Source organism: Mus musculus, chromosome 17 (genome assembly GCF_000001635.26).
Source record: "Mus musculus strain C57BL/6J chromosome 17, GRCm38.p6 C57BL/6J".
Taxonomy (NCBI): domain Eukaryota; kingdom Metazoa; phylum Chordata; class Mammalia; order Rodentia; family Muridae; genus Mus; species Mus musculus.
The window spans coordinates 80,110,815-80,253,495 of record NC_000083.6 but is presented as its reverse complement, the minus strand read 5'-3'; the positions used below and the strand labels follow the sequence as shown (position 1 = coordinate 80,253,495).

The following is a 142,681-nucleotide window of genomic DNA, read 5'->3' as shown; positions in this document are numbered from 1 at the left end:
TTGTATCATCCGTTCTGGGGAAGGAGAGACAGGAGAATCACTGATGTTCACTGGTCAGCCAGCCTACCCCACTGGGCGAGTCCCAGGCCTGTAAGAGGGACCTTGTCTCAGAGAGAAAGACTAATGGAGGGGGTGGAGAGAGATAGTGTCTGAAGAATTACTCATGCACACAGAATCACTCAAGCTTGCATTTCCTTTTCCTTTCCAGATACGACGCAGGCAAAGGAATGGAAAGTCTAGAGGACACGTTCGTGTCTCAGGCCAACGCTCTGCAGAGGAAAGGCCGAGCTGGCCGAGTCGCATCAGGGGTCTGCTTCCACTTGTTCACGAGCCACCACTACAACCACCAGCTTCTGAAGCAGCAGCTCCCAGAAATCCAGCGAGTGCCCCTGGAGCAGCTGTGCCTCAGGTTATGTCCCAGTGGGCCCCCCTCTGCTTGCCTGGGCCCCGCTCCTCCTCCTATTTAAGTTTCATGATCTTTTTCCTAGCAGGACATTGTGCTGAGAGTAGAGTGCATGAAGTCACCATTTGCAGAAAGCACATCAGTGTGGCCCCCTCCTCCCATGTAACTCTGCACACAGAGACTTTCACATCCTCAAGAAGACATTTCTAAATTAGGAAAGTAACTTGACTTGCCAGGGACTTCCTGCCAGAGGACACAAGTATCACAGTATGCCAGGGAAAAATCTACAGCCTCATTATCAGTTAGAGAAAAGTAAACAAAACTTACAACACCATTGTTAGCTAATGAACAAATGTCATAAAATGGGATTTAGTAAGTAGTTGAACAGATTCAATATTATATGAGCTAAAGAATTTTTAATTCAATGTTTATGAAAAATTGCTTGATGATATAAGAATTGCAAAATATCCATACTCTTTTATCCAGTTGTTAACTTAAAAAGGGAAATAAAATAACCAAGGCTACAGTAAGGCTTAGTTGTATAGAGCTCTTTTTAAGTGCTATGCACGGTGGTCAAGCCCTCTGCCCCGTGCTCTAATCCACTCTGGCTCCTGCCAGCGTAGTTCATCATTTATTCCTTCTTACAGTTTCACTACATTCGTCACTGTCAGGGCATGGCTACAGGGAAATGCCTCAAGAGAGAAAGCCAAGCACCAAATACATGTACTTTAATGACAGACAGCTGTCTTATTTGAGCTGATAACACCAAAAGAGACTCTAAAACCAGGTGGTGGAGGCGCACACCTTTGATCCCAGCACTCGGGAGGCAGAGGCAGGTGGATTGGGTTTCTTTATATAGCCCTGGCTGTCCTGGAACTCACTCTGTAGACCAGGCTGGCCTTGAACTCAGAAATCCTCCTGCCTCTGCCTCCCGAGTGCTGAGATTAAAGGCGTGTGCCACCAGGTCCGGCTTGGATTCCCACACCCTTACCTATACTTCGTTCACCATCAGAACTGCCTGTCATAATCCGAACCCACTGTTAAGAGAAAAAGGCCACTTTGAAAGTTTGTTAAAAGAATTTTTAATATGGGTAGGTAAACTTTAAGTGTCTCTGTAGTTTATTGCTAAGAAAACTAGAGGACAAGATTTTAAAGGCTTTTCTTAAAGCAACCCTGCAGCTGGGTATGGTGATCCTTGTCTGTAGTCTTGGAATTGAGGAAGCTCCTTCCACTTGTCTCAAAGCCATGCTGTGCTGTGTGGCTTAGAAAGGTACTCAGGAGGAGCTGGAGAGAGGCCTAAGAGCACTTGCTGCTCTTGCAGAGGACCTGAGTTCAGTTCCCAGTGCCCATTGTCAGACAGTTCCTCGTAACCATTTGGAATACAGTTCCAAGGGAGCCTACACCTCTGGCCTCGACGTGAGCACCTGCACTGTGTGTACACACCCACAGGCAGACACATCTCACATAATTAGCAAGGATTAAAATCATCTTTTTTTTTTAAGGCATTTCTTAAGAAACAAAAGATCCCTCTGCTTCATTCTACCAGCTATCAAATTTATAAATCATGATTTTATTCTTTTTCAGAATTAAAATTTTAGAAATGTTTAGTACTCATAATCTCCAGTCCGTGTTCTCTCGGCTCATTGAACCTCCACATATTGATTCTCTTCGTGCCTCAAAAGTACGGTTGCGAGACTTGGGAGCCTTGACTCCAGATGAAAAACTGACCCCGCTGGGTTATCACTTGGCCTCTCTGCCCGTGGACGTGAGGATAGGCAAGCTGATGCTCTTAGGTTCTATCTTCCGCTGTTTGGACCCTGCTCTCACCATTGCTGCCAGCTTGGCTTTCAAGTCCCCTTTTGTAAGTGACATTTGTCTAAATTGGAATTTTATGTCACAGTTCTCAAAGGGATCTTTAGACTTTTGAGGTATGTGAGTGCATGTGTGTGGGTGTGAAAGATCTCAGAGCACAATGGTATGTGATCCTTAGAAAAATCTTTATTTCCCCATCCCCCAAAAAACCTTGGGGATTAGAGGTATAGCTTATTAAAATAATAATATGCTTTTTGTTTACTATTGCTTATTTTAGAACAATCAAAAATAGTAAGCAGCAAGACACCACTATATAATTTCAAAAGGTAGTGAACACATGCATCAGCTGTGAAAAGTAACTCAATAGAAAGGTAGTCTGCACGCACAGTCCACTCGTGTAAAATCTAAGTCAGACCTTAGGAGTTCAAGTGCAATCCCTAGCACCAGAGGAGGGAGGAAAAGGTTTGGGTTCTGTATAAGCATCCCACCATGACCAGCTTCCAATGCCAGCCCGAGCTGCATGGTGAGTTCCAGGCCAGTCTGGGCTATAGAAAAAAATCCCTCTCCCAGACATCAACATAAAAAAAGATAAGTTAGGTGTGATGATCTTTTATTCTGGAAGCAGAGGCACCACAATTTTGAAGCCAGCTTAGTGTACATAGCAAGTTCTAGGCTAGCCAGAGTCTCACAGTGAGAGTGTCTTAAAAATCAAAAACGGGGGCTAGAGAGATGTCTCAACAGTTAAGAACACTGGCTGCTCTTCCAGAGGACCAGGGTTTGATTCCCAGCACCCACATGGCAGCTCACAGCTATTTGTATCTCCAGTTTCAGGGAATCTGTCACCCTTACTGACACCTGCAGGCAAAACACCAATGCACATAAAGGTAAATCATTAAAAGAAAGAAGTAGAAAGAGCCAAATGACAGAGCCTGAAAAAAAAGAGCGGTCCTTTGATGGCTTGTCTTTTGCCATTCGGCCCTAAAAGACCAAAGAACTTATCTTGGGTTCATTTCGAACTCACAGAACAAACAGGCCACTCATCAGCTTCACTGTCGGGCTTGACCCTGACCCTGCAAGAGGTTTCCCCAGGTAGTGGCTTCAGCATAGGAAGGGGCCATTTGAAACCTCAGATACACCGTGTCCTTCAAATCCATTCCTCATCTAGGTGTCTCCCTGGGATAAGAAAGAAGAAGCTAATCAGAAAAAGCTGGAGTTTGCATTTGCAAACAGCGATTACCTGGCCCTTCTATGTGCATATAAGGTAAGGGGCCCTCAGAACGTGGGTGTGTGGCCACAGCTGGCACCAATGTCAGTAAGTTCAGCTTGATTCTCTCCACGATTTAGGGTTGGCAGCTGAGTACAAAAGAAAGCGCACGAGCAAGCTATAATTACTGCAGACAGAATTTCCTGTCTGGGAGAACCCTGCAGGTGAGTTGGGTCTTCTGTGCCATCCTCATCATCTCGCTGGCGTAGCTGGCAGTTGCCCAGAGGGGTTGTCAGGACAGTGGGACTGCTCAGTCTTCTCAGCTATGCAAAATGGATTTCTGAAGATGAGGATATGTGTTTCTGTCTTCCCCTGTGACACTGTTGTAGGCCTCCTTCCATGGCGTCTGGGAAGCCAGCGTCTTGATGGAGAAGGTCTCTACAAAGCTTTTGTTTCACTAACAATCTGGAGACTGGAGAAAGGGAGGCCCAAGGAACACAAACAAGGTGGTCTTAGTTCTGCTGCTTCCTGACATCCAGAGACCTGACCAGACCTGACCTGACCTGACCTGGTTTGTTCTGACCAGTGAAATGAATTGGATTCAGGTTGCCAGCATGCTAAGCAAACCATCCCCCATCCATGAGTGCCTCCCACTTTTAAAGTAATTAAAAGGCACTTTTGTGTTGCCAGGACTGTCCTTAGCACCTGCACTCAGTCCTCTTGCCTCTCCTTGCCTTCCAAGTAAGGAGCCCTCAGACATGAGCCACTGCATTTGATTCTTGTTAGCCTATATTTGAACAAAAGCCCCAAGACAAAGACATTGGCAAGTGTTAGTGTCTAAATGTAAAACCCTTAATAATGTCCCGTGTCCCCAGCATCAGCTGTGATCCAGGGCCTCCATAAGGTAGGAAAGGAGGGAAAGGTCTGCAGGTGAGTTTCACTGAGAGAAATGCTAGCTACTCTCGGCTCAGGTAAGGGGCTCACAGGACATATGTGGATAGAAACACAAACAGAACGGTTAAACGTAAATCAACAAGCCTAATGGCGGGGTAGCCGCCCACCTAGCATTTGGGAAGCAGAGGCAGGCGGATCTCTGAGTTCAAGGCCAGCCTGGACAACAGAGTGAGTTCCAGGACAGCCAAGGCTACCCAGAGAAACCCTATCTTCAAAACAAACAAAAACCAAAGCAAAAGGCAACAAGCAAAAGTAAATTACATTTTCAAGGAAATCAGACCTATCACACTCCAGTTAAAATGTGTAAAATATAAAATGATCATAGGGGTTTTTGAAGGCTTTGGATTTCCATGTAACTGTCTCACTCTGCCAGTTTGTAATAAATGAAAGTCACCTTTAAAAAATGACAGAGTCCAAGTGCACTCATTACTACTCACTGTTGTTACACCTTTGTGACTGCCATTCACCTTGGATGTGTTGCTAGCTCCTTCTTTAAAAGGTCCCATCCCAAGCCAGGCGTGGTGGCGCACACCTTTAATCCCAGCACTAGGGAGGCAGAGGCAGGCGGATTTCTGAGTTCAAGGCCAGCCTGGTCTACAAAGTGAGTTCCAGGACAGCCAGGGCTACACAGAGAAAAACCCTGTCTCGAAAAAACAAAACAAAACAAAACAAAAAAAACAAAACAAAACAAAAAAAAAGGTCCATCCCTTCTTTCAGGAAATGGCCAGCCTCAAACGACAATTCACTGAACTGCTGTCCGACATAGGGTTTGTGAAAGAAGGACTCCGAGCAAAAGAAATTGAAAAACGAGCCCAGGGAGGAGATGGTGTCCTGGATGCCACAGGAGAGGAGGTGAGGAATGGCCACTTCAGTCTAGATTGACTTTTAATTCTAAGAGCTGACACTGAGATGTGGGGTGGGTGGGAGCCAGGGAGCAGTGGCACACTCCGTCTCCGGTCCACAGATGGGTCAGCTAACCTTCATGAGATCAGTTTCCCATTCATTGTCAGCATTGCTTGCTTTTAAATTCCACACTTGTTCTTGATAATTCTGTAGTTCACAGTAAGCTGTAGTAATGTTTCCTCAAAACAGGCCAGCCTTTCCCAACCCATGTCTTAGGTGTAATTTTAGAACTTACCGTCCTTTGTTTTAAAACAATTAGTATGGGGCTGGCGAGATGGTTCAGCAGGTAAAAGCACTGACTGCTCTTCCAAAGGTCCTGAGTTCAAATCCCAGAAACCACATGGTGGCTCACAACCACCCATAATGAGATCTGACACCCTCTTCTGGTGTGTCTGAAGTCAGCTACAGTGTGCTTATGTATAATAATAAATAAATCCTTTAAAAAAAAAGAGTTAAAACAATTAGTATTTGCTGGAGAGTCTGTCTGTCTCACAAACCAGGCTCTTCCTTTCCATGATGCATACCAACACCACCTCTGTGTGTTTATTTGTTTAAACCTGTGCAAAAAGAGTTCACTTTGATCATGCTGGGCATCAGGACTTGCACCAGTTCCACTTTGGCTCTAGTGAGGGACCCCTTAACCACATCCCAGTCGAGAGCACTGGCTTCATAACTATGAATGTATCTAGAAAAAAAAAATAATTGTGAGCTCTTTAAGACTGGCTGCTGCCATGCTCCCACCTCTGAACCTGTAAGCCAGCCTCAGTTAAACGTTGTCCTTAGAGTTGCCTTGGTCATGGTGTCTGTTCATAGCAGTAGAACCCTAACTAAGGCAGTAGTACATCTTTAATTCTAGCAGTGGGAGACAGAAGTAGCTGGATCTTTTTGAGTTCATTGCCAGCCAGGTCTAGACAGCGAGTCTCAGTTCAGGCAGGGCTAAAGTGGAACTGTCTCAAAAGAAAAAAGAAAGACAAATGCTGGCAAACACATGACCTACTAAAATACCACATATGGTAATGCTATGTTTCTCTCACAGGCTAACACAAATGCTGAGAACCCCAAGCTGATATCAGCAGTGCTGTGTGCCGCTCTGTATCCAAACGTAGTACAGGTAACAGGACACTTCCTGAGTCCTCCTGGTTTTTGTTCTGTTAGTAACTTTAAATTTATTCATGCTGAGCAGTGGTGGTGCACGCCTTTAATCCCAGCACTTTGGAGGCAGAGGCAGGCGGATCTCTGAGTTCAAGGCCAGCCTGGTCTACAGAGTGAGTTCCGGGACAGCCCGGGGACACAGAGAAACCCTGTCTTGGAAAAAGAAAAAAAATTTCTCATTAGTCATCTTCAGTAGCTGCACAGAGCGCGAAAGGATTCCCAGTTCATTCATTCTCCAGTCCCAGATACTGTACGAGACAAGGTTATAAATGAGCCTGCAGCGCACACACACAGACTGCCTAAGTTTAGCAGTACAAAGGAACATAGATTTACACAAGGAGATAGACTTGTTTACTCTTAAAATTGGCAAAACCACACACACACATGTAATACTTAATACTGATTCGGTGTGAGTCCTTAAATAAGCACTCTGGGTGAGAATAAAATGTTCTCTCTGTCCTATCTGTGCCCCATCTCTAGAGCTATTAGGGAAAACTTGCAAATGTGCACAAAGTTGCAGCCAGGAGGATTCTCTCTCCACAGATCGAATTTTCACCTGACAAGTCTAAATTTGCAGTAACGTGTGGCAGCTGTGGTGGTGCACACCTGTCATCACACACCTGTCATCACTGCACAGGAGAGATGGGGACAAAGGAATAAAAAGTTCAAAGGCTGCCTCAGCTACACAAGCCCAAGGCCACGTGCTCTATAAATAATAAAGTTTAATGGTGAAGTTATAGACACTTACAATGAGGTACTGTATAATTCTTGATAACAATGCTTTAGGAAAATCTTGAACAAATACAAAAATGTGTTCAATATACAAAGTTTAAGAAGCAAGTAACACAACAGCCCTGGGACAGGGAGAAGGCTCAGTGGATAAAAAGATGCTTGCCTGGAAGCCTCCTACCTGAGTTTGATCCCTGGGACCTACATGGTAGAAAAAGAGAACTGGTTCATGCAAGCTATTCCCTGACCTACACACACACACACACACACACACACACACACACACACACACACAGACTTATACACATTCACACACTGTAAATATATATCCCAGCACTAGGGAGATGAAACAGGAGACTCACAGGTTTGAGGCCAACCAGGGCTACATAGTAAGTTCCAGGATAACCTGGCTATACGATGAGACCCTGCCTTGAAAAAAATGAAACATAAAAAGAAACAAAAGCTATTCAAGTAATTCTTGTTTGTTTCAAAGGGCAAGTCCTGCAATGAAAATATACTTGTTATCTAGGTCAAGACCCCAGAGGGAAAGTTCCAGAAGACCAGTTCTGGAGTGGTCAGACTGCAGCCAAAGTCAGCTGAGCTGAAGTTCGTTACCAAGAATGACGGATATGTCCACATTCACCCTTCCTCAGTGAACTATCAGGTCAGCATGCGGTGTTTTTATGTTACCTATGGCACATCCTCAAATGAGAAGCACGGTCTGTCCCTAAAGCAGACAAGCCTTAGTCCGTGGCTGCAGTGTGTCCAGGAGTACCACAGATTTAGAGAAGGTTGACTCTGTATAAAGAGACTGACAGGCTGATTCTGGAAAGGCTTTCCACTTGGAGAAAATCGTTCTATATACAGAAGGTGCTCACTCTCACCCCTGCTCCAGTGGGCACCGCGCCTGTGCGTTGCTTTAGGAAGTCATGAGGTAATCCCTCCATCCGCATGTGGGATTTGCCAATCCTTTATTCTGGCCTTCCTTCAGCCTGCTGCTATAAGATTGCTGCCTCCTCCCCAGAGGTAAACTCATCTGTGGTCACAGTAGCTGTCAATTCTAAAGGGACATCACCTGGTCCTCATGTGGCTTTTGACATCATTAACTTCCTTCCTCTTGATTCAATGATCTCTGCTCCTGAAGCAGCCCTTTATGTCCCCAGTCACTGTGTACCTTTCCAGACTTTCTCTGCTCTGAGGCAGTGGTCTGCCTTCCTTCAGCTTTCTCACTGTAATGTATGTATACTTTTCCACCCTCTGAGGGCACACCGTCATGATCTCAGCTGCCCACTACATGCTGACCCCAAGGCTATCCAGAGCTCAGTGTCTTCTGAACTTTCCTGCTAGAGAATAGCAGCTAGTGTCCTCCAGTCACCTCAGCTCAACCTCATCACCTGCCTGTGCACCATTCTCTTCCTGTGTACTGCCCTGGTAAATGGTACCATCCGAATCAGCCTAATGTCATGAAGACTTCTGCTCTTCTCCATATTGATTCAGTTGGTCACCAAGTTCAGGCAGCGCCACCTTTGCCTCTGCTCATAGCCACTGCTACTTCTTCAGTTCAAATTCCATTGTTTTGTGCCCAAAGTACTACAATAATCTGGAATGTCTGTAGCCTTCTGCCTTACTGCTCTGTTACCTTGATCCTTTTCTTAAATCTTCACATATGGAGTCCTATTATAGACTCCTGCTTGATCCTTCTTCACATCTGCCCCGATCCCTCAAAACTCACTTCCTCTGTCTCTCTGTGTGCTGCAGCAATGCACACACTGCAGCAGGGTTTTCCATTACCATGACACCAGACATGCTACTTCTGTTCCCAGAATGACAGTCTCACTCCCCAGGAAGCCCGTGCTTACTCTGACATTTCCACTAAGAACCGTCTCCTGGACGGCGGTGTAGCTTAGTGGTAGAGTGCAGGCCTGGTCTGGCAAGGTCCTCAGTACTTCCAACTCAGAACAGAATTCCCTTGGTACCACTCCCCTCTAGAGTCCTCCGCCTCCTCTGTTCTGCTGCCACTGGGTATGCATTTGTCCACTATTCTGACTCTGGTACTCTGTCCTGGAATTATAACATCCATGAGGACAGGAGCTTTTACATTTCCAGTCTGTCATGATGCATGGCTGAAAGCAGATAGTTAATGAAGCTTTCAGGAAAGATGAAGAAGAAAACGAGGACAGAATACAAAGAGAGCCAGGTGGAGTGGTGCTTGCCTTTAATCCCAGCACTAGGGAGACGGAGGCAGGTCCACATGGTGAGTCCAGGACAGCCAGAGCTGAAGAGTGAGACCCTGTCTCAAGGAAAAACAAAACAAAAAGAGTAGAGGCCGCATGAGGTTGAAACGTCAGTGCTGGTCAGCCCCATGGTGCTACTGAGGAAAGTGGTGGCAACCCTTGGGAAGGGTCTCCTCGGGCTCAGAGGACTAGAAGGCCATCCACTCATCTGACTCATCTTGACTGCATCTGACTTAGAGAACACAGGCCTGAGTTAGCTCCACTCTTCAGTTAGCCACGTGGAAGACAACACTGATGTAACCATGCAGTGCCTGCTGGTCTGACTCTGATGTAGGCCATAAAGGACGGTAGGTGTAAATGAACAGGGTCCTTCCACTCAAGCAGTTTTAGCTGTGTAGACAGGCAGGAAATAAGTCAGTAACAAATGCCGCAGAGAAAAAGTTAAGCAGGCAGCAGGACTGAGAGAGGAGCCCTTTTCTCTAGAGCAAGTTGGGAAGAACTCTATGGGTTAAAAACAAGCCATACAGATCTCTAAGGAGAGAATATTCCAGCACAGGAAGTAAGTGCTGAGGCCAGGAGTGAGAGTATATCTGTCATGTTTCAGGATATGTAAGAAGGCAATAGGATGACGTTCACTGGGGTGACTTATCTAGGCAATCGTGACTGGAGCTGTGCAGCGACAAATGGGACAGGGTCAGGTCATGTAGGGAGTTGAGAACCGAAAGGTCACTGTGGATCTGTTCACTGCTGTGAGCGGACACTGTAAGACGTGGAAGCAGCAACAGCGTGAGCACAGAGCAAGCTCTGCAGTGGTCCCGGTGAAAGGCCAAGGTTTGTATAACGTAGTAGCTACGAAGGTCGAAGGTCGTGAGAATGGGACTGTCAGATCCTGTCTACTTTAAACACAGCAGTCAGGATTAATGATGTTCCAAATGGAGCTGGGCAGAAAACAGCAACTAAGCTCTCACACACAGGGGCTTGAACACGTGGGGCACTGTTTTCTGAAATGAGGAGGTGTAAAGAGAAAGAATCAAGAATTATTTTAGGTATTTGTTTGCAGAGGACCAGGTTCACGTCTCAACACCTACATGATGATTCGCACTGTCCAAGTCTCCAAATCCAAGGGATCCAGTGCCCTTTTCTGACCCCTATAGACACAAATATATGCAGGCAAAACACACATAAAATAAATAAATCTAGAAAAATTATTTTAAAACATACCATGTACATATGTATCATAACATCACAAGAGGCCCATAATACTGTAGTGTTCAGTTAAAAATGTGGATGCTAGCCAGGCGTGGTGGTGCACGCCTTTAATCCCAGCACTTGGGAGGCAGAGGCAGGCGGATTTCTGAGTTCGAGGCCAGCCTGGTCTACAAAGTGAGTTCCAGTACAGCCAGGGCTACACAGAGAAACCCTGTCTCGAAAAAAAAAATGTGGGTGCTGCTGAGATGGCTCAGCAGATATACGAGTTTGATGTCAAACTGTGCAGCCTGAGTTCTGTCCCTGGGATTCCACTAAAGAGGAGAACTGGATGCTGCCAGTCGTCCTCTGACCTCTTCATTCGTGCAGTGGCGCGTGGTCATGAGCATGTGTCCACATACACAAATAAAGAAAAATAGTTTCAAAACGCACCTCTGAAAACTAATTTTGAACACCACCAAAAGGGTTTTTTACTGTTGTTGATTCGTTTCCTGGGGTCCTAGGGATTGAACCCAGGGCCTGGTGTATGCTATGCAAATGTTCTGGTACTGAGCTACATTCCCAGCCCTAAGAAGGAGCGGTCTGCAAAGCGTTAGATGCTTATTTGATATCTAATAACAACAGCAAGCCCAGAGGAAAGGTATCTGCAAGTCCTTAATGGATGGGCAGCTCTGAAGTCCACGGACTGCCAGGAATCCCCTTATGTGGCCATTGACCTCATTGTCATCTGATGTTTTGTGTTACAGGTCAGACACTTCGACAGCCCCTACCTGTTGTACCATGAGAAAATCAAAACTAGCCGGGTGTTCATCCGAGACTGCAGCATGGTGTCTGTGTATCCCCTGGTCTTGTTTGGAGGGGGCCAAGTGAACGTGCAGCTTCAAAGAGGGGCGTTCGTCGTCTCCTTGGATGACGGCTGGATCCGGTTTGTGGCCGCCTCCCACCAGGTAAAGGGACAGCTGATCTGCTTAAAGGCTCGGGTCATGAGCTGCTCTGGAATATGAAATGAACAACATTCTTTCAGGACCAAGACAACAGAACTAATGGGCAGGAAGCGTGAAAGCAACATGAGGCAGAGAAGGGCCTAATAATAGTGTGAGGAAGCAGCGCAGTAGCGACCCCTGGCTGGGTTAGAACTGCTACAGAGGTTTGAGTCAAGTAGATTCGAAGCTGAGGCGAGATGATTACTGTGAGTTTGAGGACAACCAGAGTGATATAGCAAACCCTTGCTTCTGAAATAACAAAAACAAACAGTAGAATCTACAAAGAGAGGGTGTTGGCCCTCCTTAGTGATACACCCTGATCTTACCATTATCATAGAAGAAAAACAGTGATCAGACCGCACCTCATTGGTGCCTTGGGCTTAATCTCCAGAACCACAAAAGTAAAGCAGTAGATAAATAAATAAAAGATGTGCTATATATACCCGTAGTCCCAGCCACCCAGGAAACTAAGGCCGGAGGATCACTCAAGCCTCCAGCCAGGTACTCAAGACTACAGATACTTAAGACTAGTAGCTTGGGCAACATAGTAAGACCTTATCTTATAAAAAATAAAAAGAACCGGGCGTGGTGGCGCACGCCTTTAATCCCAGCACTTGGGAGGCAGAGGCAGGCAGATTTCTGAGTTTGAGGCCAGCCTGCTCTACAGAGTGAGTTCCAGGATAGCCAGGGCTACGCAGAGAAACCCTGTCTCGAAAAACCAAAAAAAAAAAAGAAAGAAAGAAAGAAAGAAAGAAAGAAAGAAGGAAAGAAGGAAAGAAAGAAAGAAAGAAAGAAGAAAGAAAACATACCTCAGAGGTAGAGCATGCAGCATAAAGCATTAGATACAACCCCTGGTATTAAAAAACAAAAAAACAAAACAAAAAAAAACCCTAATATATTTTATTTACCCTAATATACCCAGCATGTTTTACTTCTGTGTAATCAATATGAAAAGCTACTGAGTTATTTTTCTTCTCTTTGCACATTAAGTCTCTAAAGTCAGGTGTGCTTACACTCTTCCGCACATCTCAGTTTGAACCAGGTCCATGTCATGTGCTCAGTAAGTGTAACCACGTATGACCAGTGGCTGTCAGGCTGTCATAAGCCAAGGGGCCATGCAAGGCTGGTTTGCTGCGGCAGCTAGATGATAAAGGCCCACTCTCCCTGTGTGAGCAAGATGGCTGCAGGAGATCCTGGCTTCACAACTATACCGCATGCCATCAGGAAAGGAGAGGAAGCCGCATGGCTAGAAGTTTCATGAAAGCTTCCTTCTAACGTGTGGGAGTGCTTGCATGTTGAGGTGGGTGGCTCATTTTGAATTTGTGGCCATCCTAAGATACATAGTGAGACCCAACTTTAAAAAAAAAGCAAACAAAACAAGAAACCTTTATGTCATATAATCCCAAGATAAGGTGAATCAAAAGTCCTTGCCCAACTGCAGCTACATAGCATGGATGAGGGCAGGCTGAGCTCTGTAAGCTCCTGTCTTGAAAGCTAAAAACAAAAATCTGGCCGGGCGTGGTGGCTCACACCTTTAATCCCAGCACTGGGGAGGCAGAGGCAGGCGGATTTCTGAGTTCGAGGCCAGCCTGGTCTATAAAGTGAGTTCCAGGACAGCCAGGGCTATACAGAGAAACCCTGTCTCGAAAAAACAAAAACAACAACAACAAAAAAAAAAAAACCAAAAATCTGAGGTGGCTCAGCAGTTATGGGTGCTTGCTGCTACACCTGACAAACAGAGTTCAAGCTCGGAACCTACTTGATAGGAGGAGAAAATTAAGTTCCGGGCTGGAGAGACCGCTTAGCAGTTAAGAGCACTGACTGCTCTTCCAAAGGTTCTGAGTTCGATTCCCACAACCACATGGTGGCTCACAACCATCCGAAATGAGATCTGGCTCCCTCTTCTGGAGTGTCTGAAGACAGCTACAGTGTACTTACATATAATAAATAAATAAATATTAAAAAAAAAAATTAAGTTCCTCACGTTGTCCTGACCCTCATGTGCGTGCTGTGGCCCAAATGCACACACAGATAGATATATATAGCAAATAAAACAAAAAATGTAAACATAGGCTTTTTACAAAGCCACTGGAGCTGGACAATAGCTACTCATCCAGAGAACCAGAGTTCAGTTCCCAGCAGCCACACGGCAGCTCACAACTGTCTGTAACTCTGGTTCCAGGAATCCAACACCTTCACATAGACACACATGCAGGCACACACCACCTTCACATAGACACACATGCAGACAAACATCAGTGTGTACAACATCTTCACATAGACACACATGCAGACAAACACCAGTGTGTACACCACTTTCACATAGACACACATGCAGACAAACACCAGTGTGTACAATACCTTCACATAGACAAATTAACAAACATTAAAAAAATGAAACAAAATGAAGGCTCCCCGAGCTTACACCTGGAATCCTGGAATCCCAGCATTCAGGAGGGGCTGGGAAGCTTTCTGTGAGTTCGAGGCCAGTCTGGGCTACAGTGTGGGACTATATCAAAAGCCCACCAAGGCTGGAGAGGTGAGACATCAGTAAAGGCCTTTCTGTATGAACATGAGAGCCTGAATCCAGATTTTCAAGCACACACTCATGTGTGGGCACATGTATGCACACTCAGACACACAAAATTAACAAGCTGTATTGTGGAAAATGCTTAAAAGCCACAGTCCCTAAAATTCTGAGACCTGGAAACACATGCTGTAACCCCAACATTCACAGGCTGAGGCAAGAAGATAAAAGTTTCAGACCAGCCTGACTATATAGCAAGAGCTTATCTCTAAATAAATAATAAATAAATGTGCTAGAGATAAGTAAACACTAAATGGATAGATTTATAATGGGCCTCCTTAGGATGTTACAGAGTGAAAGCGTGTTCTAAAGTACTGTCAGAGGTCTTAAGCCATGATAACCAGTCAGATGCTTTGTATGAAAGCCTCCCACAGCTAATGCTGCAGTTGCCATCATAGGTGGCCGAGCTGGTGAAGGAACTCCGCTGCGAACTTGACCAGCTCCTCCAGGATAAGATTAAAAACCCCAGCATGGACCTGTGCAGCTGTCCGAGGGGCTCTCGGATTATCAGCATGATCGTGAAGCTCATCACCACACAGTGACGACTGGGCCTGGCCGCCTGCTCTGCACCTCTGCTCCCCGGCAAGGCACAGGAGCGCGCCTACCTCCCACGGAAGACTGGCTTGGGGCTGCCCCTGGGGTGCAGAGCCAGGGCCCCACAACCCAAGAGACAGTCTCCACACTGGTGTTTCTGAAAACGTGGGGACACTCCCAGCACAATTTGGAGCGTCCGTGGTAGGACAGCCTAAAACCCAGCTTGTCTTTCTGTGACTGTACCAAACTGAATGCAATTCACCTCATAACTTAAAACTGAATGTTTAATACAATTCTGTCTTAATCCATGTATCCTTTCCCTCCTATTTTTTATTATGCATTGTCTATACTTAATTGGTGATTCTTTTCTCTTGTTTTTTACTGGGCATGAGGAGAAATGTTTGGTTTGGCTTTCCCCATCATAATAAAGGAAATGAAAGGAAGAAAGAAATCATGTGAGTAAGAAAATAAAACTTTCATTTTAGACCTGGTGTGGAGTAGACGTGATTTGTTAGGGATTTTTATTCATAAAAGATCGATGTTCTAAAAAGAAGCAAAATCCTGCCTTCAAAGAGAAAAATGAGTAAGTTAATTGAATTAGTTGTGAGGGTACCACTGTGCAAGCTGGTCCCTCCACCACACCATACTAAGAGGAGAACAATCCTCGGGGTCTCACTCTCTGCTTGTACATTTTCGAGCCTGTGCTCTGGGCGGGGCGGCTCAGAGTGAGGAGCGCTTGCTGCTCTTCCAGGTGACCTGAGGTCAGTTCCCAGAGCCTCTGTCACATGGGTCACAGCCTCCCCACACACCAGACACCTCAGTCAAGAATGTATTATTTTGCCGGGTGTGGTGGCACACGCCTTTAATCCCAGCACTCGGGAGGCAGAGGCAGGTGGATTTCTGAGTTCGAGGCCAGCTTGGTCTACAAAGTGAGGTCCAGGACAGCCAGGGCTACACAGAGAAACCCTGTCTCGAAAAAAAAAAAAAAAAAAGTATTATTTTAGGTAAGCTTTTAGGAACTCTAGGCTGCCCAACATTACCAAGTAGGTTTTCGTTTCAATACATTTGAAGAACTTACACTAAGTATTTTTTTTTAATTCTCTTTGCATAAAAAATATGCAAAGTACCTACAGTATTCAAGTGCCGATTGGCTACTGAAACAAAGCCCTCATTACAGAATGGATAAACCTAAACCCCTTAAAAGAAACAGAGTACCAGAGGCTGGAGAGATGGCTCAGCGGGTAAGAGCAGTGACTGCTCTTCCAGTTCAATTCCCAGCAACCACATGGTGGCTCACAACCATCTGTAATGAGATCCGATGTCCTCTTCTGGTGTGTCTGAAGTCAGCTACAGTGTACTCATATAAGTAATAAATAAAAATAAATAAAAGAAATAGAGAACTAAACTATATTATTGCTCCAAATAAATTTTTCTAAAGATGTATTTATTTATTTTATGTGAATACACTGTAGCTGCCTTCAGACACACCAGAAGAGGGCATCAGATCCCATTACAGATGGCTTGGTGAGAACTATCTGTCAAAGTAGACCTGCAGTTTTTAACACAGGTTTGGTCCTGCCAGGAGGTAGCCTCAACAAATCCTTCTACCCAGAGCACTAGAATTTCTGCTCTAGAAGCGACTGATCACTTCCAGGCACACATAGCCATAAATTCTATCATTCTGTAGCTGGGTCTGAATGGGGAAAGAGAAGTGAAACCTTCACTTAAAGCATTAAATAAGAAAGAAACCCTGGGCCTGAGTCATGGCTCAGTGGTTAAAAGCAGTGGCAGCCCTTTCAGTAGGGTTCAGCTTCTAGCTGGTTCTACCCATAGCGGTTTCAGGGGGATCTGACACCTGGTCTGGCCTGTGAGGCACTGCTTGCACATGGTACACACACATGCATACAAAACACGTATACACACAAAATAAATAAAACCTTTTCAAAAAGAAAAGAAAAAAACCCCACCCCAGCCTGGCAAGATATCTCAGTGGGTAAAGACCCTAGTGGCCAAGCTTGACAATGAGTTCAATTCCCAAGGCCCGCAATTGAAGGGGTGGAAGACCAGAATTAACCCTACAGGTTGTCTTCTTACCTCTACAGACGGCACATGTGTACATACACATAATTAAGTAGAAAAATCTTAAAAACCACCTATAGAGCTCGTTCTTTAAAACTCATTAAATTATGAAGTAAAAAGTAAAACCCAGTTGGTGGCGCACGCCTTTAATCCCGGAACTCAGGAGGCAGAGGCAGGCGGATCTCTGAGTTCAAAGGCAGTGTGGTCTACAGAATGAGTTCCAGACAGCCAAGGCTACAGAGAAAAACCCTGTCTTAAAAAAAAAAAAAATCAGAATAAAAACTCACAATGGAATTATGAAATGATTACTTGTTTGCAGTTAAAAAATCAGAACATAGTATTAGTTTTTGAAATAAAACTGGATTTCTAAGCTAGATGACCAACACTTAATGTAAGTTTAGGGAGAGACTGATAAATGGCCCCTTTAAATATATGTTCCTGCAATCTAGCTAGGGAAAGTACTTACTCCGTAATTGGTTTGCAGGAACACATTGTATTTGGTCTGAGCTAGTCTTAGTAAACAAGACCAGCTCACCATTCTGGCAGGTGGAGCCATCACATGGCGATGCTTCTTCTCAAGTTCCATACATACATGCATACATGCTATATAGAATGCATATTAATTAGGATTTTTCAAAGATTTATTTATTTTATGTACATGAATACACTGTCACTGTCTTCAGACACACCAGAAGAGGGCATCAGATCCCATGACAGATGGCTGTGAGCCACCATGTGGTTGCTGGGAATTGAACTCAGGACCTCTGGAAGAGTAGCTGGTGCTCTCAACCACTGAGCCATGTCTCCGGCCCTGTTTAGGTGTTTTGTTTTGTTTTGTTTTTTATTGAGGAGAAGAATCCGAATGGAGGTAACAAGTCTCACACTAAAGAAACTGAATTCGTTTTACTCCTTGAAGTCCTTATCTGTTTATTATAATTTGCTCCCTGACAAGTAACAGATTTTAATCTCTATCCTTTCGTTCTATAACTGAGTGGTTTAATTTGAATAATGTGTCTAAGTACAGCACTAGATCTGAGTCATGTGGTAAATGTCAGCTCCTTTTAAACATGTTCCTAAAATGTCATAAAATAAGATTTTGGAAAGTACTTTGTAAAATTAAATCACAAAACCATACATTGTTGAGGGGCTGGGGAGGAGGCTGTCAGTAAAGTGCTTGCTGCATGAGTGCCTGAGCTCAGCTCCCTAGCATGCCAGCCTGTGTCCATCCCAGTGCTGGGTGTTGAGGGCTGCTGGTAGACCCCTGGAACTTGCTGGCAAGCCAGCTTAGCCAAACTGGTGAGCTAAAGGTTCAGTGAAAGGCTGTCTCAAAAATAAGGGGGGAGGCTAGCAAGATGGCTCAGTGGGTAAAGGCCCGAGTTTCATCTCCAGGCTCCAAGTGGAAGCACCTGACCTCCAACTTCCTCACACAAGCTGTGGTGCACACATGCCAAATAAATAAATGTAATGTAAAATTTGTTAAGGTGAAGAGCAGCCAAAGAAGGCACTGAAGGTCTATTTCTAGCAGGCACGTGCACACAACCACACACACACACACACACACACACACACACAAGCATGCACACCGGGGAGGAGGAGGGAAGGCACTGGAATCAAGGGTATGATTTTCAAATGTTCCTCAGACTGGATCTTTGGGGACTCTGCTGTGATATATTCTCTTAATTGCTAGATCTAAAGGGGACCCTCTGGAGGTATCTTGTATCACCCATAAATAATAGCTCTGTCACACTGTCATTATTTGAGCCCTCCCTGGTAGATGCTGCTTTTCCCTCTTAAATCATGCTGAAATTAATCATAAATCCCGGAGCGTGTTTCTCTCCACATTCAAGGCAGAAACTGCTTACAAAATTTCGCCAATTATTAAACTACAAAAGTAGCTATTGTTGTCAGAAGTTAGATCTCACACCTCCTCCACTCCACGTGTAGGATAAACCTCAGACTCGAGTGCTAGCATCTTGATCATGAGCCCGTGTCAATGTGTGCTCAGAGGGCAGAGTGCCCAGATGGAAACGGACGAGAGAATGTTCTAGTCACAATAACAGTTTCAGACTGTTCAAGGGTGGTAGACTTCTTCCCTATCTTTTGGTCTCCTCCCACCTCTGGGTTGGGGAAGTTGGGTTTTGTTTGTTTTGTAGGCCTGGGATCTGAATCCAGGTCCTTGTCCATGCTAGGCAAGGACTCGACCACTTCGATGTGTCCCTACCCCTTGCTTTGTTTTGTTTTTTTAGACATGCTCTTACTGTGTGGCCCAGGCAGGTATGGACCTTGGTGGGAGGCAGGTGTGGGGGGCAGAAGTCAACATCAGGACTTCGTATTGCTCTCTACCCTATTTCTGAAGACAGGTTCTCACGCTGAACCTGGAACTCACGTTTTCTACACTGGCTTGCCATTAAGCTCAGACCTACCTCCCCATCTCCTCCCGCCCAGCACTGAGTTGACATATTCACAAGCTTGGCTTTTTACTTGGGTGCTGGGGATTCAAACCCAGGCCCCCATGCTTGAATGGCAAGCACTTTACTTCCAGGCCATCTCTCCAAGCCCCTGTTAGTATTTCAAACATAACACCGAAGCGTGGATGATGAGTCGCTAGATGGTGGGACTTCTTGCCATTTCTAAACTGTCACCCCAGTAAGATATCCGATATTGTACTTGTAGTGCTTTGATAAGAATGACTCAGCTCGGCTACTGTTCTATTGCTGTGAAGAGACACCATGACCATGGCAACTATTACCCTTATAAAAGAAAGCATTTAATTGGGGTGTGCTTGGTTTCAAAGGTTTAGCTCATTATCATCATGGTGGGTGGGGTGGCAGCATACAGGCAGACACAGTGCTGCAGAAGTAGCTGAATGTACTACATCTGGATCTGAAGGCAGCAGGAAGAGAGAGACTGGGCCTGGCTTGGGCTTCTGAAACCTCAAAGCGCACCCTTAGTGACACCAACAAGCTCACACCTCCCTCCCAAGCTTTTCCAAGTAGTTTCATTCCCTGGAGCTGGAGACTATAAACATTCACATTTATGAGCTTATGGGGACCACTCTCATTCAAAGCACTATAGTCCTCACAGGCTCATATAATTGGATACTTTGTCATCAAAAGAGGGGGGTGGGGGTGGGGGGCGGGGCTGGAGAGATGGCTCAGTGGCTAAGCGCTGGCTGCTCTTCCAGAGGTCCTGAGTTCAATTCCCAGCAACCGCATGGTGGCTCACAAACATCCGTAATGGGATCTGATGCCCTCTTCTGGTGTCTGAAGAGATTGGCAGTGTACTTGAATACATAAACAATCATTTTTTAAAAAAGAAAGGAGAAGAGAGAACAGAGGGGAGGGGAGGGGAAGGGAGGGGAGGGAAGGAGAAGCCACCTGCTCAATTTTATAACTACAATGAAGGATGAAGAACAGGGCTTAAAGTGATGTTTAAATACTACAAAAATATTGATAAATATAGCCTAATAGTATAAAACAAACGTTTCACTAAGGAACACTGCAAACCATGCGGGTTTGTCTGTTTTGTTCATTAAGTCGGGCGTGTTAGCACAGTCCTATAAGCCCGGCCTTGGCAGATAACCTCGGAAGATCAGGAGTTCAGGGCCATCCTTAGCTCTGCCATGAGTGGATAGTTTTACAACCACAAAAAGGCAAGAAAAGTGACAGGAAACGCACCCACTGTTACCTCTTTCCTTGGCTTTACTGAAACGTTGGGAGTGGCTCATTCTTCTTCCAGGTTGAGTAGATGGGTGTCATAGATTATCCATGCATGTCTTCCTTCTGCTTTGAAGCAGCCCAAAAGACTCACTAGCACCTGAGATTCCACTTTGAATAAGCTTTTCCTCATTCTGTCCTTCAACTTCAGATGTATTAGACACCAGAGGCGGTGGCACATGCCTGAATATACCTTCCAGCAAAATCTAGGAGTCATCTTGTTTTCATTTGGTGTGTGTGAGCACGCTGGAGTGGGTGGGATCGTGCCTGTGATGGTTTGTATATCCTTGGACCAGGGAGTGGCACCATCTGGAGGTGTGGCCTTGTTGGAATAGGTGTGACCTGGTTGGAATGGGTGTGTCATTGTGGGTGTGGGTATAAGATCCTCACCCTAGTTGCCTGGAAGTCAGTCTTCCACTAGCAGCCTTTGGGTGAAGACATAGAACTCTCAGCTCCTCCTGCACCATGCCTGCCTGGATACTGCCATGCTCTCACCTTGATGATAATGGACTGAACCTCTGAACCTGTAAGCCAGCCCCAAGTAAATGTTGTTTTTTATAAGACTTGCCTTGGTCATGGTGTCTGTTCACAGCAGTAAAACCCTAACTAAGACAATGACTGACACATTTTACTGGGATATTCCATGCCTCGTAGGATACTGAGCAGTGAGTGACCTACTAGATGCTAATAGCTCTTTCTTTCAGCTATGACAACCATCCAGGGGACAAAATTACCACCAGTTGAGATCAAGTTTTCAACATACCATTTTGTAAATAAAACTACATTTTGCAGGCTAGCAAGATGACTCGGCTGGTGGGGCAAGCCTGCAGCCCTGAGTTTAATTCTCAGCACCTAGATTGTAAAGAGAGAACTGATTCCCAAAAGCTGTAGACCCAAAAAAAAAATCCAGTCCAAAATGTTAGCATTGCCAAGAGAAAAGAAACCTATTTAAACAAAATGAAATAAGGAACCGTTGTTTATAAAGTATAAATAGCTTATTATTCAAATAAAAATTGTGCCAGTAGACATATCTAAAGATGTAAACATTTTAGAATACTAACACGAAACCTCCGCCAGAGCAACTCTTAGAAACGTGTGCTGTGGTGCTGACAGACTGCTCACTGGGTAAGGGAAGTTGCCAAAGCTGCCGAACCTGACTTGAGCTGGATCCCTAGACCCAAACAACAGAGGGAGAAGACCAACTGAAACTTGTACATGCTGTCCTCTGACACACACACACACTCGCACACTCGCGCGCGCACACACACACACATACATACAGGTGCAGGCATGTGCACAAATAGATATACTAAGCATGTGCTATCGAGTAAGCTGCTAAGTACTGAAGTGTAAAGACCAAGAAGTGATATGTACAAATATGTGTGGATGGAGAACAATTTAAAAATATCATCTCTCATTTCTGATCTTTTTTAAAATCACTTATAACTTGACTCTTGCAGATAGTTATCATCCTTAGGGCCACATTTTGATGTATAAAACACACACACACACCCTTATCTTATCTCCATGCTAACTGAACAAAATCCAACCTAGTAGACTTTGGCTACTATGTAAAACCGAAACAAGAACTTTAATTTCTAGGCTCAGTAACTCTTCTCTCCACCAAGTTTCCCGGAAACCCACTGGTTTCAGGGGTTGTCTCTAAACCCACTGGTTTCAGGGGTTGTCTCTAAGACTGCCAGGAAGAATGGCAAAGTGTGGCATGCTCTTTGGAAAACAGGCACCAAAACACACCAGGAGGCCACCACATGATGAGCACTAAGGGACCATTTTAAGGGACCGTCCCACACAATAAGGACCCAGAACCAAGCACCTGGTAATCAGATGCTTCTCCGCCCTCCTGTATGAATTCACCTACTCAGCAATGTACCTAGACTGCAGATGCCCCCATTATTGCCACATAATCTTTACACTGCCTTTTGCTCCAGTGAGCATGGCTACGAAGAGACTAACTGAAGCAGGCCGAAGTCTACCTCAGCAGTATCCTGAATCCCACAGTGAGCTGCAGAAATGCCTCCCACGTGTGTTTTGAATTTCATTGAAACAACCTATTTAGTCAGGTGCTGAAGATCAGTTAACGTGCTAGACATTCAGAGCACAAAGATAAACAAGGGCACAGAGCAGATGTGAAGCTCTCGGACACAATGGACCCAGAACAGAACTCACCCACATACAGAGTGTCATGGTAGCTCGTGGATCTGGATACCGATTTATTGAAACTGGAAGGAAGGAAACTGGGGCCAACATTTGAGATGTAAGTAAATAACCAATAAAAAAAAAAGAAGAAGAAGAGGAGGAGGAGGAGGAGGAGGAGGAGGAGAAGGAGAAGGAGAAGGAGAAGAAGAAGAAGAAGAAGAAGAAGAAGAAGAAGAAGAAGAAGAAGAAGAAGAAGAAGAAGAAAAGGAAAGAAACTAAAGGCATCAATCAGGTTTCGTAATTCTGCTTCCCCACTCTCAGGCCTGTGGACAGAGCACAGTGCTTGTCTAGCATGCAAGAGGCTTTGGTTTGCTCCTCAAGCCTCTCCATCATAAATAAGGCGCACTAGTTTAATGGAGTGATAGTACTTGGGAGCTGAGGCAGGAGAACTGTTGCAAGTCTGAAGTCAGGCTGGACTACATTGCAAGTCCCAGGCCTGCCTGGGAAATGTAGAAAGGCCCTATCTCAATAATTAAAATAAAATTTAAAAAGCAGTATAAGACTTGTACGCAGGAAACTACCAAGCACTGTAGTTCTCTGACTTCCACACGTAGGCACACATTAATAACTGCTGATGGCCGGGCACACCTTTTAATCCCAGCACTTGGGAGACAGAGGCAAGCTGATCTCTGAGTTGGAGGCCAGCCTGCTAGAGCTACATAGTAAGGCCCGTCTATCAATAAAAATAAATAAACAAATAGGGTAAAAAGAATTTTTGTTGTTGTTGTTTTTTTTTTTTTTTCGAGACAGGGTTTCTCTGTATAGCCCTGGCTTACCTGGAACTCCCTCTGTAGACCAGGCTGGCCTCCAACTCAGAAATCTGCCTGCCTCTGCCTCCCCAGTTAAAAAGATGAATCAATACCCCCCAAACCTTAAAGATTTGTTTTTATTGTTTTAAATTATATATATGTGTGTGTGTGTATACATGTATATATATATAAAAATAGAAGTGTGCCTGTAGAGCAGGTGCCCACACAGGCCAGTGTCCAGGAATTAGTTATACTTGGCTGTGTGCCAAATGATGTGGATGTTGGAGATCAAACTCAGGTCCTCTGGAAGAGCAGTTATGTGCTCTTACCACTGAGCCATCCCTCCAGCCCATGTCTTTTATTATTTCAAAAGTATTCCTGATGCCATGTTCAAAGACAGCCTTGGCTGCCACCCAGAAGCGGCAGTCAACAGAGCCAGCTTTGGAAAAGGCTGCCTCTGCAGGACCTGGCACTCCAGCTGCCGGCCCTGAGGGAGGATCAGGAAGAGGTGACCTGTCTGGGTACATCTTAGGTGAGGTGGTGACAGGGAAACTCCCTAAGCAGCCAGTTTCCATGGCAGAGAGGATCATTTCCCCTCTCCAGCACTCAGGTTTTATTTGTGGGCAAATTGTTTAAACAGTCAAAGGGTTCAGTTGCCAAGAAACAGCATGTCTCCCAACAGACTACTTTGACAGCAAATCTATCTACCAACACTAATGGCCCAGGATCTGTCCCTGAGCCAAGGCCAAACCTGAGTGAGCTTGTGGCAAATTTCCTATATGGCTTATCGCATGTCAGCTATTTTGTATCCTGCTTCCTCTGTTAAATTTCTAAAGATTCTTGGACACTGAATTTTACTTTTAGAATCAGGGTGCTGGGGGCTGGAGAGATGGCTCAGCGGTTAAGAGCACTGACTGCTCTCCCGAGTTCAAATCCCAGCAACCACATGGCGGCTCACAACCACCATCTGAAGTCAGCTACAGTGTTTATGTAGAATAAAAAACAAATCTTTAGGCCAGTGCTCCTAACTGCTGAGCCATCTCTCCAGCCCTACATGTCATCTCTTAAAGTTAGAAGTTCCCACCACAAGGACTGAGGAGTGCATAAGCCATAGCCAAACCAGTTTACTCAAGTTGAAAAACTGTTGTTGAGTCAACCTCAAAGACCAACTTGTTTTGTTTTGTTTTGTTTTGTTTTGTTTTTTCAAGACAGGGTTTCTGTGTATAGCCCTGGCTGTCCTGGAACTCACGTTGTAGACCAGGCTGGCCTCGAAACCAGAAATCCGCCTGCCTCTGCCTCCCGAGTACTGAGATTAAAGGCGTACGCCACCACGCCCGGCTGTTTTTTTTGTTTGTTTGTTTTTTTTTCAAGACAGGGTTTCTCTGTGTTGTCTTGGTTGTTCTGGAACTTGCTCTATAGACAATGCTGGCTTTAACATCAGAGATTTGCCTGCCTCTACCTCTCAAATGTTGGGATTAAAGGAATGCACTGCCACCACCCAGGAAAAACCAATATTTTAAGAATAGAAATATGATTAGTCAAAAGAACCCGAAACGGATTTTTACTTTAATATCTTATATTGAAATTTATAAATTTATTTCATTGTTATACCTATTCAAAATGTATTCTTGTCTCACAAAAAAGGGCAATTTATCTTAAATCACACACAAGAAAAGCTCCTTTCAAATCTGACTTCCCTGTGTTATTTTCACAGAGGCACTGCTCTTGTACCTTCAATTCCTAAGGAACCCAGCACTCATGATCTACTCATCTGATCTGATCTGAACAAAACCTTAAAATACGCACACACACCTATAACCCTCATGTGCTTCTGATGTCTTGTAATATAATCAACTTACATTGGAAGAATTGAATACAAAACCAAACGGTGAAGCCAGCATGTTCACAGTGCTTGGCCTCTCACTGGGAAGCTGAAAGATGTCCTTGAATAAGATCCTGAATTCGGGACAGAATGATCTCATTGGAGCTGCTGCAGTTTTCTGGAGCGTATGGTGGGTCTATAGTCAGAACCCCAGCCACACAGAGAGTCCTTTGTGCATCCCCCTGCTCGGTGACAGGAATGTGGTTCTTCTCCAGCCATTTCTTGAGGCTGGTCCTCTTCTCTTCCAGATCCTCGGGGCTGTATCCTTTACAGTCTCCAGATGCAAACACATGCATCAGCTTCTCGCGTACTCTGTGGTCCCCTTCACTTATGGTTTCCACAGTCTGCACAGAGTGGCCCATGATTCCAGTCACAGACAATCTGCCATCTTCAAGGAAGTTTACGAGGACAATGCTTTAAAGACAAAGGAAGTTCAGAGCAGATTTGTAAAAGAAAAACCTTAAGAACTAGGAAGAGGCAATGGAATGAGAGCATCCATCATCAACAACTCAGGTCCCTTCAACAAGAGGGAACAACTGTCCCTCGGGAAGATTAGTCTTATCACCAAATGTCGCCCTGCCTGGCTTGAAACTCCATATGTAGACCAGGATAGTCTTAAAGGACTGAAATAGTCTTGCCTCTGCCTCTGCCTCCAGTGTGCTGGGATTAAAAGCTTGGCCCCTACTCCTTCCCTATCACTTATTTAAGAATTAGGCCATCTGTCTTAAATGTGGATATTTCTAATAGAAAAGTTATAGTCATTACAGAGTACCCACCCATCACTAAGCTTCCCCAAAGTTAACACTGCACATCCTGATGGTATTTTTGTCAAAACTAAGAGTTCCCATTAACTAACCACAGATGTGATTTAGCTTTATGAGGTTCCCACGGACAGCCTTTCGTCTGTTCTAGGATCCAACCAAGATCCTATGTACTACAATTTTGAATGTCACAATTTTGAGTGGTGTGGAGCTTTCTTAAATCACACACACACACACACACACACACACACACACACACACGAATTATTAGACTTTTGAAAAGAGTGGCACAGAAGTGAAATTCTTTTTTGGATTTTTAAAACAAAGTCTGGCCGGTCAGCCTGGTCTACAGAGTGAGTTCCAGAATAGCCAAGGCTATACAGTGAAACCCTGTCTCCAAAAACCAAAAAAGAAAAGAAAAGGAAAAAGAAAGAAAACAAAGTCTGTTTGTAGGAGTCTATGTCTATGTATTTTATTGAAGATTTGAGTGTTTGTAATCATAAATGGAATTAGTTTAATAGCTTTCTTTTTTAAATCCTGTCCTCAACTTTTGACATCAAAATCGTATTAGCTTCAATCATATTAGTTTCAGCTTGTCACCACAGTGCCCATGAGGTTAGAGTAGAAGGATCATTAAGTCTGAGGCATTTCATGCTAAATGCAGAGACTGAGAGAGGCTATTATATAATCTTCCACAGTGCTACAGAAATTTAGTAAGATTATAAATACGTAGTACTAGGCCTAGAGAGATGGCTCAGCAGTTAAGAGCACCAATTCTCTTCCAGAGGTCCTGAGTTCCATTCCCAGCAACCACATGGTGATTCACAGCCATATGTAATGGGATCCAATGCTCCCTTCTGGTGTGTCTGAAGAGAACAAAAGTGTACTCATATAAATACATAATTAAAACTTAAAAAAAAAATACTTAGTAGCCGGGTGTGGTGGCCCACGCCCTTAATCCCAGCACTTGGGAGGCAGAGGCAGGCGAATTTCTGAGTTCCAGGACAGCCAGGACTACACAGAAACCCTGTCTCAAAAAACAAACAAACAAACAAACAAACAAACTACTTAGTACTTCAATAAATATAAAATTTTCCAATAAACAGCATGGGCATTTTTCCCCTTGACATCTATGTACCTTCAGTCCTTTTTTTTTTTTTTTTTTTACCTTTTGAGACAAGTCCTGACAATTGGATATGGTGGAGATAAGAGGATCAGGGATTCGTGTTTATCCTCAGCTACATAATGAATTTGAGGCCAGTCTGAGTTATATGAGACTTATTTTAAAAAAATAAATAAAGTTGGGTGTGGTGTCCTAGCATTCAGAAGTAGAAGTAGATGAATCAGAAGTTTAATATCATCTTCAACTATATAGCCAAATAAGGCCAACCTTGGCTACAGGAGACCCTCTGGAAGGAGAATTAGAAGAGGGGAGAATTTCTCTTTTCTATTCCTATAACTATGTTTAGTTTGCTACAGCATCCCATAGTTAAAACAGCAGCAGTTAGGCTCAAAAGCAATTATTATGTGTGAATGACCAGTCTTTGATTGATCTGCCTTCTCAGCTTGGATATCCGGGGCCAGTACATAGGATTGTCATTTCACAAAATTAAGTTGCATACTCACTTGGCAGAGACTGGATCTGTGGTTAGAAGCCATCCTTTATACTCCTTCTCACAGGCTATCACTCTCACTTCTTTATAAACGTAATCTTCCCATTCTAAGGGGCTTTTCTTCATCCATTCGCTCATGGTTACCAGTTGCCCAGATCTAGAACCATTATCAATTTGGGTTAATCACTATGGATATTCCACACAAGCAAATGTCTTTTTTTAAAAATATTTTTAAAGATTCATTTATTTATTATATGTAAGTACACTGTAGCTGTCTTCAGACAATCCAGAAGAGGGAGTCAGATCTTTTTACGGATGGTTGTGAGCCACCATGTGGTTGCTGGGATTTGAACTCTGAACCTTTGGAATAGCAGTCAGTGCTCTTACCCACTGAGCCATCTCACCAGCCCAAGCAAATGTCTTAATGATCGCCATTCTGTAGGCAGTCTGTAATTTGCCTGAAAATAACGAGTTTCTTAATGCAAGTAAGCACTGATACATAGAGCCAGTCTTAACTCACACCTACAGTCCCTACCTACTAGTAGTGCTGAGACCAGCCTGGTAACATAGTGTGCCGTCTCAGATCTCAGAAGAACAAGCAAAACGCCCATCTGGGGTATAAGAAACTGATACTATCTTTGGAGAATTCTTGAGAATGTTTTGTTTAGTATATCTGGGAAGGGGTATTTATAATTCAGACTGATGGTAATAGTGAATGGCCACAGGTACAATTCTTAAAACTCCTGTGGCATGTCTAGTCCCACCCTCTGCTCCCAATTCCGGATACCGCTTTCAACCTGGCTTTGAACCTGGCCCGTAGATAACTCAAACTCTTCGGGGCTGGAGAGATGGCTCAGCGGTTAAGAGCACCGACTGGGAGGTCAATTCCCAGCAACCACATGGTAGCTCAAAACCATCGGTAATGGAATCCGATGTCCTCTTCTGGTGTGTCTGAAGAAAGCAGTGGTGTGCTCATATACAATAAAGAAATCTTTTTTAGAAAAAAGAAGAAGCAGCCACTTCCGTTCCGCTTTCCTTAGATAAAAGGATTTCGCCCTAAACCCCTGACAGACATAACTGATGCGGAGTTCTCGGATTCCCACCTACTCTTTCTAGATGACTCTCCACGGGCTTTGCGCCAATTTTCTCGTAAAGCGCTGAGGACCCGTTAGCGAAGCTCTAGAGCTCCAACACCAGGTCCTGTCCAGAGGCCGCCATACCCAGAACTCTGCACGACTCAGGGAAACGCCGCAGAGACCCTGGCTATATTTCTACTTAGCTCACACGCCGCCGAGCGGGCTTGAGTCGGCCCGCCTGAGCCCAGCATGCTTTGCTCCTGACGTCATTTCCTTCCCCCAGAATCCTCCATCCTGTAGTCCTTTGCCTCCGTTCTTGCACTGCAGGTTGTGTCCAAGGGAACTTGAGTTCTCCTGGCCACCGTGAACGTCTCAAGAAATCTTTGTAAGAGGAAAATGTTCGTACCTCAAAGCTTTTTAAGTGGGGTATGAAAATGCGATTTTGCCCTGAATTCAACACAAAGCTCTCTGGGTAAACCTTAAGGCTCTAAAAGCCGAGGTGAATGGCATGAATTCTGGTCTAGCTCGTTTTGGAGCCGGTTAAAATGCGTGCACCTTTGGGGACGTGTTCTCAGTAAATCTCAAGAACAGTGGTGAAGTTGGGAAGATCAGCACTGGATTTTTTTTTTTTTTTTTTTTTCGAGACAGGGTTTCTCTGTGTAGCCCTAGCTGTCCTGGAACTCACTCTGTAGACTTCGCCTGCCTCTGCCTCCCAAGCAGCACTGGATTATGTTGTTTCTGCTTCAGATTTCTGGGCACGTAGCTGACTGGGCTCTGACATACTGCAGAATCTTCGAGACTGTGATACTGAAAAGTGGTGCAAGGCAGTAAATGCTAAGATTCTGCCTATACTGAAAAGAGAAAAAAACAACCCTCTCCCCCGCCAAGACAACAACTACAACAAAAAAACCCACCAAGGGCGATGAACAAAAACTGAGCTATAAAATTGTCAAGCCAGAGGTGGGCGTGGTGGCGCACGCCTTTAATCCCAGCACTCGGGAGGCAGAGGCAGGCGAATTTCTGAGTTCGAGGCCAGCCTGGTCTATAAAGTGAGTTCCAGGACAGCCTGAGCTACACAGAGAAACCCTGTCTCAAAAAAAAAAAAAAAAAAAAAAAAAAGATTGTCAAGCCAAGCAGCAGAAACATTAAATATGAATCGGTTTTTTAAAATTACTACTTGAAATTCCATATCAAATAATCCTTCCCAAAACCTTCATTTATTGAATGATTGACTTCATATTAATGAGATTTCATGGATTAAGTTAGAGTTTATCAGTTAAAACCCTCTATAAAGCTACAAGAGCTAATGTAAATTCCAAGTTATTAAGAGTGTGGGAGAAAATGTTTGACCTTTAAAACTACAGAATAAAAATCTACAACTGATTTGTGACAACTGTTCAGTTGCATTTTAAGTTTCATTCTTTACTGCAAACCTGTTTGGCTTATGTTTTCTTCCCCTTTTGAAACAAGGACATGTCCCTACTCTGTCCAAATTATCAGAAATTTAAGTTGCATTTGGGCCACATGTGGTGCATAGGACTTTAATCCAAGCTTGTGGAAAGCAGAGGTAGGCAGGGAGTTTGGGATCAATTAGTCTACATAGTGAGTTCTAGGCCAGCCCTGCTACAAAAAAAAAAAAAAAAAAAAAATTAAAAAAATTTAAAAATCAGTTGCAACTAGATACAAGATATTTAAACTATTCTAGCTTTTTTTTTTTTTTTTTAAATTCGAGACAGGGTTTCTCTGTGTAGCCCTGGCTGTCCTGGAACTCACTCTGTAGACCAGGCTGGCCTCGAACTCAGAAATCTGCCTGCCTCTGCCTTCCAAGTGCTGGGATTAAAGGTGTGCGCCACCATCACCCGGCTTCTAGCTTTTCTAATTCACTCAATTAGTACCAGCCAATTGAAATGTCTCTTCTTTATGTATATGCTTAGTAGTCATCAAGATTATATTGATGAATGCTAGGAATGGCTCCATTAAAAAAAAAAAAAAAAGCCCGGTATGGCTCATTTGCAATTTCATGGCTGGGAAGTGGAATCAGAAGGACCCGTGGGGCTCACTAGTCTAATTGTAAAATCCTGAACCAAAGAGACACTGTCTCAAAGAATGTGGGTGTATTTCCTGAAAATGACACCTGAGGTTGCCCTACACACACACAGAAGGAAACAAAAAAATCCGATCTAGAAAAAGAATACATTAAGGGGCTGGAAAGAGATGGTTCAGTGGCTAGGAGCACTGGCTGTTCTTTAGAGAGCCGGGATTTCCCACATGACTGCATACAAAAATGTCAAACTCCCAGGAGATGACACCCTCATTTGGCCAGCAGGGGCACCAGCCACCATAGTGGTGCTCATATGGTGCTCAGACATACATGCAAGCAAAACACCCATACACATACAACATATATATATATATATGTATGTATGTATGTATTCACACACACATATATGTGTGTGTATATATATATATGTATATATATATATTATATATATGAATGAATACATTGGGCTGGGGTGATGGCTGTTAGTAAAGTGTTTGCTTGCACTGGAAGCATGAGAGCCTGCGTTCATATACCCAGCACCAACATCAGAAGCCAGATAAGCCCCTGTAGTCTGGTGAGACTGCTCAGTGGTTACAGGAATTTGCCACTGTTCCTGATAAGGCAAGTTTGATCTCTGGGACATTTGTGGAAGGGAAGAACCAACTCCTGCAAGTTCTGTGACTTCCACAAGTACACAAACACACACAGACACACACACACACAAATGTGTTTTAGGTTGGATGTGGTGGTGCACACCTTTAATCTCAGCAGTATGGAAGCAGAGGCCAGTCCTGTCTGTATAGTGAATTCCAGGCCAGCCAATGCTACAGAGTAAGACCCTGTCTCAGAAACCAAGACAAACAAAACCAGAGGGCCTGTGTGTGAATTGCTGTCTATATGCAGGTGAGGGCAAGCACAAGGTAAGGCTAGAGCCTGTGATTGGGCAGTGGAAAAGGAAGGCGGGGCTGAGAGTTTCTGACACAGAGGACAGAAGGACAGAGAAGATGGAAGAGGAAGAACCAGACCCACGAGGCTTTAAATAGCCGCAGGTAGCTATGAATATCTTAGAAGGAATAGAATAATATAGGACAATCTGTCCAATCTAGGTGGGCAGCTTGTATCACCATCAATTGGCTCTGAGTTCATTGTGTGGGCGTTTTGTGGGTTGAGAATTTACTGATATGAATTTGACTGATAAATTACAAGCCTCTAGAGTTTTGTTTTTACTGGGTTACAAGGATTTGTGACAGTTAGTCACGAGGGGCGGATGGATAGGAAGATTAGAGCGGGTTCCCCAGCAAGCAAACTAGGAGAAGTTGGGCAGATGCAGCCTGGGGACAGCGGGGGGCGGGGAGACGGTGTTGCTAGAGTGTAGCCAACGAGAGCTGGGATTGAATTTGTATTATTACATGCATTCCTTGTGAAAAGGTTCAGAGTGTAAAGTTGGTGCTGTGGACGCATGGGACCCTGAGTTCACCCACATCAAAGGCTGACATGGCAGCATGGATCCGTAACCTCAGGGTTTGGGGTTGTGACTGCCAGATCCCAGGCCTGCTAGCTTGCCATTTTTGCCAAGGAACCAACTTCCAAGTTCTGAGAGAAAGTCTGACTCAAAAAGTAAAGTGGCCACTGGGCATCGGGGCACAGGTCTTTAATCTCAGAACTTAGAAGGCAGAGAGGCAAGTGGATCTCAGGGAGGTCAAAGCCAGCATGGTCTACAGTATTGAGTTCCAGGACAGCTAGAGCTACATGGTGGGACCCTGTCTATAATAAAATTAGTAATAACAACAATTATAATATCTTCCAACTTAGTTTATCAGGAATCGTGTGTCAAGTTCTTTCAACCACTAAACAGTCTCACCAGACTACAGGGGCTCGACTGGCTTCTGATGTCAGTGCTGGGTATATTAACTCAAGTTCTTACACTTTCAGTGCAACCTCCTTTACTGTCAACCTCTGTCTGCTTCAAGTGCCTGCCAGGCCAGCACATGTGCATACATGGATATAATATACACACGCACACACAGAGACAGAGACAGACGGACAGACAGACAGACAGACAGACACATGGCTTTTAGTCTGTTTTTTTTTCTTTTTTAGCGACTTTGTGTGGGTTCTTCATGGGTTCTTCTGTCTCCTAACAGTATCTTCTTTGGCTTGGCTCAGCTTCTCCTAGCTCAACTGTCTCCAACTGTCTTCTCTTCTGCTCTCTGACCCCACTCTTCTGTGTCCTGGACTCTACTCCCTGCTACTCCCAAAGCCCACTGTCTGCTCTCAACCGCTGCTGGCTTTTTATATCCTCTCCTGTTCTCAGAATTCCAAGAGGCAGCTGACACTGAGAGGCACAGGGTCCTTTAAAGGTCCAGGCACACAAAACAAATCACGCTACAGAAATGACTGAGGAAAATACCTGGCACTGACTCCCTGACCTCTACCCCTGCTCCACACAAACCTACACCCACACCCAGTAGACACACAGAGAAAATATTGCTATAGTTTTTTTGCTATGATTTCTGCTAAAAACTAGAATTATTTTCTATAGGGATGTGGGGGTGGTCTTATTTAGCCCAGGCTAGTCTTGGATTTGCTGTGAAGCTGAGTTCAAGCTGGTCTTGAACTTTTGATCTTCTTGATTCCATTTCCTAAATACTAAGATTACAGAAACCCACTACCATGCATGGTTAAAAACGGATGTTTGACTTGTGTGTGTGTGTGTGTGTGTGTGTGTGTGTATTTGCTTGTGTGTGGCCACACAAGTGTGAATGCATACAGATCCACTGACTGGATTTCACTCACCTCATCTCGAAATAAAAATGTGTGGTTAGATTTGCTGGAGAGATGGCTCAGCAGCTAAGAGCACTGACTGCTCTTCCAGAGGTCCAGAGTTCGATTCCCAGCAACCATATGTTGGCTCATAACCATCTGTAATGGATCTGGTGTGTCACCAATAGTGTACTCATATACATAAAATTAATAAATCTTTAAAAAAGATAACCCACCCGGGCGTAGTGGCACACGCCTTTAATCCCAGCACTTGGGAGGCAGAGGCAGGCAAATTTCTGAGTTTGAGGCCAGCCTGGTCTACAGAGTGAGTTCCAGGACAGCCAAGGCTACACAGAGAAACCCTGCCTTGAAAAAAAATTCAGCTCTAAAATTTCATAACTAAGACATCATTAACCCTAGAAGCCCTCTAGAAGCGAGCAGGGGCTGTGTTTTGTTTTATTGGCAACCATGTACTTAACAACCATCTCCATCTGGCATATATTAGGTGCTCAGGTTATATTGATTTTCTTCTCTCCTAAACAGGGTTTCTCTGTGTAGCCCTGGCCATCCTAGAATTCAATCTGTAGACAAGACTGGCCTCAAACTCAGATATCCACCTGCCTCTGCCTCCCACACGCCAGGATTAGGTGTATGCCACCATGCCTGGCTGACTAAATTAAAATCTTTTTAAAATTGTTACTGTCTTTTGAGATAGGCTCTCAGTATGTAGCCCAGGCTAGCCTAGAACTCAAGATCTTCCTGCATTAGTCTTCAGAATACTTATTAAAATACTGCACCACCTCACCTGACTACTTTTTATTTCCGTAAGAAAACATCTGTGTTTGAGCTGGAGATGTAGCCCAGTTGGGTAGAGTTCTTGCTCAGCATATATGAATTCCTAGGTTTGATCCCAGCATTGTATAAGCTTGGAGTAGTGGTATATACGTTTAATCACAGCACCAAGAGAGACTGGGGTGGGGCCTGGGGGGACACATGATACAACCCAGGGACATACATAGTTGTGTTTGCTTCTTCTCATGAGTGTGGACACACATGTATAGAAGTGTATCTGTATGCCCGTGCATGCGGAGGCCTCGGGCTGATATTAGAAGTTTTTGATTGTTCTTCAGCTTATTAAGTCAGAGTCTCTCAGCTGAACCTAGAGCTCTCAGACATGGTTCATCTAACTAGCCAGCTTATTCCTGGGACTCCCATCTCCTCCCACCTCTTACAAGTGGGGCTGCCGGGGCTAGAGAGATGGCTTAGCGGTTAAGAGCACCGACTGCTCTACCAGAGGTCCTGAGTTCCATTCCCAGCAACCACATGGTGGCTCACAACCATCTGTAATGGGATCTGATGCCCTCTTCCGGTGTGTCTGAAGACAGTTACAGTGTACTCATATACATAAAATAAGTAAATCTTAAACAAAAACAAGTGGGGCTGCCACACCTATCCAGAAGAATGCACCTGGTTCTGGGGAGTCAAACTCTGGTCTCCCTGCTTATGTGGCAAATGCTTGGTTTGCTAAGCCATTTCCCCAGTCATCTTCATTTCCCGCAATTATCATTATAGGGTTTATATGTGGATGGAGATTTCTTTCTATTTTCTGACAAATTAGAAATTCACACTAGAGCTTCCTAGGACTCCTCATGTAAAAGTGTAAAAGATATTCCTTATCACATAGGGGGTCGTCTTTGCTGTAAAAGCCAATGAAAATGATTGTAAGGGAAACCCTTCAGAGTTTATAGTACTCAGTGTGCCATTAGTTTTGAAACAGTAATGACCAAGGTCATTTCTTTACCAGTTAAGCATTCACTGTGTTATGTGCAAAGCATATTCAGTATCTAGTGGAAGGCTAAACCTTTGGAAGTTTAAAAACTGTGAACATAATCCCTTCATGAGTGTTTTTGCAGTTATAGCATTTGCCTTTCCTTTTTCAAGAATGTGCGTCACTCCGTTTCTCAGTCTGAGCATTGAATTTTATGGGGAAGGAGGAGGAGGAGGAGGAGAGAGCAGAGCAATGGCGTGTCCCTTTCTTAGTTAGCAGGTTCTTAGCAGCTGCCACTTGGATTTTTGCTTTTCACAGAGGAAGTACTTTTCTACCTACTAATTACTTGACTGATTGTAGATATTTCACTCATACTACACAGAAGCACACTGGGTTAAGAATCACTTTTCTAATTTAGCTATTTGTTCAAGGGCAATATGAGCCCTAAACTGTAGCCGGGCTTCCATGGAATAGTCTTTATAGTTCTTTATGTTGTCGAGGTTTTTCATTGCATTGGCATAGTCTCCTTTTAGATAGTGTAGCATTCCCAGTTCATAGTAACTATATGGCACCAAATAGTGGTCGTACTTTAACATTTTCTCCTTCCTGATAACACGAATAAAGTAGTGCTCAGCCTTCAGGTGCTTGCCCAAGTGCTTCAGGCACAGGCCTTTCAGCAGATTTAACAAGCTCATGTCATCTATGCCGTACTCCTCGTTTGGGTTTTCACTCAAAAGCTCTTTGCCTTTGTCAATTATCAATAGCCAACTTGAAATAAGCTCTATTTTCTTGCTCATGACTCGGAAGCCACTCCAGGCGTAGATGAACTCCAGAAGGGGCTGTGCTGTAAACCAGCCTGTCGTAGTACCATAGCGCTGACTTTTCTCAGCAATAAACTTTTCTATGGGCACAGAAGAGCCTAAAATTTTGATTCTCAAGCTATCCACGCGTAAGAAGTAAGAGCTCAGGCTCTCGTTTTCCGAGTCCACACAGTCAGGAGGAATCAAGGCCAGTATGATAGCCTTGCTGTATATATAGATGGCCTTAGACCATCTGCTATGCTGAAACAATAGGCTGGCATAGTTGTAGGCCTGCTTCCAATTCTGCAAGAAAATATGGCACCACATGAGCTCCCAGTAACAGAGGTGATGGACCTGCTTCCACTCGTTCTGAGTAATGATGCACTCTTGTAACTTTAACTTTGCGCTTTCAAAATTACCGTTTAGCATGTTAAAACGTGCACGGAAAAATTTAAGTACAACACAGTTGGGGAATTTCTCCAGGTAGATCAGGAAGAGACTCTCGGTGGCAGCAGTAGAAGCCTTTTCAACACCAACAACTACACGCACATAGTTGTAGTAGAAGAGAAGAGTGAACACACTTAAGATGTTGTTTATATGCGGTTCAGATGCACTGTCGTGGAGCAAGGCCAGGCCCACTTCTCTGTCTCCAGAATAGCCAACCATATTGAGAAGTTTCAGTGATTTGGGTGGTACAAGTGAAAACATCAGATTGAATACCCCAACTCCAAATTTTATCCCTCCAATCAAGTGTCTGTGGGTTTTACTTTGGTTCTCAGGCATAAGTTCTAAGACCTGTTGGCAGTCTTTGTATATTTGATAGCTTGACCCAACATTGACACCGCTTTTGAGGAAACTCAGCAAACTGTCGTCCTGTATAAATGTTATAGCAGACTTCAAGACTAGACACTCAGCATAACAGACTTCTGCATGTAATTCCTCCTCTTTGATAGACTTTATTCCCTGTCTACTCATTAGGCGAGATAAAGTCACTATCCTGGGCTTTTTTCGGAAATTGTTGCAGGTTTTCAAAGCTTCCTTTGCGGCGTTCATTCCGATCTGGATATCCTGTGGCTCAAAGGTGAGGATGGCCTTGACAACCATAAACATACTGTATATCAGGGCGTGGTATGAACTGTTTTTTGACCATGGGTGAATAAGGTTGATGGCGTCTGAGAACCTGTTATTTAGAAACAAATACAATCCAGTTGTGCATTCTTCCAAGGATGATAAAAGGCTCATTGTTGTTGCCACAGGGATAATTTCATGGGCATCCTCGAACTTGTCCTCTGCTTCACTGTCTTTTAGATTGTGGGATCTAGTTACTCTCACCATTCTATCATGCTCGCCTTCACTCAGACTAAAGGTACTTAACAGGTACTCGTCATTGTCCTCGTGTCTTTGGAACCGTGACATGTTTGCTTTCTCGGTTAGAGGTGGGAATATCTGAGGTGGAGTTGCAATGTGAGTAGCTGCTGCACTCCTGACCAGGGTCTCTTCTTCCACACAAAGCTCAGTCTGAAGTGTTGCTGTTAAAATGGAGGCAAATGCAAGACTAGCTGTGAGATGCAGCGTTAGGGCATTCTCTATGATCTATGTCAGACAAGGAGAGGAGATCTATGTACCCAGAAGATGAATTTCTGAAAAGTTCATCTAGAATGTGCTAAGGAAAACTAAGCACTAAAAAGGAAACCCTTTGAAATCTGCAGGCTTCTGTACCCAGTTGGTCAGTGAACAAACTGCATAAGCTCACAACTCTGTGTTTTGTGGTAGGTGCACAAACTCTCACTAGGAGGCAAGGATCTGGTTAGAAAGGATACATATAAAATTCTCTAGGTCAAACTAAGAAAGGTGTGTATTGTTCAGTCCACAGAACAAAGATTATGGGGATGAAAAATCTCTCCAAATTATTCTGAGTATGTGCCTACACTGTCACTGAAACCAGACTTTTGTTTGTTTGTTTGTTTGTATGTTGTGTGTGGGGGGCATTGAGACAAAGTCTTTCCACTTAGCTCTGGCAATCCTGAAACTCACTCATTAACTCAGGCTGACCTTAACTCACAGAGAAGCACCTATCTCTGTCTCCTAAAGGAATGGACCCGCCCCCCCCCCCATGCACAGCAAAGAAATGCAACTTTTAATAAAGAGGGCAAAAAGAAAAAGAGAAAGGTTACATTTTTTTTAAATGTTGATGAGGATCATCTCAGAGGTATTATTTTAGGGAAATAGCAGTAGGTAGTACTAAAATGCATCACAGGGACAGAGCTTTCACCTAATGTGCACAAGGCCCTGGGTCATTTCCCCCAATTTGCAAAAGCAGCAGCAAAACCAACCAACCAACCAACCAACAAACAAAAGCAAACATGGAAGTAAGGATAAAATTAAGGATAGTGGCTCTCTCAAGGTTTTTCAGAGGCACCAACAGATTCTGCCTGAAGACAACGTTTGTCTTCCCCTGGCCTTTAGGGGGCTACTTTCAAATCGAATACCATAGAGTCTCATTCTCCACAACTGCTTTCTACTTTTAATTACTGAGGCAGAGTCTCTTGCTAGAAGCAGAGTTCCCTGACACTGGGTAATATAGCTAGTCAGCTTGCCCCAGGGATCGATCCCGTCTCTCTGCATCCAACCCCCAGGATCACAGGTAGCCAATTCTACTGCCCTGCTGTAGTGGGAGTTCTGGAATCAGAATGCCAGCCCTTCATCCTGGGCAGCAGTGCTCTTGTTTTGCTTTTTTGGGGGACAGGGTCTTGAAATATAGCCCTAGGTAACCTGAAAGGTGCTGTGTAAATCAGGCTGGTCTAGCTTCCCATGCTCTTCCTTCCTCGGCCTCCCAGCTGCTGCGTTTATAGGCCTGCATTACCATGCCTGTAGAATTGGACTTTCCCTGCTTATTTATTTATGATGTCAGGGATAACACCTACAGCCTCATGAATGTTTATTACTGAGCTCAGGTTCTTGGAATTTTTAAATATTTTTGGGGGGTTGGAGAGACTGATGATTAAACCTACAGCCTTATTCATGAAGAAAACGCTGTCTCGTGCTATACCCCTAAACAGTATGGATGCTCAAATCTCTTAAAGTAGCATTCAACTATGCACATGTACAGAATGGATAAACCTAAACCCCTTAAAAGAAACAGAGAACCAGAGGCTGGAGAGATGGCTCAGCGGGTAAGAATACTGACTGCTCTTCCAGAGGTCCTGAGTTCAATTCCCAGCAACCACATGGTGGCTCACAACCATCTGTAATGAGATCCGATGCCCTCTTCTGGTGTGTCTGAAGTCAGCTACAGTGTACTCATACAAGTAATAAATAAAAATAAATAAGATTGTTTATTTTAGAAACTTTCTTCATTTATTTTTTTCAAGACAGGGTGTCTCTGCATACCTATGGCTGTCCTGGGACTTGCTCTGTAGACCAGGCTGGCCATAAAGAAATAAACCTGTGTCTACCTCTGGAATGCTGGACTAAAAGTGTGTACCACCACAGCCTTCTAGATTACTTATAATACAAAGACTGTGTAAATAGTTATACTGTACTGGATAGAGCAAGTCTGTATATACTCAGTATAGACACAAATTTTCCCATATTTGTGTGTGTGCGCACTCGCGCATGTGTGTGTGTGTGTGTGTGTGTGTGGTTTGTTTGATTGAGACACAATTTCTCTGAGTAGCCCTAGCTGTCCTGAACTAACTCTGTAGACCAGACTGGCCTCAAAACCACCCCTTTTAGATAGTGTAGCATTCCCAGTTCATAGTAACTATATGGCACCAAATAGCAGTCGTACTTTAACATTTTCTCCTTCCTGATAACACAAATAAAGTAGTGCTCAGCCTTTATCTGCCCCCCAAGAGCTGGGATTAAAGGCATGCACCACCACTACCTGGCCCAAATATTTTTTTATCTCTGTCTCTTTTTTGGGGGGGGGGGAGGTTCGAGACAGGGTTTCTCTATATAGCCCTGGCTGTCCTGGAACTCACTTTGTAGATCAGGCTGGCCTCGAACTCAGAAATCTGCCTGCCTCTGCCTCCCAAGTGCTGGGATTAAAGGTGTGAGCCACCACTGCCCGGCTTATCTCTGTCTCACTCTCTCTCTCTCTCTTTTTTAAAGATTTATTTATTATATGTAAGTACACTGTAGCTGTCTTCAGACACACCAGAAGAGGGAGTCAGATCTCATTATGGATGGTTGTGAGCCACCATGTGGTTGCTGGGATTTGAACTCAGGACCTTTGGAAGAGCAGTCGGGTGCTCTTACCTGCTGAGCCATCTCACCAGCCTTTATCCCTGTCTCTTATTCTTCCATTTTGTTTTAAGACAGAGTCTCATGTAGCCCAGGCTAACTCAAACTATGTAGTCATGGATGGCCTTGCATTCTTGACCCTCTGCCTCTATCTCCCAAATTCTGGGACTATAGGTGTGGGCCATGAGGCCAGGCCTGCTCTTGTTCTTCTTCTTCTTCTTCTTCTTCTTCTTCTTTTTTTTTTTAACCTTTGAGACAGGGTCTTACAATCACTGTGCAATCCTGGCTGGCTTGGAATTCTCAGTGTAGACCAGTCTGGCCTTAAACTCATAGAACTCTGCTTGCCTTTGCCTCCTGATTGCTGGGAGTTTCCTTAGAAAATGACATTTATTATCATTGTTTTTTACTAAAATACATTTAAAACTTAAAAATACATTCATTTACTCAGTGCACTCGCAAAAACACACACACACACTCACACACATACATACACACACACACACACTCATACACACACACTCACAGACACATACATACACACTCACACACACACACACACACACACATACACTCACACATACATACACACAGTCATACACACACACACGCTCACACACACACTCACACATACATACACACACTCATACACACACATACATATACACTCACACACACACACTCACACACAGACACACACACCCCTCATGTGGAAGTCAGAAGAAAGCTTGCATAAGTAGGCTTCCTCTTACCAAGTGGGTTTTAGGGATCAAACTGAGATCTTCAGGGATGACAACATTCCATTATGTCCTGAGCCATCTTGCCAGCCTTTTAAACACCTTCTAAAGACAGGATTTCCTTACATAGCCCTGACTGCTCTATAACTTCCTGCCTATAACAGGCTAGTCTCAAACTAGCAGCAATCCTACTTTTACCTCCCACACGCTCGGATTATAAGCATATGCTGCCACACCTGGCTATTTATTAACTTATAGCAGAATTTCTAGGGTCTACATCAAAGAAAGCCAATGGTCTTTAATAGTGTTTCTCTAAGTACGGTCAACAGGCAGTTACAAACAAAGTTTCCACAAATAGTAAGTCCTATCTCTAAGGATCAGTGTCTCTCATGGAGAAACCTTCAGGTTTACATTGTTCACGTCATCCTAAACAATTTTTAAACATAAGTTATTATGTAAATTTTCTTGTTTTAGTTTTTGTTTTTGTTTTTGTTTTTTTTTTTTTGAGACAGGGTTTCTCTGTGTAGCCCTGGCTGTCCTGGAACTCACTCTGTAGACCAGATCTGCCTGGGTCTGCTTCCCAAGTGCTGGGATTAAAGGCATGAGCCACCACTGCCTGGATTATGTAAAATAATTTAAAGAGTTTTACTTGAAAAGACTCCAAGAATTGTCCTGTTTTAAACTACACACACTTCACCCCTGGACTATCCCTGGCTTCACCGTTCTCTCCTTCCGAAATGGTGGAGAATAAATTATCGAATCCCAAGCCTAAAATAATCTCTGTGTAGTTGGAACACCAGTCAGCTCCAGCCCTGCTCATCAGTATTCTTCGGAGAAGGAAGAACATGATTGGCTAAGGGCATCAAGATTCCTTACTTTTAAGTTTTTAATGTAACAAGGTATTCCTCAGAAAACCTGGCATTCCCTGGGTTTTAAACTCCTAACCATCATCTACATTCATTTTCCTTCTTCCTGGTTTTACTATCACATTCCTACTTCCCCACCCTACCCCTACCTAGTCTTCTATGCAGCTGGGGCTGTCTTCAAACCCAGGATTCTCCTGACCCAGCCGGCTACATGCTGGAATTACAAGCATGTGCTACCATGCCCTGTGTGTTGAAAGGTGGCAAAGCACTCAGAGCTCTCTCGTATCGTTCTACCTTCATACTTTAGTATTGTTTGCAGTGTATGTAGCATGCAGCTAATGAGGTCATTCATATATGTGTGTGTGTGTGTGTGTGTGTGTGTGTGTGTGTGTGTGTGTGTGTATTCTTTGGATTTTCAAGACAGGGTTTCTCTGTGTAGCCCTGGCTGTCCTGGAACTCACTTTGTAGACCAGGCTGGCCTCGAACTCAGAAATCCGCCTACTTCTGTCTCCCGAGTGCTGGAATTAAAGGTGTGCGCCACCACCCCCAGCTTCATTTTTTATAATATGACAGAATTATACATTCCAAAAACCTTTCCTCTCCAGAATTTCTAAAAGCATTCTGGGAGATCTGATGATCGTGGTTTACAGAAAAATAATGAAAGGATGTAGTTGAGCATGGACATTTAGAGCAACCTGCAGGGAATATGTACATGTGTAAGTATATCATACACAAATACACATTAAAAGATCACTGTTAGAGATTTTTTTCCTGAGGGGTTGTAGACATTGGCTGTCCTAGAACTCACTACGTATACCAACCAGACTGGCCTCTAACTCATAGATATCTGCCTGTCTCTGCTTCCCAAGTGCTGGAATTAAAAACATGTGCTTCCACCACCCAGCAAGATTATTTCTTTGTGTTAAAAAGAAGAGAGACAGATGCACAAAACGTTTAAATGGATTGTCTTATTGTAGAATTTTCCTCATCTGACATAAAGGTGACAATAATTTAAGAACAAATTTAAAACAGTGAAGAAAACAAGATTTAAAAGTGAGCTTTCACTGGGCAGTGGTGGCGCACGCCTTTAATCCCTGCACTTGGGAGGCAGAGGCAGGTGAATTTCTGAGTTCGAGGCCAGCCTGGTCTACAGAGTGAGTTCCAGGACAGCCAGGGCTACACAGAGAAACCCTGTCTTGAAAAAGCAGAAAGAAAAAGTAAACTTTCTCCTTGTCTCCTGCATGCATGCCTCAGGCACTAGGTAAAACCACCATTACATATATAGTCAACTTTTTCTCAGAACACTGGAAGATGGATGTAGGAAGAGCTTACAGCAAGATCCTGTTTCAATAAACAAACACCACCAACAAAAAACAACTGTTCAACTCTTTTCATTTAATAAATGAAGATAAATTTTAAAAATTGGGCTGGGCAGTGGTGGCACACGCCTGTAATCCCAGCACTTGGGAGGCAGAGGCAGGTGGATTTCTGAGTTCAAGACCAGCCTGGTCTACAGAGTGAGTTCCAGGATAGCCAGAACTGCGCAGAGAAACCCTGTCTCAAAAAACCAAACCAAACAAAACAAAAAAATTGATGTAAAAAGATTATGAATACTCTGCCTTCCTTTTTTTGTTGTTCTAAATTCAAAGATAGGGTTTTTCCTATGCAGATCATAGGATTATAATACTATAATACTATGTAACCCAGGCTGGCCTCTAATTATTTTCCTGTCTTAGCCATAACCCCCAACTTTAATGTGGTAATAGCCAAGATTTTTTTTTAGATTTATTTATTTATTTATTTATTTATTTATTATATGTAAGTACACTGTAGCTGTCTTCAGACACTCCAGAAGAGGGAGTCATATCTCAGGATCGGATGGTTGTGAGCCACCATGTGGTTGCTGGGATTTGAACTCCTGACCTTCGGAAGAGCAGTCGGGTGCTCTTACCCACTGAGCCATCTCACCAGCCCCCAATAGCCAAGATTTAACAACTGTGGCATAATAATAATCACTCAATAGCTTATATTAGCAAATGTTAGAATATGTGTTGACCCAAGTAGATTCATTTAAACTCAAATCTAGAGGCTGGGCATGGTGGCATACACATTTAATCCCAGCACTCAAGAGACAGAGGCAGGTGGGTCTCTCTGAGTTCCAGGCTAGCCTGGTGTACCGAGAGAATTCCAAGATAGCTAGGGCTACTCAGAAAGACTCCAATCTTGAAAAACAAACAAACAAAATCCCAAACAAACAAAAAAGTGGAATTAGACTTTATAGAATTGCTATTCCTTCAGAGAGAATACAAATGTTTATAATTATTGCTCAATGCCTTTCAGAGAGAAGCAGATTAGAAGAATATTTCTCTAGCATGAAAAAAAGCTCTGGGTTGTATACATAGTGAATCTGTGGGAGGCCTGGACTGCAGAAGTTCCTGTGGCAAGCAAACACAGGAAGATTGAGGCAGAACAATATACTGTGTAGTAAGACTGAGGCAGAACAATATACTTCACTGTGTAGAGTTTCTATTTTCTTGCCAGAGATTTTTGTTGAGACACTATAATTTTAAATATTTGAAAATCAACATACATATAAATTAGTAGTACTTAAGAGTCTTTGCTTTTAAAAAGGGGGGGAGGGGCTAGAGATATGGCTCAGCAGTTAAGAGCACTGACTGCTCTTCCAGAGGTCCTGAGTTCAATTCCCAGCAACCACATGGTGACTCACAACCATCTATAAGGTATCTGATGCCCTCTTCTGGTGTGTCTGAAGACAGCCACGGTGTACTCGTATAAATAACAAATGAATCTTTTTTTTTTTTTTAAAAGAGTCTCATGCTTTATTGACCAAGAAGGACTCCTTTAGAGAAAGCACTCCACACCTGAATCCACACACAGCAAATGAAAACGGAGATGAAATACACGTACCTAGGAACTTCCTCTTTTATGTGTAAAATTTCCAACCCTTGAGTATTCCAAGTAGTTACGATGTAATGTTTTTTGTTTTTTGTTTTTTGTTTTTTTTGGTTTGTTTGTTTTTTGCTGGTTGATAAAAAGAACTTGGGCTGGTGAGATGGCTCAGTGGGTAAGAACACTGACTGCTCTTCCTAAGGTCATCCCTGAGTTCAAATGATGAGTTCAAATCCCTGCAACCATATGGTGGCTCACAACCACCGGTAATGAGATCTGACTCCCTCTTCTGGAGTGTCTGAAGTCAGCTACAGTGTACTCACATATAATAAATAAATAAATCTTAAAAAAAAAAGAACTTAGCTCTCTTTTTAGAGTTGAATTTTGGCAAATGCAGAATTCAAAGGCAGATTTTAAGCAACTCAGGGAGACTGATACGTATTGAGTGGCTGAGCTGTAAGGTTTTAAGTAAAAATTCACACACAACTTTTAAAAAATCCAAAGCACTAGAAGGGAAAAATAAATTTGTGCTTCAGATGCAAGAATTGTCTCGGCTCAGTATGCTTGCAAACTTTTACAGTTTTGCCACAACTTTAACATTGCCAGAACCCCTTCTCCACAACCCTATCCCTTTGTTTCAGCAAACCCCCAAGTACTCAGATCAAACTAACAAATTAGTGACTCAGTGCAAAAAGGAGAGGTATTATGCAGACTCCCCGGGGGAAGTCATCCCTTTTGAGGCCCGTGATGCAATAACCATTAGACATAACTGTGGAGTAAGGGTTATTTTCACACTGGTCTTAGTTTAATTACCTCTGTTGAGCCTTAAAGATCACTGAACACAGACTAGGCCAGGTACCCCAAAGGTGGCGACCGGGACAGCAGCGGTTAAATTTTACGGACTTTCACAGAACGGTCTAGTGTACCTGTACTTAGGTTACGGTCGCTGTCAGTTCCTAGATTAAAATGAAGAGGTAAAAGGGTTGGGAGAGGTTAGGAGGACCCACAGGGTTCAGGAAAGGGGAAGGGGAGGGGAGGGAGCAGGAGACCGCCGGAAGGCCACAGGTTTATGGGCAAGATCCCGGCGTTCCCATGGAAACGTATCCCTCCGCTCCGCTCGCAGAGTCTCGCTCTAAGTTCCCTCCGCCCCGCCTCTAGGCTGTTTCCGCCCAGCTTCTTTGTGCCGCGCAGAACGTTGACACAACGCATGCGCAGAAAAAAAGAATCCCCGCCCGCCGCCTATATAAGCGCGACTCCGGCCTCTTCCTTGTAGTGCCGCCGGGATTGCAGGCAGAGGAGGTTGCGCAGCCGCTTCCGTGCTACTCGCGCTGTGAGCATTCCAAGCTAGAGCCGAGTACACGGGCCGGCCATCATGTCACGCTACGGGCGGTATGGAGGAGGTAAGCGGCCAGGGCCCCAGGGGAGGACGGTGCTGCCCGCCGACCGAGCAGAGCGGGGCCGCAGGGGCGGCGCGGCGGTTAGAGACGGTTATTCCGCGTGCGTAATGGCGGCTCCTGCGCACGCTGTACGAAGCCCGAGGCCGCGGGGGCGGGGAGGAGGAGGGCGAGCGGGACTGGAGGGCATGTGTGCCGCTTAGGGCCCGGGCGCTTGGCGCCTTTTGGTCTCTCCTGGACAGGCCGAAGCCTGGCGGGGTCGCCGTGGTGGCGTTGGCCATTTCTCCGCGCTGCCGCCCGCCTCCACCACCCCACCCCCCGCCCTCGGCGGCGGCGGCGGCTGCCATTTTGAGCACATTGATGACCGTGGTGGCGCATTTCCTCAGCGCTTTCCCGCCACTGGAGCCGGGGAGTGATGATGGGCGTTAAGATTCGGGTTGGGCTGGAGACGGAACGAAACCGGCAGCTGCGAGCTGCGCGTCGTCCAACAATTGGTCGGCATGAGGAGTAGCGCGAGGGGAAGACCGCTGCAAGCGGCGACGGCTTTTTTTCTCTCTCTTTTTTTTTCCTTCGCCGTTTCGAGCGTGGCTTCTGGCTCTGGGGCGGGGACTCGGGTGAGCCTGCGCCTGCTGTGGAAGCCGGGAACTGGCTCGGCCCTGATCCTCGCTGTAGACCTCTCCGCAGGCCGGGCCGCCGGAGCCCGCGCGCTGTTGTGCCCGAGGCTGCGGGGACTCGGGGGGCGGGGCGGGCCCGAGCCGGGCCCCACCTCCACCCCGCACGCCTCAAGTCTACCATGCTCCCGCTGCAGTCTCCCAGGGTTTCCTTCCTATAAGAGCGCCAGAACTTGGTCGCAGGTCTGGCTTTCCAGTCTTTCACGCTGTAAGATTTAGTACTTGGTGAAGACCTCTAAATAAAGGGAGCCAGACCTGGTGGTGCACTAGCTGCCTCAGGGAGGTTGAGGCCTGAGAGTCGTTTGAGCGATGTATAGCTAACATAGTTGTAGGGTGGCTCCGAGTAGATCACTTAGCTGGCTCAGAGTCTCCAAAACAAAACGTGTACGTTGCACAGCTCTTTAAGGATGGTCTGTTTTAAAGAAATGAATTCCCTATCACACGTTGAATAACATTTGTTCTGTTTACATTTTTTAAACAGAAACCAAGGTATATGTTGGTAACCTGGGAACTGGTGCTGGTAAAGGAGAGTTAGAAAGGGCATTCAGTTACTATGGGCCCTTAAGAACTGTGTGGATTGCCAGAAATCCTCCAGGATTCGCCTTTGTGGAATTTGAAGACCCTAGAGATGCAGAGGATGCAGTTCGAGGATTGGATGGGAAGTAAGTGGGTTGTTTTTCAAATTTCTTTAAAATATTCCCTCGGGCTGGATAAGTAATCTCGGTGCTAATCATAGACTCTCTGGGGGTGGACCTTATTTTTGATAGTGTCTCTGGCCTATGTTGACCTGGAACTCACCATATAGCTCCGGTGGTGGTTGGAGCCCTCATTCTGTCAGCCTCTCACATGCCTTACCCTTCAGGCACTGGATAACTTAAGATTTAGGACTAAAGGTGGAATTGGCGGGGTTTTGTAAACAAAAGACTAACCGTGTAGAGAGAATGAGCAGTTGACATTTTTTTAATAAATTAATTTTTATTAGATATTTTCTTTATATACATAGCAGTTGATATTTTTAAATCTAGAAGTCACATGTGTATTCTAACATTAGCATTTTCTTATGTTTTGTAGAGTGATTTGTGGTTCTCGAGTGAGGGTTGAACTATCAACAGGCATGCCTCGGAGATCTCGTTTTGATAGGCCACCTGCCCGTCGTCCCTTTGATCCTAATGATAGATGCTATGAGTGTGGTGAAAAGGGACATTATGCTTATGACTGTCATCGCTATAGCCGACGAAGAAGAAGCAGGTATTTAATTAATGAAGGAATGGTTGGTATTCTAGTTAATCAAAGTAATTCTTTTATTAGCAAGGCAGAAACTAGTGTTTTTCTATAAACTTGAATGTTAATTGTACAGGTGTATTTTACAATTTTTGTTTAATTAAAAATGTTACTATATTAATAATCAACCTGGTCAAAACCTTTCAGGTTTCTTCGTTTGAGTCAGTCGCCTTGATTCAGAATGTCACGAGCCTTATGATATCATGCTGAGGCGCCTTGCAAATCCGACAATTAAGATCCTCCTAGACCTTGAGGTGATCAGCATAAGAGGCCAGATCCCCTCGAGTCATCTACACCTAGCTTCACCTTATTCTTTAAAGGGCAGAAAATTTGAGTCGGTGATCGCCGTAACAGTAAATTTGGCTTACAATTGGGGCCCCCTCCGCTTTAGAAAGAGGAACACCAGATTGACCACATTCCCAACTAGAAAAATCTTCTTGCGTCAATCAAGCCTCATCTGGCTCTTTTGGCTGTCAGTTTGATCGTCGTTAGATTGAAGAAAACATCTAGATGCAGCGATCGGCTATAGATACTTCTAGATCATCTAGATCTACTAGACCTACTACTAGACCATGGGCCAAAGAGGGTCGACCTGCAAACTTGCAAGGTTTATTTTAAATACACATTATGGCGTTTTATATTTTGTAATTCTAAGTTGTAATTCAGCTTTTAACAAATCTTTTTTTAGGTTAGTAAAAAAAAAAAATTTAATAGGCCCAGAGTTTTTCCAAATGAGATACTAAATTTTAAATAGTCTTGAGATTTGATTTCAGCAGAGGTACACAAACACTAAAACTGAGTTATCGTCTAATATGTTGTATTTTTCTAACTTAAAAAATAGGTCACGATCTAGATCCCATTCCCGATCCAGGGGAAGGCGATACTCTCGCTCCCGCAGCAGGAGCCGAGGACGGAGGTGAGAAATTTGTAAAATTCAAATTTTAACAAGTGGGAAAAAGTAAGACAGATGGGCTTAAGAACTTCTTTAAATTTTAGGTCAAGATCAGCATCTCCTCGCCGATCAAGGTCTGTGTCTCTTCGTAGATCAAGATCAGCTTCACTCAGAAGATCTAGGTCTGGTTCTATAATAGGATCGAGGTATTTCCAGTATGTAGCACATTTTTCCTGCTTACTAGTAGATGGATTGTCGTAGCTTTAGTTATCAAGACAGAGTTTCTCTGTGTAGCCCTGGCTGTAGACCAGGCTGGCCTTGAACTCATCCACTTGCCTCTGCCACCTAATCACTGGGATTGAAGGTGAGCGCCACCACTGGATCCTGGCTGGATCGTCTTGTCTTGGTGACACAGTGAAGTATCTTCATTCAAATGGGGTGCTTCAATATTAGGGTGTGCACACCTGTACTCCTAGCACTTAGACTAAATAACTTGGACCTGGGGATTGGAGGACAAAAAAGGTACATGCCCCATCTCAAAACAGATTTTTTAAAAGTAAATTATTTTAGCCAGATAGGATGCTATCTCCATGAAGAGAATTGTGACAAAGCTTGCCATCAAACCTGATAACTTGCTTAAACTTGGAACCAATGTAAAGGGAGGAGAGACCCAATTCCCCCAAATTGCTCTCTGACTTCTAGAGATGGTGACATTACCTTCTCTACATATACTCTGAATAAGTGAATGTAAATTTAAAACATTTTTGGAAAGAGTAAGTTTGAGAGTAGGAGGGAGCCAGGATCTGCCTGCCTCTTAATCTGAGTGGACTTTTTAGTTTAATAGACAACATTTTTTTTGTGTGTGTACCCCTAGCTGCCCTTGCTCTGTAGACCAGGCTGGCCTTAAACTTGAAGGGATCCATTTGCCTCCACCTCCCAAGTGCTGGGATTAAAGGTGTTTTGCTATTACCACCTGGCCTGAATTAGGGGTTACCCTTACATTTGGATTCAATGTATTTAAGTCAACTTTACTCCTATTCATTGTAAGAAGTCCTTAAAAGGTTATAACATGTTTTTTATAAATAGGAATTTCTACTACAGATGAAGCAGTTGTGTGTAAAAGCCACTTCACTGCTGTTTAAAACTCATAAATTAATCAATTTGAGAAAGTTACTGAACCATCTCTAGATAGACTTAATTATAGGGTCCCAAGGTTTTTTAAAAGATTTATGGCCAGTCTAACTTGGCTTGACAAACTACGGACCTTTAACTCTGATAACCAGACTAAAGTCAACTTAGTAATTGGATAGAACCACTTGATAATTGTGGTATAAGAGTTTGAAGATGGGGCTGTTGTGCCTCCATAGAAGTAGTGACCAAATTGTACATAATGGAAGTAGTCATATGAAATAGTGGTTCTCTGTGTATTTGAAATCTCCCTGTTGGATCATCTGTGCTACATTGGATAGACAGAAGGCAAGACTTGTGCAGCAATTGTCTCTACTCTTTTCTATCCTATCTATCCTATCTGGGAAGGTGCTCTGTTATAAAGGCATGCTTGTGTAATTGTGTCCCCTTTCCTTTTTATTAAGATCCCGCTCAAGGTCGAGATCAAGATCCAGGTCTATTTCACGACCAAGAAGCAGGTAGGGTCAGACTATCCGATTTAGTGCTCTTATAGTTAATTATATAGCACCAATATCCAAAGAGTTCAAAGTGTTGAAAATTATTGAGAAATGGGTGTTAGCCCAAAGCTTGGATAAGTAGAAATATCTGCACCTTGTTAATCCAATTGAGAACTTCATTTATACATGACCTATTGCTTGGCTGAATTTATGGAGAAATTAATGTTATGTGACATTTTACTTTGGAGGTAAAAGGCCCTAAAAGTTGTAGGTGAATAGAGAAGAGAAATGTGCTTTAGAATAATGTAAAAGATGAACTGTAATTATACAGCAGTTCACTAGTTCATGGAAATGTAAGCCCTTTAAAATTGGCTTTTTAAAAGAAATGAGACTGGCTCTGAAATTTTAGCTGTAATATGGCAATTTATTGTAATTTGGGGGGGTTGTAGGATTAAAAAGAAGATTGGTTGGTGCTTTTTCTTACTAGAATTTCTCATGTTTTAACAGCCGATCAAAATCCAGATCTCCATCTCCTAAAAGAAGGTAAGCTAAACATTTTGTTGCCAAATCTTGTCAAAATGTGGCCTCCTGGAGAACAACTGCCTACTCTAGTCTTTGAACTCTTTGGAAAGTTGGTGCTGTATAGATTGGATATATTTTTCAATGATGGCTTTTTATTTTCCTATTAAAATTTTAGTTTAACCACGCGTGTTAGAAAAATGTAAGGTGTTTTAGTCTTGAGTGTCTTGTAGCAATGGCATGCTTAAGGAACATTTTTTCTCTCTCATATGTATAATAGCTGAAGAGAAAATGTGCATACAATGAAGAAATTTGAAAATAGTTGCAAATTCTATAATTCTAACACCTATGTCAGGTGGAGGTCTGATATCTTTGGCCTCTCCAGCCACTTGTCCCACACACATAATTAAGAGTCTTTAAGGAAAAATACCAAGCAAGTTCAAAAGGGGATATATGATTTTTTGTGTGTTAGATCTTTGGTAGAAGGTATTTGATCCCTTTGAATGTACTGAAATACTGAATTGCTCTGACTTGTACACAAGAAGCTTCGTTACACTAATTGGTTCCAAACTTAATGTTTTTCTTTTTAGTCGTTCCCCATCAGGAAGTCCACACAGAAGTGCAAGTCCAGAAAGAATGGACTGAAGTTCTCAAGTTCACCCGTTAGGGAAAAGTTATTTTGTTTACATTATTATAAGGGATTTGTTATGTCTGTAAAGTGTAACCTAGGAAGGATCATCAACCATCTAATCAAAATGGATCTGGATTATTACTCTGTAAAATTCACAGCAGTAAATATTGTTTTGTTGAATGTATTAACATCTTATGGTCTGAAAATGTGGGTTTTTATTTGACACGTTTAAATAAAATGTTTCTAACTAGATGTTTTGATTTTTGTGTTCAATATTAATACTTTTCAATTGGGTAAGCATCAGGCAAGGTAACAATCAAGAGAATTATTGGCCATATTTATATGGGCCTGTATTCAAAGTTTAATGGTGTTAGTTAAACATCATTAACTGTTCTATACGTAACACTGGCCAGGATCTGAAAGGACTTTGAAATTTTCATTTTACTCTTGTACCTTTGGGTAAGATGATCTTTGAGTCCTTAATAGCATGAGTGCATCATGTCAGATCTCTAAATTGAGAATTGGTGTTAACAATTTGGAATTGTCAAGCTTAGAGGGACCACTGATAAGCCTACAAATTGGTGCATGACAGAAAATAAGCAGAGTTACTGACATGTCAGTAGAAACTGATTTCTAGCGGCTGAGATTTTAGTAGTGTAGTTTTTCAGGCTATTAAGTTGGGTTAATTCTGCTCAATGTACTTTTTTCCTTTCAAACAACCAATTTAATACCAAAAAATGCATGTTTGAGGAATTGTCTGAATTTGGAACAAAACCTTGTAAACCAGCTTTGCAAAATTATCCAGCCCCAGTCCTCTGTTCTTTTGAATGGATTGCCTTATCCTGTGCAAAAACCTGTTAATATCTGAGCTAGATTTTGTATGAAGCTATGTGTAATTGGCAGACTTATCTGTTGCACTTGGTTAGCTTGGTTACTGACATTGTTCTATTTTGCCAAGCTGGTATAAAGAGATGTCAAGCAAAGTGTTAATAAGATAAAGCAGTTTTGTAAACCTTACATATTAGCATTTCATGTAGCTAAGGATTGTTATGTTTTTGTTTTGGGTTTTTCCTCCTTTGGTAGTGTCTGGTAGACCTTAGAATGGTGTAGCCAGTAGGTTCTTACTCAGACTTTAAATATATTATGCATAATAGGGCAGTAATGGTCATTTTCAAACGTTTTTTGGACAAGCTTTTTACTATATTTCTTAGCCTTGGTGTAAAAACAATAGCACAGGAATCTGTCCTTGTCTATTTTAGGCTTTTTCATCGAAGTTGTCTGCCCCAAATTTATTTGGCTGAGTGGTCACTAGTATGTTGAAAGTCATTTGGGTTCTGTTTTTAGAATTTGACTGGTTGAATAAGTGGTTGGTATGAAGCTATGTGTAATTGGCAGACTTATCTGTTGCACTTGGTTAGCTTTAATTGTTCTGTATTCAAAAATTAAGTTTGTTCAATAAATCTGCAGAGATTGAACAAATAATCCTGATATTCAGTCTTTGGAAGTATGATATCTGAATCAAAAAACAACCCATGTAGCTTTTAAAGATTAGCTAGCAGTAGCATTCTAGATATATATAACCTAAAGGGATGAGAATGGAGTAAAGCATCTTAGTAAACAGTTAAGCTTTTACAAGAGCTTGGGCTGTGTAGTCAGTCAGACACCTGTTAGGTGGTATCCAGTCCATTTAGTACACTTAGTTTTTTGGTAGTTGAGACCACCACTGCTAGACAAGACAGGAAAAGTGCTGATACTTTTTTAACACTAGTTTTAAATAGCCCAGGCCCTGTTGTGAATGTATGTATGTATGTATTAATCATTTTAGCCTTTGGGGAATGAAGCCATTAAGATCAGGAACCTATGGTCATTCTAGGCTACATAAGCCATTGGCATTCTGGAGGCTGAGGCTGGAGGAATCTAGAGATAGAGTGCAATGTGGGCTACAGTCTGAGGCTCCTTATGCCACCCACACCTACCTCCAACCCCACCAGAGTTTATGTAGTCTTGGAACTCACTGTAGAACAGGCTGGCCTTGAACTCTGATTGGCCTGCCTCTGCCTCCTAGTTAGTGTTGGGATTAAAGGCAGGAGCCACCATTCCCTGGCTCAGCAGCCTGAGACTGGGACTTCCCAATTAACCCTCCGGAAACCCCCATCCCATCCTCCCTCCTGCTTCTATGAGGGTGCTCACCCACTCCTGCCTCCCTACCCTGGCATTCCCCTACACTGGGGCATTGAGCCTTCGCAGAACCAAGGGCCTCTCCCATTGGTGTCCGAGAAGGCCATTCTCTGTTACATATGCCATGGGTCCCTCCATGTGTACTCTTGGTGGTTTACTTCCTGGGAGCTCTGAGGTGTCTAGTTGGTTGATGTTCTTCCTATGGGTTGCAAACCCCTTCAGCTCCTTCAGTCCTTTCTCTAACTCCGTGCTCAGTCCAATGGTTGGCTGTGAGCATCCACCTCTCTATTTGCTAGGCACTGGCAGAGCCTCTCAGGAGACACCTATATCAGGCTCCTGTCAGCAAGCACTTCTTGGCATGTACAATAGTGTCTGGGTTTGGTGACTGTATATGGGATGGAATCCCAGGTGGGGCAGTCTCTGGCCTTTCCTTCAGTCTCTGCTTCACACTTTGTCTCCATATTTCCTCCTGTGAGTATTTTGTTCCCCCTTCTAAGGACTGAATCACCCATGCTTTGGTCTTTCTTCTTGAGCTTCATGTGGTCTGTGAATTGTAGCTTGGGTATTCTGAGTTTTTAGGCTCACAACCACTTATGAGTGAGTGCATACTGTGTGTGTTCTTTTGTGACTGGGCTACCTCACTCAGGATGATACTAATTCCAGCCTTTTGCCTAAGAATTTCATGAAGTTGTTTTTAATAGCTGAGTAGTACTCCATTATGTAAATTTACCACCTTTTCTGTATCCATTCCTCTGTTGAAGGACATCTGGGTTCTTTCCAGCTTCTGACTATTATAAATATGTGTCCTTGTAATATATGTTGGAGCATCTTCTGGGTATATGCCCAGGAGTGGTATAGCTGGGTCCTCCGGTAGTACTATGTCCAATTTTCTGAGGAACCTCCAGACTGATTTCCAGAGTGATTGTACCAGCTTGCAATCCCACCAGCAATGGAGGAGTGTTTCTCTTTCTCCACATTCTCACAAGCATCTGCTGTCACCTGAGTTTTTGATCTTAGCCATTCTGACTGGTGTGAGGTAGAATCTCAGGGTTGTTTTGATTTGTATTTCCCTGATGACTAAGGATGTTGAACATTTCTTTAGGTGCTTCTCAGCCATTCAGTATTCCTCAATTGAGAACTCTTTGTTTAACTTTGTACCCCATTTTTTTAATAGGGTAATTTGTTCCTCTGGAGTCTAACTTCTTGAGTTCTTTGTATATATTGAATATTAGCCCTCTCTCAGATGTAGGATTGGTAAAAGTCTTTTCCCAATCTGTTGGTTGCCATTTTGAGACTGGGACTCTTCAACAACAAAAACCCACCTTTTTATCCTTGTATAGAATGAGGGAAGCATAGCTCCCCCATCAGGCTTTGAACAACTATATTAAGTGATTAGCTTTCTTTTTAAGGTATAATATATGCATTGCATATGTAGTGCAGGTGCTCAGAGAAGAGAACATTAGATCTCTGGAACATGTTACAGGTGATTGTGAGCCACCTGATAATACTGGGAGCCCAGCCTGGGTCCTCTCATAGTTGTCTCTCCAGCCCCTTTGATTTTGCAAATTGATAAGGCCCAGAAAGTATCAAATTGGCAGTTGGCATAAAAGAAAATGACCTGGGATAAGTAGAGTTTTTATTAGGAAAAAGAAGCAAAGGTTTAATACTCGACTTGCTGTGGAGTATTTTGCAAAGTGAAGATGGATAAACCCAGAGATGACTAATAACTAGGATAGTATTTTAGTATAAAATCATCATCTAAGAACAGAGCTTTTTTAAGGTAGGATATCACTTTTGTCTAGGCTGCTCTGAAATTTGTAATTCTTTTGAGAAAGTATTAAAATACGTTCCTGGCAGGCCTTGAATTAGCGGCAGTCCTGCTTCACAGTGCTGGATTATAGGCTTACAACCATTCCTGGCTCAGGTCTGTATTGGGATGGGAAGGTTGGAGACCTCATTGAGTATTGCAGGCTGACTTAGAACTCGGGTCCACCTGCCTGTGCCTCATGGGTATTAGTATTAAAGGTGTATGCTACCTGCTACCACATGCAGTAGAGCCTCAGGCAGCCCAGGCTGACTTGGAACTCTTTTTTTGTTGTTTGTTTTTTTCGAGACAGGGTTTCTCTGTGTAGCCTTGGCTGTCCTGGAACCCACTCTGTAGACCAGGCTGGCCCTGAACTCAGAAATTCGCCTGCCTCTGCCTCCCAAGTGCTGGGACTAAAGGCGTGCACCACCACCGCCCGGCGACTTGGAACTCTTGCTTCACTGGTGATTTCATACATGAATGCTGCATGATCTTACCCTCTCCCTGCTTTTCCAATTTTACTTTTTCTGAAACAGTTGCCCTGCCTGTTCTCAATGTTGTAACAGGCTGACCTTGAACATCCTGAGTGTTGGAATTACAAGCACCTGCCAACATTCCTGCCTGACTTCGGAGTTTTAAAGTTGTTTTTTTTTTTTTTTTGTTTTGTTTTGTTTTGTTTTGTTTTTTTTCAAAGACATGCTTTCTCCTTGTAGCCCTGGCTGTCCTGGAACTTACTCTATAGACCAGGATACAGATCTATCTGCCACTGCCTCCTGAGTGCTGGGATTAATGGTGTGCACCACCAGGCCAGGCTAGAGCTTTTCATTGTAAAATGAGGAGAGGAAGCACAGTAGGAAGGTTAAACACTTGGTAATTAAGAGTAAAGCTACTCAGGCTGGAGAGATGGCTCAGCAGTTAAGAGCACTTTTGGCTGTTCTTCGTAGGTCCCAAGTTCAATTCCCAGCAACCGCATGGTGGCTCACAACCATCTGTAATGGAATCTCATGCCCTCCTCTGGTGTGTCTGAGGACAGCTGCAGTGTACTTATATATACATAAATAAATAATTAAAAAATTTTAGAAAAAAGAATAAAGTTCCTCTACCATTAAAGTAGTGGTTTTGTGTAGACATTTAACACCTTTAGATAAAAACAAGGAACGTGATTGTTTACTTTTGAATGTGAGGTGAGCTGTTCAACAGTTGATCTCCAGTACTAATATGGCTGGTCTCATCTGGCTAAAAGGGTGTCCTTTTCCTCCTTCATCACACCATGTATGTCTCTTTCAAAGCTGTGTGCTCTGTCAAAACGGATGACTTCTCCCCAGTAGCGGACAGTTTTCAGACCAGTGAATACAAGTAGCCATGTTCCCTACTAGATCCTCTGCAGCTCTCAATGTTTGTAAGAAGCAGCCCCGAACCTTCTCGGGTTAGAGCTCTTTCTTTCTCTGACCAACATGGACTGTGGAGCAACTGTAGGTATGGATGATTGTAAGTTACATTGTGGAGGCTGGGAACTGAAATGGAATCCTCTAGGCAACAGTGCTCTTCACTCCTAAGCCACCCCTCCAGCACTTTGTTTTTGAGACAAGGGTCTCACGGCATAGCCCTCACTGGCCTGGAATTTGGTATGTAGGCCAGGCTGGCCTTGAACTTGCATTGATCCACCTACCTTTGCTGGGATGGAAGGTATGTCTACCAAGCCTGGCAGTGGTCTATTGGTTTGTTGGTTTGGGTTTTTTGTTTGTTTTTTGAGACTGAGTATTTCTACTTAGCCTGGTCTAATTTGAAACTGTAGATCCTTGCTGGCCTCGGATTCAGAGATCTGTCTGTCTCAACCTCCTGTGCTGGGATTAAAGACCTTCACCACCATACTTGGCTTTCCTAGAGCGTTTTTGAGGAGAGTAGTAATGGAAATCTAGTTCCTTATTGATGGACTTGAGCAATTTCTAATTATTACTACAGTTAAGTGAATATAGTTACGCAGCTTAGCTTGGATGAGCATATGTATCCAGAATAATTAATCCTAAGTTTCAAAGAATATGTGTACGTTTTTATTTTTGGTGAGTGTTAGTTTTCCCTGGTGGCAATGGGTAGGCATTCCTGAGTTTCCATATTTGTCTATTTAGTGGGGCTTTCAAACTTATGATTTTTACAAATCTTGTGTTGAGAACTGATAGCATATTTTTTTTCTTCTGAATCACTACATTTTAGTTATACAAAATAATAGGTTTACAACATTTTCATACATTTAAAATACTTGGGTCAGCTTTCTCTTCTTCATACCCTGCCCTTTTAAATTTATAGTAAATTAACCCTTTCAGGAAATTTTCTATGTGTTCAAGGTGCCTAATTTCCTTAGTTTCAATGTCCTTGAGTTTTACCAGTGGGACTCTTCATTTGCCATTCTGTTTCTTTTACCGTTTCTGTTACCATTCTAGGTTCAACTGTTAGCACCTGATTGTGGCTCTCAACTATCTGTAACTGTAGTGCTAGGGGATCTCATGTTCTCTGGACACTGTATGCACAAAGTACACACATAGACATGCAGACAACACACACACACACACACAAGATTCTCATCTGTGCTAACCCTGAATTCTGGTTTTGGGCAGTGTGACATGGCAGTCGCCATGGCCTTCCCCAGGACATGGCCTGTACTCTCACACTAAACCAAGGCTAGCTCTTCTTCCTTCAAGTTGCTTCGTCAGGTATTTTACTACAGCATGGAGGAAAGGAACTAATACAATGGGTATAAGGCTCAGCAGGTAAAGAAAGGCATGGCTGCTCTGCTGGATGACCAGGGTTCAATCCCGAAGGATCCACGTGGTGGCAAGAGAGAACCAGTCCCTTCCACGTGTCTCCTGTGCTCCATACGTGTGCCGCAGCATTTGAACCCACGCATGGAGTAGATAGTGAGAAAAAGGCCTTTCCCTTGGACAACTTGGGTTACAACCAGCCATAATTTACCTTTAAGCCAAATTTGGTCTGCTTCTGTTTTGTAGACGGTTTAACAGTTTGAAGTGGTTGAGCGAAGAGAAGTCCCAACATTTGATCATATAAGTTAAGAGAAACTGAAACTATAAGATCCATACAGCTTTATTGGAATGTAGCCATGATCTCATTTGTGACTTTTTATAAAAATTACAATCCCGTGAAAACATTTCATGTCTGCCCATGACATTGTGTTGATGTGGCAGAGCTGGATCATTAAAGTCCCTAAAATGTTTCTGGCATCAGGCAAGCCTGTTTCCTTTCTTTCTTTCTTTCTTTCTTTCTTTCTTTCTTTCTTTCTTTCTTTCTTTCTTTCTTCTTCTTCTTCTTCCTCTTCCTCTTCCTCTTCCTCTTCTTCTTCTTCTTCTTCTTCTTCTTCTCCTCTTTTCTCTTCTTTTCTTTTCTTTCTTTTTTTTTTTTTTTTTTTTGTCTTTTCCAGACAAGGTTTCTCTGTGTAGCCCTGGCTGTCCTGGAACTCACACCTGTAGACTAGGCTGGCCTCGAAATCAGAAATCTGTCTGCCTCTGCCTCCCAAGTGCTTAGATTAAAGGCATGTGCCACCACTGCCCAGCAGGGCATTTCTTAATGAGTGACTGAAGTGGAAGGTGCCCAGCCCATTCTAGATGTGGGTGGTGCCCTTCCCTGGGCTGGTAGTCCTGGGTTCTATAAGAAAGCAGGCTGAGCAAACCATGGAGAGCAAGATAGTAAGCAGCACCCTTCCGTGGCCACTGCATCAGCTCCTGCCTCCAGGTTCCTGCTCTCACTTCAAGGATGAGCTGTAATGATGAGCATAAGCCAAATAATCCCTTTCCTCTCTGAGTTGCATTTGGTCACTTTTTTTTTTTCTTTTTAAATCACGGCAGTAGTAAACATGACTAAGACACCAAGGCAATGCCTCTGGTCTGGAAGACTGTTCTCTGAGACATAAGGCAGAAAGTGCTTGTGGGTTAGGGAGGGAATAAACACATCTGTGTACTTGGTACATGCAATATTGGTGACCATAGTGAGACACATAAAAGCTGCTAGGGCAATTGATCTCATCACTGTTTGTAATAGGACCATTGAGGGACCTTAAAAAACATCCTACACAAATGGGTTAGTCATGTTAGTAGTGCAAAAGTCTCCAGGTGATCCAAACACAACTAGATTGGAAACCACTGCTTCGGGCCTCTTCCCTAACTGGAACCGACATTAGCCTGGTTGCACAGAAAGAAGCTCTCATGTGGCTGAGGGGCAGGTTTTAGGTGTCCTCTAGGTTACTCTAGGCAAATGCATGATTCTACGAAGCAGCCAGAAACTGTGTTTTAATCAACACCTGTACCAGTAGGGGTCACTGTGGTAAAAGATATAAACTAGAGGAAAAAAATGAAAAATCTCTTCAGGAATTTTGATGCAGTATGCCACGGAAGAACTATTAAGTTAGACCAAGTAACTACTAAGACAACATATACCTCTAGCCATGATTATTGTCTCAAAGCATTCGAAGGCTCTGCTTTGGGGTACATCATACATTTATAATTGTTATGCTACTGTGTGTGTGTGTGTGTGTGTGTGTGTGTGTGTACACAAACAGAACAGAGGACAGCTTTATGAGTAGGTCCTCTTCTACAGCTTTGTCTGAGGCAGTTTGGTTCACTGCTGCTGACCCACACGTTTTTGGAAGTTCTGTGTTGGGATTCCCCTTATGAACCACATAAACACCGATCTCAGTCAGACAGAGATAGTTTGTTGAGCATACATCCCAGGACTGGTTGACCAGGGCCATGGTCCAGATTTGGGAATGGAACCATGACATTGAGTTGGAAGATCCTACAGGGTTTTTTTTTTTTTTTTTTAAGATTTATTTATTGTTATATGTAAGTACACTGTAGCTGTCTTCGGGCACTACTATCTGAAGAGGATGTCATGCTGATCTCATTACGGATGGTTGTGAGCCACCATGTGGTTGCTGGGATTTGAACTCAGGACCTTTGGAAGAGCAGTCAGTGCTCTTAACCACTGAGCCATCTCTCCAGCCCCTCCTACAGGGTTTTTAAGCCCCAAATCCACAAACATCTATGCCAAGTTATTTTACCAATCAGGATTTAGGGATAGGGGATTTCCGTAGGAACATGTTTTTGTTGTACATGTATCCTGCTCCCTTTGGTTGGTGTATTCAACCGTGGCAGGGGACTTGCCTTATCGAACATTCATGTCTTAACTTGTCAACCAGGATGTCAGTTACCCATGCATATTTCTCTTTTTGCCAAATAAGATGTCAGTTCCCAGGGAGGCCTTGGGAACTTAAACTTTACTAGACCACTACTCAAAAACTCAAAATGGAAGTCTTATTCCAAATATATATTGGTACAGGTGTCTCTCTTATGTTGGGGTCCAAGCTTATTGGGAATAACAACACAAAGCAGTTCTACTGACTTCTATCATGATTTGTTTTCAAGAACATAACAATATGCAATCAATCTTGGCATTAGAAAGTTTTCTAGTAACAGTAGAAATATATGAGAAAGTTTCCTTATAATAGCAGGCTAGCCAAGTAACTGCTACCTAGGCCTTAACATTTCATGTAGGCCTTAATATTTTACCTAGGTTCCTCCCCCCACCACACCAAGGTCTTAACAGATAACTACTTGAACTCTCTTAGGATTATTGTTTATATAGAGTATCTTTTTCCATCTATTTCATCTTATTTTTGTTTGAGGATCAAAAGATTAAGCTCGAAAAACCAAAAAATAAAAAAATAAAATAAAATAAACATCTGTTGGAACTTGTATTTATTTACCTATTCATCTATCTATCATCTATCTATCTATCTATCTGTCTATCTATCTATCTATCTTATAGACAAGGCTAGCCTCCAATTCACAATCCTCTCACGTTGCTGAGATCACACGCTCACATAACCACTATGCCTCCTGCTGTTTTATAGCACGAAGTGAAACAGGACGTGGAAAATGGTATGGATCATATTAACTTTTCCTGGGAAGCTGTGAACAAACGTGTGTTGACCCCAGATTGGGCGCCACTGCCAAACCAAAGAAATTATTCCATTTAAGTAACTTGGTGAACCAGATAATTTAATCAGTTACTTTAGGAGGATAGGTGAAGGGTTACCTTTAAGATCAAGGGCATGTACAGGTGAATATATCACCAAAGAAAATGTGTTGTGCCCACCCCTCCCCCAGCAACTGTACTTTTGTATTCTCTCTCTCTCTCTTTCCGTTTTTTGTTTGTTTTGTTTTTTGTTTTTGTTTTTTCAAGACAGGGTTTCTCCGAATAGCCTTGGCTGTCCAGGAACTTGCTCTGTAGAGGCTGGCCATGAACTCAGAGATCCACCAGCCACTGCCTCCGGAATGCTGGGATTAAAGGTGTGCGCCACCACGCCCAGCCTTACTCTTATATTAAAAGGAGTGAGACCTCATCCACTTAACCTCCCATTTTCTTTTTTTTTTTTAAGATTTATTTATTATATGTAAGTACACTGTAGCTGTCTTCAGACACCCCAGAAGAGGGCAGCAGATCTCATTATAGGTGGTTGTGAGCCACCATGTGGTTGCTGGGATTTGAACTCAGGAACTTCGGAAGAGCAGTCAGTGCTCTTAACCGCTGAGCCATCTCTCTAGCCCCATTACCCTCCCATTTTCAAGGGAGTGTTAATGGGCTCAGTCTTGTGCCTCAGTGTCCTGTCTTGAAGATGGCATTCTTCTACCATATCCTATCCCTTCTGTACATTCTTTCTGCCTCCTTCTGAGCTGTGGAGGATAAGAAATGACTGATGTACAAGCATCCCACAATCCCTCCTTAGCACTTTAAACAGACAGGCATTTGTAGTAACTGACACCGTTATCCTTACCCCAGCCAAGGAACCTCACCTGACCAAGGCCAGCAGCAGCAGCAATAATTATGAGCATGAACATAAATGTGTAGAGGCAATTTCCCAAGCACATCATATCTGTTTAGCAAAAACAATAGCAGTTAGCTTCCCCAGAAGAGCCTATGAACATCATAGCTACAGGCTGTGGATGAGACTGGCAGCACCAGACATGAGTTCCCTCCGGTGGGGCAGGCCTCAGATCCAATCAGAAAATAACTGTGCCCTAACAATCATGCCACTATTGTGCTAGCAGGTGGGCACATCTTTGCCTGGTATATTGACACCTTAACATGAAGGGCTACAGTAGGACCCCTGGGGAGAGCTTTTCCTCAAAAGCCTACCATTTTAGTGCATTCTGGCACTATAAACACTAGCCAACAGGGAGGGAAGGGAGGTTTCCCATTCAGTCCCAGCTTGGCTTTCTTTCCATGTGTGGCCAAGTACTACAGGGTCACACCATCCGGATTCTTGCAGAGAGAGAGCCAACAGCGGAGGCAATAGCCTGTATTGTGAGTTCTGGCCAACAGCTGGGAGGGAGGTAAGGTCCCCTTAGCACTGATCTTTATTTCATTCTGGGCTGCTGGGAACGTCTTTAGCCATGTACAGATTCTTTAACCTTGTTTATCATTCACAGGCTGCTGTAAGTCATTCCTTGTCTACCTGTTGGGTGTCACCAATAGGATTCCCAGGGATTGCACAGTTTTGCCTGGTCTTTGCATCCAGTGTGAGCTGATTTCTCATCCTCGTGTCTTGAGACATGCTTATATGCCTTTCAGGTGCTTTTCTAAATCTGGAAAACACTTGGAGGTTAACAGACGAGATCTTACAAAGGGTTGGCTAGAGTTCTGAAAGCAGACTGTTGGTTAAACCAACTGGTCTCCGAGGCAAACAGCTGAGACAATACTTTAAAAGTGTTAGTGCCAGGCCATGGTGGTGAATGCCTTTAATCCCAGCACTCCAGCACTCGGGAGGCAGGGCAGGCAAGATCTCTGTGAATTTCGAGGTCAGCCCCATCGACCCAGTGGAGTTCCAGGAAAGCCAGGGCTACACAAAGAAACTCTGTCTTGGAAAACAAAACAAAAGTGTTAACAAGGCCCAGTGCTTTACGAAAAGAATTCACATACACACCATTCCTTCCCTCCCCCCCCCCCCACGCAATAAGTGAAATTAGGGTATAGTCTTATAGATGGGAGGCACTGATTTATTTAGCTCTACACTATGGAGTTATTCTCCATTCTGACCTCACTCATCCTGGGAACTCCCATGAGGCTGTCTTACCACCTCCAACAGGCCCAAGGGAGTGTGTGTGTGTGTGTGTGTGTGTGTGTGTGTGTGTGTGTGTGTCGTGGGGTGGGGGGGATGGACTGGTTCCAGCTGCCACTCCAGCTGCCTGAAATGGCCCCCCAGGACTGACAGGCTCTTAGCTAGTGCTGTGGCTAGATCTGCTGCCCCTCTGTCAGACATACCTGCCTGTTGAGATTCACCTTGGCCTTAGTGAATAATTTCTATCTTTGCTATCCTCTCTTGCAGGAGAAAAACATGCAGAGGGTACTCTGGGTGGATAGCTGCTTCTCCCCGGGATAAACTGCCTTTTTCATCTGCACTATCTCTCTCTTCCACAAACTGTTTTCAGGCTTTAACATCTTCAGAGGCTCTCACTGAATTTAGCTTTGTCAGTGTTTTTTGTTGTTGTTTTGTTTTGTTTTGTTTTTCACTAACTCAAGATACATTTTGCCACATTTTGCTTTCAGGTGACTCAGGCAGGTCCCATTGTTCGCTTGCTTTTATCCTTATTTTTTTCTTCTCATTTCCTTGTGATTGCTCTAGAACAATATGAGACTGATTTATATGCCACTCTAAGTCATTCAGATCCACGGAAGCCTCGTGTCTCTTAAAGATCATGTCCCTGTGTGGGTCTCAGCAAATCTATTAAAGCCCTATTCCAGTCCCAAGGTCCCTGCTGAATTAATCTCTTTTTTAACTCTTGTGAACAGTTTTATCTGGCCTGGTGAACTTGCATCAAACACTGCCTCTCTTATGCCCAGTTGCCTTGGTAATGGCTTCAGTCTCCGATAATCATAAGGATCGCAGCTGACCACATTTTTCTGTGTTGATGGCATTTATTGGTAGCTTAACTTCTTCGTTATTACCATTGTTACATTTTGATAATCATTGTTACCTGCCTTTACATGCTTGTTCTAGTATCTCTTTTTACATTTTTTTTTCAGTTTATTTTTATATATGTGTATCTGTGTGTCTCTGTGAATGTATGCCACATGTATTTGGGTGCTTAAAGAAGCCAGAAGAAGGTGGGAGAGCCCCTGGATATACATGATCCTGACATACATGTGGGGAGCCAAACTCTGGTCTCTTAACCGCTTTGTTTTCTGCTCTAGAAGTGAGGTGACCCGGGGGGAACAGAGCTGATAAATGAGGCAGACTAAAGTCCCATGCAATAGCCAACTTTAGGCAGAGCCTCAGACAATTTATACTTTGAGGGTTCAGGAAGGTCACATGGGTAAAGTTCAAGCTGTATACAATCACAAGGACAAGTCACACATGGCAAAAACATGTTTTTCCGTGGAAGAATATAAATATTTAATTGAGTAACACCTGCAAGCCATACTGAGTAACCTGCAGTAAACTCACTCCTATCTGCTACTCCTGGGAGGAGCAGGAAAACACATTCTGCGAGCAAGGCTGTGGTTTGAGGAGACTGAGCTCACAAGACTCCTGTCTTGTTCCCTTGGATGTTCTCACAAGCATTAAGAATTCTTCTCACAGCCGGGCGTGGTGGCGCACGCCTTTAATCCCAGCACTTGGGAGGCAGAGGCAGGCGGATTTCTGAGTTCGAGGCCAGCCTGGTCTACAGAGTGAGTTCCAGGCCAGCCAGGGGCTACACAGAGAAGCCCTGTCTCAAAAAACCAACCAACCAAACAAAAAGAATTCTTCTCACATGACTTCATTCCTGGACCATGTTCTGACAACCAGGCTACTTTATTATTTATTTATTTATTTATTTATTTATTTTTGAGACAGGATCCCTCTATATACCTCTGACTGTCCTAGAACTCACTCTACAGACCAGGCTGGCCTCAGACACAGAGACCTGCTCACCTCTACTTCTAGTGTGTTGAGGTGAAAGGTGTAATACATCCAGCCCTAGCTCACGAGTTTTGCAATAATGATAGAGTCTATCAAGTTTCCCTCCGGTAAAGTAGTACTAACATATGTTTGCATGAGTGGTAAGTGGGCAGAACTCCCTATTGACCAGTGTTATACACTACCAGTTGTGGTGGCTTGAACAGGATGCCCCACAGTTCATGCATTTGAGCGCTTGGTCCTCAGTTGGTGGAACTGTTTGGGAAGGATGAGGATTCATGACATTATTGGAGGTCTGGGGTGGGCCTTGACCTCCCCATGCAAAAGCCCACGTCATTCTCAGCTTTGCCTCTCATCTTCTGTCTCCTACTGTTGGATAAGTTTGTAAGCTCTCAGCGACTGCTCCAGCACCATGCCTGCTGTGATGATCCGTCGACATGGACTCATCATGAAACCGTAAACCCTCAACAAACTTAAGTTTGTCTTGGTCATGGTCACACAATTGAAAAGTAACTAAGACATATATTATAATTTTTCCCTCTCTAAAAAAGAAAAAAAAGGAACTTTCCCCTTGTGTATAGTGCCAATAGGACTGGGCTTCTTCTTTTTTAAATCGAACTTAGGACCTCTGGAAGAGTAGTCTATGCTCTTAACTGCTAAGCCATTTCTCCAGTCCCAATACTGTACTTCTTATCAAAAAATATAGACAGAGACCCTGGCCTGTTTCTTCACAAGGACTTCAACACCTTCCTTATCCTTCAAGGTCAGATGAAACCATCCATTCACATATACAACCATTATGATGAAGTTAAAACGAACAGCTGCTTAGGGAGGAGAATCCTGGCGAGATGGTTGCTGTATTAACTCTCCCTGAGGAGACATAGATATCTATTCACCCTTCACAGAGCACCAATCACAGAACAAAGTAAGCTGTCCACCAAAGTCCAATGTGATGGGCCAATGAGTTTATCTGCCCTTGCAGAGTACAGGTGATGTGGATGCTGGCACTACCTACAGGAGTGTGGGTGAAGCTGAAGCAACGGTATCCCTGCTAAATCCCACCCAAGCCTGACTGGATGACAGCTTCATGGAAGAAACTATGGAGTTCCACGCACATCTTTCAGGCAGCTTGACTGATCGTGGGCTTTTCTCTCTTGTGATTCTTTTTGTTTTTTTAAAGATTTCTTTATTATTATATGTAAGTACATCATAGATGTCTTCAGACACGCCAGAAGAAGTAGTCATATCTCATTCAGGATGGTTGTGAGCTACCATGTGGTGCTGGGATTTGAACTCAGGACCTTCAGAAGAACAGTCAGCTCTCTTAACCGCTGAGCCATCTCTCCAGCCCTCCCTCATGATTCTTTATAGGCCTGTCATGGCTATTCTTGGTTGTCAACCTGACTATACCTGGAATGAACTGAAACCCCAAAATGGAAGAGCACACTTGTGTAAGCCTATACAAAGACATGGAAGAAGGAAGCTTTCACTCTTTGCTGGCTTGCTCTCATCTCCCTAGCAAATCCATTCCTTTGCTGTCTTAGAGCATAATTCTTTGGGATTCTGGTGTATACTGAAGACCAGTTAGCCATGTGGACTGAACAAATACTGGGTTCTTGGGCCATCTGTTCAGTTCATAGGCAACCACTGTTGGATTAGATTAGCTGGACCACAGCCTATACACCATTCTATTAGATATACGTTATAAGTTCTGTTGCTCTAGAAAACCCTGACGACCCTGGAGGAGGGACCTTGCAAATCTTATAATTTTGAGGAACTTGCTGATTCTTATGAGCCTCTTGTCCTCCCTTTCAGAGGAAACAGCTTCCCCACGATGGGAGCAGTGAGGATTTATTTATATAGAGGGCTCTAGAAGAATATGATCAAAATACAGATTCTTAGGAGCTCTGAGCAGGGACGCGTTAGGCCCACATGTCTGCCCAAATGAAGTGAGGAAAAAGAGCAAGGCGACAGCGCCAGACTCCTGGCCTTTGTCGCTGAGGGCTTTGGTTGCTTGAGCATTTGCTGTTCATCCTTTCCGTGTGCTCTGACGTCATCCGAGGGCCAGGAGAAAAAGAACTTGATTCATACCTCAGCTTTAGGTCCTACCTTGCAGACACGTATTCATCTTCTTGTCCCTTTATCTCGCAGGTGAGAAGACAAAAGTTCCCACATGGCTCAGCGAGTGAGTGTGCTTGCTTTGCACGCACAGGCTACTTGAGTTCAGATCCCTCATGCCCATATAAAAAGTCTGGGCACTGTCATGCCTACCTGTAACCCCAGTGCTTAGGGAGGGGTGGGGACTGAGGAGGTTTCCTGGCAGCCAGCCCAGCTGAAAAAAGCTGAGCCTCGGACTCAGAAGAGGTACTGACTCAAGGGAAAGAAACGGAGAGGGAGAGGTCTAAAATCATCCTGTCACCTCCACAGGGACATGCATGAGTGCTACAACACACACACACACACACACACACACACACACACACACACACACACACAAAAGAACAAGAGTCATCTGAAGAGGACATTTTTGGTTTTATTTGAACTGATTGTAGCAGATAATAACATAAACTATATATTTTTTTTCCCAAAATCAGCAGCCTAGGCACATCAGCGATGACGTCATCTTTGAGGAAATGAGGAGCCTCCACCCATTTCATCTCAAGGGAGCATCTACTTCTAGTGCACAGTTGAATGCTACGGGCACTGTTGGTGTGAGGCTCCTGCCTCCTATGCCTGTGCGTCTTGCTACACCTTAGCCAAGCTCCTAGTTAATCTCAAAGGCAGAAAAACTGAAATTATCCTGGGTATTTGGATCTTACAACTTAAATCACACCATCTCTAAAAAGATAGTTCAACTCACTCGAATGCTTCTAAAGTGATTTTTTTTTCCCACCATTTAAGATTTATTTTTAACTGTTGTGGATGTGTGGGTGCGCATGAGTGTGGGATTCCCAGAGGCTAGAAGAGAGGGGGCTTGCTCCCCTAGAGCCTGACAGGGTGGACTCTGGTCCTCTGCAAGAGCAGTGTGTGTTCTTCACTGCTCAGCCATCTCTAGCTCCTACGGTAAGTCTGAGAAGAAAGGCTCTGACGGAGCAGGGTCCAAGACCCTGCTTGTCCTTCAGTGACCCTAGGAATGTTCAGGCAGATTGAGGTAGAGGCACAGAGGGAGACTTTAATTCTCACAGCTTGAACTCAAGAGCTGGTTAAAACTTCTGGAGGGGGTAGTCTGAGGTCAAAGAGGAGGCAGGAAAACAGAGTTCTGTCAAAGAAAGGAAGGCGTTAAAGGAAATAGACAAGATGGAACCAGGATGGAAAGATGGAACCTATGAAATCAGGAGAGTCCACAGGACCACTTCTCTACCAGGATCAGACCTTAGGCGATGGCACTAGACAGAGAACAGAGCTGGTCATTAGACATAGTCTGTAGCTGCTGGGAAAGGGTATCAGTATTCACATTGATTATTATGGCTGCTACGATCTGTATGATTTAACACGCAGGATTACTTTTAAAGCAAGGCAGGTGAGTGGGGACCGGGTCTCATCTTCCGTCTTCTTTAAGCAACAGAGAACTTGAACCAGGTAGTGTGGTTGTATTCCTCTCCAGGCCTCAGCAGCGCCGGAGGGAACTGGGGCTGCGAAGGGAAATGAGCAGTTAGACCTTAACAGCCACCACGGCTATACAAACAGCCATCGTGTGCCTCTGCACTAGTGTCTGGAGCAGGGTCTGTGGACCATGCCAGTATGAGGACCATGTGTTACAGATCTGCGCGAGACAGTTTGAGGAGGGATGCTCCAAGTAACAACTAAGAGGAAGTGAGAACAAACAGGAAGGTTTAGAGGGCCTCTCAGCAGAGTGGCCGTGGGCTGGTGAGATGGTTCAGTGGGTAAAAGTGCTTAAGGCCAAGGCTGATGACCTGAGTTTCATCACTGGAACCCATGTGGAGGGAGAGAACTAACCCCTGCAGGTGGTCCTCTGACCTCCGTGGCTTGTCCCAGCGCAGCCCCCCCCCCCCCCCCCCCCCCCGCACGCTTTCCAAGAAAGTGCAGAGAATGAATGTGGATCAGGAGACACACTGGAGAAAGATGATGGTACAAAATGTGTGCCTTTAGCTGTGGATTTTCTGGGGTTCTATACATGGAAAAGCACAGCCGTGGACTTTAACCATGCAGCCCCACTTGAGTGTTGTGACCTGTCAGGCTTCATGACAGTGGATCGACGCCACTCGGACAAGCGAGCTTGTGGCTTTACCTGATTGACCGAATCAGGCCAGTTCTGGGTCTCGAGGCAGAGACCTGAGTGCTTGGGATACACCGCACCGTTCTTGCCTTTCAGAGTACCATCCAAGAAGTTTCCTGTGTAAAACTGGACGCCTGGTTGTGTGGTATATACTTCCAGGATCCTCCCACTTGCAGCGTGACGCACCCTAGTGGGTAAAGACAAGCCGATCTGAGTAGGGGAGAGGCCAGAAAGCAGCTTTGGGACTGGAATTAGACCTGACTAAAAAAACAGGGGCAGGATATAGGAGATAAGAACAGGACAAAAATTCTTCCCAGGGAAGGCATGAGCTGTTGGCTTTAAGGACCCTGAGAAACAACTTGTCACATGATCTTGGCCTCTCTGGGGAATGGTAACACAAATTGACCACATCCAGTTATGGGAGCTGGGGAGGAGCAGCCAGGCTGGAGAGAGGCAATTCAAGGGTTCTGAGATTCCTTCTTTGGGATGCTCAAGATGGAACTCAGACCTCTACCTGCCTGTTCCTCTGAAGTCCTGGGAGTAAAGGCCCATGCAAACCTTCCCCAACTCCCTTCCAGTTCCCATGTCCAGCTACAGGGTTCTGAAAAGACTGATTGATATGAAGATGGAGTTTCTTTGTATAGCCCTGGCTGTCCTGAAATTCACTCTATAGACCAGGCTGGCCTCAAATTTAGACATATGCCTGTCTCTAACTCCTGAGTGCTAGGATTAAAGGCCTGTGCCAACACTGCCTAGCCTGGGTTTGTACTTCTTTTTTGTTTTTTGTTTTTTGAGACAAAGTTTCTCTGTATAGCCCTGGCTGTCCTGGAACTCAATTTGTAGACTAGGCTGGCCTCGAACTCAGAAATCCGCCTGCCTCTGCCTCCTGAGTGCTGGGATTAAAGGCGTGTGCCACCACGCCCGGCTTGGGTTTGTACTTCTTGTCAAAGGGATATAAAGGCCTGTGTCACACAGTCTTAAGCCAGTAGGCAAATCATATAGAAATCATGTAAAGTATGTTGTTGGACTGGTGAGATGGCTCTGCCAATACAAGCTTGAGAATACATTTCTGAAAGATATTCTCTCTCTCCCCCTCCCTCCCTCAATCCCTCCTTCTCTCTTTCCCACCCTCCCCCTAATACACACTAATAATATAACAAAAAAATTTAAAAGCAAAATACATTGTCAAACAAGAGGCTGGAGAAAAATGTTTCGGAAGAGGAGGCCCAGGATCTGAATCAATGGGGAGACGGTGGGAAGCGCTCCTTGGGTAGGGGTGGGGAGGACAGGAGCCTGATGTACACACAAGGAAGGTTTCCTGAGCAGGGGAGCCTAAGAGGCCCCTGTTCCCAGAGCTCCAAGGAGGAAAGGTACAGGAGGAAAGGACCAAGGGCTCTGGAGTTTAGAGAAGGCAGGGGGACCAGAACAGGAGATTTGGGCCTCAGAGAATTAGAGAAAAGGGGCTTATAGTCTAAGCAGAGATGAAAAGCCAGGGAGCATTCTGGGTAAGGTGACAGGAAGGATGTGAGGTTGGGGGAGGACGGAGCCTACAATGGGGTGTGGCATTTGACCTCTGTTCCCGTTAGGCGCTATTGAAACCGCCACAGGGAATGCTCCTCAAAATAAGACCTGCAGTTTCTCCTCCCATGGAGAGACACTAAGAACCAAGTCCCAACCTTGCACAAAACTTCTTTTCTTTTGACTCCTTCAGACAGAAATTATGGTCGAAACCATGGATGTGGTAATCCTGCAGGTGTGTTCCAAGCTCCACTGGCTTTCTCAGGTCGAAGGCAGTTCCTTCCACTGGAGCAATGACTCCTGGGAAGAGATTGGAGAAGACAAAGGTGGTTACAACCAAGACCAACGCTTTGGATACGCTGTCCTCATGACACTGGTTCGATTCTCTCAGCCTTTCTTTCAATTTGTAGAAAAGATGGGAGCCTGGATCCCAAGGATGGGAATGAGCTGTTGGGTTCCCTGATCAGAATACAGAATTGGTTGCCAAATGCTGCATCTAAAACAACGTAACATGGACAAAAGGGGTGGGCTGTAGCTCTATTGGCAGAGTGCTTCCAAAGGACATAAGAAACGCTGTGCTTAATTCCCTAGAACCGCAAACAACTAACTACATGGGGCATTCTACATCGTACCAGCACATAGGAGGTGGAGGCAGGAGGATCAAAAGTTCAAGTGTGCTGATTGTGGTGGCACACATCTTTAATCCCAGCACTCAGCAGGCAGAGAGGCAGGAACTCTGGGAGTTCCAGGACATCGAGGGCTATGCAGAGAGACCCTGTTTCAACCAAAACAAATAAGACAGACAGACAGACAGACAGACAGACAGAGATCTTGTCTCTAAAACAAACACAACCCATAAAAGTACTTAAACAAAAATTCTAAGTTGGGGAGATGGTTTAGAGAGGTCCTGAGTTCAAGCCTTCGGAACCCATATAAAACTGGATTCAGTAGCATTCCATGTTGGCTAAGTTTCCTCTACCATAGGACACAGCTGAGGCTTTTTTATGGTCTCAGCTATGGTAAAATGTTTGTCTTGTTTGGTTTTTGAGACAGGGTCTCTCTATACCAGGCTAGCCTCTTCCTCTCATGCTAGGACCAAAGGTGTAGACCACCATGCCCTACCCATGTTCCCTTTTGAGGCAGTGTCTCTTACTGGCCTGGACTTGACTAGTCTAGACTGGCCCAGTGAGTGCCAGGGTCTATGAGTTCTGCCTGCCCAGTCCTGTGCCATTTTGACTGTTTTGTTTTTTGTTTTTTCCTCTGTATATTGCCCCCCACCCCCAGGCTTCCTATTCCTTCTTGGGAGAGCCAACCCTGCCTTCCTTTTCACAACTCTTAGTCTTAGGTTTCTTTTTTATTTCCATATTTTTTTATTGGGTATTTATTTCAATTACATTTCCAATGCTATCCCAAAAGTCCCCCACTCGCTCCCCTACCCACCCACTCCCACTTCTTGGCCCTGGCGTTCCCCTGTACTGAGGCATATAAAGTTTGCACGACCAATGGGCCTCTCTTTCCACTGATGGCCGACTAGGTCATCTTCTGATACATATGCAGCTAGAGACACGAGCTCTGGAGGGGTATTGGTTAGTTCATATTGTTGTTCCACCTATAGGGTTGCAGATGTTTCTATCCCTTCGAATAGAAGGTAAATGCGCCTGCTTCCCAGGAGGTGGCGCTAGAAGCACAGGAGCAAGCACATCTGCTGTGCACGTGCCAATCAGTCCTCTGCATCCTGATTAGTTCTGGGAGAATTAGTAGCTAATTTTGGATCTCAAAGGCCAAATCCTAGATGGTGGGGATCCACTGGGTACATGGTGGGGATCCACTAGGTATATACATATATATATATATATATATATATATTTTTTTTTTTTTTTGTAGCATTTAAGTATACTCAAGTCAGTTTGTGGAGAAGCTTACCAAGATACATGTGGCCATCTTAAGTTTCTATATTTCATTCTTTTTGCAAAATATTTATCAAGGTTTTCACTATACAATTGTTCAATTGTCATTTTGGTTTTGGAAGTCCTTTATTGTAAATCACACACATATAATATTTAAAACACACATGTGTCTTATGTTATATTTATGTTATATGTGTTTATATTATTTATCTATAATTATAGATATATCTATACTTATCTCTATCTAGCTATGCCTATCTCTTTATATCTGTCTATAATTATAATAGACACAGTCTATAATGTAATTAATTAACTAATAGTTAATTATATACTATCTATCGTGTAGTATTATGCTCTGACTTTTCAGTAATTCACTATGAAGAACAGGCTGGCCTTGAACTCACAGAGATCCTATGGCCTCTATTTTCCAGTGCTGGGATGAAGGGTGTTCACTGCCATGGCTGACTGTAGAGATGATTTTTCTGTCTGAGGACAGACAGCAGCCGTGATGGTCATTCTTTATCTCTATGTATTCGGGATACATTTCATTTCTCCTTGAGATAGAGTTTTCCACTTTCTGGACTTCTGGGTAATTTTTTTCCCCAAAGATTTATTTATTTATTATATGTAAGTACACTGTAACTGTTTTCAGACACCCCAGAAGAGAGCATCAGATCTCATTATGGGTGGTTGTGAGCCACCATGTGGTTTCTGGGATTTGAACTCAGGACCTTCGGAAAAGCAGCCAGTGCTCTTAACTGCTGAGCCATCTCTCCAGCCCCTGGTAATGTTTTTATTATTTCTGTGGTGACTGGTGGGCCTCTGATACAGCAGCAAACCTGAAGACAGACTTTCTTTACAATGAACCCTGTGAAATTATGGAAGAGTTGGAGGGCAGCCCGCTGATTTCACAGCCTGTGAGTCACAGGGTTCAGGACTCTCTTCTGTCAAGGAATCTTTTTTGTTTGTTTGTTTGTTTTGTTTTGTTTTGTTTTTTTGAGACAGGGTTTCTCTGTGTAGCCCTGGCTGTCCTGGAACTCACTCTGTAGACCAGGCTGGCCTCGAACTCAGAAATCTGCCTGCCTCTGCCTCCCAAGTACTGGGATTAAAGGCGTGTGCCACCCGGCCTGCCAGGAAATCTTATTAGTAAACATGTGGCTTCACGCTACCCAGATGTCTGCTGTGGGACAACTTCTTGCTGCCCATCATTATCCCGGAGTCAGGTTGCTTCTGTCTGTCTGCTTTTATTATGCACCAATTGTGTGGCCAGACGCCTCCCAGACTGATCACAAAGATCTACAAATGTTGGATATTGTATGTATTTGGGGCTACGTGTGCATGGGTGCTCATACCATGTTGGGAGACGAGAACGAACGGCTTGTGGGGCCAATTCTCTCTCCAATCGGAGGGATTCAAACTCTGGTACGAGTCTTCACGGTCCCTGTGATGGCCTTGACTTTGAACTTGTGCTCCTTACCAAGCCTAACTTCCAAGGCATCCTTATGAAACTCACGAGCTTGGGATGAGTTCTAGTTCCGCCAACCTATATCCTGTGTGTCATCTTATATTACACCTTTTCCTGTTTACATTTCACCCTTTCTGAAAGCCATACTTGACTTACAGTCTTACCTTGTGACAGGCCTAATTGCTCCAGGTGTGTCAAAACTGCCTATAAATACTTCTCCACAAGGTATACATAGGAGACTGTAAGATATAAAAGCAGCCACGGAATTTCACGACAGGGCACACTGCAGGCCTGCTTCGCCGATATTGAGCAAACTGCAGGTCTGCCGCCTGTCGTGGAGCTGCCGTCACGTGCTGCGTACATGTTGTTGCGTTACATACGACACGGATGTTTTTGATGAATGATTTGCTTGGCTCTCAGGAGCCTACCCACACATGAATGAATCGACATGTGAGGGAAACACATACAGCATCAAGCAGAACTTGGAGAGGGTTAATTCTTAAAAACTATGCCTTAACACAAAATTAGAAATTTGGAAGAGCTGTGGTCGGTGGCGCACGCCTTTAATTCCAGCACTCCGGAGGCAGAGGTGTAGGATCTCTGTGATTTGGAGGCCAACCTGGTTAACACAGCAAGTTCCAGGACAGCCATGACTATGTAGAGCAGTGTTTCTCAGCCTGTGGGTTGAGACCCCCTTTCACAGGTGTCACACACCAGATGTTTATATTATGATTCACAACAGCAGTAAAATTATGGTTATGAAGTACTAACAAAAATGATTTTATGGTTGGGAGGTCACCACAGCACGAGGAACTGTAGTAAAGGGTGCAGCATCAGGAAGGCTGAGAACCACTGACATGAGAGACTTTTTTTTTTGTCTCAAACAAACAGACAAACAGACAAATTTAGAATAATTCTCTCTCTCTTCCTTCATTTCTTTCTTTGTTTCTTCCTTCCTCCCTCCCTCCTTTCCTTTCTTTGCTAAATCACAAGAAGCCATATGATTCAAATGTATTTTCTTTGTTTCTTTCGGATTTTCTTTTTTTCTTTTTGTTTTTTCGAGACAGGGTTTCTCTGTGTAGCCCTGGCTGTCCTGGAACTCACTTTGTAGACCAGGCTGGCCTCGAACTCAGAAATCCGCTTGCCTCTGCCTCCCGAGTGCCCGGATTAAAGGTGTGCACCACCATGCCCAGCTCTTTGGTTTTTCAAGGCAGGGTTTCTCTGTGTGTGGCTCTGAACTTCTGGAATGCACTCTTTAGCTCAGGCAGACCTAGAACTCAGAGCTCCACCCACATCTGCCTCCCAAGCACTGAGATTAAAGGCCTGCATCCCCACAGCCCAACCTAATCTTTTTTTTTTTTTCATTAATATGCTGCCATGTGTTTCATAGGCAGGTATGTAGAAATAATGAAAAATTTCCCCTAGATTTACCATGTCCTTGGAACTTTTTTAGTAAGTAGAATGTCTTTTTCTGTGACTCCCTCCACACTTTGGTAAAGTCCAACTCATTCCTTAAGAATATTCCTTAGGGCTAGAGAGATAGCTCAGCAGTTAAAGAACAAACCAGTTGCTCTTGTCTACAACCCAGATTCAACTCCTAGCATGCACATGCTAGCTTACAAAATGTCTGTTAATGTCAATTCCAGGGGCTCTGATGTCTGATGTTCTTTCTCTGGCCTCTGCAGGCACCAGGTATGCATATGATGCATAAATACACATGTAGGAAAAAATAAATGCCCATATACATAAAGTTAAAAAAGAATACTCTCTGAAAGAAAAAAAAAAAAGGATACTCTCCAAGTCATGAATGGTGTGATACATACTTGTGATCTCAGCATTACAAGGATGAGACAGGAGGTTAAGGCCACCTGGGGGTACAGAGCAACAGCAGGAAAAAAAAAAAGGAGTCATCTATAATATGATGGTACATGCTTGTAATAGCAGCCACTAGGGACTGGGCAGAAATATCTCCAGTTTGAGATTAGCCTGGATGACATAGTTTAAAAACACAAAGTTGGGCATAGTGGATCTCTGTGAGTTCGAGGCCAGCCTGCTCTGCTGGTCTATGTACTGAGTTCCGGAACAGCCAGAGGTACACACTAGAGAGAGCCTGACTCAGATATCTACATCTACAAAACCCAAAACAACAGTAGAAGTCAGAGTACTTCCTCTCACAGGTGTCACAGGTGTCACCTATTAGATATTTACATCACAATCATAACAGTAGCAAAACCAAGGGCAGACTGATCCTCTCTTCCTTTTTGTTATCATCAGACATGGAACAGACTTGCTCAAACATTTACTATCCTGTGGTCTAACTACCAGACTATAGCAAGCTTTCCACCTCTGCCAAAGGTGCGTTCCAAAAGGGCAGGAGCAGTTTCCTGTCCTCCATAGTCCCTGACCTGAGCTAGAACCTTTGCTTGGTGGAAAAGCTGATCTGCTTGAAACCAAGGCTGGAAAACGGGAGCCACTATGAAGGTGGCAGTGGTCTGTGACAAAGAACGAAAAGTCCAGATGGAGCAGGGCGTGGTGGCACACGCCTTTAATCCCAGCACTCAGGAGGCAGAGGCAGGCGGATTTCTGAGTTCGAGGCCAGCCTGGTCTAAAAGTGAGTTCCAGGACAGCCAGGGCTACACAGAGAAATCCTGTCTCGAAAAACCAAAAAAAAAAAAAGAAAGAAAGAAAAGTCCAGATGGCTTACGCGAGTGGTCTGAAGCAGACCCCTCGCTTCACAGAGACACTGGCCCAGGTGCAAAAGGAACTTGCCTGAAGTGATAATATCTCCAGATCTCAAAGCCTTCCAAAGTCAAAGACGGCCCTTTCTGGCGCACTATGATCTGTCTGTCTGCCGTGGGGACAGCACCTTCCACCCTCACCCCCCAAGTCCTCTTGGTTTTTCTAAGACTCTGGAAAATGAACGAGTTCTTTTACCTTTGGTTAATCTGCATATGTGAGTTTCTGCTTTGGGCTAAGAATAGAAAGGAAATGTCAATCATGCTTTGAGCAAAGCTGAATGCACAGAAAATGAAAATGAAATGGAAATTGTGTCCACAGACAGGATGCTACATCATGGTTCTAATATGAAAGCCACCAGACCCATCCGTCCCATCTGTCCATCCGTCCGTCCATCAGTCTGTCCATTCTATCTTGTGTGCTTTCTGAAGAGGCTCTATATCCTCCCGATATGGCTGGGTGTGTGTTAAAACCTAAAGCCTGGCAGCTGGTGACCTCTGACCCAAAGACGTGGCGGCTCAGCTCAAGGGCACAGGAGTGATTTGACTGATCCGGCTTCCTCATTCCAGCAAAGCCTGAGGACACACAGCAGTAAGGATCCCTCATGTGCTGTTCTTGTGGCTACAGGGTAGCAGCTGTGGTGAGTATAGACTGGTTTGAACAGCTTAGGACTTGCTGGCAAACTAAAGAGGAGAGAGAAAGACAAGAAAGTTGAGAACATGTGCGAAGGGACGCTTTTCAGTGATGAACTCCTGACCTACGCTGAGGAAGGGTAGGGGAGGAAGCGAGGTCATGAGTGGGTGGGTGACAGCGAACGGAACTAAAGGGTGGAAGGATCAAAGGGCCACGGGTTCTTGTGGTGCTGAAGAGTGGTGGGCTCTCAGAGACAGACATCCTGAAGAGTGGTCAGAGGGCTGCCTTGGGAGGAAACCAGTCAGACCCAAGACAATCACAGTGAGCAGGTGAGAGGACAAGACGGGGGTGGGGCAGGATACCGCCAGTGAACCGCGATGGATGGTGACGGGAATGGTGTTGGAGTGATTGCCATCCAGACGTGAGGGCAGGACAGGAGAAAGGGCATGTGGACAGGGGTCAACAGAATGCTCACGAGCACGCCACTCTAGCTGCAGCAGCTGAACCCTACTCCTCGGGATTTGCAAGAAGAGGATCTGATCACTGAAGACAGAACCCATCACCAGAGTCAGCCTCCCTCTTTGTAATCGTTGACAGACTGATAATTATTCACTCTCTGAAAGTAAAGAGAAAGCTCAGAGCTCTTCTGCAACCCACCAGCCTTTGTCTTCTCTCATCTCCTTGAGGGTTTCACACTCAGGTCTTATGATAAGGGATGTGGCCTTTCTTCATGTCTGTGGCAGACTGAACCCTGGTCTACTCCCGTCCCTTGTGTGCCCTTGCTGACATGACACTGACACCCCCTCACTGACAGCTGGCATCTCTTCCTCTTTGAGCTTACATGCACCTTGATAACCACCTCAATAGAGCTGCTGGGGTGTGACTCCTGAGACACCGGTATGAGATATAAAATGGCTTCAGCCTAGGCTGCTCTCAAGACATGAGCTCTTGAAGCCCAGCCACCATACAATTAGGAAGATCAAGTCACAAGGCTGTGTGTGTGTGTGTGTGTGTGTGTGTGTGTGTGTGTGTGTGTGGTGTGCAGTTACGGTGACAGCCTCAACTGAGCTCCCAACCAAAAACCGACACCAACAGCCAAACACTGAAGAAACATCTTTAGATGTTTATGTGCCAGTCCTGATCTTTGCTGGAGGCCCAAGAGAATGACTTGTCTGTAAAGAAAATGTCTTATAAGCATTGCCTGCCAATAAAAAAGCTGATGGCCAATGAGCTGAGGCAGGAAATAGGAGGTGGGACCCTGGCAGGAGGAGAGAGAAAATAAAAGGAGATGCAGAAAGAAGAGAGAGGGACTGAAGAGATGGACATAAACCAGAAGGTAAATGAACTCAGGGAGATGCTGAGAGAGAGGAGGAGGCCAGGACTGAAGAGAGGTAACTAACCATGTGGTACACAGGAAAATTTGAATGGGTTAAGTAAGTTATGAGCTAGTCAGAGAATGAGCCAAAGCTTATGGCCTAGCCATTAAATAATAAATAATTAGTCTCAGAGTCGTCATTCTGGGAGCAAGACTGGGAAGAAAAACCAGAATTTGTTTTTAACATTCGTCCTAACAGAAACAGACAATAAATGACTGTGTTGGGATGGTTTGTTATGTAGCAATAGCTCCAGTAATCGCTCCAGGATGTTTTTTGTCTCTCAGCACTGACTGACAAGTCTCTGTGGAGGCCTCTCTCCCTCCATCTTCCCCTCTGTACACTGTTTTTAAGTGCCTTCGAGAGAGCGAATATCAGGAGCATGGATCCTTGAGGTTACTTTTGGACGGTACTGGGGTGATCACGTAAGCGCTCAAGGACCTGAGTTAATCCCCAGAATTCACGTAAGGAAGCAGCTCCAGGAAGACGCAGAAAGAGAGCTGCTGGGAGCTCACTGGCCAGCAAAGCCAAGCCAGCCATCTTGTTAAGTTCCAGGCCAGCGAAACAGGAAGGATGGAGCCAAAGGAACAAGAGCTGTGCTTATCCGGTGGCTTTCCTGTGCATGCGCATACACACAAACAGGAGTTTTTGAGTCCAACTTTTTTTTTTGTTAAACTGACCTCAGGAAGCCTAGAACCAGATGGCAGAGACAGACTTACAATCTAAACTCTTACAGGTTTGTAGACATGCCGTGATTGTGGGTGTCCAGTGGACCAGCAAAGGTTTTGACTCTAACCTTAGGAGATGAGTCAGGATTGACTAATGAGAGGAGGGACCAGAGATGACGACACAGGGATTCACTTCTGCTTCTTATGAACTTATGCTTGGGACACAAGCTAGACACATTTATATAATATTGCACAGATCCTAAGAGGTTCTGAGCTCTTACAATTGAGGGTGTAAGTAAAAGACATATGAAGCGGAGACTTAAGGGTTCTTTGGAAAGTCGGTTAGATGGTGTTTTGCTGGGGCAAACACGTGAAGGAACGTCTTTGCTGAAGCAGATCCAGGAAAGAGGATGCTCTGCTAAAGCAAGCACGAGAAAGGACACGTGATAAAAGATTCATTGCTAACAACACACATGTATTCATGCACCTTACATTATAGAGTTGAGCTAATTTGTCAGGACTCTGTAGAGAGAAACTTGCCAAAAATAAAAAAATAAAATAAAATAAAACAACACTTCTGGTTGTGTGCTACAGTTTCTTGCTGCTTCTGAAGACTCGGGCTGATTGGCCAAGTGATGTCAGCTGAGACAGATGTACATGCTAAGTAAGACCTGTGGAGGACATGTGATGTTTGGAGAGAAGACTCCAGGGACAATAACAGGCTTGCTGGTAGAGCTAGCTGTACAATGCTTGTTGGTCTCCAGTCTTTGCTGATCTTCAATTCGATGAGAGAGAGAGGCACAGCCGAGAACTTCTGGCATCCCTCCTGGTCCCTCCTACTGTCTCCTGCTGAGGCTGAGGTCTGGCTGTCTCTGCTAGGTAGTACCATTGCTGCTGATTTGTGTTTGCTATCCTGACTCTACTGAACTGGACTGTTGGTGTATCCATGAAGTGTTTGCGAGTGTATTGATCTGCCACTGCTGACCTGTGAACTGAACTGCTGATTTCCAGACAACACAGACGGGAGTTGCTCCAAAAAACTTTTCTAAATAGATTCACTTCCCCCACTACCTCTGGTGGATGGTGGGCTAAAAAGGGAGGTTAAGATGTTTAAGAACCATCATCAGAAACAGGTTTTGAGCCAGGCATGGTGGCGCACGCCTTTAATCCCAGCACTCGGGAGGCAGAGGCAGACGGATTTCTGAGTTCGAGGCCAGCCTGGTCTACAGAGTGAGTTCCAGGACAGCCAGGGCTACACAGAGAAACCCTGTCTTGAAAAAACAAACAAACAAAAAAAAAGATTTTGAAAAAATGAAAGTTACAGACACAAGAAACAAGGAGGTAGATGGTAACTTGCTTCTTATGAACTCTTGATCAAAAATGGGCCACAATGAAATAGTTGTATGCTTTCTCTGTGTGTGTGTGTTTAATAGCATTGTGCTGTACATATATGCTGTGGCATGCATGCATCCCCTGCCCGCCCTAGCACAGACTTCAATTTCCCCATTTATAAGATAGCGCTAATACGGGCATCTACTTGGCACACACTTAGCTTGTTTTGTTTGTTACATACATGTGTGCACACATATGCGCTGAGAGAAGACTGTCAGAGCATGACCAGTTTCATTTTAGAATAGGATATTTCTGTTCTGTTTTTCACTTTTCAGTCTTCATTATTTAATCATTTAGAATAATGGGTTTTAAACTGTGTGTCGAGTCATGAATTCTCTTAGGAATACTGGAGGAGTTACAGAGTTTCTCTCCAGTACAGTGCATGTGCACACACAGAAGTTCCCCGAGAACGTCCTAAGCCCAGGTACACCTCCCTTGTTTAAGATCCCTGACCTGCAGGCTACAGAAGACAGACTTCCTATCCAACGAAGTATCACAGAGCATGCTGCCCTCCCCTTATTGGATGCCAAAACTCACAGGTGGAACGCTGCAGTTACATTGCCAGGCACTGGTCAGGGAGCCAGTCAGGAGTATACTGGCTGATTTCCTCTTAACAGCAATTCAGCAAAGAGTCCAGATACCATACCAGGGCCTCCTGCAACATTATAACCCCTCCCTTTTCTATCAGCGCGTACAACAAACACACAAAGGCGGAGATGCTTCAGTCAGTGTGAGCAAATCAACAGTTTTCAGAAATAGCAGGGCAGTGAAGAATTGAAGAAAGCAGGACTCGTTCCTAATGACAACTCCCAAAATAGGGCCAAGTGGGGCTGCAGAGACTAGGTGCGTACCCCTGGATTTCGGTGGGTATCAGAAGTCATCATCACTGAGAGTGTTAACCCCAGTTCCCTGGAGCATCCTGCTTCCCATCCGGCAGGCAGACTCCACAGAAGGAGTGGTCAGGACTGAACCATTGTTTTTTTAGAAAATAATTGTCAAAAAGATTTTTATTCTATAAGTGTTTTCCTTGCACCCATATGTGTGCACCACATGTGTGCCTGGTGCCAATGGAGGTCAAAGGGCAGTCAGATCCCCTGGAACTGGGGTTACAGATGGTTGTAAGCCATCATGTAGGTCCTGGAAGCCACACCTGGGTCTTCTACAAAGGCAACAAGTGCTTTCAACCATTGAGCCATCTCACCACCCACTCACTTTAAAAACTTTTTGAGGTAATAAGTCAGTATGTAGCACAGGCTGTCTTCAACTCCAATTTATCAACTTCCTGCCTCAGATTTGACAGGTGGTGGTGGTGATGGCACTTGTCTTTAACTCAGGAGGCAGAGGCAAGAGGATCTCTGAATTCCAGGCCGAGGTTATACAGAGAACCCCTGTCTGGAAAAAAAAAAAAAGAAAGTATATATTTTTATATCCACCTCAGGCCTGCAATTTTATTTTTGAAACAGTCTAATAATTGAATTTTATTTTTCTGTGTACAGGTATCTCTTGCCTGTCTGTTTGTCTGTGTACCACGTGTGTGCCTCCTGAGTTCTCAGCTTCCTCAAATGAAGCACCCGGTGATACTTATTTGAAAGGGTTGTTCAGGGGTTAGGAAGCACTCAGCTGGTAGACTAGTCATCTAGCCTGGGGTATATGAGACAGCTTCAAAATAAGTAAGCAAAGAAAACAACAGCCAGGATGTGGTATAGCGTATCTGTGATACCAGCGTGCCAGGCATATACATATTTAACCTCACACTCGGGGATGGGGGGTCGGGGTAGAGACAGGCAGATCTCTTCAAGTTTGGGGCCAGCCTGGTTTTGTTTTTTAAGACAGAGTCTCCCTGTGTGGCTCTGGCTGTCCTGGAACTTGCTCTGTAGACCAGGTTAGCCTTAGACTCAGATCTATTTGCTTCTGCCTCCTGATTAAAGTCCTTTGCCACCGTCACCCTGCATAGGCCAGCTTGGTTTAAGTAGCATGTTCAAGGCCAGTTGGAACTATACAATAAGACTCTCTCCAGAACCAAATTTAAATAAATATTAAAAAAAGAAAAAAAAGCCAGGCGGTAGTGGTGTAAACACTTACTCCCAGCTACACTTACTCGGGAGGCAGAGGTGGATCTCTTGAGTTCAAGGCCATCCTGGTCCACAGATTGAGTTCCAGGACAGCCAGGGCTAAAACAGAGAAACCCTGTCTTGAGAAACCAAAAGGAAGAAAAATGAAAAGCCTTTTCAATACTTTGACCCGGTGGACAATGAGCAAGGTGATATCCTTCCCCAGGGACACCCAGCTGCTGCTGAGCTCTGGGATCCAGATGTGATGCCTTCCAGCTGTGACACCCCAGGATTACTGGGGTGTGAGACAAAAGCAGCGAAGCTGGGTGTCGACTTGCGGAATACTCTGTGATATTGGGTTATTTTTTTCTTCTTTCTTTTAAAACTTTTAATTTTGAGACAGCGTCTCATATCGCCCAGGCTGCCCTTGAGCTTGTACAGCTGAGAAGGCTGACCTTTTCTAAGCCTGCCTCTACCACCTGTGCTGAGGTCATGGGTGTGGCCACCACGATTGGTTTTATGCAGTACCGAGGATGGCCCAGAGACCTCATTCATGCTCTGTGGCATTCAACCAACTGAGCTTCATCCCCACCCATTTGTGTCTTAATAGAACTTTCAGCTAGCCTGATTTAAGGAAACCGCTGGCTGAAAGCCATTAGCTGAAGACTGACTTGAGGAACACACGTTTAGTGATGGAGCCCACGAATGGCGTGCTAGAGGGAGGAGGGAGAACACAGGGAGCTACTGTCCACTGGAGACCATAGAGGAGCTGGGGAGAGCAACAGAAGGGGAGAAATGGTGCCAAAATGAGAAAGCAACATACGCTCCTGCAGGCTAGCTGGAGCTTTGTTGATAGCTGCTTGGAAGGAGACTCAAGGACCACCAGCAGCAGCAGAACATGCCTCACCTACGGGCTTGTGAGAATCACGGACCCAGTAGCTCAATCAGAGAATGCGGAGGCAGAATCTGTATTTAACGACCTCCCCAGTGATTGGTATGCACAGACCTGAGCACTGAGGCGCTGCTACACAACGGGAAAAAAAAAGATAGAGGGAAGAAAAGCTGGCAACAGGAAGCACTCCCGAGCAGAATTCTGGTCTCCATGGGGACGGCCCAGCTGTGCTTACAGCCCAGCTGCTCCAATTACGTCTGTCTCTTTAGCTAGTCAGGTTGGGAATAGCCAGAAAGATTTGCATGAGGAGGCCTGCAGTAATGGGGCTCCTGGGCACAGGTATTCGTCTGATATCTAATTAAGCCATCTTGGTTAAGTCATCTCCTGAATGGCAGTTATTATTTTAGGAAGCGACATAAAGAGGATGATAATGAAAGGTGACACCCTGGGTGGGAATTCTTACTTCATTCCAGCAGCCAACAAGGAAAAGCACCTTGGGACTTTCCTGTAGAGGTAGCATTTTGGAAACATTTCACAGACCCCTCGGTCTCAGCACTCCTCTGCACTTTTCCTCTGCTGTCTGGTTGTGTTGATGATGTCATTCCGATACCATGTGGGTGGGTCCCGCTCTCCCCAATCTCTTTCTCACTCCACTGAGGGCTTTCTGATTTTTTTGACTCTGACTCAAAGGAAGGAGGGTGTCGCTTCCAGATATGACGTGACATCCACAGCAGGAAGAGCTGAGCTGAGCCGCAGGTCACTTTCAGATGAGAGGGCAATTCTTCATGGTTAACCCACATAAGGCATTTCCTGACAGTGTTTTTCCATCTTAGATGGCCATCAGCACTGAACACAGGGATTTGCCATTAGTTAAGAAGTTCACTCTGCCGTGGCTCTCTGCCCAGCTGTGGCCTTCATGCCTTCTGGCTGTACCGCAGGTGTGAGGTTCCAGATAGGTCTGATCTTCTCCAGAGACCGCCAGGTCCCTGGTGTCACCGTATTTTCTTACTATGTATCCTACCATCCTTCACATCCTTTGATACTTATGAAAGACCCATTGTCTACAGCCTAAGCTACTGGCTTAGTGACCTTTCTTGACCTGTCTAACACTCTGACCTCCTGCCCTTGGATCTGACAGAAACCCTAACTGTGGGCCAATCCACGTTCTTTGTCCAGACTTCTGAAAGAACCAGGAGAAAATTCACAGACTGAGGCTATTCACATTCATCATTTGGATTCCCCAAGTTCTCCCACAACCATTTCAGTTCTCAAGTCAGTTTCCCTCTCCCTTAAAACCTTTCTACCTTGAGTGGTACCCAACCTCTCCGTGACACCCTCTCCCCTCTTCCCTGCCTCTTCCCTTTCTCATAAGCTGTTGAGGATAGACAGACCCCACCCCCAGCCCCCAGGCCTCAAGGATTCTGTGTTCAAGTTACCTTAGCTGATAACAGCTCACAGGCCCACACTCTCTGACACAAACTGGCTTCTGCCCTGATCACGCTATCAGGTGGGGTTAGCTGGGACAGATTCTCCTCTGCTCTCTGCCTGGCCATCTTCCCACCACCGTCCAGCCCATCTTGGTTTTTTGAGACAGGGTCTCTCACTGATCTGCAGTTTGCAGATTTGTCTAGGCTGGCTGACCAGAGAGCTCCAGGGAGCCCACTGTCTCTACCTCCTAAGTGTGGGGTCTATAGGCATGTTCTACTAACACCCAGTTTGTATGTGGGTTCTGGGGCTGGAACTCAGGTCAATAAGCATTCAATTGAACTAACTCTCCAGCCCCAGCCACCTGATTTTACCTCCTAAATATAAAATCCCCTTCTTCTAGCTGACCCCTGCCTTAGGTCCCCCTTAATTCTCACTTGGATATTAAGTAGCTTTCAACTGGTCTCTGTCTCCAGTCAAGCCCCACTCTTACAATATTGTGAGACGGTATTTCTAAGCTGACAATGGTGTGAAGTCGGTCTCCTGGATTCAAACACTCCAAAGACCTCCATGAGGTCTAATGTGCAAGCAGAACCCTGTTCTCTGGTGCTGACCCTGGAAGAGCATGAGCCAGCAAGTGAACAGCTTAAAATTTCCACTCTACGGGGCTGGAAAGACAGCTCAGCCGTTAAGAGCGTTGACTGCTCTTCCAGAGGATCCTGGTTTAATTCCCAATACCCACATGGCGGTAATTCTAGTGCATCTGTCTGTAATATCTAGTTCCAAGAGCTCTGACACCTCCACACAGACAAACATGCAGGCAAAACATCAGTGCAATAAAATAAAAATAAATTATATATTTAAAAAACTTGTCACTCGAGTCCTTGCCTTGTCTGACTTAAAAAGTCCATCCTACTTCAGTGTTCCACGCTTTGGCTTCTTCACTCTCTTTATTTGTAGATTCTGAGACACTAAAAAACTTCTCAAAAATAGCCTCCCCCCGTGCTCAGTTAACACTGGAAGTATTAACGTCTACCACACCTCGAGCCCCCATTAGATTCTTCTACTCCCTGGGAGCTCCTCCAGGGCTCCGTTCTCTAAGAACGGCCCAGTCTTAGGTAGTATGGAAGGCAGTGGGCACCATATGAACCTGAGGTTGCTCTGTAAACTAAGCCCAGCCTCTGCTGCAATGATTCATCCTCTTTGGAATAAAGGACTCTGAGGAGCTCTGCCCACCCTTGTCAGACCTGTAGGAGGGGAAGGCACGAGTGTTAAATCAGAACTCTGTGGGTAGTGATCAGAGCTCTAGCAAATAGCTTCCATCATGACAAATTCACATGACGTGAGCCTGCAGTTCTCACAGGAAGCACACGGAGCCTGGCCGAGTGCTTTCCTCTGCGCTATCTTCCTGCCAAGTTTCCAGCAGGCTGGCTTATGTTCGCCAGTCTTGAAGCAGTGGGTGATGTGTTTCTGGCAGGGAACACAGGGAGCTTTGGGAGGTATTTTGGAGGCTCACAAAGCTGTTCTTGGATCATTCTGTGGAAAGGTCCTCAGAAATGTGTCCCCTTGGGAAGCACCACTGCCATCAGGAAAGGTCCCTGGGTCCTCTGTGACCTTTTCGCGTACTGTTTAGACCTGGCCTAGAACAAGCAGCTTTACTGCCACTGCTTGCTTTGTTTGTTTGGTTGTTTGGCTGGTTGTGCGTGTGTATGTGTGCGATATACATTGAGTATATGAGTGTAGACACATGCATGCCACAGTGAGCATGTGGAATTCAGAGGAAAAATGTCAAGAGTCAGGTCTCTCCTTCCACCATGTAGACTCCAGGGCTCGAACTCAGGCTATCTGGCTTGGTGACAAATGCCTACACCCATCTTGCTAGGCTTTTTCCTATCATCTATCTATCTATCTATCTATCTATCTATCTATCTATCTATCTATCTATCATTATCTATCATCTCCCTATCTAGATACAGGCTATTGCTATTATGCATCCGGAGCTGCCCTGAATTTGCTATGTATCAAACTTTCAGTAATCCTCCTGCCTCAGTTTCCAGAGTGCTGGGGTTACAGATGTGTACCACCATGCCTGGCTTTAATTTCATTTGTGCTTTATTTTTATGTGTCTGCATGCATGTCTGCGGGTCAGATACGTGCTCTGCCTGCATGTATGTCTGACCATCATATCTGTGCAGTGCCTGCAGAGGACAGAAAGGGGCAACAGATTCCCTGAAACTAGAATTACAGACAGTCGTGAGCTACTACTCGGGTGCTGGGAATGGAACCTGGGTCCTCTGGAAGAGCAGCCAGTGCTCTTACCCATCAAGCCATCTCCTCAGCCTTGCCTGTCCTTCTGTGGCTGTAGCCTCTCTTGATTGAGGACACAGCCTGTGCTACACAGTGTTGCATGGTCCCAGTGTAGGCAGAACTTAACCAGATGGTTTCACATTGCTCCTCTAGGTCTGACATAGTACCTGGCACACAGTAGGTAACTGTTATTATCACCTGGAGATGGAAACTGGACAAAGAAGTAATGGGAGCTGGAGGGCCTGTCTCCAGATTTGCAGGGCTGACACGTGGTTTCTACCTGCAGAGTGGACCATGTGCTTGCCAGCCCTATCCTATGTCTGAGTGCCCAAGCCTGAATCCTGACGTGAGCTGATGGACCAGTGAAGGCCACGCATTTCATCAAGCAGAAACAGCAGCCACTCTATTTGGAGCCATTCACTGCTATTGTTTCTCTGGTGGAATTTGGGGGACACTGATTTTCTTGGTGTGCCACTGCCCTCCTTTAGCTCACCTGCTAGCTGGAATCTAGAAGTACAGCCATGATGAACTGGGCAAGGTGAAATTCCTGCACAGGAAAACATGATTGCCCTTCCCAGAAGGCTGTCTTCTACCCAGGAAGGCAGCCATAGACTGCCATTACCGTAAGGTGGGGGTTTGGTGGGGGTGGGTGGGGAAGATAAGAAGTCTCAGTGCAGACCCAGAGGGCATGACCGGTTCACACAGGATCTGCCACGGGCTCTCAGGAGCTTCTGGATCCCTAACATTCTGTCATAAGATTTCCAGACACAAGGTCACGAGTCCAGAACATTTTGGCTAACATCCCACGTGGTCTTTCAGAGTTTTGGAAATGGGCCAGGATGTTAGAGTTCAGCTCTTCAGATTTTCCAGACCTGGTTGTCAAGGACCAGAGTTCTCTTGGCTGACTCGAAGGCATGGCTGCATTAACAGACCATTTAAGACAGCGGCAAGGAGCCGCCATAGTGGCACACACTTTTAATCCTAGCACTCAGGAGGAAGAGGCAGGAGGATCTCTGTGAGTTTGAGGCCAGCTTGGTCTACATGTGAGACCCCCCTCTCCCCCCTCATCTTGAAAAAAAAAACCAAAACAAAAAACAAAAACCCACCACCAACAACAAATTAGCTGCAAGGAAGGTTAGAGTGGAGAGGCCTGGGGGAAAGAGCTGCTCCTAAGACATACAGGTTAATTCTTAGTTGGTTTAATTTTTGTATTTAGCATAGATTAGTTTTTCTTGTTTTTAAAAAAATTATATGCTGGGCATGGTCTCATACACCTTTGATCCCAGCACTCTGGAGGCAGAAACAGGAAGATCTCCGTAAATTTGAAGCCAGCGGAATCTATATAGTGAGGGCCATACAGCAAGCCCTTGTCTTAAGTGTATATATTAATTTTATTATATTTATTTTTAAAAAACATTTATCTATTTACTATGTATATAGTGTTCTGCCTACATGAATTTCTGCACACCAGCAGAGGGCACCAGATATCATTATAGTTGGCTGCGAGCTATCATGTGGTTCCTGGGAATTGAACTCAGGACCTCTGGAAGAAGGACCAGTGTTCTTAACTGCTGAGCCATCTCTCCAGTCCTATTATACTTATTTTAACATTTTCTTCTGTGTGTGCCTTTGTGTGTGTGTGTGTGTGTGTGTGTGTGTGTGTGTGTGTGTGTGTGTATAGCCTACATGAGGAGGTCAGAGGTCAATTGTGGGAGCTATTTTCTTCTTTTACCACATGGAGCCCAGGGACTGAACTCAGGCCCTCGAGCTGGGGGCAGGTGACTTTTGCCTGTCCAGCATCTCACCAGCCCTAGGTTAGTTTCTCTAGCTTTAAACCAGAGACATTAAACCCTTCTTGGGGTGATAGCTATCCTGACAGATGTCCGGAGAACATCTCCGGTGGTAGAGGGACAGACGGAGAGGGAGCTGGACTGGTAAGAAACTCTACATGGCACCAAACCTTACCAAAACCACGCACAGGTGACAAAGCGGCACTGGAGAAGGTTGGGAAGGACGGGCAAGGGGAAAATATGAGTTTTGAAGGGTGAGAGAGGATTTAGGAGGCAAAGCCGGTAGTTACTGTCCCCATAAGGTGGGGATGGGAGTTCAGAGACTGGTGAGGTGCGAGCAAGGCATGGCAGAGCAGCCTGGAAAATCGCGTAGTGTCTGGGCTGGGTAACAATGAGAAAGTGTGTGTGTGTGTGTGTGTGTGTGTGTGTGTGTGTGTGTCTGCGCATGTGTGTGTGTGTGTGTGTGTGTGTGTGTGTGTAGCCCTGGCTAATCTCAAACTTCCTATGTAGGCAAGAGTGACCAAGCATTTATGACTACCCTGCCTGCATCTCCCGAGTGCTGGGACTAGAAGTGTGTACCAGTACAGCAGAGTGCAGTGCAGTGCAGTGCAGTGCAGTGCAGTGCAGTGCAGTGCAGTTCTGGGGAGCAAACTCTGAGCTTTCACACATGCTAGGCAAGTAACCCACATGCCCAGACCCTACAAAAATATTTTAAAGGATGGAAATAAGATTTGCATTTCAGATACATTTAGGAACCTGATGGAGGATAAATCTTTAAGGTTTTATTTTCACGGTCCATTCATTTATTGATCAAAATTTTATGTTCCCACAGTGTGAGTTAGGCCTTGACTAGAGAGAGAGAGAGAGAGAGAGAGAGAGAGAGAGAGAGCGAGAGAGAGAAGTCACTTAAGCCAACAGAGTCCTGATGGGCAGAGTCCTATAACCAATGTGGAAGACTAAAGAGACTTGAGGAATATCAGAGGCTAAAACTGAGCAGGACTTGATGACTAAGGATGGAGAGGACCCGTGGAGGCAGGAGAAGTGGTCTGGGAATGGCTGAAATAAACACCTAGGCCCTTAGGCATTATTTTAGGATTAGATGAAGTCTGGAGGAATTGTCTGTGAGAACTCCAGAAAGATTAAGCCATGTGCCAGCACGACAGTCAGTCCTCACTGGCAACATCTTGGAAACAAGAGGCAATCTCGGGTTTGTTTGTTTGTTTCTTCTCCTCCTTCTTCTTTCTGGGGAAAGACAGATCTACTCTAGAGAAGTAATTAAATCACGGACAGATTGTAGGTTGAATGGAAAGAGGTTGAAATAAAATAGAAACATCTAGCTAATGGCTGGGCAGGGGGACAGAGGCAGAACTTTTATGATTCCTGGGCAAGAAATGAAGGAGAGGGAGGAGAAAGGAGTCCACCATGTGAGGGGTATAGGATGGACCATGCCATGAAGGAGCAGGAAGGTGAAACAGCTGAAATGTGGGTACAGAGGGAAAGTGGTCCCATGGGAGAGCTGCCCGGACGGAAACGTGGCCGCAGAGATAAGATATAGATTTAGGAAGCGTTAACTCAGGAATACTGGAGGGGAATGTGTGCTAGCCATGAGAGGTTTGTAAGTGCCCAGCCATTGAGCTAGTTAAGGCACATTAAATAAAGGTTGCATGTGTGTGTCTTTCATTTGTGAATCCAGAGCTCTTGGGTGGGTACAGAGCCTCAAACACACCAACCGGGAACATAGAGCGGACCTTAATAATTTACCACTACATGTCGAGCTGGGCTTCCCTGAACAGCCTTGTTGTAAGCCTTTCCTACCAGAACTCTAACTTGGGCAAAATAGGGCTGCTTTCACGTAATTTTAGAATGAGCTTTCCAAAACTCATTGTAGCAAGAATAGCAGGTGAATGCAGACAGGGTACAGGGCAGAACAGACTAGGTAAAATTTTTAAAAAATAAGAAGTATATTTTCTTTTCTTTTTCCTTTTCTCCTTTCCTTTCCTTTCCTTTCCTTTCCTTTCCTTTCCTTTCCTTTCCTTTCCTTTCCTTTCCTTTCCTTTCCTTTCCTTTCCTTTCCTTTCCTTTTTCCTTTCCTTTCCTTTTTCCTTTCCTTTCCTTTCCTTTCCTTTCCTTTCCTTTCCTTTCCTTTCCTTTCCTTTCCTTTCCTTTCCTTTTTCTTTTTTTTCCTTTTGGTTTTTTGAGACAGGGTTTCTCTGTATAGCCCTGGCTGTCCTGGAACTCACTCTGTAGACCAGACTAGCCTCAAACTCAGAAATCCACCTGCCTCTGCCTCTGCTTTGTGAGTGCTGGGATTAAAGGTGTGCGCCACCACTGCCTGGCTATTCTGAACATTGTTACTATTATCTGTCCTGTACTGTAAATGGCCTCTAGGAGTTTCATTTCAGGGCTACATCTGACTACAGTCCACAAAGCAAACACACTCAAGAGGACCTTGGATGCTCTGATGAAAGCAGAATCTCAATGTCCTACCAAAGAGTCAATGTTTCATGAGCAGCAAGGGGTTGGAGTTTGTTTGTTTTAAGAAGCCTAAAACAATTGCTCTGGGGAAACATCAAGGCTAACTGCCAACATGCAATCAATTGCTGGCCTGTGCTGTGGGTCGAAAAGAGTTCTCAGCCTCACAGACGCCTTCTGCAAGGGCAGCCGGCCAAGGTGCAAGAAAGAGGCTGCCACAACCAACAGCTGTGAGTTCAGAAGGACCAGACGCCATCCCGTGGAATAGTTTTGACAGCTAGGCAATGGGCTTTATTAAAAATTATTTGTCTTATTTCATGTGTGTTCTTTCCTTCTTTCTTTTCTTGCTCTCTTTTGGTCCCCTGGGGTCTATGTTGCCTAAGCTGATCTTGAACTCTTGAGTTTAAGTGATTCTCCTGTCTCAGCCTCTCAAGTGCAGGGATTAAAGACGTGTGCCACCACCACCTGCCTTGTTTTTTTTTTTTTTAAAAAAGATTTATTTATTATTATATCTAAGTACACTGTAGCTGTCTTCAGATGCACCAGAAGAGGGCGTCCGATCTAATTACAGATGGTCGTTAGCCACCACATGGTTGCTGGGATTTGAACTCAGGACCTTCGGAAGAGTAGTCAGTGTTCTTACCCACTGAGCCATCTCTCCAGCCCCCTGTCTTGGTTTTTATTTATTTATTTTTCAAGTGAAGAACAAGGATGCCAGAATCTTGTAGCCGAACAAAAAGGCATAAGAGATATTGCCTGTTTGGGTTATAAAACTCTAGCTGGTAACAATCTCCTATGGAGAAAACAAGGGTGACTTTAAATCATCCTGTTGGGCCCCACTGAAGGCTGTGTGTGTCCCCACTGTTACAGAGACTTGGGAAGAAGAAGAGCCTCTCCGTGTAGGAGACAGGACAAAGGAGAAGATGGAGGAGCCAGACCCCAGGCTGTTGTCTTCTATGCTTTATTGGACAACAAGGGCTGAAGTCATTTTTTATGTCCCCTACAATTGACAAAAGGAGTAAAATAGGGGCCCCGAGGGTGCCTGGGGTAAAGATTTATGTGGGAGCTTAGGGTGTACAGGGAGTCACCCTATCCTGTCACACTTGCTTCCGTGCCTGTATATCGCAGTATTCCATTCTATGCAACAGCTGACCAGTGAGTAGGCAGGAAGCAAACACAGAACAGGACTTGACTCCTCCCCAAACACACACTGGGAAAGACAGTAGCCCTGCGTGATGGTTTGTATATTCTTGGACCAGGGAGTGGCACCATTTGGAGTTTTGGCTTTTTTGGAATATGAGTGACCTGGTTGGAGTAGGTGTGTCACTGTGTGTTTGGGCTTAATACTCTCACCCTATGTCAGTCTTCCACTAGTAGCCTTTGGATGAAGATGTAGAACTCTCAGCTCTTCCTGCACCATACCTGCCTGGATGCTGCCATGCTCCCACCTTGATGGTAATGGACTGAACCTCTGAATCTGTAAGCCAGCCCCAATTAAATGTTGTTTTGTATAAGAGTTGCCCTGGTCATGGTGTCTGTTTACAGCAGTAAAACCCTAACTAAGACACCCAGCCACCGTGTTACTATTACTGTTACAGTCAAATAAAAAGCGCTACTGTCTCAGCACACAAGTTGTCCTGTCATCTGAAAAATTGTTTACCATGTCTATCCAGAATGAAAGCACCCGAAAAGTTTAGCTCTGCATCAGCATCTCCCATCAAGACAGTTTAGATTGCAGGTTAGATAAAGAGTTAGAACATAAATTTAAGTATAAACAACTAGCCACAAAAAGGAAAGGACTGTGGTGGGGAACTGTCTTGCATGTTAGACAGGACCCCACAGAATCCACTGAGAGTTGGCCTGCGGTTGGGCCATTGAAACCATAGACATTATAATCAGAGGCTGCAGAGATCGCTCTGAGAGATGGCTGCCCTTCCAGATGACCCAAAGTCAGTTCCCAGCATAATAGCAGGTAGCTCACAACCATTTGTGACTCTGAGAGTGCATGTGCACTTGTGTGCGTGTGCATGCATGCACATACATGCACGCACACACACGCACACACAAATAATAATTAAAAATTTTAACAACAAAAGCCAGGTGGTGGTGGCACACACCTTTATTCTAGCACTTGGGAGGCAGAGGCAGATGAATCTCTTGAGTTTGAGGATAGCCTGATCTACATAGTGAGTTTTAGGACAGCCAGAGCTACACAGAGAAACCTTGTCTAGAAAAAAATAAAAATGAAAATGAAAATAAACAATATTTTAAAAAATTATAATCAGATTAAATACCTGAGACAAATCCCACAAAATTCAAGAAATGCATATGAGCCAATAAAAGCTTCATGGTTAAAATATTGCCTTAACATCTCTCAAACCCCAGCCCATTGCTGGTTCTTCTGCAGGAGCCAACTTTTCAGAAACGGCTTGATTATCAGCTAAAAAGTTCTTGATGCTGGATTTATCTCCCTACAGTGATGGAGGTAGAGATAGTTCTATCTCTCAACTACAAGTGAAACTAACAATGGGCCTAGAAAGAGAGATTTGGAAAATAAACATACAAGCAGGGATTTAAGGTAGAAATTGGAAGATCTGGAGGGGAAAAAAAAAAAACGGAATAAAAGATATTCATAACCAAGGACCTGGGAGGCAGAGGCAGGCGGATCTCTGAATTAAAGTCCAGCCTGGTCTACAGAGCAAGTTCCAGGATGGCCAGCGCTACACAGAGACATCCCTATCTCCAACAACCAAAACCAAAACCAAAGCCACAAAGATCCCCACCCCCCCCAAAACAAAACAAACTAAACAAAAAACAGCAGCAGCAACGAGAAAACATTACATTGTCTAGCTACTGCACATTGACTGCCAGACCTGGAAGTTCGAAGCTAGACTCCTGTACATCTGTGAGTCTGCTCTGCATGGATAGATTGGCCTTGAGCTTCTTCAGAGTGAATCCAGGCCTTGAAGTTGCACTGAGCTCAGAGCAAATCTGACCTGGGCCCTGCTAACTTCTCTGGGGCACACAGCACCTGGTACAGTCTCCGTGCTTCTAGAACACAGCTCTTCTCTAAGGCTAGTCCTGATGCTTCCTGTTCAGCCGAGGCTGCTTATCTTCATCTAATCTACCTCCCTTCTCTACCTAACGTACGTGTATGTGACATGTGTATGCCATCCCGACACTGTCCATATTCATGGACAACTGTTTTGCCCTTTCTACTAGCTGGCTAACTAATACTGGCCCTCCCAGCACAGGGGATGTGGAGCGTTTCTGGATGATGGAATGACGGGTGGGCCCTCTGGGCTGGTTTTAGAATGAAGTCATCTGCTATGGAGCTATGTTTATGTTAAGAGTCATGGAGACCAAAGAGATGACTTAGCAGTTAAAAGCACTTGTTACTCTTGCAGAGGACCTAGGTTCAGTTGCTAGCATCCACATGATAACTCACAATCTAATGCCCTCTTCTGACCTCCCCAGGCATCAGGCACACACATGCTGCACAAACTTAGATACAGGCAAATACTGGTATACATAAAATAAACGACTCTACAGAGGTTAGAGGAAGTCCTGGGCTACTCTGTAGGAGCTCCTCTGTTCTTTACAGTAACTAACTGGGTCAGGCAGATGGATTCTTCCACTCCTGAGATACAAGCTAGAGTAGTTAGCACCTGCTTTTGAAGAAGCTTCCAAAAGCATCATACAGCCTGTGTCTGAGGGTTATGGGGAAGAGAGGTAACATTCACCGATGAACAGATGGGTCGATGGGAGACAGCCATGAATCGTGAGCTCTGCTGGCGTCCTAACGGATCTGAAGACTAGTGGATCAGGGGGTTGAACGCTTGCGCCTTCACAAAGCCACAGAAAGGAAGGGCTACAAGTGGCCTTCCAGACCCTTTCCTCAGGTCCTGTCATGAGCTTACAGTAACTGTCTCACTGGTACACAGAAAACCGAGAGGCACTGGGTCAGTCTGCCATCCTAACTCTTTAGAAGTACCGCCTGCCAAGCCTGACAGCCTGAGTTCATTCCCCCAGGACTCGGATGGTGGAAAGACAACCTCAAAGTCATCCTCTGACCTCCACACTCCACTCCCCCACCAGGGCACCCACTGCCCACTCACACCCCACATCTGCGCACAAAATAAATAAATAAATAAATAAATAAATAAATAAATAAATAAATAAATAAAACATTATACAAAAATTAAAGCTAAGTGTTCTTTGTTTTGAAATTGGAGATTCTTATTTCTGTGGGGATTAAAATATTTTTTTCTTGGTTTGGGGATGTAGCTCGTAGGTCTATGCTTGCCCAGCTTGCATGAGGTATTTGGGTTCAAGTCCCAGAATAAACACACACACACACACACACACACACACACACACACACACACACACACACACACACAATCTTTCTTATATGAAAAGATGGTGATTATAAATAATAGCTAGGTAGTTTCTTGTTTTGAAAAATGTAATGTATTTATCTCTCTTCATTATTATTCAAACTAGGCTTTTAAAAAGTTCTCATGAAGATACAGTTGGTCCTGACAGCTTTTTTTTTTTAATTTTTTTATTAGGTATTTTCCTCATTTACATTTCCAATGCTATCCCAAAAGTCCCCCTTACCCTCCCCCCCACTCCCCTACCTACCCACTCCCACTTTTTGGCCCTGGCGTTCCCCTGTACTGGGGCATAAAAAGTTTGCAAGTCCAATGGGCCTCTCTTTCCAGTGATGGCCGACTAGGCCATCTTTTGATACATATGCAGCTAGAGTCAAGAGCTCCGGGGTACTGGTTAGTTCATAATGTTGTTCCACCTATAGGGTTGCAGACCCCTTCAGCTCCTTGGGTACTTTCTCTAGCTCCTCCATTGGGGGCCCTGTGATCCATCCAATAGCTGACTGTGAGCATCCACTTCTGTGTTTGCTAGGCCCCGGTGGTCCTTACATCTTTAAATATCAGAATTGGTATTTGTGAATTCAACCTCATATAAAGCTAAACAATTGAGGAAAAAAAAATATTAGATTTGTACTGGGCATGCACAGACTTTTCTTTTAATCATTCCTAAATAGCACAGTACAATAGCTATTTACACAGAGTAAGGTGGCGGACCATGAGAGGAAGCCTGGTAAGGTCGACCTAAGGCTAGAAGCCCCAGAGACCCTGAAGGGACAGTAGGAGCTTCGCTTGCTCCTGGCACCAGACCCCTGTCATGTAGCTGCAACCGCCCACAGAGAGAGATCTGTGGCCATCAGGCCATCAGTCACTTCGGGGCAATGCCCCAAGCCCTTCCACAGTAGATGAGACATCTCTAACATCTCAGACTAAGACAATAGAAAAAGAGATATGACCACAGCCTCGTACGCCCAAAGCAGAGTTCTCCATGTTAATGAGGTACCTAGAGGCCTGGAGGGCTTAGCCAATAAGCTTCCCTTCCCAGACATTCCTCCCTGAAAAATGTATTAATCTCAGGCCCACCCTGAGAAAGGGGGTAGTACGGTTTTACGTATCCATTTTGTGCCATGACAATAAACTGTTTAGAACCATGGACTGACTCTTTTCATCAAGATCCTCTGTGGGGAGCCACGAAGAAGGCCTTTGCTTACAGAACTATAGCCTAATCTCCCTTAGAAGGGTTCTCTGTGCTTTCAGCCACAACTGCCACCAAGCCTGCTGCTTTCCCACACCCAGAGAGGTGCCTGCTCTCTTCCCTACAGCCCAACACCCACCCTTGTAGTACCGTGGGATAAACACAGTCAAACGCCCCAAAATTCCGCCTTCCCATGCAGCCATTCCCTGTGGTGGAACAGATGCAAGCCCACAACCCTACAACACAGCATCTGTAATACGCTAGGCATATTCTGTGTAATCTAGAGATAATGTAAATAAGAAAAAGGGAGGCTGGGCATGGTGGTACACACCTGTAGTCCCAGCACTCAGGACACTGATACCGGAGGACTGAGAATTCAAGGCCACTGTGGGCTAAATAGTAAGTCCCATCCCAGCCTGTGACAGTCTATCTCAACCAAACAAACAAATGAAAACAAGTTCTAAGGGAAGATATAGGTAGGTATTAGCAAACACTATGCCATTTTATACAAGGGACGTAAGCAGATGAGAACTGTGGTCTCCATGCAGAGTCCTGGAATGGAGCCCCATGGCAGGGATAACCGCTTAACAGTCACATTCTGTTTTGTTTTGTTTTTTTTTTTTTTAAAGAGATTTGCTCTTATAATGTAAGCTATAATATAATATATTATATTATATCATATTATAATGTAAGCTATAATTTGTGCATGTGTGAACTCATACATGTGTATGCACACATGAAGCTCCCTTCAAGGAGGCCAGAAGATGCTGATAAATTCTCTGAGCTGGAGTTACAGGCAGTGGTGAGCTTTCTGATGTGGAAGTGGGAATCAAACTCAGACAAGAAGCCTGGTCTACAGAGTAAGACCAGGACAGCCAGGACAACAAACAAAAACCCTGCTTCAAAAACAAAACCCAAACCAAGACGAACAGATCAAAAACTCAAGACCGGAAGAGTGAACACTCTTGATGGCAAAACTATGTTTTCTGGGCACTCTTTATGCAAAACATGAACAAAGAAAAACTTGCATACTTTATATAGGTATCCAAATTTTCTTAAAATATTTTTACCATATTATAAATCATGCATGTGTGTTCGGGATTAGTGCACATGAGTGTGGGTGCCAGTGGAGGCTGGAGGCCAGAGACTTCAGAGTCTCCAGGGCTGGTGTTTCAGCCGTGATTCTCTGTGAGCTGCCCAGTGTGGGTGCTGAGAACTGAACTGCAGTCCTCTGGAATAACAGTGTGCACTTTTAACTGCTGAGCCATCTCTCTAGCCTTCCCACATTCCCTGCTTCACCCCTGCTGAGCCATCTCTCTAGCCCTCCCACATTCCCTGCTTCACCCCTGCTGAGCCATTTCTCTAACCCTCCCATAATCCCTGCTTCACCCCGCTGAGCCATCTCTCTAGCCTTCCCACACTCCCAGCTTCACCCCTGCTGAGCCATCTCTCTAGCCCTCCCACACTCCCAGCTTCACCCCTGCTGAGCCATCTCTCTAGCCCTCCCACACTCCCAGCTTCACCCCTGCTGAGCCATCTCTCCGGTCCTCCCTCACTGCCCACTTCACCCTGCTCCACTTTGTTTTGAGACATTGTCCTGAAGTAGCCAAGCTTACCTTAAGCTGCCTATTTTCTGCCTATTTGCAAAAGAGGAAATGGGAATCTGTACATCACTCACACACAGAAGGCCTCTTTGCCTGGTTAACAGGAAAGTGAGAACTGGACATGGTGGTGCAACCCCCATTTGGGAAGCCAAGGCAGCTCCTACACAATTCCAGGCCAGTTGAGGTTACACAAAGAGACAAACAGAACAAAGGGAAGACTAGGTCAGTCTCCTGCCCCCAGAACTCTTAGCTCCCACTCGGCAGGTTTTCAATGTTAGTACAAGGTGCAGAATCTCACACCCCACCCTCACCCCCACCCCCGTGGCATTTGCGATGCAGAGTTGAGGCAGAGGAGACCTTTATGCATTCCATTACACTCCAAGCTAGGCTCCACCGTGCTCCGCCCCTCCCGATCATGACACATTTCAGGCGCCAGGTGTGCACTTATGTGATTTTCATTAGATTAAAACCCAACAGGATGCATAAGGTGACTCACGAATGTGCACAGATGAATACATAATTTCATAAGGAGCTTTTATAAGCTACTTAGCTTACCTTCTCCCTTATCAGTCACAAACAGAAGCCACTGCTCTAGTGTTGTAAAGCAGTAATTCTGCACCCAGGACGAGATGGGCCGGCTTATGCCTGCTCAGCTATTGAGCCACATAAATATCGGGAGAAGACACATTAGTGGGATAGAAAGAAAAGCCTTTAAATCCAGCTTAGCAACCAGGATAATATTCAAAGCTGAGATGCCAAAAAAAAAAAAAAAATTTAGCCTATTTATTGAAACTTCTCAAAATTATTCCATTTAAACATTTTTTTACATTTATTTATTTATTCTGGTTTTGAGACAGGATTTCTCTGGGTAGCTTTGACTATCCTGGAACTTGGCTCTGTAGACCAGGCTGTCCTTGAACTCACAGAAGCCTCTGCCTCCTGTGCTGGGATTAAAGGTGTGCTCCACTGCTACCACTGGCCACCTATTTCTTTTTAAACTTAGGGACTATTTCACTCAAATTTTAGAGAAAGACAACAGGGTAGGCAAGCTGTAAATCTTGGCAGTTGCCAGGAAGAAGAGGATGAGAGGTCTGGAGAGATAGCTCAGTGGTTAAGAGCATTGACTCTTCTTCCAGAGGATCCAGGTTTAAATCCTAGCCCCCACATGGCAGGTCACAACTGTCTGAAACTCCAGCTCTAGGGGATCAGACACCCTAACACAGACATGCATATAGCCAAAACACAGATACACATAGGATACGGATAAATAAATAAACCATATTTTTAAAAGTAAGAAGAGGATAAGAAAAAGTCACACCTTTCATAATACTGGTTGACACCCAATGTATGGCTGGGGGGTGAGGGTGGGGACTTCAGAGAAAAAGCTCAGAGTGTCAGAGAAGCCATGGTCAGGCGTTGACCAGTCTAGTGGGGCAGGGGAGAGAAGGAAAATGAAAAGTTATGTTTTTCAGAGTTCAGAAAATGAAAGGTGTGGAATCCACAGGCGACACGGGAGTTCTGAAAGCATCTTCCCCAGGTAAGTTTCGGTTTGTTTGTTGTTGTTGAGAAGGAGCCTCACTAGGAAGCCCGGCTGGCCTGTAACACAGAGATCTCCCGGCCTCTACCTTCTGAGTGCAGAGATCAAATGTGTGTGCCCATGTACAGCCTCCAGTTAATTTTACAGCCACTGTCTTTATGAAATTCCCATCCCTATCGAGTTCCTGCTGCTAACACTGCTCAGTATGTCGGCCCCTATACTTACCTTCTTTCCTTGTAAATTCTTTAAACTTTATTACTGTGTATGTATGTGCATGTTTGATACACGTATGGGTGGACATGAACCATGGCCTGTGTGTGAAGGTCCGAGGACTACTTTGTGAAATCAGATCTTTCCTCCCATGTCTACGTGGGTTCCGGAGACCAAACTCAGGGCTTGCAACAGTCTGCACCTTTACCTACTAAGCCATCTCACGGGCCCCTCCCCTTCCTACAGTGGGCTGAATGACAATGGCCCCATAGGCTCAGAGCTTTGAAGGCTTGATCCCCAGTCAGTGGAACTTGTTGGGCAAGATTAGGAGGTATTGTTGGAGGCAGTGTGTCACTGGGGGTAGGCTTTGAGGTTCCAAAAGCCCACACTGCCCCCTCCCTTTCCCCTCCCTTTCCCTCCCTATCTCTGTCCCCCCTTCTTCCTCCCCTCCCTCCTTCCCTCTCTCCTTCCTTCCTTTCTTCCTTCCCTCTCTTCCCCCTTCCCTCCTTCCCTCTCTCCTTCCTTCCTTTCTTCCTTCCCTCTTTTCCCCTTCCCTCCTTCCCTCTCTCCTTCCTTCCTTTCTTCCTTCCCTCTCTTCCCCCTTCCCTCCTTCCCTCTCTCCTTCCTTCCTTTCTTCCTTCCCTCTCTTCCCCCTTCCCTCCTTCCCTCTCTCCTTCCTTCCTTTCTTCCTTCCCTCTTTTCCCCTTCCCTCCTTCCCTCTCTCCTTCCTTCCTTTCTTCCTTCCCTCTCTTCCCCCTTCCCTCCTTCCCTCTCTCCTTCCTTCCTTTCTTCCTTCCCTCTTTTCCCCTTCCCTCCTTCCCTCTCTCCTTCCTTCCTTTCTTCCTTCCCTCTCTTCCCCTTCCTTCCTTCCCTCTCTCCTTCCTTCCTTTCTTCCTTCCCTCTTTTCCCCTTCCCTCCTTCCCTCTCTCCTTCCTTTCTTCCTTCCCTCTCTTCCCCTTCCCTCCTTCCCTCTCTCCTTCCTTCCTTTCTTCCTCCCGGCTCCCTGCCTTGCTCCAAGTGGATGAGAGGTAAACTCTCACTATGACTGCAGCACCATGGCTGTCTGCTGCTACTCCGTCCATCATGGTGGTCATGGGCTCACTCTCTGAAACCATAAGCAAACCCCCAATTCAATGTTTTCTTTGATAGGTTGCCTTGGTCATGGTGTCTCCTCACGGCAATAGAACAGTAACTAAGACACTCATCCTGCCCAATACCCTTGTAAAGACTTTAAATTTGCAAGAGTAAACACAAAGCCACTGTTAGAGAACACACACACACACACACACACACACACACACACACACACACTCTTTCCTAGCGTAAGACCCGATATCCAGTAAAGTGAAGCCATTTCTCATATGATTTTTTTCACTTTGAATTTTTGAATTTACAGCAATGAGGGTAAAAACGAATGTATCTGTATTACACCTTTCATCAACCCCCCTCTTACCATTAACTTCTTGTATAAACGCGGTACAAATATCGAGAAGACTGACATTAGCATGCTAGTTAACTAAACTACCACTTTTACTAGGACTTCACCTAGCAAAGGCAAACATGGGAACAGAGCACACAGTAACAACCTTTCTGAAGCTGGGAACCATGGTTCTGCACAACAGAATAGTTTAAACCCACTGACCTGTTGGAATCAGAGTTTCATCCACGGGCAAATATGCATCTGCTGCAATGGTGACTTCATGGTCATATATATTTGGGGAGCCCTGGATAGGAAAAGAGAAAAAGAAGATGGGCTACTTGGGTCTTTTTTGGGGCCGGGGTGACGATTGAGAAAGGGTCTCTCTAAGTAGTCCTGATGTTTTGGAACTCACTATGCAGACCAGGCTGGCCTCAAACTAACAGAGATCCACCCAACCCTGCCTTCTGAGTGCTGGGATTAAAAATATGTACCACAGCCGGGCAGTGGTGGCACACACCTTTAATCCCAGCACTTGGGAGGCAGAGGCAGGAGGATTTCTGAGTTTGAGGCCAACCTGGTCTACAGAGTGAGTTCTAGGACAGCCAGGACTACACAGAGAAACCCTGTCTTGATAAAACAAACAAACAAACAAACAAAAATTGTGTACCACGCCCGGCTACTGGGTTTTATTTTACATATTCACTTTATATCTTCTGCAAAAATGTCTTCAAGCATTGACAGCTGACCAATGGCTATGATTAATAAGATCACTTAAGAGTAGGTAGAGAGAATCTCTATATAGCTATTGACAACTGTAGAGTGGTGGAGGTGGCTCAGTGGGTAAAGGAACTCATTGCCAAGCCTGTCCTGAGGACCCACAGGGTAGAAGGAGAGAATAGACTCCAGTAAGCTGTCCTCAGACCTCCATACGTGGTCCTCAGCAAGCATGTGTGTATCTATATGTACATGTACATAAATACAATTTTCAACACAAAAAAGTGACCTTAGCATGCGACTCTCTCACATACAAGATAAAAAGAAGGGGGGGGGGGTGGAGGGTACACAAGTCTTGCATAGCCAGGGACTGCTTCAAGTTCAGAGAAAGCCATCTGTCACTCTTCCCTGGCCTAGCTCCTATCCACAGGACGACATACTCCCTGTCATGCAACAGGGAGTCAGAACTGCAGTCCCTGCTTCTGGGAGTTTATTCTTTGGGGCGGAACCAACTGGTCTAGGAAGCCCGGGTCAGTGGTCAGAAGGCCCAGGGTTGACTCAGTTCTGGCTCTTGATGGGTGTCCCTAGGGAAATCACAAAGTCTCTGGAAACTTACTTGCTTTGGGAGACACTTTTCCCCGGGGCCCTTCTGAGGTACGGGTTATTAAGGTGATGTGCTGTTTGTAAATTGGAAAATCCTTTTATAATATGCAAACATACGAGCAATTTTATTTTTCAGTATCTTAGGGCCACACAGTGGAAAATAGGGAAGAGAAGGCAAGTGTGGGCTTCCGCCTTTATGATTGCTCAGAAATCAGGGAAACCAAGGGTTTTGCCCTAGAGAGGGTCATCTGCAACGCCTGGAAACAGCGCTGCTTGCTGTCTTCTAAACTGGAAGAGACCAAGGAGGCTGTCAAACATCCTACCAGCACAGAACCCCCGCTACCACCAAGAATCATCACCCCCCCAAAATGTTAGCACCAATTGTGTAAAACCCTTAGTGAAGTTCAGCAGATCCCGAAAGACAAAGGCTGCACAATCAAATGAGTCACTCTGAGAAGAGAGGCCAGAGTTCAGAGACTCGGGAGACTGTGTCTAACGCAGCAGAAATGGGTTTCATTATAAGGCTGGAGGCCGCTGAGTTAGCGTGGGTGACTGGGTATGAAGCCTTAAAGGCACTAGATCAGGAGCAACAGTCTTTCCACAGAGCTGAGAGTCCCAAAACACAGAGCCAAGCTCACTGCCTCTTCCACCACCTCTGAACACGAGTCTGGAGAGACGCAGCCCTGCTAACCTCACTCAGCAAGGGAAGCCGGGTGGAGACGCCCACTCTCTGGACTCCCAGCCTGGCTCCCAGCCCAGCCTGTGTCCAGCTCTTTACTCTCTTCTTCCGGGAGCACGCCTCTCGGCTGCCACTCCATCAAAAGAGATAACATCCCTACTTATAACCAGAGCACGGTTTTGGTTTCTATGGCTACGGACTGATTTCTTCCGTTCTGGAACTTCACAGGAATGGCACCCCTCAGTGGGCATTCTTCGGTGGCTTCCTCCTACTTCACAACGCAATGCTCTTGAGTGTGCCCAAGTTCGCCAGATCAGTGGCTTGGTCCTATAGCACTGCCTGACTTTACACACTTCTCCCGCGGATGAACATGTGCCTTATCCCCACTTGCTTTCACGACTGGCAAAGCTGCTACAGAATTTCCTTGACTGGCTTTTTCTTTCTTTCATTAAGCACGAAGGCAGGAAGAAAACCAACATAAAAACCATACAGCAAATAAATGGATGTGTCCGAGATGAAGGGCAAGGAGAGGCAATTGTATCGGGAGCCTGTTCTCTGAACAGCCCAGACAGTTCTTCACTAAAGAGAAGGAAACGCATTTCTTCTGTGTCTTCTGGTTTGGAAAATGCAGTGGTCTAGACTGGTGGAAGATTACTATCAGAATCAGTTCCTTCCCAGGCTGATGAAAACTTGTCACGAAACACTGGTTCCCACACAGACCTTGAAACTGATCTCTGAATTCATTTTTTTTTTCCTGGTAATTTCCTTTGACTGTTGCTTGTTGTCATTATACCATTTGCACGCTTAGTCCATTATGACTAGCGTGGTCCTTAAAGACCTTTGGATATAGCGATATGACTACTGCCTAATTCATCTCCTAACAACGCTTGCAGGAGGGAACAGACAAGAGATTTCTACCGGAGAGACACAGCAACTCCTCTCCATTGTCTCCCTTTCTCCCGGAAGAAACTAGACTTGCTGACCAATGTAGGCTAGTTAATATACTCAGATAAGAGGAGCCCTCGCAGTTGGGTTAGGTAGGGCATGGGCCACACTTTTGGCTGATGAGCGGAGCAAATCCTGTGGGGATGCTGCTGGACAATGTTCTGTTGTTCTTAGGAAAGGAATAGTACGGATGCGCAAGGGAAGAAGTCCTGTTTTATCTGTGGAGATGTGTATACAAGGATGAGACTTCTGGGGCTACGCAGCCATTCTGTGACTACAAGAGAGCAAGTCTGAGAACAAAAAGCCTAAACAGCAAGGAAGGGGCGGTGCTCTAGATGAGAATGGCCCACATAGACACATAGCCTTGAATGCTTGGGTCCGAGTTCGGAGAACTGTTTGGGAAGGATAAGGAGCTGCAGCCTTGTTGGAGGAGGTGTTACTACAGGAGGTGGGCTTTGAGGTTTCCAAAGTCATAACTGTTCCCAGTTGGTTCTTGCCTTCTGCTTTCTGCTGGTGGACCCGGGCCATGTCTACATGGCTGCTGCCATGCTCCCAGTCACGATGGCCATGGACTCACCTTCTGAAACTGTGCCCCAACCCCCAACAGACTCTTTCTTCTACAAGTTGCCTTGGCCATGGTATCTTTCCAGAGTAATAAAAAGTAACTAAGACAAAAGGAAAAAGGATAGATGGAAGAAACTGGGTCCTTGACGGCAGGCACATCTACGGAGTCACACCGGGACCACGCTGCTTGCTTTCCATCTCAAACCCTCCCTGATGTGTTTTCATGACTCTTTAGGCAAAGTCTCAATAGAAAACATGTTCCCTGAGTTTTGCAATAGGCATAGGCTGGGACAGAAAGAGAAAAGCAAAAGCCACCTGCAGCCTTCATGACTTTTCCATTCTCTGAGAAACAGGATTTCCCCACCCCCACCTGAGGTCCCCAACAGAAATAATAAATAGAAAATTCTATTCATTAAATCTAGAAGATGGGGATGGAGGCTCACACCTGTAACCCAAACATCTGAGAAACTGAGGCAGGAGGATGGCTGTGAGTCCCAGACCAGCCTGGACTTGCATTTAGAAGACCTGAGCTTTTAGATTACAAGACATGGTCTCAGTTTCAAAATAGTAGCTAAACTTTGTTGGCAGCACTTTATGAAGTTGTGGGTAAAAATATTGAAACCATCCTAGTAGCAGGACCCTGAACAACATCTATGAAATGAAACCCTCCTGGAAAACAAAAACAAACAAACAAAAACAACAACCAAGAACTGGTTGATGAAAATCAAAGATGAAAAAGAGTCGTATTTGTTATTCTGAAATTTGGAGATTCTGTAAGAACCAGTTACCTGCTATTTTAGGAAACTTCCAGCAGCAAAAACCAATAAAGGGTGAAAATGGAAGCCATTGCCAGCTGGTCATGACCACCAGCTCGCAGGAAATAGTGCCAGTGTGATTGAAGTGATCAGATAAGCTGATTTCCTGAGATGAGGAGGAAGTCATAGAGATAGAATCTGCAGTTTGGCTCCACATCTTATTGAACCATGGGACAGCCTCTTTAACAGGCTAAACAATTAGGAGGTCATGATTCAGCTTGCAGGGGGTTGCTAACTGAGGGAAGAGACTATCAAGTGGTTCTACACAACTCTCCGATAATCATTCAGGGTCCTGCTACTAGGATGGTTTCAATATTTTTACCCACAACTTTATAAAGTGCCACCGACAAAGTTAGCTACTATTTTGAAACTGAGACTGTGTCTCATCATCTAAAAGCCAGGTCTTCTAAATGCAAGCCCAATGCCCTTGTCACTGAATCTACCACACAGGACAAGACTGACAACCAGAAGTCCTGGGAGAGGCTGCAGGATGCACAGCCGGCACACACACACTACCTCTGGCATTTTTAGAGGGGCTGAGGCAAACAAGCTCATTTCTAATGCCAAGATGGGAGGAATTCCAGAGGAAGCAGAAGAACAAGGAGAGCAAATGTCAACAAGATGAAAGGGAATTCGTGAAAACACTAGTCACTTGTCAGCGTCGGAGACAGCTGCCTCACTCTCTTGGCAGGATGACATTTCACTCCCTCATCCTCTAAGACGAGGGAGTTTTACTGAACATCTATTTAAAGCCAGATACTACGCTGGGCCCTCTTGATCACCAAGAGCATAAGTTCATCTCCAAGATGGGCTGGTCTCTCCAGCCACACCCCTTGGTCATCGTTCTAGCACTCTGGTTACAGTAGGAGAGAATAAGTTCACTTACCTGGCCTGCTAGGTTGAAATAAGAATGGTTGGTCAGATTAACTGGAGTGGTCTGGCTGGCCTGTGCTCTGTAGTTGATTACAAGCTCCCCACCATCCAGGGTATATGTCACCCAGACTTTCAGCTCTCCAGGGTAGCCTTCCTCACCATCTGGACTGACTCGAAAGAACTGGACGCCATTGGTCAACACCTGAGGGGTCCAGAGGACCTAGGAAGAAATGTTTGGAGATGCTTAGTCACTGAAGTTCCCATTGAAATGCCACATTTCAATATTTAAAGAGCAGAGTCTGGAAAGGGGGTTGGTTATAAAGAAATAAAGTCTCCTGAATAACAGCCCAGAGCTGAACTCATCTAAAACTGTTTCATACACAAAGAGAAGGCTTTTGAGAGAAAACACTTTCCTCTTTATCTTCTTGAATTTCCTATATCTTCTTCTCCTAACTTTAAATTTATGTGTCTATGTTTTCTTTTGTTTTGTTTTTCCTTTGATTTGTTTTTTCTTTCTTTCTGGTTTTTTGTTTGTTTGTTTGTTTGTTTGTTTGTTTTTTGGGATACAGGGCTTCTCTCTGTAGCCATGGCTGTCCTGGAACTCACTCTTTAGACCAGGCTGGCCTTGAACTCTGAGATCCACCTGTCTATACCTCCAGAATGCTGGGATTAGAGGCGAAAACCACCACCACCTGGCTTTCAGGTATATTTTAATCCTAGAGTTTCAGTCTGACAAATATAAGACATCAAAACCTACTTATAATATTTAAAGATAACCTTGGGGCTGGGAATGTAGCTCCATAGGTAGAGCGCTTGCCCAGCATGCATACGGCCCTGTGTTTAATTTCTAGAACCACACAAATCCATGGTAATGCCTGGCTGTACCCTCAATGCATGGAAGGCCAAGGCAAGAGGATCAAGAGTCCAGGGTATTGCTCAGCTCTTCAGGAGTTCAAGACCAGCCTGGGCTCCATGAGATACTATCTTCAAAATCAAAAACTTAACCAACCGCTTTCTATTGGGTACATAGACATTTCATTCCTTACTATTATTATTTTGATGTTAGAACCCAAGGCCTTGTACATGCTAGACAAGTGGTCTCCCACAGAGCTATACTCCAGCCCCTCTGTAAATATTTATTCTAAGTACTCTGAGGTTGGCCATGCTCCCTGGACAGGGGTTAAAGCAAACAGCATACTTATTCCATTTGGAAGAATTCCAAGCCACAAGTCAGGAGTTCTGATTTAGGGACCAGGGTGTCCCTAGCTCAGCATGTGGCTTCAACCATCAACCTTTTCTTAAATTAGAGGTACTGAAAAGATTATACTGAAAGAGTTATTTATTTATTTATTTATTTATTTATTTATTTTAGCAAACATGACTCTAAGAGCTGTAGGAATTATGGTGAACTTCTCCAGAAGAGCTTTTGCAAACAGAAACAGAGATCCTGGGTTCACGGTGGAGCCTCTCAGCTTCGCCCATGAGCCCTAAGCTCATGTCTCTAGTAACGGGACATGTGACACTTACCAAATGCCTATCATTAGCCACACCCGGGTGGCAACCTCACAGGGGCTGCCTTACTAAGAGGAGAATTATCAAATGACCAGAGAACTGAAGCTCAGCTATAAAAGGGGAGTCTGTTACAAGTGTCATTTTAAAAAAAGAAAAAGAAGCTGGGCTATGTTGGCACGTAACTTTAATCCCAGCACTTGGGAGGCAGAGGCAGGTAGATCCTTGAGTTCCAGACCTGCCTGGTCTACAGTGAGCTCCAGGGCAGCCAGGGCTATACACAAAGAGACCTTGTCTCAGCAAGCAAGCAAGCAAGCAAGCAAGCAAGCAGGAAAGAAGGAAAGGAAGGAAGGAAGGAAGGAAGAAAGAGAGAGAAAGAAAGAAAGAAAGAAAGAAAGAAAGAAAGAAAGAAAGAAAGAAAGAAGGAAAGGAAGGAAGGAAGGAAGGAAGGAAGGAAAGAAGGAAGGAAGGAAGGAAGAAGAAAGAAAAAAAAAGAAAAAGAATTCCTCAAATGGATAAACTTCCATCTCAGGTGGCCTGGACAGCAACAGTGGATTTGTGCAGAGCCTGCTCCCTTGTCCTACAAATGTCAGAACAAGTTGGGCAGAATGTCTTCTATGGAGTTGAGACTAACTGGTAAAAGCCTGAATTTCGGAAATGGGAGAACTTCAATTTTCTGAGAGTTCTAGGTTGTTTATCTATTTTACATAAATCACCTTAAATATTGAGCACCAGTCATTTCTTATAGCTCCAACTTTTTTTTGTTAGCCTAGTATTGAGTTCAGTGTCAGGTTGTCTGCTTCTACCTCCCACACTGCAGAAAAGAAGAGACGCCTAGAATACTTTATGGTTTACCGAGAGGTGAAGCTAGAACTTGCTTAAAAGCAGACACGTTATGTGTGCCAGAGTGAGGGCTCACACACAAGTCTAGCTACCCACCCTGCTCCACATTCTGTCTTCAGTAAACATGTTTAACTTTACATTTAAAATATTTTATTTTAATTTAAAAAGTATGCGTATCTGTGTGGGATATACACAGATGCCTGTAGAGATAAGAATTGGGAATCAGAGTTCCCGGAGCAGGAGTTAAAGGTAGCCGCTGTGAGCCATCGTATGTAATGCTGGGGACTGGACTTGGAACAGCAAGTACTTCTGTTTTTTTAAAGACAGGGTTTCTCATTTTAGCCCTGGCTGTCCTGGAACTCCCTCTGTAGACCAGGCTGGCCTCGAACTCACAGAGAGCTGACTGCCTCTGCCTCCTAAGTGTTTGAATCAAAGGTGTTCATCACTAAACCTGCCAGCTGCACAAGTCCTCTTAACCACTAAACTGCAGCAGCCTAAAGATCCTTTTTCAAAAGGAACAGATGTGGGGGCTGGAGAGATGGCTTAGTGGTTAAGAGCACTGCTCTTCCAGAGGTTCTGAGTTCAATTCCCAGCCACCACATGGTGGCTCACAAACCACCTGGAATAGGATCCGATGCCCTCTTCTGGTGTGTCTGAAGAGAATGACAGTGTACTCATATAGATTAAAAACAATAAATAAATAAATAAATAAATAAATAAATAAATAAATAAATCTTTGCTGCCCAGTGGTGGCGCATGCCTTTAATACCAGCACTTGGGAGGTAGAGGCAGGTGGATTTACAGCCTGGTCTACAGAGTGAGTTCCAAGACAGCCAGGGTTGCACACAGCCAGGACTGTACAGAGAAACCCTGTCTCACCACCACCCCCCCCAACAAAACAAAGGAACATATGTAGGCTCTAGGTTAAAGTTAGACTGGTTTCGAACTTGTAATCCCTTTACTGCTTCTCCCTCTTTCCTCCTGGCATGCATGACTTCAACTGACCAGACCAGGTCTGGTCTACTCAACTCCCAGAAGAGTCTGCTCTTCAGCAAAGTGCATTTGACAGGATTGGGAGCCTAGCAGGGATGAAGGCCCCACAGTGAAAGCCATCACATTGAGAACAAATCCACTGAGAGTAGATGGATGATACCTTAATTAACTGGCAGAAATGATAAACTTTCAAAGCATCCAAAGACAGAAAATCTAGGGGTTGGAGAGTTAGCTCAGTGGTTAAGAACACTTGTTGCTCTTGCAGAGGACCCACGTTCAATTCTCAGCACCCACATCCTGGATACAACCATCTGTAATTCCAGTCCTGGGAAATTACAAGATGCCCTCTTCTAGGCACGCAGGGCACAGATACACATGCAGGCTAAATACTCATGCACATTAAATAATAAAATGAATAAATCTAAAGCAAGAACAAAAAGGAGCCCAGGGGAGCCACAAGCCAGCTTTGTGGGCAGCAGCATAACCGGAGTTCCACTCCTGGAACCCAGGGCAGAATCAGAGAATGGATTTCTAAAAGCTGACCTACGACTTCCACATGTACAGCATACACAGACACACAGACACACACAGGTGTGCACATGTATGTGTACATGAGAGCACACAGAATCATATAGACAGACACACGTAAGCAGACACAGATATATACATGAACACACACCCAAAGATACATAGAGATACATACAACACTAATGAATACAAATTTTAAAATATTAAGGAAGCCTGTTTCATGTGTAACCTTAGGGGAAAAAAAATCAAAAGAAAAGAAGAAAAATCATCAAATGGAAAATTTCAACAATTAAATGCTTGAAATAAAACGTTATTGCCTTGCCACCTACATTTTTGACCTTTACAGAAGGAACACAGTGGAAAGATTTTTTATCATCCTTAGCTAAGTGCAATTCCTATCCACAGAACCAGTTTCCTGACCCAAAGTTTCCAATTTTCCAGAAATTTCATATCTTTAGTCTTTCTTGTACTATTTCTAGTCCTGTCAGGACTCAATTTTCATTTTTTTTTTTAAAGTGTTGCTATAATAGAAAAAGCACATTATCTCCAAACTAAATTATTCATTGATTGTTGCAATCCAATAGGGTGAAGCATCACGGTCAATGCTGCTGCTTGTGCCACTGCAGTAAACTTCCTGCCCCAAACTCCAGTGGCTCCACAGAAGCCAAGCCTTGCCCTTCACAGTCATCTCTTGGGCATCCACAGATGGACAGACGCTACCTGCTCTTCAGGAGCTCAAATCCCACCAACCCTGTTGCTCACACTCCCTTCCTACAGCACACTGTTCACATCTGTGCTTCTCTGTTATGTAAGGGGCCATCCATGGATCCCTAGGAGTCCAAGCCTGTTAGTCTTGCTGGTGCGCAAAGAGACTCACACCACTAAAGGGCACTGCTAAGACTGGAATGTGCTGCCCCAAACTCTCATCTGTTGGAAACTTGATTCTCAAATTCATTGTATGGGTATTTAAGGCAGAGCACCTGACGGACAGCTAGGATTAGATGAGGTTGTGATAGTTAGCACAGCCCCCACCCCCCGCCCCCCCCACGGTGGTTTTGGTGGTTTTGAAATAAGAGGAAGAAAGACCTGAGCCGGCACAATGATTCTAAGATGTCTTCTCCACCTTAGGATAAAGCGAAGTGTACATCTGAAACAAAGCCAGAAGCTGGTGTCCTGCCCTTGAACTTCCAGCCTCTAGAAATGGGGGCTAACTTAGACCTTTGTTTTAACAAAAGTCACCTGCTCTGTGTATTCAGTTGTACCGATATAAAATGTACTGAGGCAGGGTTTTAAGGGATGTGCCTCAGACGGCTGAGTGACTACCTAGCTAGCATGCAGGAAGCTCTGGTTCAGTCCCCACTACCACATAAAACGGGTGATTCCTGGACTAGAGAGCTGGCTCAGCAGCTGAGAGCGCTGGCTGCTCTTGCATAGGAGCTGACTTTGGTTTCTAGTACCTACATCTTGTAGCTCACAACTGCCTGTAACTGTAGCTCCAGGGACCTAACACCCTCTCTGGCCTCCCTTAGGCACCTCCCCCTATACACACACACATACACACACATACACACACACACACACACACACACACTGAACACACACACAAACACACAAATACATAATAAAAAAATCTTTAAAACAAAACAAAACAAAACAAAACAAACTGGGCTGGAGAGATGGCTCAGCAGTTAAGAGCACTGGCTGCTCTTCCAGAGGTCCTGAGTTCAAATCCCAGCAACCACATGGTGCCTCACAACCATCTGTAATGAGATTGGATGCCCTCTTTTGGTGTGTCTGAAGATAGCTACAGTGTACTTACATAAAATAAATAAATACATCTTAAAACACACACACACACACACACACACACACACACACACACACACACACACACTAGCAATTCCGGCAAGGGAGAGCTAGAGAGAGGACAATCAAAAACTCAAGATTATTCTCAGCCACTTAGTAGCCAGGTCAAGGCCAGCACGGGGCACATGAGATCCTGTCATGAAAAGACGATGTATGGAGACAGATCTTTTTGTCTGTGTTAGGAATACGTGCTAGTAAACACCACAGAAGGAGGAACAAGCTACTTCACGTTGCTGTTTTCAGGCTCCTCTGAAGATTCCTGTCCCAAGGAAGTCTGGGTCCAACTTCTCCTGGGTTGAGGTTTGTTCGCGGACCTGGAACATTCTAGAGATCTTCAGCCCTAATGCTGGCAGAGCTGACATTCCTCTCTCCCTTCTGCTCTTCCCAACTGTGTGATCCGGTTCTGGGTCATAGACAGGAAGCTGGTAACAGGAGCGGGAAACAGAGCGTCCAACTTCCTTCAACAGAAGAGGTAGTGGCCGGAGGCAAGAGAAGAAGCATGGCTTGCGGTGGCTTTTGGCTGCCGCCCAGATTCTCATCTTCTCTGGCTAGAGCCTAGGAAGTAACCTAAGCCCAAATTCCTCTGAAGTTTTCTCCCTCAGAGCTCAGAATGAGACAGCTCAGAGCCGCTGAGCAGATACACAGCGGGACTGAGAAGCAGGAGGCGGGGATCTGTCCATCCCAGAGGATCTACCTGATCCACTTACTTTCCTGACCTTGTTTCCCAGAGATTTGCTTAGATAATGGGAGTGTTTGTCTAGAAATGGGAACCTGGAGACAACCTGACCTAACTTTGAGGAACAAAGCAATTCGGTGGGAGGGTACACGCTAAGTGTTGAACACGCTATGCATGGGGGAGGGGACTGAGGACAGATACCAGGAGGACTGGAGGACATGAATACTTACCGTGGAGGTGGGAATGAGGGCTTGGGGCCAGGCAGACAGGCCTGGCTATCCCTCTAGGAGATGTCTCGCTTAGGGGTGGGGGTGGGGCTCAGCATTTTCATTTGGTGACAACTCGTGGTTTTAATAAGTTTTAATGACTAGAGAACACGCGTGTGAGTGCCTGTGCTGTAAGTCTCAGGGATGATCATTAATCTGTAACCTGGTTCCCTGATAGTGACACGGCTGTGAAAGCCATGCCGGACTTCCTGAGTCCAAGACTGTCACAATACGGAACAAACCTCTTCCCTGGATCCCTCCGCCACAGGAGTGCTCTAGGGTCCCGCAAATACCGGCTTGAGGGGACTTGAAAGTGTGCCACGAGGAGCTCTTGTCACGTGCCCAGCTCACCTTATCAAACCCCGTGAATCCGCCATGGAGACTGTTGGGCTCTCTGTTAACTGGCAGGTGGTACTCCTTCCCACCTATAGTGAATCTTCCTTTGGCAATTCGGTTGGCTACCCTCCCAACCACTGCTCCAAAGTAGGGCTGCTTCTGGAGGTAACCTGCACAAACAGACCGGACAGATTAGCATGTCTCTAAAATCTTCCTCCAAGGATGTGCAAGTGGTATGGAGCAGAGTCCTCACTCGAGCTCAAAGTAGCCTTTGTTTGTGTGTCTGTCTGAGACTCTGCCTTTTCTACTGTGTAGTCTAGCTAGGCCTCACATTTAAGATCTACCTCAGCCTCCTAGTGTTGCTATTAGGGACATGAGGGACATTAACACTACCACCACACCTAGTTTAAGATGGCATTGTTACACAGGGTTTCATCCTTTTAGAGCCAGTAGGGTGCTAAAGGTGTTTGCTGCCTAGAGATGCAAAGCCTGGCCACACAAGTTCATCTCCAGAGCCCACAAATTAGAAGGCGAGAATTGACTCAACCCATCTGTCCTCTGACCTCCGCATGGGATTATGGGATTGAAGGTGTGTACCAGTTTTTATCTTTAAAAATATTTCATATATATATGTATATATTACATGCATGTGTGTTTATTCATCATATGTATATATATATGCCTGGTGTCTCAGAGGCTTGAAGAAGGCATCAGATACCTAGGACTAGACTTACATACAGGTTTGAGCTGCTATGTAGGTATTGAGAATTGAACCTGGGTCCTCTGCAAGAACAGCACACGCTCTCAGTTGCTGAGCCATTCCTCAAACATGTTTTATGCAGTCTTGAAAGAAAGCTATGACTTTTTATTCTTTCGAACCATACAATTAGGGACTAGAGAGCTGTCTCACTGGTTAAGGATTCGTACTGTCCTACAGAGGACCCCAGTTCAGTTCTGAGAACAACATCAGGTGGCTCTTAACTTGCTGCAACTGCAGCTCCAGAGAACCTAACAACTCTGGTCTTGGTGAGGGCACACACACACACACACACACACACAGATACACACAATTACACATAAGCATATAATCACACCCAGAGAGACACACAATTTTTAATTTTATGTGTATGTGTATTTTGCCTGCATGCATATGTATGTGTCCCTGATCTGATGCATGTTTGGTGACATGGATCCCTGGAACTGGAGTTACAAACACTTGTGAGCTGCCGTGCAGCAATTGAACCCAGGTCCTGTATGGAAGCAGCCAGTGCTTCAAAAACACCATACAATTAACAAATAAAAATATCCTTTAAAGAAGGTTAAGTAAAACCCAAGAGTATAAGGCAGGCTTGCCAGAAGGAACATAGAATGCCCAGGTAAACTTGCATTCCAGAAAAGCAATGACTTATTTTAATATATGCACGCTCCTAGTGTTATTATACACAGTGTAGGATGCTTACTGTAAGCTTAAAGCACGGGTCATACATTTTTATTGCCTAAGACAGACGGGTAAAATAGACACCCTCCTTTGCCTCTCATTTCTCTTTCTTACTGGTAGATCCAGTGTTGACAGTGTGGTGCGTATGGCTGTTCCCCCCCCCCCCCCCCCGCCCCGCCCCATTCTTTAGAGATGGGGTCTGTGATGTAATCTCGAATAGCCTTGAACTTAATATGTTTACTGAGGTTAACTCTGAACTTGCAGTGATCCTCCTGCCTCAGACTCTCAAGTGCTGGGATTATAGGTGCGTTCCACCATGTCCAGTAATTTTTCTTTAAACCAGTGACATATAAGCAGATATACAGACATGTACATGTTCTTTTTTTTTTTAATTCTTTTTTTTTTTTGAGATATAGTCTGGTATACCCAAGTCTAGCCTCAAACTGGCTTTGTAGCTCAGGATGGCTGTGAGCTGATCCCCCTGCCTCTACCTTTCATGCTAAGCAAGCATTCCACCAACTGAACTATACCCCAGCCCCACATATATTCACTAAAGAGAATTATGCCATCCATATTCATTTGCAACTTTTCATTTATCTAAAGTCTAAAAATCTGCCCATCCCTAACACAGCCATCTACCGTACTCCTCCTGGTGGCTACAGGGTACAGAGATGAACACAAAATACTCCTGGGCTTTGGGGCAAGTGCCATCAAAGTACAGTGCCATCACTGCCATCATGACTTTGAACATAAGCACATGGTAGCACTCCCCCCTCCCCACCTCATTATCGTCTTACAATAGAAAATATGAAGGGTCTTTTGCAGACAGGTTTTTGTTGTTGTTTATATTAAGACTTCCAATCTCGATGGGCAGGTGGCCCAAGCCTTTAGTCCCAGTACTCAGGAGGCAGAGGTGGGTGGATTTCTGAGTTCAAGGACAGCCAGGTCAGAGAGGGAGCTCTAGGACAGTCAGGACTACACAAAGTAATCCTGTCTCGAGTTCCCCTCTCCCAAAGAACTTCATTTTCCTTCCCCAAGGTACTGTACAACAACTACCACCACAGAGAATGGGATTCAAGCGTGTAAACTCTTTTCCCACAGTTGTAGGAGATTCTCAGGGTACAAACCCTGGACTGATTAGGCCAGTTACAGATCACAGGTCCCCACTGCTCTCGTGGTTGGGCACACGCATTGACTGTTGTTCTGCAAGTTCCTTGCTAATCCATGAAGCTTTTGAGTTTCACCCCTGAGGATAACTGCTAACAGTCACTGATCAATTTCTAAGTTGGAGTTGCTTTCTGAGGGCTCTGCCTTTCACTCAGTTGACACTGGGAACATTTCACCAAGGGAGATGCTCTTATTACCCTCATTTTACAGAAAAGCCTAGCCGGGCCTTGTAACCCTTTTTCTTTCTACTTCTTAAATGCTAGGATTATTAGTCTGGGTCACCACGCCCTACTCTGAGTCCATGCTCTTGAGCATAACATCACCTACCAGTCTTCCCTCAGTATCCCAGGGGTTTGCTCCACTCAGGACCCACCCTTCTAAGACATCAAACTCTGCGGATATTCATATCCTCTATAGAATAGTGAGGCATTAACATATAACCTATGCACATTCTCTCATTATATTTTCATATAACCTATATTTACATTATATTTACATATAATCTATGCATATTCTCTCACATTATATTTGCATATAATACTAATATATGCAAACTTTGTAAATTGTTGTTACATAGTATTATTAGACAATGAATAGAAAAAGTCTAAACAGCTTTAGTACAAATACAATCCCCTCTCCTAAATATTCTTTCTTTTCTTGATTTATTATTATTGGTTTGGGGTTTTTTTTTTTTGTATTTTATTTGTGTGTGTGTGTGTTTGAGGAGGCCAGAAGAGGACCTTAGAACTGCCTGCAACTAGTCAGGAGCAATTGTGAGCCACCCAAAGTGGCCTCTGGAAACTGAACTGAGGTCCTCTGGAAGACAAGCAGGCGCTCCCAACTGCTGAGCCGTTTCTTCTTTTGTTTCTTTCTTAAGCAGGGCTTCATGCTGTAACCAAGGCTTATGGTAGTCTTTCCGCACTGAGCTCCCAAGAAATGGGATTATAGACATGTGGCACTGGGAATATCTTTCCCAAATGTTTTTGGTACATGCTTGGTGAAGTTCACAGGTACTGAGGGAAGACTATATTTGGAAGGCACAGGTCATTCAGGTCGAGTGGCCTTACTAACATCTCTGTGAGATGGATGGGTGGTAATCTCTGAGCCTGCTCCATTCTGTCTCCATTTTAGAAGCTGTGGCTTCAAAACCCCTTATAGTGGTTAACCAGAAAGAGCCCCAAAGAGCTAAACAACCTCGTTTTGGTTTTGCTTCCTGTGCATTTTGGCCATTTGTGCACTTGTGATTTCTTCTGCACTCTCACTAAGGGTCATGGCTGACCCTGTAACAAAAGACAGGTGAGTTAACAGAGACTAACACACCAAATGCATTTGGTCATACTATGTGACAAAAGAGACTTAGATTTAAGACAGAACAACTGGGGCTAGAGAGATGGCTCAGTGGTTAAGAGCACTGACTGATCTTCTGAAGGCCCTGAGTTCAAATCCCAGCAACTACATGGTGGCTCACAAACATCTATCATGAGATCTGACACCGCTTCTGGTGTGTCTGCAAACAGCTACAGTGTACTTATATATAATAGTAAACAAATCTTCGGGCTGGAGCGAGCAAAGGTTCTGAAGTTCAATTCCCAGCAACCACATGAAGGCTCACAACCATCTGTACAGCTAGAGTGTACTCATATACATAAAATAAATAGATCTTTAAAAAAAAAAGACAGAACGACCCAAGATGAGCTAGTCATTTTTGTGCCCATGTCTGATATTGAATATATAGAAGAAGCTAAACAAAACTACGGTTTGATAAGTGGGATTAATACAATAGTGAGAGACTGAAGAGGAAACCCACAGGGCCTGTCTGCTGGGTTTCTGCTGGCTCTTTGGGGAAGGACTCCCTTCTCCTAGGTCTGAGGTTCTCAGTGACGGGTCTTGTGGTTTGTAGTTAGTCAAGGAGGGTCAGAGAATTTCTTTTTAGCCAACATAGTCAGAAAGACAGGAGAAAGAATTGCTTTTCTATATACTGTGGCTGGCTTTTTGAAAAGCGGTTTCTGGTTTCTCGGACCCTTGAGAGGAAGAAGTCTTGTTTTCTATGGCACTGCTTTGGTGGAGGACCATGAAGGGGTGACAGGGGGCTAGGGGATGGCCAGAAGCTGCATCTAAGAACTTTACTTTGGACATCATCTTCTGAGCCCCAATTAAGCTCAAAAACATAGAGAAAAAGATGTTGCCCTGTCTCCACAACAACAACAACAACAACAACAACAAAATCAAACAAACAATTTTTTGGGGGGGTCTGAAAACCGTTTGGCTTTATCTAATTTTCACAGATACCTTGAACTATCTAGCAAATGCACACAGAACTCCCACTCTCCCCAGCTGTGTCAGGTGATGGAGAGAACCACACATAAGACAGAAAGGCTCCTAGAAGCTTCTGAGTTTGCAAGAATCCTTCATTAGAATCCTCTTCTAGCAACAGTTACCCCCCCCCCCCCCAAAGAAAAGCACGTGGCAGTTCTTCAGATTAGATGAATAGTTTCTAAAGATTAAACTGAGAAAGGAACGAAAGGGACAGAAAAAAACTGTCCCCAATGGTCCCTGAAAAAACACTTTCACAGAAGAAACACACTGACTATTCCGAGTGGTATGAAGCCTTCCCATGAAACCAGGACTGTGAAAAGTGACACACCCAGACCCTGAAGTGGACATGGAGGACAGGGTTTGAATTGCAGAAAATATTGTTTATCATCCAAAGGTCAAAGTGTGAGATCAACTGTTGAATTGAAAGAGTAGAAGCTAACCCTGATGAGGCTCTTGAACCAGTAGCAATTAATAAATGCTTAACGGTGGTACACAGCCCTTTTGCTCCCGTGCCACCCATATCAGGCAGCCTAAGACCTGCCGGAAGAACCCTAAAATATAAAATTCTTTCCCTCAGAAGCTCCACCCATCAAACCACAGGCCCTGGGCTGTAAGAAAACGCCTTGAATTGACAACCAGTTTAATTATACCAGATATTATTATCTCCATGACATATTAGCAGGATAAGCACAATGAAATAAATAAAACTTCTAGCACAGTGAAAGAAGCTATTTGGGGGCAAAAGAAGGAGAAGAGATGAAAACAAGGAACAGCTTTCTAGTTAGTGACTTGGTTCACGGGATCGAATAGGCAGGTACATACATACACTACAGGTCCGGAGATGTTAAATAACTCACACACTAACAGACAAAGCATTGGTTTAAACTGGGAGTTCTAGACATTCCAGCAAGGGTGCCCTTGGGCATTTCCAGTATCAATTTTCAGTCTTTAATCAGAACTTTTTCGTCTCCACTTCCTGTTCAAAACCTAGATTTTCCTTCTATTCTGTTTTTGAGGCGGGTCTCAGGTATCCCTGGCTGACTTTGATGTAGGTGACCTTGAACTTCTGATCCTCCAACTTCCCACTCCCAAGTGCATGAATTATAGGCGACCACCACCATGCCTGGGCTTTATGAACCAGGGATGGAATTCAAGTCTTTAAGCCTATATACATGTTAGGCAAGCACGTTACCAAGCGGGCTACATTCCCGGTGCTTGGACCTCTGGACCTCAGCACTGTTTGTTTATGGCCAGTCACGTGCTCTGCCATTAAGTTACATCCCCAGACTTCAAAGTGGCAAGGGTTTTTTATTTTCATTCTTTCTATAAAGGCTCTCACGGCAGTAATAGCTGGGTATTTGGTGGTAACTGGGGGGAAATGAATGGGAAGAAGTCTTGTTGATTGTATGTACGGGTAGGCTGTTTATACCTGTGGCTTATAAGCAAGTAGTCTTATCAAACGTCATAATTACTGAAAGAAGTCATAATTACTGTTGGTGGGTCACACAGATGATATTAAGGGTAGGAAAAACCCACAGGAGACATTACTAATTTTTTCCAGGCTGTAACTAAATGATCATATATAATTTCCCCTTTAGAATTCTACAGAAGAAAGATCTCATTGCCCCAGAGAGAAGTCAAACCATTCTGACCTCTGGTCATGGCAGCCATCCAAGTAATTTCCATAAAAATCTATCTGGGAGACTGGCAGTCACAAAAGGGGCACAGTTCACAGAATTATCAGTGATTAGCACTTCTTTGTGTCTCCCAGCGTTTGTGAGAGAAGGTTAAGTCCTTTCACTTCAGTTTAGTTTCTTAATTTGTTTATGTAAATCTTTAAAGATTAAATCACAGTTACGTATTTACTTATTTATTCGTGTATGTGTTCAGGTGCCACACGTCTGAGGACAACTTGCAGGAGTCTGTCCTTCCTTCCACCACGTGGGTCCTGGAATCAGATTTGGATCGTCAGCCTGGGCAGCAAGCACTTTTATCCCATGAGCTATTTTCATGGTTCTCTTATCAGGGTCTTACTACGTAGCCCTGGCTGTCCTAGAACTTGCTAAAATAGATCAGGTGCCACCAGACTCACTCTAAAATGGTTTGGCTTTTTGTTTGTTTGTTTGTTTGTTTTTGAGACAGGGTTTCTTTGTGTAATAGTTGTAGCTGTCCTGGAACTTGCTTTGTAGACCATGCTGGCCTCCAACTCACAGAGAAGTGACTGCCTCTGCTTCCTAAGTGCTGGGATTCAAAGGTGTGTGCCTTTAAGCCTGGCATCTAAAATGGGGTCAAGCATACTAAAATCCACCAAGGTAGTAGTGGGGAACCATTTCGTACTTTCATAGTTGAGACACTGTACTTCCTGCTGTGACATGTGCCAACCCCTACCCGTGACAAAACAGAACTTTACCGGGGGAACTGGGTTTCCTGTGCCATGATCTTGAAGACAGCTAACATCTCAGAAAGCACTGCTTAATTAATATTCAACAGGTGTTTTCCTTTCAGCTTCTCCTTTGCAAAGAGCTTTCTTGCCTTTTTAAAAAATATTTTATTAGGTATTTTCCTCATTTACATTTCCAATGCTATCCCAAAAGTCCCCCATACCCACCTCCCCCACTCCCCTACCCACCCACTCCCCCTTTATGGCCCTGGCGTTCCCCTGTACTGGGGCATAAAAAGTTTGCAAGTCCATGGGCCTCTCTTTCCAGTGATGGCCGACTAGGCCATCTTTTGATACATATGCAGCTAGAGACAAGAGCTCCGGGGTACTGGTTAGTTCATAATGTTGTTCCACCTATAGGGTTGCAGATCCCTTTAGCTCCTTGGGTACTTTCTCTAGCTCCTCCATTGGGGGCCCTGTGATCCATCCAATAGCTGACTGTGAGCATCCACTTCTGTGTTTGCTAGGCCCCGGCATAGTCTCACAAGAGACAGCTACATCTGGGTCCTTTCAACAAAATCTTGCTAGTGTATGCAATGGTGCTTTCTCGCCTTTTAAAGTAGCTTTTCAGTATTCAAATCACAGCACAGGAATGAAAATGTCCGTCTTCACACAGCACCAAGAAGATTTTAAAAGCTTTGATTGGGTGAAGCCATAGGCTGGCGATGCTCAACCTTCCTAAGGCTGGGACCCTTTAAGATAATCTCTCATGTTATGGTGACCACCCCTCCCCAGCACAAAATTATTCCGTTGCTACTTCATAACTGTAATTTTGCTACTACATTTAATCATAATTTAAATATGTGACATATAGGTTATCTGACATGGAACCCACAAAGGAGTCTAGACTCACAGAGTGAGAGCCACGGCTCCAGGCTCCAGAGCCTTCTCAGTCACCAGGTAGCTCAACAAGAGACCGGCTGGGGCGCTAGTAAAGGCCTAAGAGTTGGCGCCTTTTGTCTAGAGTTTTTGTGAATAGGATAATCTGTTCACTAAGCCTCCAACAGGCACCCGGACGACAATGAATAGCTTCACAATTATTACTTCCGTGCCTGTAAGGAAAACTGGTGCTACCTGGGTGGGATGTCACCTCAGCTCACATTTCATAATGACTTCAAAGACATCTTGAGATTTTAGCTCAGGTCTCCCGGACTCTTACCTCCAAACTGAAAGTGGCCTGGAGTGAGGGTGGTTGGTATGTCTCTGGTCGCTGTAGGGTGGTGGGTTGTGCCCCTCTGCATGCCCAGTGAGGCAGAGACAGATGAAAAGAGCAGGTTCCCACCTGCTACCTCTAATCTCTTCCTGGTTCTGGAGTTCTAGGCCTCATATCAGATTCCCCCTCCACTCCACTGTAAATAATCTCTTGGCGATTTTATTTCAGCCCACAAAGGGGCTATTTTCCTAGCATAGAGGAGTGACTCTGTAGTTTCTAAAACTTTCTCCATCACCTGTCTGAATATAGAATGAGGAGCCAAGTCTCCACACCTTCCCACCAGCCTGTCTCTTATAACAAACAGCCTTCTCAATTAAGTTACCAAAGAAATTCTGCTGGGGGAAAAATAATAATCTTCAGGGCTGTGGAGGCTCCAGGACAACAAAGACATAAAGACAGCCAGCCAAGAAGAGAACATAAAACTCAGCAATCCTCTTATAATGCGTTTTGACAAGATGGGGGGGGGGCACATTAATTGCCTAAGGGACAAGTAAAAAAAAAAAAGTAAATAAGACAGGGTTTTCCTGTTGATCCCAAATGAAGAGCCAGGTTAAACATATGAAGAACCAGTTAGGTAGAAAAGGAACCACAAGGAAAACCTCAAATCCCCTTTTGTGGTACAAAGTTTGTTTACACCCATTACTGAGCAGAGCGAATTCATTCTCTTTCCATTTGCCCATTTTACTTCAGGGTTTGTTTTCTGTCTGGTTACGTGCAATGCTAAGGAATGGCAAGATATAATTTTTTCTCCTGCTGCAAATCAAACCGCAATCCAATGATTTAATTATGTAACTATTGAGCTAAAGTCTGAGCTCCGCGCCCCGCCCTCCCCCCCCCTCCGTAAACTGCAAGTTGAAAATGACCTTTGTCTATCTTGTTGAGTCCACTGCATTAACAGAGCTGTAAATGCATAAATTAAGATAAAACCTATGCGTGGATCAAGATGAAACGGCTGGCTCTTGCTCCAGGACAGCTTAGGCAGAACGAGGCCCTGTCCATTTAAAACAAAACAAAACAAAACAAAACAAAAAAACCCCACAAACACAAACAAAACAGACAAACAAAAACAAAAAGACATGCTGCGAATTGCGCAGCTGATCCTGATGACTATGTCCACGTCTTAGGAGGCCTTATTTCTACCCCTTTCATTGAGAACATGTTTCTGAGCAGATGAAGGACATTGTGCCCTACCTACATTGACCACAACAGCCAAGCAATCTGATGGGTTTACATCAGTCCTAAATTCTAAAGCATTTCTGCTCAAGGAGCCCTCAGAGAAGATTTGACAAGAGAAAGAAGGGAGATAGTAGCAGGCGCCCGTCCGTCTTTGATTTTCATTCCTCAGAAAACCACAAGCGAGGAATACATGCAAACCGCCCTGTGCCCCACAGTTCTAAGCTCATTCCAGGGAGTTGGTCTTTCTCAGCTGACTTCCTCGTGAACAGTGACAAAGTCTGACTAAGGGGGGCCAAGTCCTACAGCTATTTGGATTAGATCCGGTTTTTTTTTCCAACCTCAAAATCCTGTTAAGTGGCTTACATGAGCCCGTTCACGCGCTTCCAAGTAAGACTGCTCCAAGCTTGGGGACCTCAGTCAGGTCCCGTGAGTGACTGGAAGAACCCAGTGTACACAGGATCAGGAGTGTGTGCGGGCCTGTTTGACAGGCCAAACCGTTTAGCAGTCCTGGGCAGGACGCGACCCACCTTCCAATTCCGCAAAGCCAAGCACCACGTCTGAGGCTTTCCCCTGCCTGTCTTTGACCTGCAGAGCAGTGATCGTGCAGCCCCATGAGATGATGTCCACACTCAGCTGGTCTGACCGAAGCTGGAATTTCTCCACTGTCCCTCCCCCCGAGGGCAGCTCTCCAAACACGGTTCTGGTCACCGAAACCATTGGGAAAGTTCAGGGTGTGCAGCTTCTCCTTGCTGTTCAAACTCTAGCCTGGATCACGTTTGGAAAGATAAAGTTCCCGGGAGAAGGGGAGGAACTCAGACTAACTCCTCCCCTTTATTGCCTGGATTTAAACAGTTGACCACTCCTGGGGTCGGGGAAAATGCTCCGATGCCTTTTTAAAATTTTTCCTTTATCCGAGGTAACTGAGAAGCAAACTTTCCAGTTGAGTTTGCTGGTCTTTTCCTTCTCTAACCCTGACTGCAGTGCATGTCGGGAATAGTAGTCTTTAAGAAAATTGCAATTGCATCTTGGGGCATGTAGTTTAAAACGAACCAACTTTATTTTGCGCAGGTGCGCGCGCGTAAGGCATCTTTAGGGGGTCAAAAAAAGTCTCTCTCTCTCCTCTCCTCTTCTCTCTCTCTCTCTCTCTCTCTCTCTCTCTCTCTCTCTCTCTCTCTCTCTCTCTCTCTCTCTCTCTCTCTCTCTCTCTCTCTCCTCTCTCTCTCTCTCTCTCTCTCTCTCTCTCTCTCTCTCTCTCTCTCTTTCTCTCCTTTCCTCCTTTCTGAAAAGGTTCTCTCTTGTCCCTAATGGGCTCTGAAGAAACACATCTGGTGGGCAGGCTTGGAGGCCCGCTCCTTTACCTACTTTTCATCATCTCTTGGGCCATTCTGGTGTGGATTATCTGGGACTAGATTTAAAGAAACTGAAGGTTTGATGGCTAAGTCTGACGTTTCTCCTTTGTTGGCCTAGGATTAGGAAAGTGTTATTAGGATCCTCAGTAAGATCATGAGATTAAAATACCTCAGTCTTTCATTGCTTAATCTACAGCTCTAGATGGATTCTGGCTCTAGGAAGAAGAGGTCTGGGAGCCTAAAGACGTGTATAACTCAGTCTATCTGTATTTCTGGTCTTGATTTAGACACGGTGAGGGTGGAAACGCATCTGTGGTTAGAAAAACAGGAGAACTGAGCTCATGTTCCTGTAATCAAATGCCAATAAACAACTGTCTCACTCGTTTCTGACTGTGAAATATGAAGGAATCTTAAGCATTCATGCTACAAAGCCTCAATTATCCCTCTCGAAATTCGGGAAACTCTGATAGGAAAGAAAAAGAGCTTGCAGCAGGCTTTATTAAAGTACAATATCTAATATCAAAAAGACCCAAACAAGTCAAATTACAGACTGTGCGTCCCCTCACACAATAACCCAAAGGCACTCTTGTACACTGCTCATCACACACTCTTACAGACTCTGCAAGTCTCCTCAGCCCACTTACCGTGTGTGCCTGACTTATACACAGGCCCTTTCAACAACACTGTGCTAGCAACGATGCCTGAGAACCCTCTTCTGTGAGTGGGAAGACCACAGTTTTTATTTCTCAGCCTCCAGTTCTCAGTGTTCTGCCAAGCTCATGCTGCCAAGGGAAGAAAGACACCTTGGGTGGCTAGCACCAAGTGTAACCAGAGACGTTCCTATTGCTTAACTTGGCGCATGAAGTGTACCATATTTCCCTAAGATGTACAGGGTACGGGTCTTGATTTTCTTTCCCTGTGGCTTTGAAGTATTTAGAATGGTAAACAAGACTACCTTGTGTGAGCTGCAAACCTTGCTCCTTTTTTAACCAAACAGTCCATTTTCTTAACCTCACATCATTATTCTACATGCAGAGCCTTAATCGACAGCAGTGTTCATGATCACTGTCTGCAAGGAGGTCAACATCAAAGCAGCAATGGAGGAATGAACCATTGTTAAATACTACCAGCTATTTAATTTTGCTTTTTGGATAAATCCTGGGGGTTAAGTTAAATAGTACAGACTGTGGTGATATTTTTGTAAGAAGAGTTACTTAGCTTCTTTCTCAACCAGAGCAGAGGTGTGTAATACAACCAATTCAAACTCATCCCCAACTAGTTTACAAATAAATTAAGAAGGCTGGGCTGATTCCATGACAGGCTTCAGATTGGCAGTTCAGGACTATGCCTAAGAGCTGGGAAAGTCCAGGCAAGCCCAAGCAAGTCAGTTACCAGAAAACCAAACCAAACCAACCAACCAACCAACCAAACAAACAAACAAAAACCAGGCTTCAGACAGCTAGTTAGAAACTGCCGAGCTATCAGAAGCTGCCCAAGCCACATGGCCCGAGGCAAGGAAAATGGGTCAGCAGCAGTTTCCAGACCCCGTGCCCCATTAATGGTTCTGGAATGTCCCGAGAGATGGACTCAACAGATTAAGATAGAGGTCACTTCCCCTGGAATTCCTCTAAGGTGCAATAGCTCAAGCCTGCAAGCTCACTTCACGGTGTCTCTATTGTGGTAAATCTCCAACCCCAATAAGCCCAAGCAAAAACATAACTCAGTTACAAAATGTATAAGCTGCATGCCTAAATTGGGCAGATTACCACTACACTACTCTATTCCCCAGCTGAGATTCCCTTGCCACTTGTGGCTTCTCTGTGCCATGTGGTTCTGCTCCATCTTCCTTCCACATCCTCTTGCTCTGTCTTCTTCCTCCCTCATCCCTGCTCTTCTCCAACTCTCTAAAACCTCTAGCCCCACCTTTCCCTTCCAGGGACCAATCACAGGCTGTAGCCTTTACTTGACTAGTTAAAACAGGGAGAATGTTCACATGAAATTACCTGAGTATATGATCTCCTCCTCTTAGGGGCAGCCCCTCTTGAGGAAGCAGAGTTAACATTAGAATACAAATAGTACCAGGGCATCCCACAACACTCTATCTTGGTAATGGGAGCCCCCAGCACACTGGACTTAACTTCTGCAGAATAAAACACTTTGTGTTTTATATACTATTATATATAACACTAGTGTTATTTAACAAACACTATTTTTTTTTTTTTTGGTTCTTTTTCGAGACAGGGTTTCTCTGTATAGCCCTGGCTGTCCTCGAACTCAGAAATCCGCCTGCCTCTGCCTCCCGAGTGCTGGGATTAAAGGCGTGCGCCACCACGCCCGGCCTAACAAACACTATTATATATTGTGTTTATGTACTATTTGAGTTGGGATATCATTCTTCAACAAATCAAGGATCCTTACAAAATGAAACTCAGACTGTGGTTATTTTATTTGGTTTTGACAATTTCTGGGGAAAGAGGGGTTTAACCCCTAATCTACTCTTCTAACTGCTGGCCTGGCTACCTCCCCAGCGGTGTACCCCAGGCTGTTTCTCCTGGCCATGTGTTCACGGTCCACCTCCTCTAATGGTGGCTTCCTCTGTCTTCCTTGTTCTTCCTCCTCCAGCCTCACTACCGCTAACTCCTCCAATAATTGCCTGTAGCCAATTTTATTTAACCAATAGTTTAAAATCAAGGAACAAAGTTTGCACAACAAAAGCTTATAAACAGGAGAAGTCACTGGCAGGCCTAGACCTTCAGGTATAGAATTTAGCATTACAATGCATAGCAACAGACCAAACCTTAGCAAAGGTGCCAGGCTGAACAGTTAAAGAATAAGGCTTGAGTCCGGCAGTGGTGGCGCATGCCTTTAATCCCAGCACTTGGGAGGCAGAGGCAGGTGGATTTCTGAGTTCGAGGCCAGCCTGGTCTACAGAGTGAGTTCCAGGACAGCCAGGACTACACAGAGAAACCCTGTCTTGAAAAACAAAAAACAAAAAACAAAACAAAACAAAACAAAAAAAACAAAGAATAAGGCTTGCTCCTTTTCAGTGGGGGCATAGTCCTCTAAACAAGCCAGAGGCCTGAGGATATGTGAGCTCATGGACCCTGGGTTCTTCATGATACAAAAACTTCAGGATGTACTGCACCCAGGACCTCAGCTCCAGAACTCACAAAGGTGACTCTGAAGCCTTAAGCTATTGACAGGCAGCTGCAATAGGAAACTCTTAGTCTATCTGGAAAGACACCGGAGGCGGTACTCTTCCACCAGGTTGATCTGTTCCCTGTTTTCTCTCTCTCCTTCTCTTTCTTCCCCTCCTCCTCCCCCTCCCTCCCCCCACAAAGTCCAGGCTCCTGCGCTGTTTATTGTTGGCACGCCTCCTGTCACACAGGACTCATTCATTACAAGACTCAATTTTATTATCTTAATTTTTGGAGCACTTCATACATAAGTATTAGATTTATGTTATTCCCGCCCCTTCAACTTCCCCTAACCCTTCCCATGTCCCTCACTCTCTCACAAATTCATGGCTTCAGCTTTTAAAATTATTAGTCACATATATACATTATATGTACGTAACCTACCGAGTCTAGTTACTGTTGTTTGTGTGGACATGTATTTAGGGCTGATCACTTGGGACTGGGTCATTTATTAGGGATGCTCTCCCTGCAGAAGCTGATTCTCCTCCTTTAGCACCCATTGATTGGTTGCCTGTAGCTCTTCATCTAGGGATGAGGCTGTTAGCATTCTGTCTAAGCTCCACCCCACTGTTACCTGGCAATAGCCAGGTATGCTCTGCCCCACAGTTACCTGGCAACAGTCAGGTAGGCCGATCCACTATAAAAGGGGCTGCTTGCCCCTCCTCTCTCTTGCCTCTTGCTCTCTTGCTTCTCTCTTGCCCTCTTGGACTTTTCCCTTCCTGCCTCCCTTCCCCATTCCCTTCCCCCTCTCTCCACAAAGAATGGTACCCCGACCTCTACTTCTCTTCTCTTCTCTTCTCTTCTCTTCTCTTCTCTTCTCTTCTCTTCTCTTCTCTTCTCTTCTCTTCTCTTCTCTTCTCTTCTCCTCTCCTCTCCTCTCCTCTCCTCTCCTCTCCTCTCCTCTTCTCTCTCTCTCTCTCTCTCCCCCCCTCTGCTACCCTCTAAACTCCCCTCTCCATGCCCTGAGTAAACTCTATTCTATACTATACCATGGTGTGGCTGGCCCCTCAGGGAGAAGGGATGCCTTGGCATGGCCCGTTGAGACATCCCTTCCCCCATACCTCACACCCCCCATAGAAAGTATCCCCTTATATCTCTTTATCTTTTTATAGACACATCAGAGGCCTTCTAAAATAGTTCTCATCCACATTAACATGTCAACTGGTGCTATCATTATGCAGGTCTAACTTAGGCAGTCATTTGTCAAGATTTCATGGGTGTCACATGTAGAAGAAACTGTCTTGCAACAGATACCAGACTCGATATTTTCACACACACCACACACCATACACACACACACACACACACACACACACACACACTCTAAAAAAAAAAACAAAAACAAAAAAACCCAATCCCCCCAAAACTCGAATTTGTTATATTTAGGTTCAGAGGAAAACTACCTATATCTAAAACCCAGGAATACTGGGGAGACTCCACCAAGTCCACAAGAGGTAGAGTTCTTTGTGGTTCAAGTCAACCTAATTTCATCAACCATTTTGGATTGTTCCTGGGGAAAGCAAGACGAAAGGCACAAGAAGGTTATTCAGAAAGATGACTAAATTTGAACATGTATGCATGCCATTAACTTATCAAGTATTGATGAGTATGTCCCAAGAAATGTGCTAAATGATAGTTACACATTAACAAATTAAGACATGGTCTTTGCTTTCAAGGAACTTACTATTCAACACAATATAATCCTCTTCTACCTTCTAAAAGACTCCTGTAAAAATTTCATTATCTACCAGTGCCCAATGAAGCAATGTACTGAGACTGGCTTCAAGGTTTGTGGATGTTTGAATCTTGGAAGTGGTGACTAAGGAAGAGTGTGTCAAAGACCAGCTTTGATATCCAGGGTAAACTAAGGTGGGGCTTACAGTCTTGATTGACTTCCTGAATGCTCCTTGGGGTGCCAATGAGAATTTCTTTTCCGGGCTGATGAAGAATTCCTTTAGGGGCTGCAAGAGGCTAGTGAAAAAAATTTCTCAGGAACAGCAAAGGGCCATTGAATAAACTCATTGGGGGCCACAGTAGGCTGGTAAAAAAAGGAAGAGAAACGGGAAAAAGAATCATACACACACACATACAAATATATACAAACACAGACATACGCACATAGACACATGCACACAGACAAACACAGACACACATAGACACAGACACAAACACACAGACACACACACAGACACACACACATAGACACATATATACACACAGACAAACACACAGACACACACACATAGACACACACACAAACACACACACAAACACACAGACACACACACAGAGACACAGACTCACATACACACACAAACACACAGACACATACACACAAACACACAGACACACACACATAGACACATATACACACACAGACAGACACACACACATAGACACATATACACACACAGACAGACACACACACACACACACACACACATACACTCAGGTGCATGATGACTGAAGCAAACTTTAATAAGCTCCAACAATTTCACATACATACATACATACATACATACATACATACATACGTACGTACATACATACATACATTCATACATACATACATACATACACATTCACACACTGGGTAGATGGAGCAAAGCCTCAACCACTTTCCACACATGCACACACACATATTTTGGTGATGAAGCAAACGCCAACGAGCTGGCTCCAACCACTTTACATACACATATGTACACATGTTTGGTGGATGGAGCAAAGCTTCAATGAGCAGGCTCCAAAAACTTTATTTTTTTTTCCTTCTACAGCTTATATATCCCAGCACAACCTTTCAAGCAGTAAAAATTACAATGTGATTACATTCTACTTTTCTTCTAGCGAATGACTATGAAAAGAACAGTCTGTTCCCTAGTACCTTTACAAGAAATAGCATTACATAGTACAGGGAAAGAAAAAATGATTCCCAAGAACCCACGTACATTTGTAACTAAGCAACTTGCTATAGATTACAAAATTATGAGCAAGCAAGGTAATTTTCTCAACCATTTTCTCTTCCTGGGAGGCAACAATTTGCAGTTACAGAGAAAGGATCAATTATTTTATTATTTATCTTAAAAAGTAATCATATAAAAATCTTAAAAGAACCACAAATCTGACCTTTTCTGTAAAAGACAACCACCCATTTGTATTTTAGAGCCTCAGAATGCATATCTACTCATTAGCAAATCTATTAAACCACATAGAGTAGGCTGAGGGCAAAAATGGGTACGAAGAATTCATTGCCTTGGTCACCAGCCCAGCTTCAGCCAAAGAGTCACTTCAGCTGGTGCTGTCATTGTTCTTGTTCGCTGACCTTAAAAAGTCCCTAGCTTAAATATCAAGAGTGTGCCTTTCTGAACTTCAAGTTGTCATGAAAGATTTTCTACATCGGGGGCTGGAGAGATGGCTCAGTGGTTGAGAGCACTGACTGCTCTTCCAGAGGTCCTGAGTTCAAATCCCAGCAACCACATGGTGGCTCACAATCATCTGCAATGTGATCTGACGCCCTCTTCTGGAGTGACTGAAGACAACTATAGTGTACTCATATACATTAAATAAATAAATAAATAAATAAATAAATAAATAAATAAATAAATATTTTCTACATTAGAGCCAGTAGTAAAAACACCTCAGTCTACTTCACTAACTTTACTTTTCCAAATGCTTTCTATGGGTGATGGTTACTGCTGAAAATCTACATCTCTAAATTCTCTCCTAGGGTGGATGGAATGGTTAATCTGCTACAACAGCCATGCCTGAAAGAGATCAGGCACTATGATTGTGAGTGCCAGTGATAGGGCCGGGTGAGAGGCTGCAAGCTCCTTAGAGTTCTCATACCATTCTCAGATGAAGAGGGATGTGAAGGCAGGCAGAGCAGAACTCCATAGCAGGATGGGGTCCTCAGCACACCGGGAGAGGCTGTGCTAACCGGCTGGCTGAATTCCATGAGTTCTAAAGTCCACTGTTGTTCCTCCTGTACGACAGAGACAAGAGCCGGATGACTAGGGAAGGAGAGATTCCCAGGTGTCAGTACAGCTGTACACAGAGAAACCCTGTCTCAAAAACAAGGAGAGAGAGAGAAAGAGAGAGAGAGAGAGAGAGAGATCCTCTAATCCTTGACTAATAGCTTAGAAGCCACTTAGGTTTTATCTACAGTCCCCAGGGTGCTTCCCACCAGTCAGTAGAGTTTAGAAAGATAACCCTCCAGTCTCTTTCAGGGATGTTTTTCCATGGAGAACTTGAATTTCTACTCAGAGTAGAAGCATTTGGCCAGCTAATTTCAACTGGATGTGTATAGCAGTGGGGCCTCGGGCATGTAGCCCTTGATTTTGTGCCAGCTTCTACCAAACTGAGCACATCTCCTTCTCTGTAGAGGGAAAAAAACAATCATTGATCTATCAGTACTATAATTAGTATCTCAAGAACCCTCCAAATGTCCAAGTAGTAAAGACTGGGCCCCTGGTGAGGCAACACTGGGGAACGAAGCAGAGATTTGAATAGATAGTGCCTGATTTTCAGGACAGTAGATTTGTGGGAAATAAAGAGGCTAAGTCATTCATATAATACGAGAGCCAGGAGAGCTGAGATGGGAGGGACTAACCAGGGGAGAAAAGTGTACCAGCCTGAGGAGGTGAGAGGAGGACTGGACATAGGGAAAGGCAGGAGGGGAGATGAGCAGGTGAGAGTATTAATGACCCGCATAAAGAGTCTATGATGAAACCCTTGTGTATGCTAACCCAACAATAATTTTAAAGAACTGAGAAAAAGATAAGGGTCTAGTGAGGTATGTCCTGAGGTGTGCCTTCAAAGGAGGAGGTGGGACCTTGGCTGCCTCCTCTTCCTCCTCCTCCTCCTAGTCCTCCTCCTCCTCCTAGTCCTCTTCCTCCCCCTCCTTCTCCTCCACCTCCTCCTCCTTCTTCTTCTTTTCTTCTTCTTCTTCTTCTTCTTCTTCTTCTTCTTCTTCTTCTTCTTCTTCTTCTTCTTCTTCTTCTTCTTCTTCTTCTTCTTCTTCTTCTTCCCCTTCCCCTTCCCCTTCCCCTTCCCCTTCCCCTTCCCCTTCCCCTTCCCCTTCCCCTTCCCCTTCCCCTTCTCCTTCTTCCTCCTCCTTCTTCCTCCTCCTCCTCCTCCTCCTCCTCCTTCTTCTTCTTCCTTTTGTCACTTTCCAACCTTGAGGTAAATGGCTGAATCACCAGAGGCCCAAAGGTGATGATGGGGCTAATGGACCAAGGGTCAAAACATTCGAAACTGTGAGAAATTCTTTTCTTATAATTATCTCAGGTGTTTAATTTAGAATTTTCTCATGTTGTTATTTTTATTTTGTGTGTATGAGTGTTTTGCCTGAATGTGCATTACTTCCCTGCCTGGTAACCATGGAGACTGGAAAAGGGGCATCCAATTCCTGGAACTGGAGTTACAGACCATTATGAGCTTCATTGTGGGTCTAGGAATTGAACCCAAGTCCTCTAGAAGGGAAGCTGGTGTCTTGGTTTACTTTACTTTATTTATTTATTTTATTTAATTCTTGAGACAGGGTTTCTCTGTATAGCCCTGGCTATCCTCAACTCATAAACCAGTCTGACCCTCCAAACTCTCAGAGATCCTCCTGCCTTGCAAGTGCTAGGATTAAAGGCATGTGCCACTAACCCCTGGGTGAGAAACCAGTCCTCTTAACCACCGAATCACCTCTTTAGCACCTATTATGTTTTTATATTTGTTTTTGTTGTTATCGTTTTACATAGGGTTTCAAGTACCACAGGCGGGCTTCAGACTTTCTGTATCGCTAGGGATAGCCTTGAACTTCCGACCCTTCTGCCTCTGCCTCCAGAGTACTGGGGTGTTAGGCCTGTGCCACTGACAGATCAAACCTATTCCATCTTGAAAAAAACAGGGCTGAAAACTTGGTCTACAGCTGAATCCAAGCTTTGCCCCAAGCACCAGGAAGGACCCCATGGCTTGTCCTTGGCCAGAGTTATTCTTTTGCTCCTTCCTAGCAACAGTTAATCAAAAATTAGTCTGATTGTTTTAGATGTACTTTCAGACTGTTCATGATTGTACACAGTCTTGCTTCAGAACACCCACCTGTCAGCATACAATAGTCACTCAATTAGATGCTTGCCAGGATGGACCCTGTCTTAGGGTTTTACTGCTGTGAACAGACACCATGACCAAGGCAACTCTTATAAAAACAACATTTAGTTGGGACTGGCTTACAGGTTCAGAGGTTCAGTCCAGTATCAAGGTGGGAGCATGGCAGAGTCCAGGCAGGCATGGTGAAGGTGGAGCTGAGAGTTCCAGGTCTATCTAAATCTGAAGGCTGCTCTGAGACTGACCTCCAGGCAGCTAGGATGAGGGTCTTAAAGGCTACGCCCACAGTGACACACCTATTCCAACATGGCCACACCTCCAAATAGTGCCACTGGCCAAGTGCCCTGGGCCAAGCACATTCAAACTATGACAACCCCCCACCCCCATTCCCAACTTGATTGCATTTTCTGTAAAACCTTTTCAGAGCTGCTTCACCAAACCATCCTGTGGGGCAGTGGTGAGTAAGCCCAAACTCTAGTTTATAATAAAGAGATCCTAAAGTGATTACATTGGAAGTGGCTCCTTGGTGGTCTTTTGGAGTTCATGGACACTTCCTGACACAACACCACTGTGCTAGTTTATTCAGTGGGCAGGATTACATTTCAGGCCTTTGGATGTTAGGCTCTGTCACCAGCTCCCAGGCAGTTGTGATAGTGGTGGAAAGCTGACAAGTGGGGTCTTGGAAGAGAAAGCCTCTACCAAGAAATATCGCATGAAAAAAGAAAATGGAGTGAGGCCTTGTCGGGGTCCAGCCTCAAAACAGGATCAGAGTTCTCAACTGGAAGCAGGGATATCTGGAAGGCGCATAATAAACACACAGAGACAACTTTTCCGTCTCTCTCTCCCTCCCCCCCTCTCTCTCTCTTTTGTAGCTTGAGTATGTACTTTAACTTTCTCTTTGGGCTGGGAGTTTCCCCCCTTGTTCGTTCCCTTTCTCACACTCTCACACTCACTCTGTGCATTCTTCTTTTCACACAAACTCTCCTCACACACTCTCTCACTCTCCACACACACACACCTCACATTTTCTCTCCCCTCACACGCTCCACAGTCTGTCCTCATAGTCTCTCTTCACTCACTCCACACTCCCTCTCCACGCATTCTCTACACACTCTACACTCACCTCATGCGCACCTCACTCTCCCGCCTTTTTCTTGCTCCAGTCTATAATTGTTACTCCAAAAGCAGGTAGAAAAAAAAAAAAAAGACATTGTATAATCATTGCCAAATCAAATTCAAAAGAAATGACCACATCTCACAAAGAATTAAGAATTACAATTGTTCCCCCCAAAGTTTCAAGCTTCCCCTATTCCCAGGCCTGTGGCCAAAATAATAATAATTGCAAACTTATCATTATTTAAACTTTAACTTTTAACTTATAACTCAGAGCTTCGAGGTCAGCTACTTGTGTTTTCCTGTGCAGCTCTAATGATAAATGACATGGGCGAAGCTGCCAGGCAGTGGCCAGAAAGAATTAAGTTAACCCTTAGCTCAATAGTTCTGCTAGCTTCTGCACATTGCACACAATCACTTTCCTAAGAGTCCCAGTGTTTTGACTTAGTTTCACTAACATATAATTTTATGTATTCTATACTTTCTTATTCATACATACCCAAAGGAGTCTAGGAACCACTCTCAAATATTGTGCAACACTTACTTCATAACGTCAATAGCCCTTTTCTTTTTGAATTAAAGTACCCTGTGTTTGTGTTCCCTTATTCCATGATTGTATCTCATGATTCCAATAAATTCCTTCACTTTCTCGTAATGGACCCTATATTACTCTAGTAGTACATGGTTCTGTTTCATTTTCTTTTTTTGGGGGGGTGGTTTTGGGTTTTTTTTTGTTTTGTTTGTTTGTTTGTTTTGTTGTTGTTGTTGTTGTTGTTTTTGGTTTTTTTAAGACAGGGTTTCTCTGTGTAGCTCTGGCTGTCTGGAACTCACTTTGTAGACCAGACTGGCCTCGAACTCAGAAATCCTCCTGCCTCTGCCTCCCGAGTTCTGGGGTTAAAGACGTTTCCCACCACCACCTGGCTTCCGTTTCATTTTCTAATATTTCTTCAAACTTTCTTTGCAAGTCAAACATCAATCCAAAACTACCATTGTATAGTTATTACATTGTTTCCAAGATGAGACCGCACAGCATGCACCTGGACCGTCAGGACTGTGCTGTGCTGTGCCCCACGCCTCAATTTTTAATTGTTTAAGAATCATTACATCAAGGAACATCTAGTTTTACAGAATTCACCAGAGCAGAAGGAGAAGGGAGTAGGAAAGCCAGATATCATAGAATAATTATGCACACAGAGGCCAACTGAAAATCAGTCATGCTCAAATGAAATCTATACAGCCATTGTCCATGGCTAAGATTAGGAGATATGGGAACAACTTTTTTTTTTTTTTTTTTTTTTTTGTTACAAGGAGCTGCCTCTGGCTACTGAGATGTCTCTATCCCTGCCTACTGCAGCCAGTCCCTGTTATGGTATGCTGTCCCCAGCAAGGCCCGGCTGGCTTCAGGGATGTTTGTAGGGAGACCAAGGTGCAGTGCTGCTGTGAGCTAGTTAGGACCACTCCATGCCTTACACTGGAACCTGCAGTATGTGGTGTTAATAGATGGAACCTTTGAGGAAGTAACCAATGACTGGGGCCTTATGGAAAGGTGGCATCAGAATGGCCTTGCCACCTTCCACTTCTGTCTTTCTGACATATGTGGACACAACACTCAAGACATCCCTGTGGAAGCAGAGACCAGGTTCTCACCAGAAATATCCTATGGATACCTTGATCTTGGATTCTCAAGCATCTAAAACGTGAAAAACAAATATCTGTTACTCTTTAAAAAAAAAAGACTGAAGTGTGGACACTATGCCCCTCCTTAGAAGTGGGAACAAAACACCCTTGGAAGGAGTTACAGAGACAAAGTTTGGAGCTGAGATGAAAGGATGGTCCATGTAGAGACTTCCATATCCAGGGATCCACCCCATAATCAGCATCCAAACGCTGACACCATTGCATACACTAGCAAGATTTTATCGAAAGGACCCAGATGTAGCTGTCTCTTGTGAGACTATGCCGGGGCCTAGCAAACACAGAAGTGGATGCTCACAGTCAGCTAATGGATGGATCACAGGGCTCCCAATGGAGGAGCTAGAGAAAGTAGCCAAGAAGCTAAAGGGATCTGCAACCCTATAGGCGGAACAACATTATGAACTAACCAGTACCCCGGAGCTCTTGACTCTAGCTACATATGTATCAAAAGATGGCCTAGTCGGCCATCACTGGAAAGAGAGGCCCATTGGACACGCAAACTTTATATGCCCCAGTACAGGGGAGCGCCAGGGCCAAAAAGGGGGAGTGGGTGGGTAGGGGATTGGTGGTGGGTGGGTATGGGGGACTTTTGGTATAGCATTGGAAATGTAAATGAGCTAAATACCTAATAAAAAATGGAAAAAAAAGTTTGTTGAGAGCTGGGTATGATGGTTCAGGCCCTTTATCTGCACTCAGAAGGCAGAGACAGTAGATCTCTGAGTTTGAAGCCAGCCTGGTCTACAGAGTAAGTTCCAGGACAGCCAGGGCTACCCAGAGAAAACCCTGTCTTGAAAAACAAAAACAAAACAACAAAATAAAACAAGCACAAACAAAATGTTTTTTTAAATTTCTTTCCTTCTTTCTTTCTTTCTTTCTTTCTTTCTTTCTTTCTTTCTTTCTTTCTTTCTTTCTTTCTTTCTTTCTTCTTTTAAAAGAATTATTTATTTATTCTATGTATATAAGTACATTGTAGCTGACTTCAGACATACCAGAAGAGGGCATCAGATCCTATTACAGATGGTTGTGAGTCACCATGTGGTTGCTGGGAATTGAACTCAGGACCACTGGAAGAACAGTCAGTGCTCTTAACCGCTGAGCCATCTCTCCAACCCCACAAAATGTTTTTTGAAACGAGATTTCATGATGTCACCCTGACTGTTCTGGCACTTGCTCTGTGGACCAGGCTGGACAGAAACTCACAGAGATCCACCTGACTGTGCCTCCTGGGTACTAGGATTCAGGGCAAACACCGCCTCACCGCTCCTGTTGTTGCTTAACAAAGTCTCAAGTATTTTTGTTGTGACATCACTGATGGGCAGAACCAGGTGACATTGGCTGATGAAACTGTCAGTCTTCTTTAGACAGGGAGAGAGAAGGGGGAGGGAGAAGAGAGAGGAGATTGAATTTAACAGCAAACACTGGCAGCAGCAATCTGGGCTTTGGTGCTCAGAGTCAGAATAGGAAGCTTAAAGCAGAGTGTTCGCCTGTGCCCCTGACACAGAGTAGAGTTTGTGAGAAGGCTTCTTGTAGTACCATTAGGGTCCTAGAAAAAGCTTGACTGTCAGTAAATAGTCAAGCATATTTAGTGTAAAGGGTCTAGTTAAATAAACAGGAGGAGTCTAGTAGGCCCAACATCTACATAGATGCGATAGCTCAAAGACCAGCGATCGATAGGCAGGACATTCTGTCTCTGCCATGACTGACACCAATGGGCAGGGCTGTACCCAATTCCCCTGCTCCTGGCCTGCTGAAACCCCCCACCGAGTGTAGTGTAGACTGTAATCAGAAGCCTGGCTCAGGGACCTTCAGGGAAGTCCTGCCCTCTCTGGTGCAGGCTTTACTAGAGCAGTGCAAGCCCCACTTCTCTGAATGTAGGTCAGAGAGTTGCAGCACAGTGGCTGGCACTTCAGATTTAACCACATTCTGCAAAGTGTGACACAAGGGTCAGGAGACAGAAGCCGGTCAAAGTATGATAAGGTTCGTATCCTGGGCAGAGTTTTCTTGGTCTTGTTTTGAAACCAACTACATTTCTCTCTCCACTTACCAAGGAACTGTGATACCAGCTATGTGACTAGTGACAGTTGCGTCTTGGAAGACAACAACCCAGAGTGGGACACTTTGAATCTCAGAAGTCTCACAGGGAAGTGGGTGATGTGTGACATCAATCCTAGCATTCAGGAGGCAGAGGCAGCTGATCTCTGTGAGCTCAAGGCCAACCGGGTCTACTAAGAAAGTTCCAGGAAATCCTGTCTCCAAAACCAAAAAAAAAAAAAAAAAAAAAAAAAAAAAACCCAGTCTTTTTCTCACTTCCTCCTGCCCTCTTGAGTCTTATGCTCCGTTTTGCTTCTGAAGCTAGAATTCTGACATTAGAATCTGTTTTTCTAAGAAGGGTCATAGATAAGGCTGGGAAGATGCTTCATTTGTTAAGAGCTCTTGTTGCTCTGCTGGAGGTCCTTGAGTGCCTAGGCCAGTCTGTTTACGACTTCTTGTAACTCCAGCTCCAGGGGATGCAATGCCCTTTTCTATATCCCTTGGGGCACTGGGACACATGTGGAATGCACAAACATAGATGCATAATAGCAGAGATACTGTCTGTCTATCTATCTATCTATCTATCTATCTATCTATCTATCTATCTATCTAATCTATCTGTCTGTCTATCTATCTATCTATCTATCTATCTATCTATCTATCTATCTAATCTATCTGTCTATCTATCTATCTATCTATCTATCTATCTATCTATCTATCTATCTATCTATCCTATCTAACTATTCTATCTTGGTTTTTCAAGACAGGGTTTCTCTGTGTAGTCCTGACTATCCTGGGAACTCACTCTGTAGACCAGGCTGGCCTCGAACTCAGAGATCTGACTGCCTCTGCCCAACAAGTGCTAGGATTAAAGGTGTGCACCACCACTGCCCAGCTTCTGAGCTACTTTTTATAAAGGAAGTTCATAGAAACCAGAGTCTGCTTTTCCCCCAAATAAGCCACAACACCTAGAATATTGCCTGAATTTCCCCTGGCTTTTTCTGTCTTTGAGCTGGCCAGAAAGAAAATGTTTCATCTCCCTTGTCTGATACCAGGTCATTATTGAGGCCTTGCCTCCCTAGCATAGCTGTAGCCATTTTGTTCCATGTCTGCCAGATATTTCATGTTGTTATAATATGCCTGCCAGTCATGGATGCAGAAAAATAATGACTCAGAGCAAGACCATGCTGATAGGGTACTGTTATGTTCCATATATTATGGGGGTGTGTTAATCTTAAGAAATTCCACAACTATAAACTTCACAAAGGAGCCATCAAATTAAAGATCACTATGAGCCATTATGTCGAAAAGGCTTGAGTCAGAGCTGACCACCCTGCAGCACTTCCAGCACCTGCATACGAGCTCATTGTGGGTTTTGCAGTTTTAGCCTTTATAAGTTGGCCCTGAGAAATGGCCAGCTCATAGCTTTGTTGTCCTGATTGATCAGTCTTGGGGTATGCATTCAATAAACCATTCTTGTTTAACTGAGGTCAGTGTTTGTGTGGTTTGTGGGGTGACTCCTGGACCCTAACAGTCATAAGACACCTATGTCATAATGGGTTCTGTCCTATGCCTGAGAAGAGAGAGTGCTATTCTGAGAAGCCAAGAGGGATCTAAAGAAGACACATCTTGCTGGGTTCCACTTGAATCACACCTTCTCTGTGCAATTGGAACTTCATTTTTAAGGTCTGGCCTCAAACTTGTATGTAGTCAAGGTTGACCTTGAACCCCTCATGTTTCTGTTTTCGTCTTTCCAGGGCTGGGATTACCAATGTGTGCCACCATATCTGACTGCATATAGACTTTGATTAAATTATTTGCTAGTCTTTTCTCTTGATAACTTGTCTTTTGTTAGAGATGGGCCATGTATTAATGACTTCTTTTACCTTGATAAAACTCCTTGACTGAGGCAATTTATAGAAGAAAGGGTTTATTTGGCTTATGGTTCCAGAGGGGTAAGATCCCACCCTGTCAGGAAGGTGTGGCTGCAAGCATTTATGTAAACAGCATGAAGCTGAGAGCTCATATTTCAACCACTAGCATCAACCAGAGAGAACGAACTATAGGTGGGGTTTAAACTTAAACTCAAAAGCCTGCCCCAGTGGCAAAGTTCCTCCATGAAGACCACACTTTCCAAATCTCC

General features: G+C 44.5%; 5 protein-coding genes, 1 long non-coding RNA gene and 1 other non-coding gene across 28 annotated transcripts in view; 3 read left to right on the top strand and 4 right to left on the bottom strand.

Moving 5' to 3' along the window:
- Positions 1–15,192, top strand: part of Dhx57 (DEAH (Asp-Glu-Ala-Asp/His) box polypeptide 57) — a 52,173-nt gene extending 36,981 nt beyond the window's left edge. For 9 of the 10 annotated variants that reach the window (NM_198942.2, NM_001163759.1, XM_030249433.1 and 6 more), the window contains 9 exons: positions 209–409; positions 1,988–2,264; positions 3,381–3,476; positions 3,560–3,643; positions 5,091–5,225; positions 6,313–6,387; positions 7,687–7,821; positions 11,344–11,544; positions 14,566–15,192. In NM_198942.2, the coding sequence (NP_945180.2) occupies positions 209–409; positions 1,988–2,264; positions 3,381–3,476; positions 3,560–3,643; positions 5,091–5,225; positions 6,313–6,387; positions 7,687–7,821; positions 11,344–11,544; positions 14,566–14,709 (1,348 nt within the window). In that variant the 3' untranslated portion in view covers positions 14,710–15,192. Of the gene's footprint in view, positions 1–208; positions 410–1,987; positions 2,265–3,380; positions 3,477–3,559; positions 3,644–5,090; positions 5,226–6,312; positions 6,388–7,686; positions 7,822–11,343; positions 11,545–14,565 lie in introns of those variants that run through there. The other variant, XR_003952074.1, reaches the window with a different exon arrangement.
- On the bottom strand, positions 11,193–20,828 carry Gm52289. 2 transcript variants are annotated; one of them, XR_003952265.1, is made up of 2 exons: positions 20,458–20,828; positions 11,193–11,590 (listed from the first exon to the last, which is right to left on the bottom strand). It is a non-coding gene; the product is annotated as a predicted gene, 52289 (long non-coding RNA). The 2 variants fall into 2 exon arrangements; XR_003952264.1 differs by having other exon boundaries at positions 20,468–20,828.
- A 4,170-nt stretch (positions 20,829–24,998) lies between these two features.
- On the bottom strand, positions 24,999–45,992 carry Gemin6 (gem nuclear organelle associated protein 6). Of its 3 annotated transcripts, none has more exons than NM_001355458.1 (3): positions 28,822–29,045; positions 27,732–27,875; positions 24,999–25,758 (listed from the first exon to the last, which is right to left on the bottom strand). In NM_001355458.1, exons 2-3 carry the CDS (start codon positions 27,854–27,856, stop codon positions 25,383–25,385), a joined length of 501 nt encoding a protein of 166 aa, NP_001342387.1. In that variant the 5' UTR covers positions 27,857–27,875; positions 28,822–29,045; the 3' UTR covers positions 24,999–25,382. The 3 variants fall into 3 exon arrangements, with proteins under 3 accessions (NP_001342387.1, NP_080329.1, XP_011244883.1); NM_026053.4 differs by having other exon boundaries at positions 28,826–29,045; XM_011246581.3 differs by lacking the exon at positions 28,822–29,045 and adding an exon at positions 45,735–45,992 and having other exon boundaries at positions 25,021–25,758.
- On the bottom strand, positions 35,560–37,582 carry Ttc39d (tetratricopeptide repeat domain 39D). Its single transcript, NM_026351.2, has one exon. It carries the CDS (start codon positions 37,580–37,582, stop codon positions 35,768–35,770), a length of 1,815 nt encoding a protein of 604 aa, NP_080627.2. The 3' UTR covers positions 35,560–35,767.
- Positions 45,993–46,126: 134 nt separating the features above from the next.
- Positions 46,127–53,416, top strand: Srsf7 (serine and arginine-rich splicing factor 7). 9 transcript variants are annotated; one of them, XM_011246412.3, is made up of 9 exons: positions 46,127–46,321; positions 47,468–47,648; positions 48,058–48,234; positions 48,415–48,874; positions 49,109–49,183; positions 49,264–49,341; positions 50,752–50,805; positions 51,292–51,327; positions 51,894–53,416. In XM_011246412.3, the coding sequence occupies exons 4-9, from the start codon at positions 48,778–48,780 to the stop codon at positions 51,968–51,970; spliced, it is 417 nt and encodes a 138-aa protein (XP_011244714.1). In that variant the 5' UTR covers positions 46,127–46,321; positions 47,468–47,648; positions 48,058–48,234; positions 48,415–48,777; the 3' UTR covers positions 51,971–53,416. The 9 variants fall into 9 exon arrangements, 8 of the variants coding, with proteins under 8 accessions (XP_011244714.1, XP_011244715.1, XP_006524254.1 ...); XM_011246413.2 differs by having other exon boundaries at positions 49,264–49,374; NR_036615.1 differs by having other exon boundaries at positions 46,191–46,321; positions 49,264–49,365.
- Positions 53,417–58,527: 5,111 nt separating this feature from the next.
- On the top strand, positions 58,528–58,584 carry Gm51284 (predicted gene, 51284). The gene has a single exon (NR_162791.1). It is a non-coding gene; the product is annotated as a predicted gene, 51284 (primary transcript).
- A 9,879-nt stretch (positions 58,585–68,463) lies between these two features.
- Positions 68,464–126,038, bottom strand: Galm (galactose mutarotase). Of its 2 annotated transcripts, NM_176963.4 has the most exons (7): positions 125,591–126,025; positions 115,329–115,483; positions 108,310–108,516; positions 103,326–103,407; positions 71,794–71,935; positions 70,130–70,304; positions 68,464–69,512 (listed from the first exon to the last, which is right to left on the bottom strand). In NM_176963.4, the coding sequence occupies exons 1-7, from the start codon at positions 125,778–125,780 to the stop codon at positions 69,435–69,437; spliced, it is 1,029 nt and encodes a 342-aa protein (NP_795937.1). In that variant the 5' UTR covers positions 125,781–126,025; the 3' UTR covers positions 68,464–69,434. The 2 variants fall into 2 exon arrangements, with proteins under 2 accessions (NP_795937.1, XP_006524453.1); XM_006524390.4 differs by lacking the exons at positions 68,464–69,512; positions 70,130–70,304; positions 71,794–71,935 and adding an exon at positions 101,243–101,361 and having other exon boundaries at positions 125,591–126,038.
- Between the last annotated feature and the right edge of the window lie 16,643 nt (positions 126,039–142,681).

Excerpts from the sequence above, each read along its gene's own strand:
- Gemin6 (XM_011246581.3), bottom strand. The coding sequence starts at position 27,856 with ATGAGCGAATGGATGAAGAAAAGCCCCTTAGAATGGGAAGATTACGTT. Across the intron at positions 25,759-27,731 it reads ACAGATCCAGTCTCTGCCAA|CATTGTCCTCGTAAACTTCC; the intron begins GTGAGTATGCAA and ends TTGTCTTTAAAG.
- Ttc39d (NM_026351.2), bottom strand. The coding sequence starts at position 37,582 with ATGTCACGGTTCCAAAGACACGAGGACAATGACGAGTACCTGTTAAGT.
- Srsf7 (NM_146083.2), top strand. The coding sequence starts at position 46,294 with ATGTCACGCTACGGGCGGTATGGAGGAG. Across the intron at positions 49,184-49,263 it reads AGCAGGAGCCGAGGACGGAG|GTCAAGATCAGCATCTCCTC; the intron begins GTGAGAAATTTG and ends TTTAAATTTTAG. Across the intron at positions 50,806-51,291 it reads ATTTCACGACCAAGAAGCAG|CCGATCAAAATCCAGATCTC; the intron begins GTAGGGTCAGAC and ends ATGTTTTAACAG.
- Galm (NM_176963.4), bottom strand. The coding sequence starts at position 125,780 with ATGGTTTCGGTGACCAGAACCGTGTTTGGAGAGCTGCCCTCGGGGGGA. Across the intron at positions 103,408-108,309 it reads ATTTCAACCTAGCAGGCCAG|GGCTCCCCAAATATATATGA; the intron begins GTAAGTGAACTT and ends TTTCCTATCCAG. Across the intron at positions 69,513-70,129 it reads GGCCTGATTCGGTCAATCAG|CCCCAGTTCCCTCCGGCGCT; the intron begins GTAAAGCCACAA and ends TTCCCTTCGCAG.